Below are 144,179 nucleotides of genomic sequence, written 5' to 3' on the forward strand. Positions count from 1 at the left end.
ACAGATATCCCTATGTCCAAAAAAGTGAAATTGAACGTATGGTTGCAGAAATGCTAGAGGCTGGTATAATTCAACCGAGTCAAAGTTCTTTCTCTGCTCCAGTAGTATTGGTGCACAAGAAGGATGGATCATGGCGCATGTGTCCGGATTATAGGGAGCTCAACAAGCTCACTATTAAAGATAAGTTCCCCATTCCTGTCATTGATGAATTACTGGATGAATTGCATGGATCAATTTACTTCACCAAGTTGGATCTTCGTTCAGGATATCATCAAATCAGAATGAAGATTGAAGACATTCCGAAAATGGCATTTAGAACTCATGAGGGTCATTATGAATTTTTGGTCATGCCTTTTGGCCTTACCAATGCACCTTCAACATTTCAAGGTTTGATGAATTCAATTTTCAAACCATTCCTTAGAAAATTTGTGTTAGTATTTTTTGATGATATACTAATCTACAGCAAGTCTTGGAAGGATCATGTTGAACATGTTGACAGGGTGCTACAACTATTGGAGGAGAAACAATTATATGCAAAAAGATCCAAATGTTTCTTTGGAGTCCAGGAGGTGGAATATTTGGGTCATATTGTATCTCATGAAGGAGTTAAGGTAGACCCTACCAAAATTAAAGCCATTAAGGAATGGAAAATCCCCACATCCATAAAGCATTTGCGAGGATTTCTTGGGTTGACAGGGTATTATCGCAAGTTTGTTAAGAATTATGGGAGAATAGCAGCACCTCTAACAACATTATTGAAGAAAGATGCATTTTCATGGACTCCGGAAGCAACAAAGGCCTTTGAACATCTTAAAGAGGCAATGTGCCAAGCACCGGTCTTAGCTACACCGGACTTCACAAAAACCTTTATTGTGGAATGTGATGCTTCAGGAAATGGAATTGGTGCTGTTCTAATGCAAGATGAAAGACCCATTGCTTTTGAAAGTCGTCCAATCAAGGGAAAGTTTTTAAGCAAAGCTATTTATGAGAAGGAAATGTTGGCAATACTCCATGCACTTAAGAAATGGCGACCCTACCTAATGGGAAGACACTTCAAGGTAAAAACAGATCATGATAGCCTTAAATACTTTTTAGAACAAAGATTATCCTCTGAAGAGCAACAAAAGTGGGTCACAAAGATGTTGGGTTATGACTTTGAAATCATCTACAAAAAAGGGAAGCAAAATGTGGTGGCAGATGCACTCTCAAGAAAGGATGAGGATGTGGAAGCATTGTTGTGCGCTATTTCTATTATCCAACCAGATTGGATAAATGAAGCAAGGGAGGAATGGAAGAATGACGAAGAAGTGTGGGCACTTATTCGAAAGCTACAACAAGATTCCAGTACGTCTGATACATTTAGCTGGAAAAATGATTCGTTATGGTACAAAGATCGCTTATACCTCTGTAAGAATTTCCAGCTAAAACAAAAGATTCTTATGGAATTGCACACTTCTCCCTTAGGAGGGCACTCAGGATTTTTAAAAACTTACCACAGGGTTAAGAAGGAATTTTTTTGGGATGGCCTTAAATCAGATATTCAAAAGTTTGTGGCAGAATGTTTGGTTTGCCAACAAAATAAAGTTGAAACAATTAAGACACCGGGTCTATTACAACCTTTATCCATTCCAAGCCAACGTTGGGAGGAGGTTTCAATGGATTTTATCACAGGTTTAACCAAGTCTGAGGGAAAGAGTGTCATCATGGTGGTAGTTGACAGACTTACCAAGTATGCACACTTTTGTGCATTATCACATCCATTTAAAGCCAGTACAGTTTCTACTGCATTTATGGAAACAATTCAAAAGCTACATGGAAACCCAAAGATTATTGTAAGTGACAGAGATCCCATTTTCACTGGAAATTTTTGGACAGAATTATTTTCTTGTCTTGGTACTCAGTTAGCTCATAGCTCATCTTATCATCCTCAATCTGATGGGCAAACTGAGATAGTAAACAAATGTTTGGAAGGATATCTTCGTTGCTTTGTATCTGATAAACAGACACAATGGGTCAAATGGTTGCCTCTGGCTGAATGGTGGTATAACACTTCCTTTCATACAGCAACAAAAATGACCCCATTTATGGCACTTTATGGGTATCAACCACCATCCATCACATCATATTTAAGAGAAAATTCTAAGGTTCAGGCAGTGGAACATCACATCAACATCAACAACAAGTCCTCCAACTCTTAAAGGATAACCTCGTGTTGGCACAGAATAGAATGAAACAACAGGCAGATCAACATCGCAGTGAAAGAAGTTTTGATGTAGGTGATTGGGTATTCCTACGGCTACAACCATATAAGCAAATGTCCCTCAAGCAAGCTAAGAAGGATAATAAATTATCACCAAAGTATTATGGTCCGTACAAGGTGTTGCAAACGATTGGTACTATGGCATACAAATTGAAGCTTCCTGTAGCTTCTCGATTGCACCCAGTTTTCCATGTTTCATGCTTAAAGAAGGTTATAGGCGACAAGCTCCCAATTCAAACAATATTGCCAGAACTTGATGAGGAAGGAAAACTTATATTGGAATCGGAAGCAGTTATAGAAACAAGAACTCGACAACTACGAAATTGATCAATTTCAGAGTACCTTATCAGGTGGAAGAACTTATCCGCTGAAGATTCCACATGGGAGGATGAGAAATTTATGCAGAAGTGTCCAGAACTACTCAAGCGTTGAGGACAACACTTTTTTGAAGGAGAGGGGCATGTTGGGTACCTATAATACTAGTGATTACCCCATTACTATTGTAGTTATACCCCTTATTTATATTGTTGTGCCCCCATTGCCCCCATATTGTTATTAATGTGCCATAGAATCCCTCTATTGTTATTTTTGTGGCTTTATATTATTATTTTTAGGTCGGCTGGATTATATTGTGACTCCTTAGACTCCTATATATAGAAAGGAGGTTTTGTCATTTGTATCATCCAAGAATTGTTCATTTATGTAATGTAAAGGAGGTTACCCCCTCGAAGAGGCTGAATTCTAAGGCGTTGATCTATCTTTTCTATCTTTCCTTGAGCTGGTTTCATAACAGGATGTTTCCTAGCACTTATGACTTTGGACTTTGGTTGAGGTGTATCCTTTACTACGATTCATGTAAGATTTAAATATATTTAAGTATTTTATCGTTAGGAAAATATTTTTGTTACTGTAAATGTTTTAAATATATTTAAGTATCTTACTTTTAAGAATATGTTTATTACTGTAAAAATGTGTTTTTTATTTGTTATTAGTAATTTAGTATTGCAGAGACTTCTTTTAAGTTATGATTTCTGGAAAAATGTTTTTTTCTCAAGTATTTTTTATTTTTCTCATGAAGACTTTTCCCTACAAATTTATCATTAATATTAACCAACATAACTTGCTTGAGGCTCAACCAAGGGCAATTTTTTTAATTAACATTTATAATAATTTATAACTTGAGAAGTAATAAGAAGACTCATCTAGTTAAAATTCACCTGATCTCACTACTAATAAGAAAGTTTAGATAGTTATTAAGCTTCACTTCGAAGGGTTATTAAGCATGAAGCTTTGTGAGGTAATTCTAAAATTAGTGCAAAGGATATTCAAGAGAGATGCAATTAGTTTAACATTCCAAGTTAACAGTAAGAAATTTGAAATAACATATGTCAATTTTTTATTTATTTTTTCAATTCTACAAAATCAACAAAATGTCTATTTGGCTATATTCTACAATCTTAATGCATCCTTCACTTGAGAATCATGAGTATCTATACTATGCTGTCTTAAATCATGAGTATCTGTATTATGTTATCTTAATGCATCGTTCACTTGAGAATCTTTAGTATTGAGAATATTAACCACAACAGAATTTTTGCGTCCACATTTCAAGTCTATAACAAGACTCATTGCTAGGACAAATCCCTAGTAATTGTTCACCTAGCAACAAAATCAAAATTCCTACAATTGAAAATGCCTCCAAAATTCCTGTGAACTTATACCATCTCCAAAATAAATATATTTAAATGGGGTGTATCAAACATGATTTAAAATTTTGAGGATGGCTATGAATAGATAGCACAAAAAACATGCTTAAAAATGATATTTGATGACTTATAAATGACTATTGGTTAAAGTAGTCATTGATAAATAAAATCAATATTCATATTTAAATACGAATTGAAATAATGTATTTTTAAATATCTCAATATAAAATTTATATGAAATTATATTTAAATAATAATAATCTTGTAAGGTTTTAGTGAAATTAGATGTTGAATTGGTAAATAGAACCACCTCTTTACAATGCTAAAATCTATGAAAGTATATATGCTTTACCTTTTTGGATTTGAATTTGTGAATAACTAACTAAAATATAGTTAACTAAAATTTGAATGAGATAAAATTATGCCTTTTACATCTATTTTTATATTAAGTAAAAGTATGTGCACTATTAATTAGTTTAATATATACTCATTTCAATTTATAAGTAGTTAGCAATCTATTAGGAAAGATTGTTTATTTAGTATGCATTTGCATTATAATCTAATGATCATGACAGATTTTAGACATAGATTGTATTCTTCTCAATACTAATGGTTATTGATGGATTGTTAATATTGGTTTGGTCCATGATATATTTAAAGAGCATGGAGGGTTATAACTAATGATTCATTGTGAGAAGTTATACAAATTTTCTTTTGCATGAATAAAATTGTCTCAAGCAACCATGATATATTTGAAGAGCATGGAGAGTCATAACTGATGATTCATTGTAAGAACTTATACAAATTTTCTTTTACATTAATAAAATTGTCTCAAGCAATCATGTTAGTTAAGACAGTGGACTATTTCCTTCTTAGACGATTTGAACCATGTATAAATATTGGTGTTATGATCTTTGATCTAGTTGTGTGAGTGGTTACTAAAAGTGTTCATCTTGTATGGAATATCTTATGTTCTCAAACATGGTATAATAGCTTGTTTGAAGAGTTGTTCCCTATGCTGATTAATATCTTGAGCCCAATTTGTTACATTTTCGACATTTTCTATTTATTTGTATTTTTGGCTCAAATAGACTATTTCATTGAATTTAGAGCATCGCTTTCTATTAACAATGTTTTTATTGTCATCTAAAAATGTGCATTTTTACTAAGATATAATGTTTTTTACAACCTTTTTAAATTTGTTTATAGAGTTCATATTTTTTTTTCTAGTTCACCGCACTTTCTATGTTGCATATGCCCTTTTTCATACATTTTGTGTGATCTCAGCAAATTAGAGAAGAGTGGAAAGTGTTCTCTTCTTCTCTTTGTCATTCACTCTAAATGATTTAAGCAAAAAAAAAAAAAAAAACATGCATTTTTGGTGTAAGCTAACTAAGATCTAATCCAAATATTGAGTTTGGAATTTTTGTTTTTTCAAATTGTTATTTGTTTTTCAATGAATTTTTTTTTGGCAAGCTTGTAATTCCCAACAAAGTAGTAACCATACCAACAATCACAATTAAAACAAAAACTCCATCCTCCTTTGTTATTATTATTTTGTGTTTCTATTAACTCACTTGGTTTAAAGATTTTCTAAATTCAAATTTCTATTGTTTAAGTTACTTTCTCAAAAGTTCATTCAAACTTAACTCATTTCTCATTTCATAATTTTATTGTAAAATGTGTTTCACCTTGTATTATGAATGTGAGTCACTATAAAATAAATTTCATATTTTTATTTTGGTTGTTTTTCATGGAACTTTTATTTATCTTGTAAAAAGTAATTTATTTATAAAAAATGAGCTTATAAGAAAAAGCTAGTGAGGAAAAATTATTTGTTTATTTCTTAACAACATCCATGTGGTCCAACATGGCTCTTGTTACCCTCATAATTTTCATATTTAAATTCCATTTTCAATGTTTTTGTTTATATAATCTATTTTTCAATATCCTTCATCCTTCTAGTCAATTTTAGCTTTTGAACCATATTATACACATATTTTAGTATTTCCACTACAATTGACATTTTCCTTACCACTACCAATTACTTTTTGTGGAAATCCCACATAGAAGATGTGTTTTTTCTTAGCACTACCAACTATTTGTTGTGGAAATCCCACATAAAAGTTGTGTTAAGAAGTAAAAGATTGTATTATATAACTTTCACAAAAGAAAAATCCCCTCACTGACCCTGATAAGGGAACAAAATAAATTAATGAGAAAGAAAAACACACAATTAATTAGAATGTCGATTTCTCCTGCCTTAAAAAATTGAAAAATATATTTGATAAGACATTTACACAAAGGTACAATGATTCTTCTAAAACTTATTTTCATGAACACATATTAATTAAAATTTCCATTTCTCCTACCTTACTAGCTAGGAAAAAATTGAAAAATATATTTGATAAGACATCCACACAAAGTACCATGAATCTTCTAAAACTTATTTTCATCAACACACATTTTCTACTTCTGGTTTCTCTTTTAGTACAACCTGTTCTTATTGATTTCTCTTTTAATGATACTTATTAATTTTCAGTTTATTGATTTCCTATTTATTTTTTAATAAAAAAATCATATATATAAATATTTAAAATATATATAATTTATTTATTTATTTTTTAATAAATTTGATAAAAAAAATTAATAAAAGAATAAGTTTGAATAATGTATTTTACATATTTCAAGTAATTTAAAAAAAAAATCCCCTAAATTTATTTATATATACAACAATATATTTAAAAAAACAAAAAAATTACACTGCGTTAAATCAAAACAAATCAGATCAAAAACGAACAAAACACCACCCATCTGACCACATCTAATACTAAAATGCACTCCAAATAACCAGTCTTTTGTGTTCAACTTAATCGATCAGTTTTCTTTTTAAACGAACATTGCTCTTTTAATGTTCTCATAAAAGATTGACTTTTATAAATAATCACTCCCTCTTTGTTTATGTTGTTTTTCACATTTTGGTTAATTTCTTTGGGGTTTAATTAAAAATATTTTTGGGGGGCAATATTTACTTATCACGATCTCCTCTCTTGAAACAGACTGAGATTTACTTTTCATCGTATCTTTGTATCTTCAATGACAATAATACATATAGATAGGATGTTTAAAGAATTAAATTTTAAAAAATATTAAACCAAAATGCATAAAATAGAGGCAGGATTAAACGACATGTAAAAATCAAATTTTATTGATTACAACTCCCAGCTGTACACAGAATTAAATAAATAAAAGAAGATAAAGATAGCGATCCAAGTCGATACTTGAATGCGATATCCTTCTCTGAAATGAAATAATGGAATGGAGAAACCATACGGTCCACAAGCGGATTACAAAAGCGTTACTTCATACTCCATCTTATTTGATCCTAACATAGGCGCGTAAAGAATTGATAAAGGAAACAGTAGTGTACAATACTAGAAATAGAAGAAGTGCCTCATGCGCCATGTAGGCCAGAAGAGTTTTCAAGCTGCATGAAGTCTGCCTCCGAATATACACAGATTATTGAAAGGCAGACATATGGTTTTCACTTCTACACAAAGATTCTTGCTGCAATAGCATTGATTAACCCTACAATCAACATACTGCTCATCCTGAACCTTATCATCCGCTCAGCATTACTAGAGGCGGTTGGCACCTTCTGATTTCCTGAGGGAGAGAGTACACCAGTAGACGTAGTAGCTGGAGGAAGAGCTGACTGATAAACAGACGGGGCGGGCGACTGAATAGTGCCTGTAGCCGCTGGGCTTGGAGATGGAGTCGCAGGCAAAGGACTAGCAACTGAAACCACCAACCAAAAACCAAATTAATTTTGGTCTTCCACCGAGTTAGAATTAGGGTCCAAGACAAACGAAAATTGCTTCAGCTAATGTCGTTCTATGACGTTTGTGTATCATTTTTCGAGAGAAATAAAATTAATATTTTTTATCTAAGTTTCTGTGATCTATAATGAATTAAACAAAGTTTTTTCGTAAAAATTAATGGGAGAATTTTTTGGTTCGAACCAAAAGTGTGGTTCATCATCAGGACTACATGAAGAGGAAAACCATAGCAAAAGCTTAAATAGGGAGCAATGTAGAGACATAATTTCAAGTAACCACTATATTTGAAATTATAGTCGTTAATTGAAATTATGTTTCTACATTACTCTCTATTTAAGCCTTTGTAAACCCCACTTCTTGATTAGAAACCTTTCGCCAAAAAATTCTCCCAAATTTCTACCCAAAAACATTGTTTAATAAAATTAATATTATTAAAAAAAAAACAAAAAAATGTACGTACCCGGAGTAGCAACTGGAGCACCTGCGCCTACTTCTCCCCCAAAGACAGAAATAAGAAACAAAAACTAGAATTAGCACTGAGAATTTTACAATCCGGTGCCATTAAGCAAGCATTAGCGATTATAATTAGCAATCAGATATTACCAGCTGCTGACATGCATTGGGTGAGAGTGGGAGTAGAAAGTTTGCAGGCGCCGGGCAGAGTGAGAGCCCGAGATTGGTTGATAGGAATCCCCTGGGGAATGTTGTTGATAGGAGTCCCCAGGGGACTCTTGGTGGTCGTCAGCATCTGGCAGACACAGACGGCGCTGGTGTCCACTTCTGAAGCAAGGGCAGTGCAGCAGGCGGGGGTTGGTTTATTATTTTTGGCTCCTGCCTGCAAGAAGCTCATGCACGCTACCAAATTCACCAGAGAACTCCCACATGACGACGACGAAGAAATAGGAGAGGGCGGTGACTGAGCTCCAGCCATGATGATGCCTCTATTGTCCCCGGCCGCTATGACGATGAGCACTAGTGCCAATTCCAGGACGTTGGCCATGAACACTGATTAAGTTTAGTCCCAGCAAGCACTACAAAGCCAAAAATTGACTATATATTAATGCAGAGGGAGATCTGTAGAGAGTAATTAGTTAGTGACTAACACACATACATACATATAGAAGGAAAAAAGACAGAGTGACATCAGTAAGTGGTGTTTGAGAAGAGACTGGAGTCGTTGTTTATAAAGGGTAGGGGGAATGAGATAATAATGAATGACAATAGACGAAAAGAAGGAAGCGCACGGCTGCTACAGATAGACGAATAGAGTATTGGTGGTGAGTTGCTCACCGGAATTCCTACCGTGAGATTCTCCCATTCTACTTAGAGCTTCTATTTTGTTTCTCTTTGTGTTCGTTGCATAACAAACTGTTTTCTAACAAACAATATAAAACCCTGAGCGTACTCAACGGTCTAACCAACGACTAGCTGAGCGTTTTTTTCCAAAATATAATTTATAGGTGTTCTTCCATTGGCCAGAATGTTTGGAAGGTCCAAGACGAAACGCAAGCTAAAATGGACTTATTTGCCTCGAACACTACAATATCAGAGGTGCGGTAAACCACCCAACTCATGAGTCGAGGGATCCACCTTAATGGCTCCGTTATTGATGGTTGGGAAGATCTTCTTTCATCCTACGTTGGTAGTAGGGCTGTCCAGGTCAATACTGTCATGTATTGTTCACCAAGTTTCATTTGGAGGGAAAACCAACGAGAGGTTTGTCCCGAGTAAAATCGATTTGGAGATACAAGATTTAATCATTTTTAATATATACCTAATTTTCTTAGGTAGTGACTTAGATGGTTATGAATCATCTTTGTAGTTTTCGAGAAAAAACAGGAATGGATATACTCAATCTTCTCTTTTTAATTATTTCTGTAAATTTTAAACATAACCCTCAAGTTCTTAATAACAGTCATTTGCAGTTTGCAGTAAAATTAACATGGACAAAAAACAACATTTTAAATAAGTTATTTTTAAGGTTAGTGATTTACATGGTTGTTTGCGATCATTTTGTAAATGGAAGCGTGATTTGAAAGTCTATTAATATGTATATGCCAATTAAGTTTAGTTTGAAAAAATGTTATGTTTGTCAGTCAAGTTAAAGTCTTATAAATTGATATATCTACTCTCCAAAGTCTTATAAGTTAAGATGTCTACTCTCTTTCTTATAAGTTGAGAGAGCTATTCTATGGAATAGAGTGATTTTGTTGCCATTTTAAATGTGTATTTTGTAATTGCCATCTTTAAATCCATGTAAGTGAGTGTCTCTCTAGCACGCTTTCTTCCCCACGGTGGACCCCATCCCTATGGGCCAATGATATCCTATATAAAACAGCAAGTTGAATTTAAACCTGAGTAGGTTCGTCCATTTTATGTATTTTTTTTTTCCTTTGCAAAAGATTAGGAATTTACTCTACTTTATAGGTTATTGGTATCCTATATAAAACAACAACTTGATTTTAAACACAACTAGGTTTGTGTTTTTTAGGTGTTATTCTATTTTTTTTTTGGCAAAAGTGTATTGACTTCTTCAAAATCCATGTATGCATATTGTTATTGCTTGAAATGTTAGAATCCTCCCAAATTCATGTTTAAAAGTGGTTTCCAACTTATTTTATAATTTATAAGGTCATTCTTCAGTCCAACTCATCAACTTGAAAGCTAAGGTAATTGTTCATTTGTAAAATCTATGAAATTAAGTAAATAGTGACTATACGTTATTACACCAAATTATTAGCTAATTTTGCATTAAAAATTAAGATGATTGAATGTGTTTGATTTGTTTAAAGTAATATAAAATCAATACATGTATAATATTAGTTGATTGACACTTATTTTATGGTCAAGTCAAAATTAAATGATTTACTAACACGAAACACAACTTATATTAACAAAAACATGTTTTTATATTCATAATTAAAAATGAACAAAAATACATAGATACATGATATTTATGTAAATGATGGGTAAAAATCTAAATCAAACCTTATGGTAAGACAATTTACATTATACAAGATATTTATTTAAATGATGAGTAAACGTAAAAATTAAAAGTCATGTGAAGGGACAATTTTAAAAATAAACTCTTCATTAAAAAAAAGACTAGATAAGTAGGAGTATGCATCAAATTCATACCCTAATGAATTCAGTCTTTAACTTGTATTGTGAAAAAAAAATATTAATATATATATATATATATATATATATATTATTTTAATAATTCTTTAAAAAGCTACAAACGTATTTTTTATTTAATTGTAATTATATATTAAAAAATATTCTAAAATGTATGTACTAATATAAAATATAATTTTAATTTTTTATCTGTGATTTATTTATTGAATATATATTTTTAGTTTAAATTTGACTTTTATATTATATTTTAATATTTATTATTAATTAATAAATATCTTTATTAAAAAAGATATATATATATAGTATTATTTTATTTTATATAGATTTCATATTTTATTTAATTCTAATCCTAATTTCAATCCAATAAATATTATTATTTTTGAAGAATATTTATAAGCATTTTTGTTAATCGAGATAAAAATAAAAATAAACAATATTTTTGTAAATTAATTTTCATTATTCACACACGTCAACATTCAATGACCATGCACTGCTTTAATTTGGTAATCTCTTAGACCTTCTTGATTACTGCAAAGATTCGGCTTGCATCAATGACATCTATTTTCAATGCCATTTTGTTGGGTTCTCTATAGGATTTTTTCTTTATAGCTCCCTCAATAGCTCCTCAACCAACATGCAAATCCAGACTCACATGGTTTGGTCTTCTCTCATTCACTCCAATTCATGTCATTTTCTTGGGTTCTCTATGGGACTTTTTCTTTATAGCTCTCTCAATAGCTCCTTATTCAACATGCAAATCCAGGCTCACATGGTTTGGTCTTCTCTCATTCACTCCAATTCATTGGTTTTTATAGCTCCCTCAATAGCTCCTCAACCAACATGGAAATCCAGGCTCACATGGTTTGGTCTTCTCTCATTCACTCCAGTTCATGTCATTTTGTTGGGTTCTCTATGGGACTTTTTCTTTATAGCTCTCTCAATAGCTCCTTATCCAACATGCAAATCCAGGCTCACATGGTTTGGTCTTCTCTCATTCACTCCGATTCATTGGTTTCACTATATGTAACTTCCATGTAGTGGCGACAATACTTGCATGAATCTCGTGCATCTACTAATGAAGACAAGGCCTATAAGAAAACCCTATGGGGTTTACATAAACTCAACTCTAACAAGTCCATTAATATTACCTTGGATTTTAATTTGTTTCGAGATGGTGCTTTAACTAAATTTCTATTGCCCTAATTTGCTTGATTTAGTACTCTTTAAGGAAGGTTCAACATGATATCCTGCTACACAGGATGGTCTTCTTGGCATCCTGTCTTAGCTACACCACTCCCCTGCAACTCCTCTGGCCTACCCTCCTTACCTATCACTCAATTCCTTCAATTCCTTCATTCTCTATGTTGCGTGTTGGCCTCACTTTGGTTTTTAGTTCCTTGAATCTTGTCTCCCTTGTGGGAATTCAGCATCTAGGTTAACTTGTCCCATTATTACCATGCCCCAACAATGAATGTGATTAAGACGCGGCTCAAGTGAGCCCTATTCCTTTGGTAGTCCTTGTGCTTTGTCTCAAGCTCTAACAACTGCTCACATTTTCCATGCATCTACCGCCCATGAAGTGCAGGATGAAACCCTCTTTCTTGATGCCCAAGATGTTCGTGATAGGAATTCTCATTTTGAGTCTGAGATTCAAAATTCGCTTAGAAAATATTTAAACCATCCAACAACTTAGTAAAGGTGGAATCCTTTATAACTCCGTTATCGACATAGCAAACATGGTGTCTATGTGTTATTGGATGTCGAGTGTCTTGGTGGCAGGGTTGTGTATTGTTCGTTAAGTTTCATTTGGAGGGAAGATCAACGAAAGCTCGACCACCCATGACCATCCATGTCGTCATTGAAATTGACATGGAGATGGAAAGTTTAATCATTTTAAAATATTAAATTAATTTTTCAAGTTAGTAATTTAGATGGCTATATCATTTACGTAGTTTTTGAGTAAAAAGGCATGGATATTAAATATGTTCGAAATTTAAAGTTAATTATTTAGGTGATATTTAAGTTATTGATAATTTTAATTTGGATATTTTTTAAGTTTTAATTTAATTATTAATAATTATTAAGTGAATGATAAGAATTTTTTTTTATAAAATATTTTTAATAATATTTAGAAATTAAATATTAAATTTATTAATTAAAAATACACGAATAAGTATTATATGAAAAGAATTTTGGATTTTTATGTATATGGTTTTGATAAACTATGGTATTGTTAAAGTGTAGTTATAGATTAAAAATCTATATGATAAAATGAAGTGAGTTATCACAATGAAGAATATGTTACATGTTATTTTAAATGTATATATGTCATATTAATTCCTTTTATAGTTAATGATGGTGAAGGGAGAGACTAGGGCTCGGTCTCTTTGCGGGATTTGAACTTGTGACCTCTGATCGAGTTCAGATAATCTTTTTTCTGCGTCTTATAGTTTTTTGCACTAGTTTGTTTTGTCATCAACACTCAATTTGGAAGCCACGAGGGTTTCACTCAATGAACCTCATACATATCGCGTGCATTCGTGGCATATTAAACAATACCCTTAATTTGACTACATATTGGAAATTACCTCTATAACACACATTATTTAACCCCTTACCAATATGAACCCAATACACCTTCCTAATTTAAAATCCCCTACTTTCACTAGATATTGGAGGTATCCATTTTTTCATTAACATTTCTTATACCCCCTTATATTTTTTCATTAATTTTGGGCTCCATTTTTGTACCTGCCAATATAAAAACCCTCTACCCCCTACATATCACCCAATATATTATGTCATTTTTTCCTCAATAAATATCCCCCAATATGAACCCATGTGGTACGTCATTGCTCCCCTAGTGAAGCCCCCATGTTAGAAGCTGAGAGGTTGAATGTTGGAGTGGGATTTGTCTATCAGGTATCGAGGTGTTTTCAGATGGACCTTGGTCAACACTCACATGCTAACATGGATGAAGTGCTCGTGGATTACTCTGTTCACATGTATGAATCCGTCTCGATTGGGACGAGAACACTGCCACAACCACCCACGATGGATCTATCAATAGTAGGAGGGCTACCAATCTCACAGGTAGCAAACGTTAGGGTTTTTTCAGAGGAGGGGTTTAAAAACCTTAGTTCTCAACCATATGATAATACCTATCTTCACGATCAACCATCACTAGGGTTTCAAAATTATAGGGTATATATGGATCCACTTTCTCAGTCACATGTCGGACTTTCGGTCCCTTTGCCTTTGTCATTACAATTCCTAACGTCATGTCTCAATCCATGTTTGTCTTTGGATCTCTCTGAAGGAATTTTTCAAGGATGTATATTGGATCAGTCAACCTTTATCTCATATTTCGGCCATTCTAGAGCTCCTTCTCACCCTACTGCAGCACAAATCCGGCCCGTTGAGGTAGCAAACATATTTCAAGGATTCCATATCTCCGCTCTAGTACAAACATTAGATTTTTTTGAAGATCCTCTGGTCAATCCCCTAGACTAGTTTTATCTAGAAGCTAGGGCCAACACTTCATTAAACCCACCCTCTCAAGGTCCTGCCACAACAAAAGGTGCACCTTAGAGGAAACGTGAAAAGGAAACCAAAAGTACCAAAATCAAAGAAAAAGCTAGGCTCCTCATGTTAGGAGAGGGTATTCGATTGGACAAAATTATGGACACTCTGAAAAATGTCTTCGTTGAACGATGTGTGGAAGAGAATACACCACAATGCATCTGAAGAAATGAGTGGTAAAAATCTAGGGGGAAATTATTGATTCCTTACCGTTAGTTATGACCATGACCAGGGGTTGGTTCACCCTATGTTTCCATGGACCCGAACATGTGACTTGGGTCTTATCCAAACACTGGCACATTGAAATGATGTCACTCTTACTGAAGTGATGGTCCCTGTTATTTGATTTGCAACATGAAGAATTGGGAGCAAGACTGATTTGGGTAAAAATGTCTTGACTCCTTCTATAATTTGGATTGAAGATGTGTTCAGATGTGTTGGAAATGATCTCGGGGTGCTCTTGTGCTATGACGAATCTTTCCAAGAATCGGGCAAGATGGCTTATGCTCGCATTCTAGTTCACCTAGAAAGTCATGAAGGATTGGCTGAAAGCCTAAGATTGCAATGGTGAGGTAATATATGTCTGCGAAAATTGGACTATGAGGGCGTCCCTTTCTAGTGCCGTAGATGCTGTGAGGTTGGACATTCTTATAAGAATTGTTCCCTGCTAGGCAAAAAAAAACAGTGTGGAGAATCGACATCTAGGGAGGCTGGATAGGGCACGACATCTACCTTGATGAACGAGACACCTCATGAGCCATCACCTCGCAAATTAAAAGGCATTGAATCAGAAAAAGTGAAGAACATCTCTGATGTTCACCCTTTGTCTCCTATCGTCACCAAAGCTCATGCAGCTGCTGCAGCATCCTCTTCAGGTATGGTTTCTTCTCTTCCTCCCCTTGAATCTTTTAGTATGCATCTATCAGATGTTACTAATCCTTATCATCATACTGGGTTCATTTCTTCTGGGAGTTTTTATGGATCTAACTCATGTGCTTCGACCTCTATCCCTACTTGTTTTTCGACCCCTTCCCCATCCATCCCTTGTGCCTCCCTGGCCTTTGATCCTGATAGAGGGGATGCCTCTTCTGAATCAAACTCCAGCCACAGATATTTTCTGAGGTCATTAGCTAGACAAACTATTACCACAGCGTGTAGACTTGGACACTTGTCCCCTCCCAAATTGAACAAACTTGTTCAGGGTAGATAATCTTACATTTCAAAGGCCATTCATAGGGCCAACATGGATGTCGATGAAGGTAGGAATTTATCACTAGAAATTGTTCTTAGAGAAAAATCCAACCCTGAGATGGTTTGCCAATGAAGTGTATCTCATTGAATTGTAGGGGAGTGGCTAGCCTGCCAAGAAACTAGCCATTAGGAGACTTCTATATTTAGAAAATGTTGATGTTATTCTTTTACAAGAAACACTTAGGAACAGTGCTCAAATCTACTCTCTGTTAGAAGGAATTAAACCTAGATGGACCTTCCATGCATTAGATTTTCAAGGTAGATCTTGTTGGGTTGTGTTATATTCTTTCCATGACTAACCTATGTAGTGAACTAGGGGGTTAGAAGGGGGGTGGATAGCCCCCCTCTACGAGGTCCAGGGTAGCACCTCGGGAAATTTTTTTTTGGACCCTATTTTAGGTTGGGCGAACCTACATATGGTTTTCAGTCGATGGTTTTGGACGCGATGGTTTTCGGTCCATGGTATTGGATGCTTCGGAATGTATAAATATGTATTGTAACATTGAAAGGAATATCATGAAAAATCAAGCTAGTAGTCCCAATTTTGGGATGCAGTGTGAAAATCTCTGTGTATATGTGTTTTATGTGTTATGCTCTTGCATTGTTTATTTTTCTTTGTTTTAGAATTCGTATGAAGGTAATTTCTGTTAGGGGTTAAAACCTACATTTGGTATCAGAGCTGTTTTGGCTTCAAGGGGACACCTTTGTTGCTTAGGGGTTTCGCTTGGGCGTGTGGTAGACCCTATTCAGTGGGAGATCTGCGAGATCGATTCTGGTGGTGAAAGAAGATGGCGAGCAGTGGAAAAATAGAGATCGAGAAATTTAATGGTCAGAGTTTTGAGTTGTGGAAACTGAAGAAGGAGGATCTATTGGTGGATAAAGATCAGTGGATTGCGGTAGATCCGGGTACTAAACCAACGAGAGTGTCCGATGAAGAATGGAAGAAGTTGGATCAGAAGGCAAAGAGCATAATACGATTGTGTGTCTCAGATTCAGTATTGTTGAATGTATTAGGGGAAGCTACAGTGAAGGCTTTGTGGGACAAGTTAGGGACTTTGTACCAATCTAAGTCTCTGGTGAATAAACTGTTCCTATGGAAAAGGTTGTATAACCTGAGGATGAAATATGGAGACTCAGTGACATAGCATCTGAACGCATTTAATACTGTGGTAAGTTAGTTAGCATTTTTTGATATTAAAATTTCATATGAAGATAGGTGCATCAGTTTGTTGTGTTCTCTACAAGATTTGTGGGATAATCTGGTTATTGCAATAGGTAGCAATGCAACTACCTTGCATTTTGATGAAATAGTCTCATCCTTGCTGGCGGAGGAGATGAGATGGAAAAACATGGAGAGCCAAAATGGTGATGCCTTGTTTGTACGAGGACGGTCCCAGAATAGAAACAAAAATAAGTCATCGAGTGAGAGGTCTAAATCTAGAGGGAGATCTAAATCTCCAGGAAAACCTGTAAAGGTGGTGTACTGGAAATGCGAAAAGGAAGGGCACTACAAAAGGGACTGTAAATCTAAAGCTCCTGATAAAGGAAATGGATTTGATGATGCTCCTTCTGCAGAGGCGAAAACCACCTCAGATGAAGGTGGGGATGTGTACCTGGCTTCTTCAAGTACACATGTAGATCATGAGGCATGGTTAATTGACTCAGGTGCATCCTTTCACTTCACTCCCCATAGAGCGTGGTTTTGTGAGTATGAGAAATACGATGGTGGTGATGTCTTCTTCGGCGATGATAGGAAGGCTAGAATCGTTGCTTGCGGAAAACTAAACTTGAAGTTTCAAGGTGGAAGGGTTAGAACACTTCTTGGTGTTCTACATATTCCTACATTGGCCAGAAATCTGATTTTTGCAAGCAAGTTGGATGATGCAGGTGTAAAAATAGTGTTCAAGAAGGATACTTGCAAGATGGTTCGGGAAGCACTGGTATTGATGTGGAGAATTCAAATTGGAACTCTGTACAAGCTACAAAGTAGCATTGTTGTTGATGGGTGCAACAACTCTGTGGTTCCTAAAAGTGGAGCAGAAAATTTAGTGGTCTTTGGAGAGAAGACCATGCTATGGCATCAAAGGCTTGGACATATTGGAGAGAAGGGCCTTCGAATACTTCATGGTAAAGGTATGGTAGAAGGTATGAGTAATAGCTCTTTGGATTTCAATTTCTGTGAAAACTGTGTATATGGGAAGCATAATCGGGTGAGTTTCCCCTCTGGTGGTAAAAAGGCAAAAAAAATATTAGAACTTGTGCACAGTGATGTGTTTGGACCTGTGAAGGTTCCATCATTGGGTAAGTTTGTGTACTATGGATCATTTATAGATGACTTCTCAAGGAATACATGGATATATTTCCTTAAGAAGAAATCTGAAGTCTTTGATAGGTTTATAGAATTTAAGGCTCTGGTGGAGAACCAGACAAAAAAGAAGATAAAGGTGCTGAGGACAAATAACGGTGGAGATTTTTGCAGTAAGGAAATTGAAGAATTCTGTAAGAAGTGTAGTCTAGCATAGAAGAAGACTACTCCATATACACCACAGGAAAATGGAGTTGCAAAAAGAATGAACAAGGCGTTGATGGAAAGGGTAAGAAGCATGCTCATTGGTGCTGGGTTAGGACATGAATTCTAGGTAGAGGTGGTGGAGACAACATGTTACCTGGTCAACAGATCACCTTCATCAGCGTTGGACAATAAGACTCCACAAGAGGTATGGACTGGTAAGAAACCCTCTCTTTCACATCCGAGGGTATTTGGATGTGATGCATATGTACATGTTCCAAAGGAGAAACGAACCAAGTTGAATAGTAAATCTGAAAAGTGCATCTTTATTGGGTATAAGGATGGTTTAAAGGGTTATAAGCTTTGGAACCCAGTAACAAGGAAGGTTGTGTATAGCCGAGATGTGGTGTTTAGAGAGGTGAAAGATGTTATTAAACATGAAGTCCAACCAAAGGAACCTGAGAAGATAGAGTTTGAGAGAAAGGAGGAAGAATCAGACTCTACAGCAAAGGAGGAATCGGAAGATGAAGAGCCACAAACTCTGGGTCTAAGAAGATCAGTTCGAGAAAGAAGGTGGCCAGAAAGGTATAGTCCATCCGCTTTCTGTTCAAATTTTGCTTTATCTATTACTGACAATGATCCCAGAACTGTGAAGGAAGCAGTAGATTCAGAGGATGGAAAACTCTGGAAAGAGGCCATGGTTGATGGAAAGGCATCTTTACACAAAAATAAGGCTTGGGATCTGGTGGAGTTGCCAACTAGAAGGAAACCCATTGGCAGCAAATGGGTGTTCAAGAAGAAGACAAATGCAGAAGGAAAGGTGGAGAAATACAAAGCTCGATTGGTAGCAAAAGGTTATTCCTAGCAACCAGGAATTGATTTTGGTGATATTTTTTTCTCCTGTTGCCAAGGTAACTTCTATTAGGTTACTTTTATCTATTGCTGCTGCTTTTGATTTTGAGGTAGAACAGATGGCTGTGAAGACAAAATTTCTTCACGGGGTTCTGGAAGAGGAGATCTACATGAAGCAACCTAAAGGCTTTGTGGTGAAGGGTAAGAAAGAACTAGTATGCAAATTAAAAATTCTCTGTATGGGTTAAAACAGTCACCAAGGATGTGGTATCAGAAATTTGATACGTTTATAGGGGGACTTGGCTTCACTAGAAGTAAAGCAAATCATTGTGTGTATTTTAAACTAACTGGTGACCGTGCTATTTATCTGGTCTTGTATGTGGATGATATGTTGCTGGTTGGAAATGACAAAGAAATTATCCACAATTTGAAGACCCAATTGTCCTTCAAATTCAACATGAAAGATCTTGGTGCTGTAAACTATATTTTAGGCATGGAAATTAAAAGAGATCGAGCAAAGAGGAAGCTCTCGTTAAACCAAAGGAAGTATGTCAATACAATACTGCAGAGGTTTAATATGCAGGATAGTAATCCGGTGAAGGTTCCTATTCCTGTAGGTCTAATGTTATCTGCTGAACAGTGTCCCAAGACACAAGAAGAGGAAGAGGATATGTCCCATGTTCCATATGCAAGTGCAGTCAATAGCTTGATGTATGCAATGGTCTGTACTAGACCAGACATTTCACATGCAGTGGGAGTATTGGGAAATTTTATGTCAAAACCAAGGAAGGAGCACTGGACAGTAGTGAAGTAGGTTTTCAGGTATTTGCGTGGCACTAACAATTATGGTTTGTGCTACCAAGGAAGACCAAGATTGGAAAGAGTGTTAGATATTTGTGGTTTTGTTGATGTAGACAGGGCTGGAGATCTGGATCAGAGAAGATCTACAAGTGTGTATGTGTTTAACCTATTTGGAGGTGCATTTAGTTAGATGAGTAAGAAACAATTTGTAGTGGCACTATCAACTACAGAGGCAGAATACATGGCAACCACTCATGGAAGCAAGGAAGCAGTTTGGTTGCAGAGATTATGTTCAAGTATGGGGTTAGTACATGTAGCTATAAGGATAGACTCTGACAGCCAAAGTGCAATTTTCTTGGCAAATAGCCCTACCAGAGGAACTTGAGAAGATAGAGTTTGAGCTAAAGGAGTAAGAATCAGACTCTAGAGAATAGGAGGAATCAGAAGATGAAGAGCCACAAACTCTGGGTCAGAGAAGATCAGTTCGAGAAAGAAGGCAGCCAGAAAGGTATAGTCCATCTTCTTTCTGTTCAAATTTTGTTTTATCTATTATTGACAATGATCCTAGAACTATGAAGGAAGCAGTAGATTCAGAGGATGGAAAATTCTAGAAAGAGGCCATGGTTGATGAAATGACATCTTTGCACAAAAATAAGGCTTGGGATTTGGTGGATTTGCAGGTTGGAAGGAAACCCATTGGTAGAAAATGGGTGTTCAAGAAGAAAACAAATGCAGAAGGAAAGGTAGAGAAATACAAAGCTTGGTTGGTAGCAAAAGGTTATTCCTAGGTGCCAGGAATTGATTTTGGTGATATTTTTTCTCTTGTTGCCAAAGTAACTTCTATTAGGTTACTTTTATCTGTTGCTGCTGCTTTTGATTTTGAGGTAGAACATATGGATGTGAAGACAACGTTTCTTCACGTGGATCTAGAAGAGGATATCTACATGAAGCAACCTGAAGGCTTTGTGGTGAAGGGTACGAAAGAACTAGTATGCAAATTGAAGAAGTCTCTGTATGGGTTAAAACAGTCACCAACGATGTGGTGTTAGAAATTTGATACATTTATACGGGGACTTGGCTTCACCAGAAGCAAAGCAGATCACTCTGGGTATTTTAAACTATTTGGTGACCATGTTATTTATTTGGTCTTGTATATGGATGATATGTTACTGGTTGGAAATGACAAAGAAATTATCCAGGATTTGAAGACCCAATTGTCCTCCAAATTCGACATGAAAGATCTTGGTGCTGCAAACTATATTTTGGGCATGGAAATTAAAAGAGATCGAGCAAAGAGGAAGCTCTGGTTTACTAAAGGAAGTATGTCGAGACAATACTGCAAAGGTTTAATATGCAGCATAGTAAACTAGTGAAGGTTCCTATTCCTGTAGGTGTAAAGTTATTTGCTGAACAGTGTCCCAAGACACAAGCAGAGGAAAAGGATATGTCCCGTGTTCCATATGCAAGTGCAGTTGTTAGCTTGATGTATGCAATGGCTTGTACTAGACCAGGCATTGCACATGCAGTGGGAGTATTGAGCAGGTTTATGTCAAAACCACCGAAGGACCACTGGACAACAATGAAGCGGGTTTTCAAGTATTTGCTTGGCACTAACAATTATGGTTTGTGCTACCAAGGAAGACCAGGATTGGAAAGAGTTTTGGATATTCGTGGTTTTGTTGATGCAGACTGGGCTGGAGATCTGGATCAGAGAAGTTCTACAAGTGGGTATGTGTTTAACCTATTTGGAGGTGAAGTCAGTTGGATGAGTAAGAAACAATCTGTAGTGGCACTATCAACTACAGAGGCAGAATACATGGCAGCCACTCATGCAAGCAAGGAAGCATTTTGGTTGCGGAGATTGTGTTCAAGTATGGGGTTAGTACAGGGAGCTATAAGGATAGACTATGACAGCCAAAGTGTAATTTTCTTGGTAAAGAATCCTGCTTATCATTCAAAGACAAAGCACATTGATGTTCAGTATCACTTTGTGAGGGATATGATAGAATACAAAAAGATGTTGATGGTAAAGGTGGACACTTTGAAGAATACTATAGATGCATTAACAAAATCTGTGCGTTCTGAGAAGTTCTCATGGTGTAGAGAAACAATGGGTGTTTCAGGGTTGGAAAAATGACTAAGCTCTTCTATGGCCCCCTATGGAAAGAAAACAACAAGTAGGAGAATGTTGGGTTGTGTTATATTCTTTCCATGACTAACCTACGTAGTGAACCGGGGGGGGTTAGAGGGGGGGGCGGAGGCCCCCCTTCATTGCATCGATTACACAACAGGGGGGTCATTGGGGGGGGGTTGAGGGGGGTGGGTAGCCCCCCTTTACGGGGTCCGGGGCAGCACCCCTAGAATTTTTTTTTTGGACCTTATATTAGGTTGGGCGAACTTACCTATGGTTTTCAGTCCATGGTTTTGGACGTGATGGTTTTTGGTCCATGGTATTAGATGCTTCGGCATGTATAAATATGTATTATAACATTGAAAGGAATATAATGAAAAATCGAGCTGGTAGTCCCGATTTTGGGATCCAGTGGGAAAATATCTATGTATATGTATTTTATGTGTTATTCTCTCGCATTGTTTATGTTTCTATGTTTTAGAGTTAGTATGCAAGTAATTTCTGTACGAGGTTAAAACCAACAGATCTGGAGGCATAGTTGTAGGGTTTGATGGAAGAACAATGAAGTTATTAAATTTTTGGGGGAGGAATGGAGTTATAATGACAAAAATTTTCTCTGAAGAGTTAGGAATGGAACTTAGATTCATGAATATATATGGACCTTGTCACAAGGATGCAAAATTCTAGGAAAATCTCATGATATCCTCATTTTTGTAAGAAAACAACGTCATCATTGGAGGGGATCTCTATTTGTCCATTGGTCATGCTGAATCGTGGGGTAATCATACCCATATCAATGCCCTCTAATACTTCATTACACAATTGTTGGAGGATCATCATTTGATAGATATACCTGTGGTGCGATTACATCCAACCTAGAGAAATAGGAGCACATGGGACACTATGCTCATAAGGAACCTTGATAGATTCCTCATCAAGGATGCCCTTATGGATAAATTTGTGAAGATTAGATAATGGGTTGCCTCTAGTGGGATTTTGGATCACTCTCCCATTTTCCTTGAGATTATTTGTGCCTCTCCTAAACCAAAATCTCCTTTTAAATTCAATTTGACATTGTTGAGAGATGAGGCTTATCAACTTATGGTTAAAAACACATGGCAGGAGAATACTATGTCTAATGAACAGTTGATGGTAACATGTTTTGGAGAGAAGCTTAACCTTTTTAAGAAAAAGACAATCACCTGGGCAAAAGAAAAGAAAAAGAAGGATGAAGAGGTCTTCAAAAACAATGAAGGTACTTTGTCCAGATTAGACAACCCTATGGGAGGTGGTTTTGAGTCTCTAAGAGAAAAGAACAAGTCATTCAACTTGAATCTCATCATCTCAAACTCTTAAAAGATAGAAAGGAAATTTTGCGACTCAAGTGCAGAGCCATCTGGCTTCAAGTGGGAGACGAGAATACGAAATTATTTCAACAATTTTCCAAAGGGTGGAAAGACAACAACATTATTTGGTCATTGGAAGACGAAGAGGGATTTGTGGTTCAATCTTTCAACGATCTTTCCAACCTGGGTATTTCACATTTTGAACATTTATTTAGAGCCACACAGAAAGCAACACTGGCTGAAACCATCAAGATTGCTGGCCTATTCTCTAGATTTGTGGATGAGGAGGCAGAAGAACCTCTTAATGCACCTGTGACCATGGGGGAGCTTAAATCTATTCTAAAAAGGTTTAAAAAATACAAGAGTCCAGGCCCAGATGAATGACTTGTAGAATTTTAGCTGACATTTTTTGAACTGCTTAGGCATGATCTCCTTAATATTATTGAGGAATGTTGTCAGAGTGGTAGGATGTATGATGCCTTCAATGCCACTTTTATCACTTTGATTCCCAAATCTGATAACCCTCGCACTTTTGATGACTTCCAACCCATTTCACTCTGTAATTGTATTTACAGGATCATTGCCAAAATCATCGCCAATCGTATAAAGCCTATCTTATCCATGCATATCTCCCCTGAATAGTTTTCTTTTCTCAATAATTAACAAACCTATGACACTATTGGGTCCATTCAGGAAGGCATTCATTGTCTTAAAATCCACAAACTAAAAGGAGTGATCTTTAAAATTGATCTTTCGAGGGCCTTTGACTAAACCAGCTGGTTGTACCTTGGGATGTTGCTAACCCATCTGGGTTTTCCACGTGATTTAATTAGATGGATTATGTGTTGTCTTTCATCAGTTTCCTAGAGTATTATAATTAATGGTTTATATTCTAATTTCTTTCATGCTAAGCACAAATTGGGGTAGAGATGTCCACTATTCCCCCATTTTTTTCTCCTAGTCATGGAAGCTCTAAGTAGATTACTCACCAAGGAGAAGTCTCATGGAAAAATAAAAGAAATTAAAATTGTAGACAATGTCATTTTATCTCACTTGTTATTTGTGGATGATGTACTTATATTTCTAAGTGGATCTCTAAATGAATCCACCTCCTATATTTTCATTCTTAACCTCTTCTGTAAGCCTACCAAAAGGGATACCAATCAAGAGAAATGCTCCTTGATCACATTAGGATGTTCACAATATGAAAAGTATTATGCAAAAAAATATTTCCTTTGAGAATATTGGCCTCTGATGAAAGTCTCAAGTACCTAGGATTCCACCTTTAACATAATTCATATAAGATTGTTGACAGGTCATGGTTGGTGGCCAAGATAGAAAAGAGAATGAACATATGGCACATCATTGGCTCTCTTGTGTTCGGTGACTCATCCTTATAAAATTAGTATTGGAAGCCACCCTGGTATATTGGATGTCATTGGCATGGATCCCCAAAGGTATTTTATCTAGAATACAATAATTATGCTTTAGGTTTCTCTGGTGTGGTAGTCTAGAAGGTCAAACTTTTGCTTGGGTTGCATGGGAAAACATAGCACTACTCAAAAGGTGGGGTGGATGGGGGATGAAGAAGCTTGAATTTTTTTCCAAGGCCCTAGTTGCAAAAATGGGATGGTAGCTCACCTACTCTTGCATGAACTTATCCAAATTCTGGGGGCATATGATATAAGGACCCTGAATCAAGTAGCGGATCCTAACATCACAACTATATTTACTCAGGTATGGAAGTATTCTCATGGTATACAGATCCTGGAACCTTGGCATCAAGACTGGAATGAATTCATCAATGTTTTATCTAAAGCTCATACTCAAATTTAGGACTAGGCTAATGAGCTTGCTTTGGTCATCTCCAAGTCAGGCATCTACTCCCTAAAGGAAAGTTACCCTTACATATATGCTGACCATGAGCCTCATAATTATGTTTGGTGGTGGCATATGCTTTGGAAATTGAAATCCCCATTAAAGACAAAGTTACTTATGTGGTGTTTACTTCGCAATAAGGCACCCACTGGAGACAACATGCAGAGGTGTTTCTTTCAGGGTCCCATTATGTGCATCCTATGTAAGAATGACATGGAATCCATTGATCATCCTTTTCTTCATTGTCGCGCAGCTATAGATGTATGGAATGAGGTATATCAATCCTTGAATATTCCATTTATATGGGCTAGTGCATCGCCCCATGTTCCTTGGGAAGACTAGTGGAACAATGTTAATCCATCTAAAATCCACAATATTCCTTTACTGGTATTTTGGTGTATTTGGATTGGTCGGAAAAGGATATACTTCATCACTCTGCCCCCAACTGGATGTTGTTCATTCGTCATATCACAACCCTTTATGATTCGTTGTCGGATGATGATCCTCATTAGGAGCACAAGACCATTATGGCCAAAATTATAGACAAAACCATTCCTTGGGCCTATTTCGATGGCACGACACAAAAAAAATGGTTGTGGGGGAGGTATGTTACGATTTTTCCTTGGGAAAAAAAAATAATAATAATGAAATAAAGTAAAGTTATAATTTAATTAATTTTTATGATTTTTTTATTTTATCAGCATGAGATGAGAGGTATATTGAAGTAAGTGATGTGATGTTTATCATGAATTGGTGCCTATAAATATTTAACAATAATTTAATATATATAATTATACTAATTAATTTCTTAGTTAGTTTTTGCACATTTTAATAAGACATAATCACCTGTAACCATATTTGATGAACTTTGCAAGATCAACAATATTGGAAATTTGTCTCGTCAGGGCTTCCGCAATAAGAGTTGTCAAGTAATGAAGCATCATATGGACCAATCAACATCTGTTAAATGTTTTTCTTTCAGCTGTCCATCAGTTTCTAGGAAGACGGTTTGAATATTGATTTTTTACGAAAGTTGATCCTCAACTTGACCTATGTCACACACATGGATCTCATATTGTAACCTATAGCCGTTGTTCAGGGGTTTCTGAGTGCCAAGAACAACAAACAATAAGAGGATAAACACAATCAAACTAGTGATGTGTTGAAGGGTTTCTAAGCACCAAGTACCACTAATTTGATTTATGCAACACTTTTCAATAATTGGTTCTACACTTCTTACAAATAGAATTAAAAGAACAACAAACAAAACCAATAATCATGAAACCACTGAGAAAAAAACAAGTCTCCTTGTTCTTCTCTGATTTAATTTTTGTCTTGGGTTGTCTTGTGATTTGTTAGAGTAACTAATTCAAGAAAAATCACTCCATTGAGTTAGCTAAGTTCAATGCTTCTGATTCCAAAACATTTATTAATACCATTATTAATTTTTCTCCATTGGAGATTTTAAATCTGTAATTTTAACAAATTGCACTTCTACATTGAGTTGATTAGGATCAATCTCTTTATCTTCCTAAACTCCAATTCTATCAGATTGACCCGAGAAGAAATAAGAGGCCAGTAAACCTTTGGTTGGGTGATCAAGATGTTATCCATATCTCTTCCCACTCCCTCGATTCTTCCATAGACAAAGATCCATTGAAGGGCACAAAACCCAAATCTAGATTTGCATAATTCACATAGGCAACCATAGTGTTCATGGATACATCAGGAGTCATGTATTTGTAAAGTTCTCACGTGTAATGAATATGGCGAGGTACATCATTTCGAGCTTGGCGATACTAAATGAGCACATAATTTATTTTAAGTAGAGTACCTACATGCTGAGGACTACAAGACATAATGATATTGGCACCTAGCACATGTTCTAGCATCGATCATCGATATGGTTGGCGCCCAACTCTTATTCCAACATCCGTAATCAATACAATTAACACTTAGAGTTAAAAAACACATCTACCTACCTAAATCTAGAGACCCTCGTTGGGTCCTTCATCAACATTGATATTCATTTGGGTCGATTGCCTAATTTCATCTACACCAGCAGTTGTTGTAGCTTCCATTGATCTAACAGAATCACACAGAGATCAGGGCACCATCAGTGGCTCCACAACACACAAATTATTTCACAGCTCCATAGAACTCCATCTCCTACCCATAATTCAATGGTTTCACAATATTAAATCTGCAACCTCTTACAACTCAAAGAGTACTTGATAATCTGAATTATTCAACAACTATAAAATCAACAATGCTTCATGCACATCGCTACCAAAAGAAGTGCCAACAGCCCTGATGTCATCCAGATGGGATTTGAACCCGAGACAACTATCAAGAAATAATATGGTACACAGTCATAGATCTGACAACCTTCAAACATCAACACCACACATTTTTTACCTCAAACAAACTAGTATATTAAGATTTTTTTTATTATATGATTTACGATTTTCATATTAAGCATCCACAAGTCATTTCTTAACACTTTACATAATGGATGGATAGTTATCTCTATTTCAAATCATTTCATTCCTCGAGGCAGAGTGTATTTGTTCTATTGTCACATAAAATTTCTAGGCATCACGACAACAGTTCAAATTGGGGATGAAGGTGACAACCCCCAATCTGAGTGGTTGTCATTGTGCTTAGACATTTTGTGTGGTTTTCACACAAAATGTCTAAACACCATGACAACAGCTCAGATTGGGGGCTATCACCTAGATCCCTAATCTGAACCATTGTCGCAGTGCCTAGATATTATGGACAACAACATGTTCAATCAATTACAGTCCAATTAAGACATTAACTAAACTTTGAACGAATTTTATCAATAGACAATTATCAAGTTTAAGAAGACATGGAAATTTTAGTAGACAGAGTGTTCACAGAATAAGAAAATTAAGCATTTAGATTTTGTACAACCTTCTAGTGAAGTGGTTTCTATAGTGAAGGGGTTTTTATGGTGCAGGAAGAAATTATCCATTTATATTTTGTACAACCTTCTAGTGAAGTGACTTCTATAGTGAAGAAGTTTTATGGTGCAAGTTGTTTTGAACATTTAAATGTTTATTATAGTGATCACTAACATGATTAATGCACTCTTAACCTTAATTAGTACTTAAAGTTCAATAATTTTTTTCTGAATTTTCATAATATCTTGGTGAATTCACTTTCTTTACCTCATATGTTTATGTTTAGTAAGTGGTGAAGAACACTTTGATATTTCGATGTAAGTGAAAGTGTCTTAGAAATCCTTGAAATTTAGTTACCTAAACAATGAAATAAACTATTGATTAATAGTGCCATATATTATTAAATAATATTTTGAATAAAATTGTGTGATTAAATGTTAGTTTTTTTTGGCCAATTATGTTGTTGGAAGTTTTTAATAGGATCGGAAATAATATTCATTTGAAGTATCATAATGTATCCCATTGTGTATGGTCAAAATTCATTATAAAATAGACCATAAAGATCACACACGCATCTAAAATTTTTAATGCAACTGTAAATAATTTCTGAAAGTATTCTATTAGAACATGAATCCTTGACAACCCTTGCTAAAGAGATCATTGGGTCTTCATTAGTAGATTTCCTCATTCAAACAAGAAATTAATTGAAGTTGATCATGGGCTAGTCCATAATTTTTGGCATGAAAATATCCAATCTCCCTATAATCAAAAGGATGTGCTAAAGTTGAGAAGGTAGGGTATGCTAAAGTTGAGAAGGTGTTCTAGTGATAGTGAACCCAAAATTAAACATTTGCTTGACATGACACAAACAAAACTTTATGAGACATTCATGAATGAACACAAAGAGAGAAACCTATTACAAAGATCCTTTGGGAAATGAAAACCTTTGGGTGTAAGAATATGCATATACTATAACACATGTTGTTATAGATAGAATATAATATTTGATTACTATAATGATGCATGTATACACAATCATCATGTTTTACATATCGAACATGTGCAAGAATTCCTAGACATATTACCATCTATTTCATAAAGGGACTTTGTTAATAGAATCATGTGTCCAAGGCATGATGGAAAAACATATTATGAAAATATTTTTTTGATGGGGCATGATGCTGAGATGCAATGGATTTGCGTTATTGTAATAGTGCACCCATGGAAGCAAGTAGCACAAATATGGGAAAGTGGTGGTTGGCATGGAAAACTTCAAATATGTTACTTATAATCTAGATTGTGGGAAACAAAGAAAAAAGATAGAATAGATGACGTTGTAGGTCAATGTTGTGCTCTTAAATAGAATATTATCTTTCAAATTTAGCTTTGAAATTTGACATGTGGTTTTAAAAAGTAACATTGTACGTAGGGCCTATTTTGTGTTTCTATGTACAAGAATATGATTTCATAAAGTAATATTTGGAAAACACTCAACAATAGGTTCCCCATTTACATGTGGTGTAATAGGAGGATGAGAAATTTAAGATATGTAGGGATACCATTGCCCCTCGAACTATATTGTTAGTTGTGTATCTTGCTAAGAACTACACCTTCCATCCATAAAATGAGATCTAGATCCAATATTATGTTATTATTATCTTGCAAATTTGGTCAACATAATGCTACATATCATGTGTAGACATGGGCCAAGTAGAATGAAGATAAAAGGAGGAATATTACTTCTACAAAAGGAGAAGATGCCAATATATATATTATCTATAACATTGCTTTCAAATGTTTATTGATGTCCTTATTTAGAGAGATATAAAAATAGATTGATATTGCATTTGGTCGGGTTGTAGTGTAGGCTAGTTCCAATAGGCTTGATTATTTGAGTGGTTGAGTTTGTTGCACAAAAATAGGAATATGATGCATATTTCGAATAATTTTGAGGTTGGGCATGGAAAAGTTAGCATGATGGAAATGGGGCATGTGTTAGAGCTTCATTATGTATTTAGGAGATGAATTTTTTTGACAAATTATCCTACTCAAGATGCCAAATCCATAGAAATTTTGTTCTATAGTGACGGTAGAGGGAACAAGAAGGTTAGTGAAATCATTAAGAAGAGAACATGTGCAAATAAAATTTTTGCAGGTGGTTGATGTAGATTGCCCACATGCATATCAATGAAATACATTATAAAGAAATAGTGGGTTCCATTCAATTCAAAGCTCAAACAACCCTGTATTTGAAATATGGATGTGAAAACTCACTTACTTTTTTGGACATGTGGCCATGATGAATGGGATTATTGTGAATCAAAATACTAGTTTAACACATGGGATCATGAATCAGTTGTAATAGACCTAATACATGTGTAATTGTTGAATAATCCTTGTTAGAGTATGTCAATCAACTCTCTCACTAGATTATGATCATGGCTTAGAAATTATACTAGTAAGTATGTTATGGTTGGAAGAACATAATAAATATATGAGAGTTTGATATTTATTTATCTTAACAACTTCTTATATACTGACATTGAACCATGTACTGCATTTTCGTAGGACACATATATATAGTGGTTGGCTTAAAAGATAATCAAAACCAATTGTGTTTCCTACCTCAAAAAAAAATCATTTATATGGTCTACTTCAATGACCTTAGGTAAGTATATATGTGAGGAAAAGGGGCATTTTCAATATTGTGTTGCATTTTGAGGTATGTGTCTTGTTTGTTATTTTTCTTATTTTTTTGATGAATTTACATACGATTATATTTATTTAGGGAACAAGTATAATATTTCTTCCCTTATGTGAGCCCACATTATGCTAATTATAGGGACATGAAGGTCCATCAATAAGAACATGGTACTGTTGAACACCGCCGACCAAATTTGCAAACATGATTCGCCTTGGTAATCAATTTTGAGTGTAGAAAACCCTAATACATATAGCTCCCCTATATATGCTTTATGATGTTTTCATTTGTTGTTTTTGTAATAATCATGTTGTGTATCCTTTCCAACAATGCACTATTATTAGGTTCTAATTTAGGAAAGTGATGATGTGTCGAAAACCCTTAGAAATAAATGTCTCAAAATTTTGTTTGCCTCAAAATGTGATTATGGATGTCCCAATTACCACATTAAGATAGCATAGGTAAAGATTATGGATTGATGTGTCATTTATACCAATATGTAGTTCATCCCCCTATAGTTATTTCTTTGAATGATTTTGGTAAATGTGAGGAAGTTCGGATATACTAGAGCTTATTAACAAGATTGATGATGGTAAACATGGAATGCACAAATATGCAATGATCTCCAAACACTTCAATAGTAGGTGCAGTTATAAGGTATACACAATATATCATATATTTAACCTATGAGCTTATTAGTATGTGATAATTATCCATTATGACTAGCCTAAGGCCCTATAAATATGCAACTCACCTCATTAACGGAGTTAAGAAGACTTTTCGGAAGTTGTGGGTTGTTAACGGCCTATCTCCTATATTTGCGTTATGTATTATTTATGCCATTGCATGTATGAATTCATGGTTTATGCTTGTGTTATATATTTTTATGAATGTATGGATGAATAATGGTTGCACAGATGAATGTCATCTTAAATGTTCACCTGAAAAAAAAATTTGGGTGGAGGGAGAAATATCCTTGTTCAACTCATGCCAAATGAATTTTCGTTAATATTAAGCTTATCTTCCCAACAATCAATATCACTATTTTAGAACCCTAATAAACTTAATTTCAATAAAATTTTCACAGTGAGTTAAAAATTTGGAAAATCCAAATGAACAAAGATCACCAAGATGTTAGTACAAGTCAAGGCATGCATTACATTATAGATATGTAAGAAATGTTTTGTTTGAACCTAGAGATGAAGAAGGCTTTGAAAAGGAAGAATATGGAAAATTTGAGATATTTAAAAAGTAAAATCAAAGAATAAAGTTGATATTGGAGGCAAATAGTAGATGATTGAGAAAAATAGCTTACTAGGCACTGAGACTCCTTCACAATCATGAGGGAATAATTATCAGAGCATATTGAAGCTCTTTGTAAGTTTCACACCTCTAAAGTAAAGTAATGCATGCATAAATTCTTTATAAATAGAAAAGTAATAGAAATCACACGTAATACTCATAAATCTACCTTAAAACCCTTAACTGGGAAAACAAACAAATATTTAGAGCCACAGCTTTAACTATCATTATATTAACTTCATCATTATAATATACTATATAGGATTTTTTGGCATCAAAAACCTTGATGCATTAACCCAAATTAGATTAAAACCTTAATTCCTTAATTGGAATTAGAAATTATCTGCTGAAAACTACTAAAGTAGACATAAACAATAACCTAGATTTTGTTTCGGGGGCTCCAACACTAACCCTCCAACCGCCTTGTGATCTCCCCACTGTACCCAACTTACATATATCATTCATATAGCTACCTTGTGTTGGGTTGTGTTATATTCTTTCCACGACTAGCCCACGTAGTTAACTAGGGGTTAGACAGGGGAAGGTCACAGGGGGTTTGAGGGGTACCCATAACAGCACTTTATGGGGTCTGGGGCAGCGCCCTAGAAAGTTTTGGTTTTGGACCCTATGCTAGGTTGGGCAGACCCACCTATGGTTTTGTGCATGATTTTCGCACATGTTTTTGGACGAAATGGTTTTCAGTCCATGGTATTGGATGCTTTAGCATGTATAAATATGTATTTTTATAACATTGAAAGGAACATAATGAAAAATCAAGTTGGTAGTGCCGGTTTTGGGATCCAAGGGAAAATCTCTGTGTATATGTGTTTTATGTGTTATGCTCTCGCATTGTTTATTTTCTGTGTTTTAGAATTCATATGCAGGTAATTTATGTACGGGGTTGAAACCTACATTTGGTATCGGAGTAGTTTTGGCTTCAAGGGGACGCCTTTGTTGCCGAGGGGTTTTGGTCGGGCCTGTGGTAGACCCTATTTAGTGGGAGATATGCAAGATCGATTCTGGTGGTGAAAGAAGATGGCAAACAGTGGAAAGATAGAGATCGAGAAATTTAATGGTCAAAGTTTTGAGTTGTGAAAACTCAAGATGGAGGATCTGTTGGTTGATAAAGATCAGTGGATGATGGTAGATCCGGTACTAAACGAACGGGAGTGTCTAATGAAGAAAGGAAGAAGTTGGATCGGAAGGAAAATAGCACAATACGATTGTGTATCTCAGATTTAGTATTGTTGAATGTATCAAGGGAAGCTACGATGAAGGCTTTGTGGGACAAGTTAGGGACTTTGTACCAATTTAAGTCTCTAGTGAATAAATTGTTCCTGCAGAAAAAGTTGTATAGCTTGACGATGAAAGGTGGAGACTCGGTGACAGAGCATCTGAATGCATTTAATACTGTGGTAAGTTAGTTAGCATCTATTGATATTAAATTATCAGATGAAGATAAGTGCATCAGTTTGTTGTGTTCTCTATCAGATTCATGGGATAGTCTGGTTATTGTAATAGGTAGCAATGCAACTGCCTTGTAATTTTATGAAATAGTCTCATCCTTGCTGATGGAGGAGACGAGACGGAAAAATATAGAGAGCTAGAATGGTGATTCCTTGTCTGTACGAGGATGGTCCCAGAACAGAAACAAAAATAAGTCATCGAGTGGGAGATCTAAATCTAGAGGGAGATCTAAATCTCCAAGAAAATCTGTAAAGTTGGTGTGCTGGAAATGTGGAAAGGAAGTGCACTACAAAAGGGACTGTAAATCTAAAGTTGTTGACAAAGGAAAGGGATCTGATGATGCTCCTTCTGCGGAGGTGAAAACCACCTTAGATGAAGGTAGGGATGTATACTTGGCTTCTTTAAGTACACATGTAGATCATGAAGCATGGCTGATTGACTCAGGTGCATCCTTTCACTTCACTCCCCATAGAGAGTGGTTCTGCGAGTATGAGAAATACGATGGTGGTGATGTCTTCTTGGGGGATGACATGAAGGCTAGAATCGTTGGTCATAGAAAAGTAAAATTGAAGTTGCAAGGTGGAAGGGTTAGAACAGTTCCGGGTGTTCTGCACATACCTGCATTGGCCAGAAATATGATTTCTGTAAGCAAGTTGGATGATGCAAGTGTAAGAACAGTGCTCGAGAAGGATACCTGAAAATGGTTTGGGGAGCACTGGTATTGATGTGGGGAGTTCGGATTGGAACTCTGTACAAGCTGCAAGGTAGCACTGTTGTTAATGGGCGAAACAATTTTGTGGTTCCTGGAGGTGGAGCAGAAAATCTAGTGGTCTCTAGAGAGAAGATCATGTTGTGGCATCAAAGGCTTGTATATATTGGAGATAAATGCCTTCGAATACTTCATGGTAAGGGTATTGTAGAAGGTATGAGTAATAGCTCTCTGGATTTTGATTTCTATGAAAATTGTGTATATGGGAAGCAGAATTGGGTGAGTTTCCCCTCTGGTAGTAAGAGGGCGGAACAGATATTAGAGCTTGTGCATAGTGATGTGTTTTGACCTGTGAAGGTTCCATCATTGGGTAAGTTTGTGTACTATGTATCATTTATAGATGACTTCTCAAGGAAGACATGGATATATTTCCTTAAGAAGAAGTCAAAAGTCTTTGACAGGTTTAAAGAATTTAAGGCTCTCATGGAAAATCAGATGAAGACGAAGATAAAGGTGCTGAGGACAGATAATGGTGGACAATTTTGCAGCAAGGAATTTGAAGAATTTTGTAAGAAGTGTGGTATAGCAAGACAAAAGACTACTCCATATATACCTCAACAAAATGGAGTTGCAGAAATAATGAATAAGGCGTTGATGGAAAGGGCAAGAAGAATGCTCGGTGGTGCCAGCTTAGGACAGGAATTCTGGGCAGAGGCAGTGGATACTGCATGTTACGTGGTCAACAGGTCACCTTCATCAGCGTTGGAGGATAAGACTCCACAAGAGGTATGGACTAGTAAGAAACCCTCTCTTTCACATTTGAGGGTATTTGGATGTGATGCATATGTACATGTTCCAAAGGAGAAATGAACCAAGCTGGATAGTAAATCTGAAAAGTGCATATTTATTGGGTATAAGGATGGTTTAAAGGGGTATAAGATTTGGAACCCAATCACATAGAAGGTTGTGTACAATCAAGATGTGGTGTTCAGAGAGGTAAAATATGTCATTAAACATGAAGTCCAACCAAAGGAACCTGAGAAGATAGAGCTTGAGGTTAAGGAGGAAGAATCAGACTCTACAAAAGAGGAGGAATCAGAAGATGAAGAGCCACAAACTCCGGGTGTGAGAAGAGCAGTTCGAGAAAGAAGGCAACCAGAAAGGTATAATCCATTTGCTTTCTGTTCAAATTTTGCTTTATCTATTACTGACAATGATCCCAGAACTATGAAGGAAGCAGTAGATTCAGAGGAAGGAAAACTCTGGAAAGAGGTCATGGTTGATGAAATGGCATCTTTGCACAAAAAAGAGGCTTGGGATCTAGTGGAGTTGCTGGCTAGAAGGAAACACATTGGTAGAAAATGGGTGTTCAAGAAGAAGACAAATGCAGAAGGAAAGGTGGAGAAATACAAAGCTTAGTTGGTAGCAAAAGGTTATTCCTAGGTGCCGGGAATTGATTTTGGTGATATTTTTTCTCCTGTTGCCAAGGTAACTTCTATTAGATTACTTTCATTTGTTTCTGCTACTTTTGATTTTGAGGTAGACCATATGGATGTGAAGACAAAATTTCTTCACGAGGATCTGGAAGAAGAAATATAGATGAAGCAACCTGAAGGCTTTGCGGTGAATGGTAAGAAAGAACTGGTATGCAAGTTAAAGAAGTCTTTGTATGGGTTAAAACAGTCACCAAGGATGTGGTATCAGAAATTTGACACATTTATATGGGGACTTGGCTTCACTAGAAGCAAAGCAAATCATTGTGTGTATTTTAAATTAATTGGTGATCGTGTTATTTATCTGGTCTTGTATGTGGATGATATGTTGCTCGTTGGAAATGACAAAGAAATTATCCAAGATTTGAAGACCTAATTGTCCTCCAAATTCAACATGAAAGATCTTAGTCTTGCAAACTATATTTTGGGCATGGAAATTAAAAGAGATCGTACAAAGAGGAAGCTCTGGTTAAACCAGAGGAAGTATTTCGAGACAATATTGCAGAGGTTTAATATGCAGGATAGTAAACCGGTGAAGGTTCCTATTCCTATAGGTGTGAGGTTATCTACTGAATAGTGTCCGAAGACACAAGAAGAGGAAGAGGACATGTCCCGTGTTCCATATGCAAGTGTAGTCGGTAGCTTGATGTATGCAAAGGTCTGTACTAGACCAGAAATTGCACATGTAGTGGGAGTATTGTGCAGGTTTATGTCAAAACCAGGGAAGGAGCATTGAACAACAGTTACGTGGGTTTTCAGGTATTTGTGTGGCACTACTGATTATGGTTTGTGCTACCAAGGAAGACTAGGATTGGACAGAGTGTTGGATATTCATGGCTTTGTTGATGCAGACTGGGCTGGAGATCTGGATCAGAGAAGATCTACAAGTGGGTATATGTTTAACCTATTTGGAGGTGCAGTCAGTTGGATGAGTAAGAAACAATCTGTAGTGGCACTATCAACTACAGAGGCAGAATACATGGAAGCCACTCATGCAAGCAAGGAAGCAGTTTGGTTGCAGAGATTTTGTTCAAGTATGGGGTTAGTACAGGAAGCTATAAGGATAGACTGTGATAGCCAAAGTGTAATTTTCTTGGCAAAGGACCCTGCATATCATTCAAAGACAAAGAACATTGATGTTCAGTATCACTTTGTGAGGGATATGATAGAAGACAAAAAGGTGTTGCTGGTAAAGGTGGACACTTTGAAGAATACTGCAGATGCATTGACAAAATCTGTGAGATCTGAGAAGTTATCTTGGTGTAGAGAGACAATGAGCTTTTAAGGGCTGGAAAAATGACTAAGCTCTCTTGTGGCCCCCTCTGGAAACAAAACAACAAGTGGGAAAATGTTCGGTTGTGTTATATACTTTCCATGGCTAGCCCACATAGTTAGCTGCGGGTTAGATGTGGGGAGGTCAGAGGGAGAGGTCACATGATTTTGGACGCAATGGTTTTCGGTCCATGGTATTGGATGCTTCAGCATGTATAAATATGTATTATAACATTGAAAGAAACATAGTAAAAAATCAAGCTGGTAGTCCCATTTTTGGGATCTAGGGGAAAATCTCTGTGTATATGTGTTTTATGTGTTATGCTCTAGCATTGTTTATTTTCTATGTTTTAAAATTCGTATGCAGGTAATTTTTGTACGGGGTTAAAACCTACACCTTGGAATAAGATAACATATACACAACATTCTCCCTCTTTTTGTTTACTTTACATATAAGAGGCTCCATGATTACACGATCAATAAAATAAGGTAGAAATTCCCATCGTCTCTCTACACTAGGAAAACTTCTTATTTATATCATAATTTGTCAAATAATGTGCAACATTCATCAAAATGTCCACCTTCACAAGTAGCACCCTTTTTTTAAACCATCTCTCTCACAAAGTTATACTAAACAATAATACAGTTTGTCTTAGAATGATAAGCTTGGTTCTAGCTAGAAATATTAGAATTTGACTATTACAATGTAACCTTACATCTTGCTATACAAATTCAATACTTAAATATAATCTCTAGGACCATATAGCTTCCTTGCATTAGAAGATCCTATGTATTTATATTTCATAGTTGTCAATGTAACTACTGTACTATCTCTTTCTCATTCGACTAATTGGTCCTCCAAATGGGTTAAAAATATAGCTACTTGTAGATATTTTATGATCTAGATCTTTAGCCGAGTTTGTGTTGACAAAGACATGCATGTCCAACATTATATCTACTCTATGTCTTCCTCGGTAGAAAATTCCATTATTTTGTAGTGCCATGAAAATACATAAAACCAATGTTTATTGTTCTATAATTCACCTTCCCTATTTTTGATATGTACCTACTCAAAACTCATATTGTATGTGCAATTTCTAGTCTAGTACAAGTCATTACATAAATTAAGTTACCAAAAACATTAACATATGGAACATATGACATGTGTGCTTCCTCTTGCTATGTCTTGGGACGTCGATCTATTGATAACATTAGTCTTATAGGAATAGGTACCTTCAAAAGTTTACATTATAGCATATGAAACATCTATAATATTATCTCAACACATCTTCTCTGGTTCAACAAGAGTTTTCTATTTTCTTTAACTCTTTTAATTTCCATTCCCAAAATAAAATTTTTAGCACCAATACCATTCATGTCAAATTTAGAGGATTATTGAATTTTGGCACCCATGGTAGTTTCCTCATTGGTTCCATTTAGCAACATATCATCCACAAAGAAGACCACAAAAATAAAATTATTGCCAACTAATCTAAAACACACAGTGATCATCTTTTCTCCTTGTGAAACCACGTCCCAATATATATGTATCAAACTTTTGAGACCACCTCTATGGAGATTGTTTTAGCCAACACATGGAATTTATTAGCTTGCAACTCTCTCTTTGTTTCCATTCACTTAAAATCCTTCTAATTGTCTCATGTAAATTTCTTCTTTGAGATTCACATGTAAGGATTTTATATTTACATCCATCTTCTCTACTTCAAGATTAAAATAAGTAAAAGTGGATAAAATAAATATAATAGAAGTTTATTTAGCAACAGAAGAAAAAAATCATGAAGATAAATTCCCTCTACCTATGAATATCCCGTTGTTACTAACTAAGATTTGTACTTCCTCACTTTTCCGTATACATTCTTCTTCTTCTTAAGCATCGGTTTACTACCAATTAGCTTTATTCTAGTGGAAAATCAACTAGATCCTCAACCTTACTCTTATATAGGGATACCATTTCTTCAACCATGACTTTCTTCCATAGTTAACTATGCTCTAAGTCCACTACCTCCTTAATAATTTTGGGATCATCATCGAAGAAAAAATAAAATGAAAAATAGGTGGATTATACCTTTCTAGTTTCCTTTTATCCTAATCCAGTCTCATCCACGTCTCATCAATTCTAGAGTATAACTTTCGTATTCATATAATTCCCAAAATTATACTGAGTCAGATTTGTCATTCTTCAACTAAAAGTTCTAGTTTTTCCTAGGTTTTCCTCCTTTCATAGGAAGTCATGTTAGCAATATCTTTGACCTCTCTTTGGACAACAACATTATTGTAGACAACCTTCTTAATTTATGGGTTCCAAAGTGTATAAACTTTTAGACCATATATATAACTGTTATAGATTCATTTTCATCGTTATTATCCTCTTACATATACTTTCATTTGGAATGTGTACATGAGAATTAAAACCAAAACTCTTATATTCTTAAGAGAGGGAATCTTACTAGTTTATTCCTTGTGTAGGATCTTGTCAACCAAAATTAAGAAGGATGATCAATTTTTTGGGTGACATGTGATATCCACTACCTCTACCTAGAATTCTTGTCCTAAATTGACACTGTTAAGCATGCTCCTTGATTTTTCCGTCAATTTCCTATTCATCCCTTTTCCAACCCCATTTGGTTTAGTATGCCCCACGTCTCATAAATTTTAGAGTATGAGTTTCATATTCATCTAATTCCAAATATTATATTGAGTCAGATTTTTCATTCTTCCACTCAAAGTTCTAGTTTTCTTAGTTTTGCCTCGTTTCATAGGACTTCATGTTAGCAATATCTTTGACCTCTCTATGGACAACAACATTATTGTAAGAAACCTTCTTAGTTTATGGGTTGTAAAGTGTATATAATTTTAGACCATATTTATAACTGATATAGATTCATTTTCATCGTTATTATCCTCTTACACATATTTTCATTTGGAACGTGTACATGAGAATTATAACCAAAATTCTTATATTCTTAAGACAGGGAATCTTACTAGTTTATTCCTTGTGTAGGCTCTTGTCAACCAAAATTAAGAAGGGTGATCAATTTATTGGATGACATGTGATATCCATTGCCTCCACCTAGAATTCTTGTCCTAAATTGACATTGTTAAGCATGATCCTTGATTTTTCCATTAATTTCCTATTCATCCCTTTTACAACCACATTTGGTTTAGTATGCCACGAAGACACATGATATTCCAGAGGTTGATTGAGTGAAGCCCCCATGTGTGGGTTCAAAAACATCACTATATAATAAATCTAACATTTCATTTCCTCTAGTAGCACCTAATTGGAATCATACCTAATTCTATTTTAAATATATGAAATATTCACAAAAGTTTCGTACAATCCTTCAGGCATACCTTTACAATGTAATGGTGGACGGCCCTTATCTCATATATTTCCTAATATTTGATGCCATAGCATTGCCTTTTCTCTAGAGGCAACAAGGGTTATTTCTTCTTCATGTCCACCCTCATGAACGATAGAAGTATTACACCCATAAGTTGTGGTGCTTTCCAATACCTTCAACAGAGTTCTAGCTTGAAATCCCTAGAGAAACATTATTTCTCCTTGAACCATACTACAAGTTTCCCTTTCAAACATTGTATTTACACCTACATCACTCATCTTGCTTACTTATATCGAGTTCTTATTCATTTTTAGAATGTGTAGAACGCAAGGGAGTGTTCTAATTTTCCTCATCCGATGATTTTGGCTATTGATTTAACGCATTTGAGTTTTCCTCATCCTATGATTTTGGCTATTGATTCAACCCCTAAAACGACGTCATCTCCATCATATATTTTATATTCATAAAACCACTCCTTATGGGTAGTCATATGAAAATAATCACCTGAGACAGTCATCCATGCATCATCATCAATTTGACTTTTCCTCATCCTATAATTTTGGCTATTGATTCAACTCCTGAAATGACATCATCTCCATCATATATTTCATATTCATAAAACCACTCCTTATGGGTAATCATATTACTGAGTCAATCGGCCATGCATCATCATCAATTTGACTTTTCCTCATCCTATGATTTTGGCTATTGATTCAACTCCTAAAACAAAATCATCCTCATCATATATTTCATATTCATAAAACCACTCCTTATGGGTAGTCATATTACTGACTCAATCATCCATGCATCATCATCAATTTGACTTTTCCTCATCCTATGATTTTGGCTGTTGATTCAATTCCTAATACGACATCATCCATCATATATTTCATATCCATAAAACCACTCCTTATGGGTAGTCATATTACTGACTCAATCATCCATGCATCATGATCTGCATGTGTACTCAAAGAAGCTAAGTACACACCCCCTCCTTCCTCTAAGGAGGCATACCCTTCAATGTAAGGAGCAACATCAGATATCTTCCTTTTATCAACACTTTTATATCGACAATCCTTCTTATAATGCCCAACTTTACTGCATTTCCAACATTTCTTTCAGGATTTTCCTAGATATTTTGATCTACCTTGAGATTTATCTTTAATTCTATGCATTTTCCTTTTCCCCATCAGCCATCCACAACCTTTTAATTCTAGGTGGAAAACTTGTCATTACCCATAGGCCATTCACAACACTCTACAACCCGTTGAGAAATTTTACGTAGTTTTGAGTAAAAAGGCATGGATATTAAGTATGTTTCCAAATTTAAAGTTAATTATTTAGGTGATATTTAAGTTATTGATAGTTTTAGTTTGGATATTTTTTTAAGTTTTAATTTAATTATTAATAATTATTAAGGGAATGATAAGAATTTGTTTTTTATAAAATATTTTTAATAATATTTAGAAATTAAACATTAAATTTATTAATTAAAAAATATATGAATAAGTATTATATGAAAAGAATTTTGGATTTTTATGCATATGGTATTGATAAACAACGGTATTGGTCAAAGTGTAGTTATAGATTAAAAATCTCTATGATAAAATGAATTGAATTATCACAATGAAGAATATGTTACATGTTATTTTAAATGTATATATGTTATATTAATTCTTTTTATAATTAATGATGGCGAAGCAAGAGACTAGGGCCCGGTCTCTTTACGGGATTTGAACTTGCGACCCCTGACCGAGTTCGGATAATCCTTTTTATGCATCTTGTAGTTTTTTTGCACTAGGTTTTTTCATCATCAACACTCAATGTGGAAGCCACAGGGGCTTCACTCAATGAACCTCATACATATCACGTGCATTCATGGCATATTAAACACTACCCTTAATTTGACTACATATTGGAAATTAGCTGTAAAAATCACATTATTTAACCCCCTACCAATATGAACCCAATACACCTTCCTAATTTAAAAACCCCTAATTTCACTAGATATTGTAGGTATCCATTTTTTCATTAACTTTTTTTATACCCTTTTATATTTTTTCATTAACTTTGGGCTCCATTTCTTATACTTGCTAATGTAAAAACCCTCTACCCCCTATATATCACCCAATATATTATGTCATTTCTTCCTCAATAAATATCCCCCAATATGAACCCATGTGGTACAGTATTGCTCCCCCAATGAAGCCCCCATGTTGGAAGTTGAGAGGTTGAATGCTGGAGTGGGATTTGTCTACTAGGTATCGAGGTGTTTTCAGATGGATCCTAGTCAACACTCCCATGTTGACATGGATGAAGTGCTCGTGGATTACTTTGTTCAGATGTATGAAGTTGTCTCGATTGGGACGAGAACACTGCCACAACCACCCACGATGGATCTATTAGCAATAGGAGCGCTACCAATCTCACATGTAGCGAATGTTAGGGTTTTTTCAGAAAAGAGGTTTAAAAACCTTAGTTCCCAACCATACGATAATACCTATCTTCACAGTCATCCATCACTAGGGTTTCAAAACTATAGGGTATATGTGGATCTACTTTCTCAGTCACATGTCGTACTTTCAGTCCCTTCGCCTTTGTCATTACAATTCCTAGCGTCATGTCTCAATCCCTGTTTGTCTTCGCCTCTCTCTAAATGAATTTTTCAAGGATGTATATTGAATCAGTTAACCTTCATCTCATATCTGGGCCATTCTAGAGCTCCTTCTCACCCTACTGCAGCACAAATCCACCCCTTTGAAGTAGCGAACATCTTTCAGGGTCTCCCTATCTCCTCTCTAGTATAGACATCAAGATTTTTTTATGATCCTCTGGTCAATCCCCTAGACCGATTTTAGCTAAAAGCTAGGGCCAAAACTTCATTTAATCCACCCTCTCAAGGTCCTGCAACAACAAAAGGTGCACCTCAGAGGAAACGTGAAAAGAAAACCAAAAGTACCAAAATCAATGAAAAATCTAGGCTCCTCATGTTAGGAGAGGGTATTTGGTTGGACAAAATTATGGACACTCTAAAAATTGTCTTCGTTGGAAGGGTGTGTAGAAGAGAATATGCCACAACGCGTCTGAAGAAATGGGTGGTCGAAATCTAGGGGAAAATTCTTGATTTCTTACTGTTAGTTATGACCATGACTAGGGGTTGGTTCACCCTGCGTTTCCATGGACCCAAACATGTGACTTGGGTCTTATCCAAATACTGGCACATTGAAATGATGTCTCTCTTACTAAAGTGATGGTCCCCGTTATTTGATATGCAACATGAAGAATTGGGAGCAAGACTGATTTGGGTAAGAATATCTCAACTCCTTCTACAATTTTGGACTGAAGATGTGTTTAGATGTGTTGGAAATGATCTCGGGGTGTTCTTGTGCTATGACGAATCTTTCCAAGAATCGAGCAAGATGGCTTATGCTTGCATTCTGGTTCACCTGGAAAGTCGTGAAGGATTGGCTGAAAGTCTAAGATTGCAATGGCAAGGTAATATAAGTCTTCAAAAATTGGACTACGAGGGCATCCCTTTCCAGTGCTGTAGATGCTATGAGGTTGGACATTCTTATAAGAACTGTCCCCTGCTAGGCAAAAACAAACCGGGTGGAGAATCGAAATCTACGGAGGCTGGATAGGGCACGACATCTACCTTGATGAATGAGACGCGTCATGAGCCATCACCTCACAAATTAAAAGGCATTAAATCAGAAAAAGTGAAGAATGTCTCTGATGTTCGCCCTTAGTCTCCTATCGTCACCAAAGCTCATGGAGCTGCTACAACATCCTCTTCGGGTATGGTTTCTTCTCTTCCTCCCCTTGAATCTTTTAGTATGCATCTATCGGACGTTACTAATCCTTATCATCATACCGCTTTCATTTCTTCTGGGAGTTTTTATGGATGTACCTCATGTGCTTCGGCCTCTATCCCTACTTGTTTTCTGACCCCTTCCCCATCCATCCCTTGTGCCTCCCTGGCTTTCGATCTCGATAGAGGGGATGCCTCTTCTGAATCAAACTCCAACCATATATATTTTCTAAGGTCATTAGCCAAACAATCTACTACCATGGTGTGTAGACTTGGACACTCGTCCCCTCTCAAATTGAACAAACCTTTTCAAGGCAGATAATCTTACATTTCAAAGGCCATTCATAGGGCCAACATGGATGTCGATTAAGGTAGGAATTTATCACTAGAAATTGTTTTTAGAGAAAAATTCAACCTTGAGATGGTTTGCCAATGAAATTTATCTCATTGAATTGTAGGGGACTAGCTAGCCTGCCAAGAAAATAGCCATTAGGATACTTCTAGATTTAGAAAAGGTTGGTGTTATTTTTTTACAAGAAACATTTGGGAACAATGCTCAAATATACTCTCTGCTGGAAGGAATTAAACTTAGATGGACCTTCCATGCATTAGATTTTCAAGGTAGATCTGGAGGCATAGTTGTAGGGTTTGATGGAAGAACCATGAATTTGTTAAATTTTTGGGGGAGTAATGGAGTTATAATGACAGATATTTTCTCTGAAGAGTTAGGAATGGAACTTAGATACGTGAATATATATGGACCTTGCCATAGGCATGCGAAATTCATGGAGAATCTCATGAGATCCTCATTTTTACAAGCAGACAAAGTCATCATTGGAGGGGATCTCAATTTCTCCATTGGTCATGTTGAATCGTGGGGTAATCATACCCATATCAAGGCTCTCTAATACTTCTTTACACAATTGTTGGAGGATCATCATTTGATATATATACCTGTGGCGTGATTACATCCAACCTAGAGAAATAGGAGCACATGGGACACTATGCTCACAAAGAACCTTGAAAGATTCCTCATCAAGGATGCCCTTATGGAAAAATTTGTGAAGATTAGACAATGGATTGCTTCTGGTGGGATTTTCTATCACTCTCCCATTTTCCTTGAGATCATTTGTGCCTCTCTTAAGCCAAAATCTCCTTTTAAATTCAATTTGACATGGTTGAGAGATGAGGCTTATCAAATTATGGTTAAAAACACATGGTCGGAGAATACTATGTCTGATGAACAATTGATGGCGACATACTTTGGATAGAAGCTTAATCTTTTTAAGAAAAAGACGATCACCTGGGCAAAGGAAAAGGAAAACAAGGATGAAGAGGTCTTTAAAAACATTGAAGGTACTTTGTCCAGATTAGACAACCCTGTGCGAGGTGGTTTTGAGTCTATTGAAAGAAAAGAAAAATTCATTGAGCTTGAAGCTTATCATCTCAAACTCTTAAAAGACAGAAAGGAAAGTTTGTGACACAAGTGCAGAGCCATCTAGCTTTAAGTGGGAGATGAGAATACAAAATTATTTTAACAATTTTCCAAAGGGTGGAAAGACAACAACATTATTTGGTCATTGGAAGACAAAGAGGGATTTGCAGTTCAATCTTTCAACGATCTTGCCAACCTGGGTATTTCACATTTTGAACATTTATTTAGAGCCCCATAGGAAGCGACACTAACTAAAACCATCACGACTGCTGGCCTATTCTCTAGATTTTTGGATGAGGAGGCAGAAGAACCTCTCAATGCACCTGTGACCATGGGGGAACTTGAATCTGTTCTAAAATGGTTTAAAAAATACAAGAGTCTAGGCCCAGATGACTAACTTGTAGAATTTTAGTTGACATTTTTTGAACTACCTGGGCATGGTCTCCTTAATATTATTAATGAATTTCTTGAGAGTGGTAGGATGTATGATGCCTTCAATGCCACTTTTTTTGGTTTGATTCCCAAATCTAATAACCCTCACACTTTTGATGACTTTCGACCCATTTCACTCTACAGTTATATTTACAAGATCATTTCCAAAATCATCACCAATCGTATAAATCCTATATTATCCATGCATATCTCACCTGAACAATTTTCTCATCTCAATAATCGACAGAGCTATGACACTATTGGGACTACTCAGCAAGGCATTCATTGTCTTAAAATCCACAAACTAAAAGGCATGATCTTTAAAATTTATCTTTCTAGGGCCTTTGACTGAACCAGTTGGTTGTAACTTAAGATGTTGCTAACCCATTTGGGATTTCCACGTGATTTCATTAGATTGATTATGTGTTGTCTTTCATCAGTTTCCTACAATATTCTAATTAATGGTTTAGATTCTAATTTCTTTCATGCTAAGTGCAGATTGGGGCAGAGATGTCCACTATTCCCCCATTTTTTTCGCTTAGTCATGGAAGCTCTAAGTAGATTAATCACTAAGGATAAGTCTCATGGCAGAATCAAAGGAACCAAAATTGAAGAAAATGTCATTTTATCTCTCTTTTTATTTGTGGACGATGTACTTATATTTCTAAGTGGATCTCTCAATGACTCCACTTCCTATATTTCCATTATTAACCTATTTTGTAAGCCTACCAAAATGGTTATCAATAGAATTCCTCCTTGATCACATTAGGATGTTAACAATATGAAAGTATTATGAAAAACAAATATTTCCTTTGAGAATCTTGGCCTTTGACGAAGGTCTCAAGTACCTAGGATTCCACCTTAAACCCAATTCATATAAGATTGTTGACTAGTCATGGTTGGTGGCCAAGATAGAAAGGGGAACTAACATATGGCATCAGCATTGGCTCTCTTGTGTTGGGCGACTCGTCCTTATAAAATTAGTATTGGAAGCCACATTGGTATATTGGATGTCACTGACATGGATCCCCAAGGGTGTTTTATCTAGAATACAATAATTATTCTGTAGGTTTCTCTAGCGTGGTAGTCGAGAAGGTCAAACTTTTGCTTGGGTTGCATGGGCAAACATAACACTACTAAAAAAGTGGGGTGGATGGGGGATGAAGAAGCTTGAATTTTTTTCCAACGCCCTAGCTACAAAAATGGGATGGTATCTCACCTACTCTCGCATGAACTTATCAAAATTCTAGGGGCATATGATATAAGGACCCTAAATGAAGTAGTGGATCCTCACAGTATGACTATCTTTGCTAAGGTATGGAAGTCTTCTCATGGTATACAGATCCTAGAACCGTGGCATTAGGAGTGGAATGACTTCATCAATGTTTTATCTAAAGCTCATATTCAAATTTAGGACTAGGCTAATGAACTTGATGTGCTAATCTCCAAGTCCGGTATCTACTCCCTAAAGGAAGGTTACCCTTACATATATGCTGACCATGAGCCTCATAATTATGTTTGGTAGTGGCATATGCTTTGGAAATTAAAATCCTCGTTAAAGGAAAAATTACTTATGTGGTGTTTACTTCACAATAAGGCATCCATTGGAGACAAACTACAGAGGTGATTATTTCAGGGTCCCATTATGTGCATCCTATGTAAGAATGACATGGAATCCATTGATCATCCTTTTCTTCATTGTTGCGCATCTATAGATCTATGGAACTAGGTATATCTATCCTTGAATATTCCATTTAGATGGGCTATTGCATCGCTTCCTGTTGCTTGGGAAGACTAGTGGAACAATGCTAATCCATCTAAAATCCACAATCTTCCCTTACTAGTATTTTGGTGTATTTGGATTGGTTGGAAAAGGATATATTTCATCAGTCTACCCAACTGGACGTTGTTTGTTCCTCATATCACAACCCTTTATAATTCGTTGTCAGATGATGATCCTTGTTAGGAGCATAGGACCATTGTGTCCTAAATTATTGACAAAACCATACCTTGGGCGTATTTCGATGGCTTGGCACAACAAAATGGTTATGGGGGAGGTGTGTTACGATTTTTCCTTGGGAAAAAATAATCATAATGAAATAAAGTAAAGTTATAATTTAATTAATTTTTATGATTTTTTTATTTTTATCAGCATGAGATGATAGGTATCATGAAGTATGTGATGTGATGTTTATCATGAGTTGGTTCCTATCAATATTTAAGAATAATTTAATATATGTAATTATACTAATTAATTTCTTAGTTAGTTTTTGCATATTTTTATAAGACATAATCGCCTCTAACCATATTTGATGAAATTTGCAAGATCAACAATATTATAAATTTGTCTCATCAAGGCTTCCGCGATAAGAGTTGTCAAGTAATGAAGCATCATATGGACCAACTGCCATCTGTTAGATATTTTTCTTTCAGCTATCCATTAGTTTCTATGAAGATAGTTTCAATATTGACTTTTTTCAAAAGAGTATCTAACAACTTGACCTATTTCACACACATGGATCTCATAATGTAACCTGTAGCCATTTTTCAGGGGTTTCCGAGTGCCAAGAACAACAAACCATAACATGATAAACATAATCAAACTAGTGATATGTTGAATGGTTTTCGAGCACCAAGTACCACTAATTTGATTTATGCGACACTATTTAATAATTGGTTCTGGACTTTTTACAAATAAAATTAAAATAACAACAAACAAAACTAATAATCATGAAACTGCTAAGAAAAAAACAAGTCTCCTCGCTCTTTTCTAACTTAATTGTTGTCTTGGGTTGCCCTGTGATTTGGTAGAGTAACTAATTCAAGCAAAATCACTCCATTGAGTTAGCTAAGTTCAATGCTTCTGATTGCAAAACATTTATTAATACCATTATTAATTTTTTCTCCATTAAATCTTTTAAGTCTGTAATTTTAACAAATTGCACTTCTACATTGAGTTGATTAGGCTCAATCTGTTTATCTTCCTAAACTCCAATTCTATCAGATTGACCCAAGAAAAATAAGAGGTCGATAAAACTTTGGTTGGGTGAGAAAGATGTTATCCATATCTCTTCCCACTCCCTTGATTCTTCCATAAACGAAGATCCATTGAAGGGCACAAAGCCCAAATCTAGATCCGCATAATTCACATAGGAGACCCTAGTGTTCATGGATACGTAAGGAGTCATGTATTTGTAAAGTTCTCACATGTACTCAATATGGAGAGCTACATCATTTCGAGTTTGAAAATACTAAATGAGCACATATTATATTTTAAGCAGAGTACCTACATGCTGAGGACTACACGATATTTCCTTCATTCTCCCACCAAGTAGAGATAGAATGATATTGGCACCTAGCCCATGTTCCAGCATCGATCATTGATATGGTTGGTGCCCAACTTTTATTTCAACATCGGTAATCAATACAATTAATTCTTAGAGTAAAAAACCACATCTACATGCCTGAATCCATAGACCCTCGTTGGGTCCTTGATCAATGATAATATTCATTTGGGCCGATTGCCTAATTTCATCTACACCAACAGTTGTTGTAGCTTCGATCAATCTAACAGAATCACATAGAGATCACGGCACCATCAATGGCTCCATGACACAAAAATTATTTCGCAGCTCCATAGAACTCCAATTCCTGCCCATAATTCATTGGTTTCACAATATTAACTCTGTAACCTCTTACATCTCACAGAGTAATTGATAATCCAAATTATTCAATAACTAGAAAATCAACAACGCCTCGTGCATACCGCTGCCAAAAGAAGTGCCAACAGCCCTTATGTCATCTAGAAGGGATTTGAACCCGAGACAACTATCAGGAAATAATATGGTACACAGTCATAGATCTGACAACCTTCAAACATCAACACCACACCTCTTTTACTTCAAACAAACCAGTACATTAAGATTTTATTTTTTTATGATATGATTTACGATTTTCGTATTAAGCATCCACAAGTCATTTCTTAACACTTTACATAATTGATGGATAGTGATCTCTATTCTAAATCATTTCATTCCCTGAGGTGAAGTGCATTTGTTCTGTTGTCGCACAAAATTTCTAGGCACCACGACAACGGTTCAAATTAGGGATCAAGGTGACAACCCCCAATCTAAGTGGTTGTTGTGGTGCTTAGATATTCTGTGTAGTTTTCTCACAAAATGTCTAAACACCATGACAACGGCTCAGATTCGGGGCTATCACCTTGATCCCTAATCTGAACCATTGTCATAGTGCCTAGATATTATAGACAGCAACATGTTCAATCATTACATTCCAATTAAGACATTAACTCAATTTTGAACCAATGTTATCAATAGACAATGATAAAGTTTAAGAACACATGGAAATTTTAGTAGACAGAGTGTTCACAGAATAAGAAAATTAAACATTCAAATATTGTACAACCTTCTAGCGAAGTGGTTTCTATAGTGAAGATGTTTCTATGGTGCAAGAAAAATTATCTATTTAGATTTTTTACAACCTTCTAGTGAAGTGGCTTCTATAGTGAAAAGGTTTTATGGTGCAAGTTGTTTTGAACATTTAAATGTTTATTATATTGATCACTAACATGATTAGTTTAATCTTAACCTTAATCATTACTCAAAGTTTAATAATTTTCTTATGAGTTCTCATAATTTCTTGGTGAATTAACTTTCTTTACCTCATATGTTTATGTTTAGTAAGTGGTGAAGAACACTTCGATATTTTGATGTAAGTGAAAGTGTCTTAGAAATCCTTGAAATTTAGTTACCTAAACGGCTAAATAAACTATTGATTAATAGTGCCATATATTATTAAATAATATTTTGAATAAAATTGTGTTATTAAATGTTAATATTTTTTGGTCAATTATGTTGCTAGAAGTTTTTAATATGATCGGAAATAATATTCATTCGAAGTATCATAATGTAGCCCATTGTGTATGGCCAAAATTCATTATAAAATAGACCATAAATATCACACACACATCTAACATTTTTAAGGCAAGTGTAAAGAATTTCTGAAAGTATTCTATTAGAACATGAATCCTTGACAACCCTTGCTAAAGAGATCATTTGGGTCTTCACTAGTAGATTTCCTCATTCAAATAAGCAATTAATTGAAGTTGATCATGGACTAGTCCATAATTTTTGGCATGTAAATATCCAATCTTCCTGTAATCAAAAGGATGTGCTAAAGTTGAGAAGGTAGGGTATGCTAAAGTTGAGAAGGTGTTCTACGGATAGTGAACCCAACATTAAACATTTTCTTGACATGACACAAACAAAACTTTATGAGACATTCGTGAATGAACACAACGAGAGAAACCTATTCCAAAGGTCCTTTGGGAAATGAAAACCTTTCTGTGTAAGAATATGCATATACTATAACACATGTTGTTATAGATAGAGTATAATATTTGATTATTATAATGATGCATGTAAACACAATCATCATGTTTTTCATATTGAACATGTGCAAGAATTCCTAGACATATTACCATCTATTTCATCAAGAGACTTTGTTAATAGAATCATGTCTCCAAGGCATGATGGAAAAACAAATTATGAAAATATTTTTGTGATGGGACATGATGCTGAGATGTAATGGATTTGCATTATTGTAATAGTTCATGCATGGAAGCAAGTAGCACAAATATGGGAAAATGGTGGTTGGCATGGAAAACTTCAAATATGTTACTTATAATCTAGATTGTGGGAAACAAAGAAAAAAGATAGAATTGATGATGTCGTAGGTCAATGTTGTGCTCTTAAATAGAATATTATCTTTCAAATTTAGCTTTGAAATTTGACATGTATTTTTAAAAAGTAACATTGTACATACGGCCTATTTTGTGTTTCCAGGTACAAGAATCTGATTTCATCAAGTAATATTTGGAAAACACTCGACAATAGGTTCGCCATTTACATGTGGTGTAGTGGGAGGATGAGAAACCTAAGATATGTAGGGATACCATTCCCCCTGGAACTATATTATTAGTTGTGTATCCTGCTAAGAACTACACCTTCCATCCATAAAATGAGATCTAGATCCAATATTATGTTATTATTATCATGCAAATTTGGTCAACATAATGCTACATATCATGTGTAGACATGGGCCAAGTAGAAATGAAGATAAAAGGAGGAATATTACTTCTATAAAAGGAGAAGGTGCCACTATATATATTATCTATAACATTTCTTTCAAATGTTTTTTGATTTCCTTATTTAGAGAGATATAAAAATAGATTGATATTGCATTTGGTCGGTTGTAGTGTAGGCTAGTTCCAATATGCTTGATTATTTAAGTGGTTGAGTTTGTTGCACAAAAAGAGGAATGTGATGCATATTTGGAATAATTTTGAGATTGGGCATGGAAAAGTTAGCATGATGGAGATGGGGCATGTGTTAGAGCTTCATTATGTATTTAGGAGATGAATGGTTTGACAAATTATCCTACTCAAGATGCCAAATCCATAGAAATTTTGTTCTATAGTGACGGTAGAGGCAACAATAAGGTGAGTGAAATCATTAAGAAGAGAACATGTGCAAATAAAATATTTGGAGGTGGTTGACGTAGATTTCCCATATGCATATCAATGCAATACATTATAAAGAAATAGTGGGTTCCATTCAATTCAAAGCTCAAACAACCCTGTATTTGAAATATGGATGTGAAAACTCACTTAGATTTTTGGACATGTGGTAGTGATGAATGTGATTATTGTGAATCAAAATACTAGTTTAACACATGGGATCATGAATTAGTTGTAATAGACCTAGTATATGTGTAATTATTGAATAATCCTTGTTAGAGTATGTCAATCAACTCTATCACTAGATTATGATCATGTCTTAGATATTATACTAGTAGTTATGTTATGGTTGGAAGAACATGATAAATATACGAGAGTTTAATATTTATTTATCTTAGCAACTTCTAATGTACCGACATTGAACCATGTACTACATTTTCATAGGACACATATATATAGTGGTTGACTTAAAAGATAATGAAAACCAATGATGTTTCCTACCTCAAAAAGAAATCATTTATATGGCCTACTTCAATGACCTTAGGTAAGTATATATGTGAGGAAAAATGGCATTTTCAATATTGTGTTGCATTTTGAGGTATGTGTCTTGTTTGTTATTTTTCTTAATTTTTTAATGAATTTACATATGATTATAGTTATTTAGGGAACAAGTATAATATTTCTTCCCTTATATGAGCCCACATTATGCTAATTATAGTTACATGAAGGTCCATCAATAAGAACATGGTATTGTTGAACACCGCCGACCAAATTTGCTAACATGATTCACCTTGGTAATCAATTTTGAGTGTAGAAATCCATAATACATATAGCTCCCCTATATGTGCTTTATGATGTTTTCATTTTTTGTTTTCGTAATAATCGTGTCGTGTATCCTTTCCAACAATGCACTATTATTAGGTTCTAATTTAGGAATGTGATGATTTGTCGAAAACCCGTAGAAATAAATGTCTCAAAATTTTGTTTGCCTCAAAATGTGATTATGGATGTCCCAATTACCACATTGAGATAGCATAGGTAAAGATTATGGATTGATGTGTTATTTATATCAATATGTAGTTCATCCCCCTATAGTTATTTCTTTGAATGATTTTAGTAAATGTGAGGAAGTCCGGATATACTAAAGCTTATTAACAAGATTGATGATGGTAAACATGGAATGCACAAATATGAAATGATCTCCAAACACTTCAATAGTAGGTGAAGTTATAAGGTATATATCATATATCATATATTTAACCTCTTAGCTTATTAGTACGTGATAATTATCGATTATGACTAGCCTAAGGCCCTATAAATATGCAACTCACCTCATTAAGGGAGTTAAGAAGACTTTTTGGAAGTTGTGGGTTGTTAACAAACTATCTCCTATATTTGTGTTATGTATTATTTATGCCATTGCATGTATGAATTCATGGTTTATGCTTGTGTTATCTATTTTTATGAATGTATGGATGAATAATGGTTGCACAGATGAATGTCATCTTAAATGTTCACTTGAAAAAAAAAAATGGGTGGAGGGAGAAATAATATTGTTCAACTCATGCTGAATGAATTTTCATTAACATTAAGCTTATCTTCCCAACAATCAATATCACCATTTTAGAATGCTAATAAACTTAATTTGAATAAAATTGTCACAGTGAGTTAAAAATTTGGAAAATCCAAATGAACAAAGATCACCATGATGCTAGTACAAGTCACGGCATGCATTACATTATAGATATGTAAGAAACGTTTTGTTTGAACCTAGAGATGAAAAAGGCCTTGAAAAGGAAGAATATGGAAAATTTGAGATAGTTCAAAAGTAAAATCCAAAAGTAAAGTAGATATTCGAGGCAAATAGTAGATGATTGAGAAAAATAGCTTACTAGGCACCAAGACTCCTTCACAATCATGAGGGAATAATTATAAGAGCATATTGCAACTCTTTGTAAGTTTCACACCTCTAAAGTAAAGTAATGCATGTATAAATTCGTTATAAGTAGAAAAGTAATAGAAATCACACTTAATACTTATAAATCTACCTTAAAACCCTTAACTAGGAAAACAAACAAATATTTAGAGCCACATATTTAACTATCATTATATTAACTTCATCATTTATAATATACTATATAGGATTTTTTGGCATCAAAAACCTTGATGCATTAACCCAAATTAGATTACAACCTTAATTCCTTAATTGGAATTAGAAAATTATCTGTTGAAAACTACTAAAGTAGACATAATAAATAACCTATATTTTGTTTTGGGGCTCCAACACTGACCCTCCAACCACCTTGTGATCTCCCCACTGCACCCAACTTACATGTATCATTCATATAGGTACCATGAAAAGGATATAACATATACACAACATTCTCCCTCTTTTTGTTTACTTTACATATACGAGGCTCCATGATTACATGATCAATAAAATAAGGTAGAAATTAACCGTCCCTCTACACTAAGAAAACTTCTTATTTATATCATAATTTGTCAAATAATGTGAAACATTCATAAAAAATGTCCACCTTCACAAGTAGGACCCTTTTTTTAAACCATCCCTCTCACAAATTTATACTAAACAATAATATACTTTGTCTTAGAATGGTAAGCTTGGCTAGCTAGAAATATTAGAATTTGACTATCACAATATAACCTTACATCTTCCTATACAAACTGAATACTTAAATATAATCTCTAGGACCATATAGCTTCCTTGCATTAGAGGATACTTTGTATTCATATTTCATAGTTTTCAATGTAACTACTAGACAATCTCTTGCTCATCCAACTAATCGGTCCTCCAAATGGGTTAAAAATATAACTACTTGTAGATATTTTATGATCTAGATATTTAGTCGAGATTGTGTCGACAAAGACATGTATGTCCAACATTCTATCTACTCTATGTCTTCCTCAGTAGAAAATTCCATTATTTTGTAGTTCCATGAAAATACATAAAACCAATGTTTATTGTTCTATAATTCACCTTCACTATTTTTGATATATACCTACCCAAAACTCATATTGTATGTGCAATGTCTAGTCTAGTACAAGTCACCACATAAATTAAATTACCAAAAACACTAACATATGGAACATATGACATGTGTGCTTCCTCTATCTATGTTTTGGGACACCGATCTATTGATAACATTAGACCTATAGGAATAGGTACCTTCATAAGTTTACATTCTCGCATATTAAACATCCACAATATTATCTTAACACATCTTCTCTAATTCAACAAGAGTTTCCTATTTCCTTTATCTCTTTTAATTTCCATTCCCAAACTAAAATTTGTAGCACCAAAACCATTCATGTAAAATTTAGAGGATTATTGAATTTTTGCACCCATGATAGTTTTCTCATTGGTTCTATTTAGCAACATATCATCCACATAGAAGACCACAAAAATAAAATTATCGCCAACTAATCTAAAACACACAGTGATCATCTTTTCTCCTTGTGGAACCACGTTCCTATATATATGTATCAAACTTTTGAGACCACCTCTATGGAGATTGTTTTAGCCAATACATGGAATTTTTTAGCTTGCAACTCGCTCTTTGTTTCCATTCACTACAAATCCTTCTAATTGTCTCATGTAAATTTCTTCTTCGAGATTCACATGTAAGGATTTTATATTTACATCCATATTCTCTGCTTCAAGATTAAAATAAGTAAAATTAGATAAAATAAATCTAATAGAAGTTTATTTAGCAACAGAATAAAAAAAATTCATGAAAATGAATTCCCTCTACCTAGGAATATCCCTTTGCTACTAACTAAGATTTGTACTTCTTCACTTTTTCGTTTACATTATTCTTCTTCTTAAGCATCAATTTACTACCAATTAGCTTTATTCTAGTGGAAACTCAACTAGATCCTAAGCCTTACTCTTATGTAGGGATTACATTTCTTCAACCATGACTTTCTTCCATAGTTAACGATCCTCTATGTCCACTACCTCCTTAATAATTTTGGGATCATCATCGAAGAAAAAGTAAAATGAAAAATAGGTGGATTATACCTTTCTAGTTTCCTTTTATCCTAATCCAGTCTCATCCACATCTCATCAATTCTAATATATAACGTTCATATTCATCTAATTCCCAATATTATATTGAGTCAGATTTGTCATTCTTCAACTCAAAGTTCTACTTTTCCTAGTTTTTCCTCCTTTCATAGGACTTCATGTTAGTAATATCTTTGACCTCTCTATGGACAACAACATTACTGTAAACAACCTTCTTAATTTATGGGTTCCAAAGTGTATAAAATTTTAGACCATATTTATAACTGATATAGATTCATTTTCATCGTTATTATCCTCCTACATATACTTTCATTTGGAATGTGTACATGAGAATTACAACCAAAAATCTTATATTCTTAAGAGAGGTAATCTTATTAGTTTATTCCTTATGTAGGCTCTTGTCAACCAAAATTAAGAAGAGTGATCAATTTATTGGGTAACATGTGATATCCACTACCTCACCTAGAATTCTTGTCCTAAATTGACATTGTTAAGCATGCTCCTTGATTTTTCCATCAATTTTCTATTCATCGCTTTTCCAACCCCATTTGGTTTAGTATGCCCCACGTCTCATCGATTCTATAGTATAAGTTTCATATTCATCTAATTCCCAATATTATATTGAGTCAGATTTGTCATTCTTCAACTCAAAGTTCTAGTTTTCCTAGTTTTTCCTCCTTTAATAGGACTTCACATTAGCAATATCTTTGACCTCTGTATCGACAACAACATTATTGTAAAAAACCTTCTTAGTTTATGGGTTCCAAAGTGTATAATCTTTTAGACCATATTTATAACTGATATAGATTCATTTTCATCGTTATTATCCTCTTACACATACTTTCATTTGGAACGTGTACATGAGAATTACAACCAAAACTCTTATATTCTTAAGAGGGGGAATCTTACTAGTTTATTCCTTGTGTAGGCTCTTATCAACCAAAATTAAGAAGGGTGATCAATTTATTAGATGACATGTGATATCCATTGCCTCTACCTAGAATTCTTGTCCTCAATTGACATTGTTAAGCATGCTCCTTGATTTTTCCATCAATTTCCTATTCATCCCTTTTCCAACCCCATTTGGTTTAGTATGCCATGACTTTCTTCCATAGTTAACCATCCTCTTTGTCCACTACCTCCTTAATAATTTTGGGATCATCATCGAAGAAAAAGTAAAATGAAAAAAAGGTGGATTATACCTTTCCAGTTTCCTTTTATCCTAATCCAATCTCATCCACATCTCATCAATTCTAAAGTATACCTTTCATATTCTTCTAATTCCCAATATTATATTGAGTCAGATTTGTCATTCTTCAACTCAAAGTTCTACTTTTCCTAGTTTTTCCTCCTTTCATAGGACTTCATGTTAGTAATATCTTTGACCTCTCTATAGACAGCAACATTATTGTAGAAAACCTTCTTAATTTATGGGTTCCAAAGTGTATAAACTTTTAGACCATATTTATAACTGATATAGATTCATTTTCATCGTTATTATCCTCCTACATATACTTTCATTTGGAACGTGTACATGAGAATTACAACCAAAACTCTTATATTCTTAAGAGAGGGAATCTTACTAGTTTATTCCTTATGTAGGCTCTTGTCAACCAAAATTAAGAAGGGTGATGAATTTATTGGGTGACATGTGATATCCACTACCTCCCCTAGAATTCTTGTCCTAAATTGACATTGTTAAGCATGCTCCTTGCTTTTTCCATCAATTTCCTATTCATCCCTTTTCCAACCCCATTTGGTTTAGTATGCCATGAAGACACATGAGATCCTAGAGGTTGATTGGGTGAAGCCCCCATGCATGGGTTCAAACACATCACTATATAATAACTCTAACATTTCATTTTCTCTAGTAGCGCCTAATTGGAGTCATACCTAATTCTATTTTAAATATATGCAGTATTCACAAAAGTTTCGTACAAACCTTCAGGCATAGCTTTACAATGTAATGGTAGACGACCATTCTCTCATATATTTCCTAATATTTGATGCCATAACATTGCCTTTTCTCTAGAGACAACAAGGGTTCTTTCTTCTTCATGTCCACCCTCATGAACAATAAAACTATTACACCCATAAGTTGTGGTGCTTTCCAATACCTTCAACATAGTTCTAGCTTGAAATCCCCAAAGAAAAATTATTTCTCCTTGAACCATACTACAAGTTTCCCTTTCAAACATTGTATTTACACCTACATCACTCATCTTGCTTACTTATATCAAGTTTTTATTCATTTTTAAAATGTGTAGAAAGCAAGGGGGTGTTCTAATTTTCTTCATCCTATGATTTTGGCTATTGATTCAACTCTTAAAACGACGTCATCTCCATCATATATTTTATATTCATAAAACCACTCCTTATGGGTAGTCATATGAAAATAATTACCCGAGTCAATCATCCATGCATCATCATCAATTTGACTTTTCCTCGTTCTATGATTTTGGCTATTGATTCAACTCCTAAAATGACATCATCTCCATCATATATTTCATATTCATAAAACCACTCCTTATGGGTAGTCATATTACAGAGTCAATCATCCATGCATCATCATCAATTTGAACTTTCCTCATCCTATGATTTTGGCTATTGATTCAACTCCTAAAACTACATCATCCCCATCATATATTTCATATTCATAAAACCACTCCTTATGGGTAGTCATATTACTGACTCAATCATCCATGCATCATCATCAATTTGACTTTTCCTCATCCTATGATTTTGGCTATTGATTCAACTCCTAAAATGACATCATCCATCATATATTTAATATTCATAAAACCACTCCTTATGGGTAGTCATAGTACTGACTCAATCATCCATGCATCATCATCAATCTGACTTTTCCTCATACTATGATTTTGCTATTGATTCAACTCCTAAAACGACATCATCCATCATATATTTCATATTCATAAAACCACTCCTTATAGGTAGTCATATTACTGAGTCAATCATCCATGCATCATGATCTGCATGTGTACTCGAAGAAGCTAAGTACACATCCCCTCCTTCCTCTAAGGAGGCATACCCTTCATTGTAAGTTGAAACATTAGATCTCTTCCCTTTATCAACACTTTTATGTCTACAATCCTTCTTGTAATGCCCAACTTTACTACATTTCCAACACTTCTTTCAAGATTTTCCTAGATATTTTGATCTACCTTGAGATTTATCTTTAATTCTATGCATTTTCCTTTTCCCCATTGGCCATCCACAACACTCTACAACCCGTTGTGACATTTTCCATTTAGTTGGATAGCTCCACTCACTTGTTGGTCAATTATTTTCAATCTACATTCTCCAAATCCATTTTTTACACTGACAACAACTATTTTTCTTTAAAAATACTACAAATATGTCTTTGCACACAACCAAAGAGTGGTTCCATGTTTCACTAATTTTTTTTTTGCATTGGTATGATAAACAACCTATGAATGAAGAATCTTATGGTGTATCCATACTTCTATAACATAGTATGTTTTCTTCTAACTCAAGACTGTAGTGTAGAGTGGAATATCTTGTTATTCTAAGCGTTTTGCAAAATGGTGTTTAATTTCTCTTAAATCTAGATCTCATAATAGATGTAGCAAAATAATAAAGAGAATGGATGTTGTTATCACTGATGTATTTCAATGAAAGTGATTAAAGAGACTTTAGAAGACGTTATAGAGGTTATTGAAGAATCTTACACTCAACATAGAAATTTGTATGATAAACATCCACGTTCATGAAATTAAAAAACTATAAACTAACTTTTTATTTTATTAATCAATATCTCAATAAAATATCAAGAAACAACTCATTTATAAGAACATCAATTATTATTTATATAAAATTTAGTTTCCCATAAAATGAACGTATAGAATTTCTTACATAAAAATAGCATCAGATCCAAAATATCTTTATTGATGAAAAAAATACATAAACCCTCATTTTATTTTTTATCAATATTTCTTTAATATAATAACAAATAACATATACAATTTAATATTTCTTTAGATTAACACAAATCCTCTTTTTATTACTAAAAACGATTTATTATTAATTAAATTTAAGCTTTTTAATTTATGTCATGAAAATAACTGTGAGCTATATCATAAAAATAAGAAAACTTTAAATAAAAATCACATAATATTATTATTTACCTAAAATTCTAATTTCCCACTCTAATTTTCCACCAATGAATAGATACAATTTAGTCCTAATGAATAACATTATATCAGTTATTATAAATTCCAAAAAAATATCTTTATTTATAACTTTGTTTCTAATTAATAGCAAAATTCCCAGCTCTGCAATGAATATAAAGAAGAAAGAGATCTAACTCTAGAATCGGATACCATATCTTCTCCTGAAATCAAATACTGGGATGAAGAACCCTACAATTCACAAGCGCATTGCAAATTGTTCCTAATTATTCCATGTCATTTGATGCTATGACGGGTCGGTTTAAGTCGATTGCATATTCTTCGAATATTCAAAAATCTGATGAATATGGATGCGGTCAAAAAATTGATCCCAAATCCATCGAATTTCAGAATATTGAGAAAAAAAACCAGTATTATACAATAGTAGAACATGAAGAAGAAGTGCTTCGTGCGTCATAAAGGCCATAAGAACTCTCAAACTGCATGTCGGCCTGAGAATACAGACAGACTATTGAAACGCAGGCCTACGCTTTTCACTTCTACAAAATGATTCATGCTGCAAAAATACTGGTCAATCCCACAATCAACATACTGTTCAGGCTGAAGCTCGTCATCGATCCAGCATTAGAAGAGGGAGTTGGACCCTTGCGGGAAGGAGAGAATACTCCACCAGTAGTATCTGGAGGAAGAGCTGACGGATAAACAGACGTGGCAGGCGACTGAGTAGTCCTTCTAGCAGCCGGACTTGGAGATGAAGTGGTAGGCAAAGGACTGGAAACTGAAACTGTTAAGCTCCATTGATTTTACACAAAAGCTACCTTGATTTATGGAATTGCAGCTTTTCTTAACTTATGGAAACCAACTACAGTAATTTCCTTAAGTTAAGAAAATCAACTGCAATTACTAAATTTATAATTGGGAGCTACTAAAGTGGTCCATCACTTTGATCTGATCTCTACCTTGATTTGTGGTTTTTCTAACACATAGCTTTTAGAAGCTTGATGGAAGCTTAGCTATATGTTCATCTGTTTGGTCCCCAAGCTCCTATCTCAACCCCCTTCAGTTTTACACCATCTAGCTGAGATAGCAGAGCTTGGAAGTGCCTTCAGAATTCTTGTGTTCTTTTTCTTTTGCTTGGATTGAAGCTGGAGTGCAGAAGAAGTAGCAGGCAAGTGGACTGTGGCCTTCATCAAAACATCACCAATGGCTGGAGGTAACTCGTATCCCTGGGTATTAAGTTTCAGTGATTCTTTTCAGTTCTTTCCGCATGCAGAATCGTTGTTTAAGTTTATTAGTTTTCTAACAGTTGGTATCAGAGCCCTTTTACCTCTGCCTTGCTGTGTGTTGGCCAAATTTATTGGGTCTTTAAGTGCGCCGAACTCCACATTCTTTAAGTGCGCACTTTACATTTCTTTTATGCGTTTTAAGTTTTAAATTTGGGTCATCGAGCGATTAAACTTGAAAGCCGATCCTCGTCCTCTCCGAACGACACAGAAATTTCTCTTGAATTTATTCCCACAGTTTGCAGTAGAGTCGTTTTGCTGGTGATTGCGGTCTTTTTCCGCTGTAAATTTTGGGTTTATATTGACCGTTTCAGCCACAATAATTAAGAATTTTAAGGTTGGATTGCATACTTTTCATTTTTTATCTTGAGAATCGCGACTCTTCATTTCTAGGCTAACAGATTTGTGACTGTTATTCCCTTTCTTTTGTGTACATAAAGTTCTGTTTTTGATTTCAGTATAATGTTATTCTTTGTATTGTGTCTTTGCTGCTTTTGATACATATTAAGGGCTCCAGCCCGGTCGATTTTATGTATTTTGTGATATGTTTCTGTTAAGTAAAGATGAATCCAAGGCAGAACATCAGTCTATCACGCCGACATATAGATCAGCTGGCTGGTTATGGGATTTTAAGTTCTAGCAGTTACATTGAATTCCCAGTAACAGTGATATAGATAGATATGTTGCATTGAAATCATTTAAATCATTTAATTGCGATGGGCATGCTCGGTTACGTGCTAAGATGATTTAATTGATTTAAAGGATATATTTCACAATTTTTTAAAATGACTACTTGAGATGTATGCCCTTTGTCAATAGAGCTACGCGCAGATGCGCGAATGTTTTGACTATTACCGTGTTCATTTCATAGACATTACCGTGTTCTTGTTGCTTTGTTTCACCAAAGAAATTTGGCGTGATTATTTTCCCGTGGTTTTATAAGATAACCATGGATTGTTTCCTTTGAAAATTCACATTTTTTTTTTTTTACTTTGCATAAATGATTCCGATGTCGTAAATTTTATTTCGATTCTATAATGCAAAGTCCATCTGAATCCTTTATTTCAATGGCATTTAGAATATGGGCATTTTTTATTTTTAATTTTGTTGCATAACCTGCATGTTATGGCCATGGTCCATTTTCTGGTTTCTTCCGGGCGATTATGTGAATGATTCTGAGTCATTTTTCCCCTTGGAGATTACGGGAGTTAATCGCCGAATCCTTGTATTGTCGATGCCCATCTTCTTTTATCATCTGCTGTTAAATACACTTGTAAATTTTATGGGAGGGTTGAAGTTCAATCACCTTAGTCTTTTTAACAGCATTTAGTATTCATCACGTTGGACTGAGCTCGTGGGCCGAATATATGTTAATCTCGTGGACTGTTGCCAGTTTTTTTTTTCAGTCAATTTAAGCTGCCACCAATGGATACTTTTCCCTTCTTTGGTCAATTTGAATTTCTTTCGAGTCTCTGTCTCGAACAACGCATTAAGAATGTCTCTAGACAGGTAGTCAACATCCTTAAACAACGTATGGGCGGACATATGTAGTTATCTTTAAAGTAAGTTGGAAGTTGCGGCCTATGTCGTGTGTTGGTTTTCAAAGGGATATTTCATAAACCGATGATATTTGATATATATATATATATATATATATATATATATATATATATATATATCGAAACTTCATTGGAGAAGGATAAGGTGAATTTCCAGGCGTGATCTCTGCTATTCTGGAAAGGGAATCCTTGATTGAGTGATTGCATTATATTCGCCTCGATTCCAAAATGCCCATCAAGAAACTCGGAAACTATATAAATTCCCACTGGTTTGTATGAATTGGTTTTCGGTGTTAGTTATAAACCGTTTCCACAATGTAAATCAAGGAAGTGTCGAACTATTTTTCGGCTGTGCATGTTGCAGTAGTAGCTGCCTCATTTGTGTTTGCTTCTTCTTCGTTTTGTATCATGCAACGTTGGTTTTCTCTTGTATTTTCTTATGTTTGTAGCTTATATGTGTAGATGTATACACATATAATGTGTTAGTTTTATATGCACTCAGCAGCAACGTTGCTCATGGCGATTTCACTGCTGATTGACTTTAAGCGCTTTCTCATTATTTTGTCCAAGACGTGCATCTTCCAATCACTGTTGCACATGTTTGCTAGTGTCTGATGCATCAGTTGATGTTTGACAATGAAGCGTTATATGCTTGATTATATGCAGCCCATATGAATGAATTGAATGATCAGTTGGATTAGATTCTTGAAAATGAAATGGGACATTATCCATTTTAGAATCGGAAAGTTAAACCACATTATATTCATTTTCAAGCAAATTCATTAATTGATCATTGAAAATAATTTATTCATTTATATTATTTTCATTTAAATAATATCACAACAAATCAGTAAATATGTTTCCTTTTTATGGATTGAAGGAACAATATTTTGTGTGTTGGGATACATGTGAATAAAGGTTGCTGTTGATATAAATCATGGTTCAGAGATCTTGTGAGCAAAATAGCTTGTTTGCTGGTCTATTTTGTTGTTTTATAAACTTAAGGACGGAGCCTGAAGTCAAGCCAGCTAGCCTTCGAACTGCATTTGCTATGCAAGTGCAAAGTAGATCAACGCTGCTTCAGTCAATCTTCGGGTTAAGTTTATAAATTGAACAATCAATTTGTAGTCATTTTCGGTAATGCTGACTGCTTTAACCTTAATTTTGATTTTGCTGGAAAAATATTACAGTTATATGGAGTTTATTAAAATGTCATTTTGACTTACTCCCTTCAGTAAACATTATTTTTCTCTCTGGTTAAGTTTTGTTTATGCAACAGAACTAATGTCTAAGTGATCCATATAATTTTAATTAATTAGAGAATAGCCACAACATCTTTAATTAAATAAAATTATATATTGATTGGTTAGATCACATGAAGATTATCTAGACATTAAATTGTAATTAATTACACTGAATATAATAAATTTTATCCCACAGGAATTTTTATTATATTTATGTAATTAATTAGGATAAAATTTCATAACCTACCCACAAGAGTTATGAATTAATAAGTTTTATCATAAAGTTTTATTGAATCTGTTTGAATTAATTAGGAAGTTTTATGTCATTTGATTCAATTCCTTTTAGCATGTTTTACATTGGTAAAACATGAAAGTTCATAAAGTTTTATTGAATCTGTTTGAATTGAAAATTTAGCCCACAGGCAATTTTCATGTCTTTTGATTCAATTCTTTTTAGCATGTTTTACATTGGTAAAACATGAAAGTTTATTAAGCCTCAACATAAGCATGTGATTCTTTATTTTAATGCAGTAGTACAACTTGCAAATTTCTTTGAAATTCGTTCTGACATTCCTGAACTTAAGGAAGTAATCTCGTTTGTTTGTTATGAATCTAATATGGTTAATGTTAATATTAACACATGGTGGATTGATTCTGGATCGACAATTCACATTTCAAATTCCTTGCAAAGGTTTGCAAAACCTAAGGAAGCCAGTGGGAAGTGAGCAAAGCATCTTATCAGGAAACAAGATGGGCTCGCATGTGGAAGCTATAGGAACATGTTATTTAACTTTAAGTAGTGGTTTTGTTTTGGAGTTAGAAAAGACCTTTTATGTTCCAAGTTTTTCTAGAAACTTGATTTCAGTTTCAAGGCTTGTACCTTTTGGATATTCCTTAAACTTTTCAGAAAAATCTTTCAGTCTATTCTATAAATCTGATTATGTTGGGAATGGTATTTTGTCTAATGGTCTTTACTGCATTAATTTACAAAACAAAGTCACATATGATTCAATGCATGTTCACACTGGCACTAAAAGATGTGTTATTAATGAAGATTCCTCTAAATTATGGCACCTGAGACTAGGTCATATCTCCATAGATAGAATTAAAAGATTGGTAAATGAAGGAATACTTAATACTCTAGATTTTATTGATTTTGAGACTTGTGTGGACTGCATAAAGGGAAAGCAGACCAACAAGTCAAAGAAAGGTGCCAATAGGAGTTCAGACATATTAGAAATCATACATACTTACAGATTTTATTGTCCATCTCACAGCACTAGGATTATGGAATCAAGAAATGCAAAGTTTCTTGAAAATGACTTGATCAGTGGGAGCGATCAAATCAGAAACGTAGTTTCTGAGAAAGATCATTCAGAATCTCAACCTCAACCAATTGTTGAAGTTCCACAAGCTGCTGACGATATTCCAGTAGATCAAGGAGTTCAAGAGTTGCCAAGAACTTTTGAACAACAAGTTGAACCACATACTTCTCAGGAAGATGATGGTACAACATTAAGAAGATCTACTAGACCTAAGAGATCAGCAATTCCTAATGATTATGTTGTGTATCTACAAGACCTGACATTGCATTTGTTGTGGGAATGTTGGGACGATATCAGAATGATCCAGGTTTAGACCACTGGAGAGCTGCAAAGAAAGTAATGAGGTACCTTCAAGGGACGAAAGACTACATGCTTATGTATATCTTGTTTGAGGCTTCTTTACATGGTGTATGGCTTAAGAATTTCATTTCTGGGCTTAGAATTATGGATTCTATATCTAAGCCATTGAGAATATATTGTGATAATTCAGTTGCTGGTTTTATGGCTAAAAAAGTGGGAGTCGAAATAAATACATCGACATTAAGTATTTAGCTATAAGGGAACGTGTTAAAGAAAATAAATTGGTCATTAAGCACATCAGCAGTGAGTTAATGATCGCTGATCCTTTGACTAAGGGCATGCCACCGTTTAAATTCAAGGATCATGTATTGAATATGGGACTTGGTTCCATTATGAAGTTTTTCATTGTATGGACAATGATATTTTAATGAAATTCTTAATTATTGTGATGTTTTTTCTCATATTTATGTGCACTTTAAGTTGATTTGAGAAAATTCATTTAAGAAGGACCAAGAATAAACATAAGGTTTATTCGTTAAGATATTGTTGCCACATAAATTATAATAAGAATAAATGCATAGTAATACATGGAAGATAATACTTGTCATTAGAGGACTTATCACTATGATTCATGTATCTATTACTTAATACAGATTATCAATGGTTTTTAAGTTGACACATTAAGTTTGGAAGTATGGACCAAGTGGGAGAATGTTAAGCTCCATTGATTTTACATAAAAGCTACCTTGATTTATGGAATTGCAGCTTTTCTTAACTTATGGAAACCAACTGCAGTAGTTTCCTTAAGTTAAGAAAATCAACTGCAATTACTAAATTTATAATTGGGAGCTACTAAAGTGGTCCATCACTTTGATCTGATCTCTACCTTGATTTGTGGTTTTTCTAACACATAGCTTTTAGAAGCTTGATGGAAGCTTAGCTATATGTTCATCTGTTTGGTCCCCAAGCTCCTATCTCAACCCCCTTCAGTTTTACACCATCTAGCTGAGATAGCAGAGCTTGGAAGTGCCTTCAGAATTCTTGTGTTCTTTTTCTTTTGCTTGGATTGAAGCTGGAGTGCAGAAGAAGTAGCAGGCAAGTGGACTGTGGCCTTCATCAAAACATCACCAATGGCTGGAGGTAACTCGTATCCCTGGGTATTAAGTTTCAGTGATTCTTTTCAGTTTTTTCCACATGCAGAATCGCTATTTAAGTTTATTAGTTTTCTAACAGAAACCACCAATCAAAAACTAAATTAATTTTCATCTCCCACCGACGTTAGTATTCTCCAGCTACAACAGCATGAAAATAGTGGTTAATGCTCATATCATCATATGACATTTGTATATCATTTATGAAGAGAATGGAGTTAATATTATAAGAAGGGAGGCCGAACAAAAGTACGCACCTGGAGTACCAACTGGAGCACCTGCCCCTACTGCTCAACAAAAACAGAAAGAAGCAACAGTGATTACAATTAGCAATTACAAGTTTACAATCCATTCTCATTAATATTGTAAGTAAATGTTAGCGATTATAGTTAAGAATCAGAGTTTACCGGCAGCTGACATGCATTGGGAGAGAGTGGGAGTAGAGATTTTGCAGGCGCCTAGCAGAGTAAGACCCCGATTTTGGTTGATAGGAATACTCAGGGGAATATTGTTGATAGGAATCGCCAGGGGATTGTTGCCGGTGGTAAGCAGTTGGCAGACACAGACGGCGCTGTTGTCCATTTCTGAAGCAAGGGCAGTGCAGCAGTCCTGTGTTGGACTACTGTTGCTGGATCCTCCCTGCAAGTAGCCCATGCACGCCACCAAATTCGCCAAAGAAGTCCCACATGACAACGACGAAGAAATAGGAGAAGGCGGTGACTGAGCTCCAACCATGATAATGTTTCTATTGCCCCCCACTGCTATGATGATGAATACTAGTGCCAATGCCATGGCGTCGGCCTTTATATTAACTCTAATTAATTTCAATCCCTGCAGAGGACTTCAAAGCCAAAAGATAGGCAACCAGGATAAATATTAATAGAGAGAGAAATCTCGGCAGAGAAATTAATAAGCGACAAACACACATACATATAGAACGAAAGAAAAAATAGAGCGAAATCAGTGGCTGGTGTCGAGAGGGGAACGATAGAAGCTTTGTTTATAAAGCGCAGGGGGGAATGAGGTAATGATTTGTGTCAAGATACGGACAGAGGGAAGAGCAACGTTGCTATAGACAGAGAAGATGAGTATCGGTGGTGAGTTGTTCACCCAAATTTCTACCATGATCTCCAATTCTACCAAGACCTTCCAGCTTCCTTTGTTTGTGTGTTTTCGTTACATAACAAACTGTTTTTAATAAACAGGCTAACCCCACACCGAACTTCTAATATGCCACTTTCTTACCGCTTTTCCGAAAATAAAATTTATACAACTTTTTCTATTGGTCGGAATGTTTGGAAAGTTCAAAACGAAACGGAAGCTAACATGGACTAAGTTGCCTGTGACATTATAAAATTAGAGATGGGGTCAACTACCCAACCAAATAGCAGGGAGATCAATGGCCCCATTATCGATCGAGCAGCAAGGTGTCTACGTGTAAGGTCCACTGTATTGGTAGCAGGGCTGTCCATGTCAATACCTTCGTGTATTGTTCGTTAAGTGGGTTCGCTTCAGTCATCACCATCTATGTCGTGCGTAAAATTGAGAACCATGAGTATCTATATTATGATGTATTAAATCATGAGTATCTTTATTATGTTATCTTAATGCATAGTTCACTTGATAATCTTGAGTATTCAGAATATTAAGCACAATAGAATTTTTGCGTCCACGTTTTAAGTCTATAACAAGACAAATCCCTATTAAAATTTTTAGGATGGGTATGAATAGATAGCACAAAAAGAATTCTTACAAATGGAATTTGATTATTTACGTTTTAAGTCTATAACAAGACAAATCCCTATTAAAATTTCAGGATGGCTATGAATAGATAGCACAAAAAACATGCTTACAAATGGAATTTGATTATTTATGAATGAATATCGGTTAAAGTTGTTATTCATAAATAAAATCAATATTCATATTTAAATACGAATTGAAATAAATTACTTTTAAATATTTCAATATAAAATGTATATGAAATATTTTAACATTTTTGTGAAATTAGATATTGTTGGAAATAATACCAAGAGGGGGTGAATCAGTATTATCAGATCAATAATTTATTTTCCCAAACAGATTTATATACGCTACTTCAGCTAAGTGAATTAGCGCGTACACGTGATTGTACTTAAAGCAACCAGCGTATATGCAAATAACTTTTGATTTAAGCAGTTTATCATGTATTGAACTTTAACCAGTATATCAAAGATTTATTAGATAGTGCATTAAAAGAAAAATAAAGAATCACACATAAGCAACGCACATAAACACCAAGATATAAGGTGGAAACCCAATGTGGGTAAAAACCACCTGTTGATGTTGTCTCTGTCTTCTTTTAATAATAAGAAAATCTATTTACAATCTTGTATTAGTGCAGACTTATACCAGCACGCAGGCACCCACCAACAAAAGGCTGCAACCTTATCTCGTTCCCCAGCTTCTACTGAAAGGGAGCTACAACCACCTAGCTCTTGTACTAGCCAATATGTTTACTAGTATGTAGGTGCCACCCTACAAAAAAATACTCTTCTACCAAGGACCACATTTTATGAATTTTCAGACTGGATACTCTTGGAACACAACATCACAATTTGAAGGCCACGTTTCATTCAATTTTCATATGGACCCATCAACAACATTATAGTTGCAATACAATCATCAAGTACATAAACCAATCACTAAAACTCTTGAATCTGATCATTCAAAATACTGTCACCAGAATAGAACCCAGAACTCTGCAACAACAAATAGAAATAATTGAAACATTCTTCATAAGGTATACGCTACTTCCTTGTGTCGAACCAGCATGTGTATGCGCTTTTATCAAAGCCAACCAGCGTATACATCTGTAAATGTTAATTCATAATTTTATAGCTATTCTAGACTTCAGTTATACACAGATCATAACATTTACAGAATAATACATGCGTCCGTATTCAGATCTAGAATATACATGAGCAAAACCACATAATGATAATTCATTTCAACCCTTAAGATCCCAATCCATCATTAAAACTTATCCCTCATCAACTGCTAAGGTTCATCCTTGGTTCAAATCAAACAATGCACCATAAGCCAATAACCTGCATACTAGATCTCACACTTCATCTGATATTCGATACTTGCACACTTGGCCTAATGACCTTCTCCTCCTTTTATAGTTTTAGGCCTTTCTCAATACCATGGACAAAAACCACTTAGGACCAATACCTTGGACCAAATACCTACGGTCAATACCTCAGACCAGATACCTTGGACCAATACCATGGATCAAAATACCATGGACAAAATACCTCGGATCGAAAGCTTAGTTTTCCAAGGTATACGCGCTTTTCCTTCTGTGAAAGTGCGTGTGTACGTATACATGACTAGTGGCCAATGAACCTATGTGTATACGTAGCTTGGTAAAGGTGAACATGCGTATACCTCTCTTTCTTCATTCTATGTAGTCTGATCTGTAATTCTTTGTTGTTAACCTATTGTACTGTGATCTTTCATCTGAGTGAGTTGCCATCAAGGACAACACCTGTAGCATAATGCCAACAATCTCCCCCTTTGGACTTGATGGCAAAAGCAACACCAAGTCACTCTCCCCCTTTGACATCAAGGGCAAAGGGTCATGCTCCACCTGAGTCCATGTTGATTTCTCTGAAATGTTGAAATGTACTGATTGAGCTCCCATGATTGAGTCCATGCTCCCCCTAAGCATGACTCTATACATACATCCATCTCCCAACCAAGTGGGGATATACAAAATTTTACTCATCCACCCAACCAAGCGGGGATATACCAATTGATTATACATGACAAAAATAAGAAATATTACATCATCCATCCCATGTAAAGTGGGGATATAAATTACATCATTTGTCCAAGAGGACCCATTCAAATGTATGAGAAGACATATCACACCCTAGACTTTTACATGACTTGAGCAGCCAATGGTATAAATATCTGAAGCCATAGTTGGACTCAGCAACCATAATGCCAACAATGCTGAATGTACATGAAGGCTAATGCTCCCCCTGAATCGGTGCTACCTGTGCATTGTTAACAGGTCAAAGATCAAGGCATCTTTGTTAGTCAGATAAAATTAATGAACAAAGCATATCATCAATATCAGTCAGAGCACCCATATCTGAGCCTGATCCACTGTTTTTCTTGCCTGAAAAACATATACGCTCCTTGACCCACAGAAACCCATGTGTGTAAGTGACTTCACTTTAGGAAACACGCATATAATCACCTTTCTCTGAAAATTTTGATTTAATAACAGGATGATGTAGTAACTACTCCCAGCTTTTGTCTTAGATATTCAAATGTCTCTCTGGGCAGTGGTTTAGTGAATATATCAGCAACCTGTTCTTTGGAGGAAACATACTCCAATTTGAACTTTTATTCAAGCACTTGTTCACGTGGAAAATGGTATTTGATGGGTATGTGCTTGGTCTTGGAGTGCATGACAGGATTCTTTGAAACATTGATTGCACTTGTATTATCACATAGAATGGAGATGGGTGGAGTACATGTGATCTGAATGTCTTGCAATGTTTGCATAATCCAAAGTAGTTGTGTGTAGCAAGATGCAGTAACCACATATTCTGCTTCAGCTGTAGATAACGCAATTGAACTTTGTTTCTTGCTAAACCAAGACACTAACCTGGAACCCATATAGAATGCACCACCACTAGTGCTTTTTCTGTCATCAACACTTCCTACCCAATCTGCATCTGTATATGCATGAAGAGTAAGATCTATATCTCTAGGATACCATAAACCAAAGTTTTGTGTTCCTTGAAGATATTTGAAAATCCTTTTGACTACCTGAAGGTGTGATTCCTTTGGATTTGCTTGGAATCTTCCAACTATTCCTACTGCATGCATGATGTTAGGTCGGGTACCTATTAGATAAAGCAGACTACCAATCATGGATCTGTAAGTTGGTTGATGTACTACTGCTGATTCATCATTTGAGCTGAGACTACATCCTGTTACCATTGGGGTACATACAGGTTTAGAATCTTCATTGCCGTACTTTTTCAAGATCTGTTTGAGTTATTTGGTTTGTGAAAGAAAAATACCATCCTTATTTTGTTGAACTTGTAGACGAAGAAAATAGGTAAGTTCACCAAGCAAGGAAATTTCAAATTCTTGCTGCATTACTGAAGCAAAATTCTGACTCATGGATTCTTCATTGCTACCAAAAATGATATCATCAACATAGACACCAATAATTAGGAATTTATCAGTGTCAATATTTGTATATAGATTGCTATCTGCTGAACCTTTTGAAAAACCTTATTGATGTAGATATTTGTCAAGATGATAATACTAGGCCCTTGGAGCCCGTTTGAAACCATAGAGACCCTTTTTGAGTCTGCATACAAGTTTTTCATCATTTCCAAGAATGAATCCTTCTGGTTGTTCAATATAAACTTCTTCTTCTAAATCTCCATTAAGGAAAGAAGATTTTACATCCATTTGGTATACTTTGAATTTCTGAAAGCTAGAAAGAGCAAGAAACATCCTTATGGCTTCAAGTCTAGAAACAGGTGCAAACGTTTCTTCAAAATCTATACCTTCTTGTTGAGCATACCCTTTACAAACAAGTCTCGCCTTGTTTCTAATGACTTCTCCATTTTCATTCAGCTTGTTTTTTAATATCCCTTTGGTTCCTATAATATTTTTATCATGAGGTCTAGGAACTAATTCCCAAGTACTATTCTTTTCAATTTGCTCAAGTTCTTCATTCATGGCCTTGACCCAACATTCATGTTTGCATGCTTCATGTACATTTTGAGGTTTGGTGGAGGATAGTAATGATATATAGCTTGAGGATTCTATAATAATTCTTCTTGTCTGTACACCTGCCTCTTTTTCCCCTAAGATTCGAGTTTCCAGATGATTTTTCTGGACATACCTGGACGGAGTCTTTTCTTCTACCGTTATCTCTTCTTTTGGTGCTTCATTGGTTTCTTCTTCAATATCATCGTGATTTGATGTGGGAAGATACTCCCCATCTTCTTCATTGTCATAATCTTTTGTTTTTGTTTGTTTTGGATTTTTGCATGATCCATCAACTACAACATCAATACTTTCAACAATTTTCCCAAGTCTTTTATTATAACATTTATATCCTTTACTTCCGGAAGAGTAACCAAGAAGAATACCTTCATCTGCTCTAGGATCAAACTTACCAAGTTTTTCATCAATCCTTTTGATATAACATTTGCTTCCAAAAACCTTGAAGTATTTTACAGTAGGAGTCTTACCATACCAAAGTTCATGTGGAGTTTGAGTGCTATTTACCTGAACATTTGCTTGGTTGAGAATAGTTACAGCGGTGAATGTGGCTTCACCCCAGAAGGTTGCAGGAGTTCTAGATTCATCTAGCATAGCTCGAGCCATTTGTTGAATAGTTTTGTTCATTCTTTCTACTACTCCATTTTGCTGAGGAGTACTTGCGGTGGAGGATTTCCTTTTTATTCCATGTTGTTCACAAAAGTCAAAGAATTCATCCGAGTTAAATTCCCTTCCTCGATAATATCTGAGGCATTTGATTTCTCGATCTGATTCATTTTCAACCAAAGCTTTGAAGGCTTGGAACTCTTCAAATGCTTCATCGTTATGCTTTAATAGACCTATCCAACACATTCTGGAGAAATCATTAATTAATAAAATAAAGTATTCTTCTCGACGAGGTGACTTTTTCTTTGACAGACCACATAAATCAGTATGAACTAGTTCAAGAGGCTTACTAGCTGACCCTTCTTTTTAAATGAAGTGAACTCTGGTTTGCTTACCGAATTGACATGGTTTGCATATTGTATTTTCAAGGATGCTGATATCTGGAAGATCACGAACAACCTTGAATCTGCATGCTTTTCTTATTTGAGAGAAGCTTAGATGTCCCAATCTTCTATGCCATAGCCAGTTTTCATCATTTTTGCTTAGATAACACTGTTGTTGTCCTCACTTGAGTATATATAAGTTGTTTTGAGTTCTTGTACCTTTGATCACGATCTCCCCTGTATCAAGTTCACAAACAACACATCAGTTTGATCGAAACACCACATAATTTCCTTGATCACACATTTGACTGACACTCAACAGGTTATGCTTTAGACCATCTACATACATAATGCTTCCAGCTTTAACTTTTTCTTTCAAGAAAATAGATCCTTTACATTTTATGATAGCAAGAGTGCCGTTTCCAAATGAAACATTCTTTTCCTTTTCTAAGGAATTATATGAGTGAAGTTTTTCTTTGTCACCTATCATGTGCGTTGAGAATCCACTGTCAATGTACCACTAGTTTTCTTGTCCTTCTGCATACAAGGCATACCACATCTTTCTGTTTGAGATTCCTTCCTTCTCCATGTCTTGGGATTTAATGGATTTTTCTCCCTTTGAGATGATTGCTGAAATTTGCTCCTACATTCAGATTCTTCATGACCAAAGTTGTTACATATTGAGCATTCTATTTCATTTTCAAGAAGAGAAAAGTTATTATAGGATTTTTTCTTGACCCATGTTACATTCCTTTGATTTCGTGCTTCTCTAGTCATGATGGTTTTGTAAGAAACACATTGAGAAACTTTGTGTCCAAAATTATGACATGAAAAACATTGCCCATTAAAGAAGTTCCTGCGACTATCGAATCTATTGACCTGGTGATTGTAGTTTCTATTGATATTCATCTTTGGAGCAAATTGAGTATGATTTACCTAATATTGGTTGTGGCTTCTATTCATCCTTGGAATAAATTGAGTCTAATTTACCTAGTGATCTGCTTTATGCCTTTGCTGACGATTGTCATATTTTTCACTGGTCTTTGTTGCATCAAGATAGCTTTTAGTGGAAGTTGACGACTTATGTGATTGAGATGCTTCTTCAGTATATCAAAGACTTGTCTTTATCGGAGGGGAACGTTGCACTTTGATAATTTCATCTAAATTTTCTAATCCTTTAGCAAATCTAATATTGAGAGATTTCATTTTCTCAAGATCCTTTCTTATACCCATAATTTCACATTCTAGTTTTTCATTGAGTTTTTCTTTTCCAGCAAGTTTGTATGTCAAGGTGTCTATAATCATATTCTTTTCTTCTAAACAAATTTTGAGTTTAGAAATTTCTTCATGAAGGTTGTTTTCTTCTAAAGCATCCCAAATAATATCATATTCATAAGCCATAAGAAGTCTATAGTCATTACTATTTTCATCTTCATCACCATTTGATAAACCATCGCTATCGTCATGAGTATAGTAACTTCATTTATTTACAGCTTGTTTTCTATTCCATTTTGCATATTCCTTCCCTTTTTCATGTTTATCTTTATGAGGACATTTGGGAGCATAATGACCGACTCTGCCATAGGCAAAGCATTTGAAAGGTAGGCTACCTCTAAATCTTCTGGAACCCCATTGAAGCTTTTTGACAGAGTTTACCTCATCTTTTTCTTCTGAAATATGTCCTGATTCATTGTGTTCTTCCTTTCATTTTGCTAAAGTTTTAAATGCGGCTTCTCTCATATCTGATGGACCTCCTTTTCTCATCTCAAAGGCAGTTAAGATTCCGTGAAGCTGTGTCATAGTGATAGTCTGTAGATCTTGTTTTTCTTCTATGGCATACACTTTTGATTGAAATTTAGTAGACAAGGATCTCAAAACTTTCTCAACTAAGGTAACTTCCTTTATATCTTCACCTAAATTCTTCATACAATTAACAACCTCATCTATATGTAGGAAGTAACTAGCTATACTTTCATCATTGTGCACCTTAATAGTTTCATACTGAATTCTAAGAGTTTGAAGTTTAGCACGTTTTACCTGAGAGTCTCCTTCATAGCTCAGAACGATTTTGTCCCATATTTTTTTGGTTGATTTCAGCTACATGACTTTGACAAACTCTGATTGTGATAGAATTCCCAATAAGGTATTGACAGCTTTGGCATTGGTTTCATATTGCTTCTTACCTGTCGTATCTGCAGGAATTGTTGTTGGAAATGTATATCCTCCTTCCACGATTTCCCTGACATCCGTTCCAAGCGATTAGAGATAGTTTGGGGTTCTTATTTTCCAATAAACAAAATTGCTCCCATCAAATATTGGCGGTCTGATGGATCCCACGCTTTCTTGATTACTCATGATGACGGATCTCCCTTTAAGCGATCAAGCTTCTTCTGAAGTACTGGCTCTGATACCAATTGTTTGAAATAATACTGAGAGGGGGGTGAATCAGTATTATCAGGTCAATAATTTATTTTCCCAAACAGATTTATATACACTACTTTAGCTAAGTGAACTAGCGTGTACACGCGACTGTACTTAAAGCAACCAGCGTATATGTAGATAACTTTTTATTTAGGTAGTTTATCATGTATTCAACTTTAACCAGTATATCAAAGATTTATTAGACAGTGCAGGTAAAGCAGAATAAAGCATCACACATAAGCAACACACATATACACCAAGATATAAGGTGGAAACCCAATGTGGGTAAAAATCACCTGTTGTTGTCGTCTCTGTCTTCTTTTAATAATAAGAAAATCTGCTTACAATCTTGTACTTCTGCAGAATTATACCAGCACACATGCACCCACTTGCAAAAGGCTGCAACCTTCTCTCGTTCTCCAGCTTCTACTGAAAGGGAGCTACAACCCCCTAGCTCTTGTACTAGCCAATATGTTTACTAGTACGTAGGTGCCACCCTACAGAAAATACTCTTCTACCAGGGACCACGTTTCATGAATTTTCAGACTGGATACTCCTAGAACACAACACCACAATCTGAAGGCCACGTTTCATTCAATTTTCATACTGGACCCATCAGCAAAATCATAATTGCAATACAATCATCAAGTACATAAACCAATCACTGAAACTCCTGAATCTGATCATTCAGAATACAGTCACCAGAACAGAACCTAGAACTCTGCAACAACAAATAGAAACAACTGAAACATTCTTCATAAGGTATACGCTACTTCCCTGTGTCGAACTAGCGTGTGTACGTGCTTTTATCAAAGCCAACCGGCGTATACATCTGTAAATGTTAATTCATAATTTTATAGCTATTCAACACTTCAGTTATACCCAGATCATAACATTTACAGAATAATACATGCATCAGTGTTCAGATCTAGAATATACATTAACAAAACCACATAATGATAATTCATTTCAACCCTTAAGATCCCGAAGCAATCATTAGATCTTATCCCTCATCAACCGCTAAGGTTCATCCTTGGCTCAGATCAAGCAATGCACCATAAGCCAATAACCTGAATACTAGATCTCACAATTCATCTAATATTCGATAATTGCACACTTGGCCTAATGATCTTCTCCTCCTTTTATAGCTTTAGGCCTTTCTCAATACCATGGACCAAAAGCACATAGGACGAATACCTTGGACCAAACACCTAGGGTCAACACCTCGGACCAGATACATTGGACCAATACCATGGATCAAAATACCATATACGAAATACCTCGGACCGAAAACTTAGTTTTCCAAGGTATACGCACTTTTCCTTCTGTGAAAGTGCGTGTGTACTTATAAGCGACTTGTGGCCACTGAACCTGCGTGTATACGCAGCTTCATCAAGGTGAACATGCGTATACCTCTCTTTCTTCATTCTGTGTAGTCTGATATGTAATTCTTTGTTGTTAACATGTGGTACTGTGATCTTCCATCTGAGTGAGTTGCCATCAAGGACAACACCTGTAGCATAATGCCAACATATATTAAATTGGTAAATATAATCACCTCTTGACAATTCTAAAATCTATGATGGTATATATGCTTTATCTTTTTGGATTTGAATTTGTGAATAACTAACTAAAATATAGTTTGTGAATAACTAACTAAAATATAGGTAACTAAAATTTGAATGAGATAATTTTTTTTCTTTTATATCTATTTTTATATTAAGGAAAACTATGTGCACTATTAATTAGCTTAATATATATTCATTTCAATTTATAAGTAATTAGCAACCTATTAGGATAAAGAGTGTTTATTTAATATGCATTAATTGCAATATAATCTAATCTATCATGACATATTTTAGACATAGATTGTATTCTTCTCAATACTAATGGCTATTGATGTATGGTTTAATATTGATTTGGTCCATGATATATTTAAAGGGCATGGAGGGTCATAACTTATGATTCATTGTGAGAAGTTATACAAATTTTCTTTTGCATGAATAAAATTGTCTCAAGCAGCCATGCTATATTTAATGAGCATGGAAAGTCATAACTAATGACTCATTGTGAGAACCTATACAAATTTTCTTTTGCATTAATAAAATTGTCTCAAACAATCATGTTGGTTAAGACAGTGGACTATTTCCTTCTTCGATGATTTGAACCATGTATAAATATTGGTGTTATGATCTTTGATCTAGTTGTGTGAGTGGTTACTAAAGGTGTTCATCCTTGTATGGAATATCTTATTTTCCCAAACATGGTATAATAGCTTGTTTGAAGAGCTGTTCCCTTTGTTGACCAATATCTTGAGCCCAACTTGTTACATTTTCGACATTTTCTATTTATTTGTATTTTTGGCTCAAATAGACTATTTCATTGCATTTAGAGCATCACTTTCTATTAACAATGTTTTTCTTCTCAACTAAAAATGTGTCTTTTTGCTGAGATATAAAGTTTTTTATCAGATCAAGGGCTATACAATCCAAATACAACCTTTTTAAATTTGTTTATAGAGTTCATATTTTTTTTCTAGTTCACCACCCTTTCTATGTTGCATATGCCCTTTTTCATACATTTTGTGTGATCTCAACAAATTAGAGAAACGTGGAAAGTGTTTTCTTCTTCTCTTTATCATTCACTCTAAGTGATTAAAAAAAAAAAAAAAAACATGCATTTTTGGTGTAAGCTAAGTAATATCTAATACCCAATATTGAGTTTGGAATTTTTGTTTTTTCAAATTGTTATTTGTTTTTCAATGAACATTTTTTTTGCCAAGCTTGTAATTCCGGGCAAAGTAGTAACCAGAACAACAATCACAATAAAAACAAAAACTCCATCCTCCTTTCTTATTATTATTTTGTGTGTTGATTAACTCGCTTGGTTTAAATTTTTTCTAAATTCAAATTCTATTGTTTATGTTACTTTCTCAAAAGTTCATAATTAAATTTCATATAAAGAGTCATTATAAAATAAATTTCATATATTTATTTTGGTTGTTTTTCATAGAACTTTTATTTATAAAGTAACTTCATTGTAAAAAGTAATTTATGTATAAAAGATGAGCTTATAAGAAAAGCTGGTGAGGAAAAATTATTTGTTTATTTGATAACAACATCCACGTGGTCCAACATGGCTGTTGTTAACCTCATAATTTTCATATTTAAATTCCATTTTCAATGTTTTTGTTTATATAATGTAATTTTTCAATATCGCTCATCGGTCCAGTCAATTTTAGCTTTTGAACCATATTATACACATATTTTAGTATTTCCACTCCAATGGACATTTTTCTTACCACTGCGAACTACTTTTGGTGGAAATCCCACATTGAAGATGTGTTTTTCTTACCATTACCAATTACTTCTAGTGGAAATCCCACATGAAAGATGTGTTAAGAAGTAAAAGATTGTATTATATAACTCTCACAAAAGAAAAATCCCTTCACTAATACTAATAAGAGAACCAAATAAATTAATGAGAATGAAAAACGCACAAATTAATTAGAATAACACACAAATGAATTAAAATTTCCAACTTCTCCTGCTTTGCTTTACTAGCTAGAAAAAAATTGAAAAATATATTTGATAAGACATTCACACAAAGGTCCCATGATTCTTCTAAAACTTATTTTGAGGAACACATATTTTCTACTATTTTCTACTTCTGATTTCTAGGTACCATGATTCTTCTAAACTTATTTTCATGAAGACATATTTTCTACGTCTGGTTTCTCTTTAGTACAGCCTATTCTTTTTGGGGTTATTGAATGAAAAACACACAAATTAATTAGAATGCCCATTTCCCCTACCTTACTAGCCATGAAAAAATTGAAAATATATATCTGATAGGACATTCACACAAACGTACCATGATTCTTCTAAAACTCATTTTCATGAACACATATTTTCTACGTCTGGTTTCTCTTTTAGCACAACCTGTTCTTTTTCGACTTATTGATTTTCGTTTTAGTGCTACTTGTTAATTTTCAGTTTATTGATTTTTTATTTATTTTTTTAATTAAAAAATTACATATATAAATATTTGAAATATGTAGTTTATTTTTTTTTAATAAATTTAATAAAATTATAAATTTAAATAATGTATTTTACATGTTTCAAGTAATTTAAAAAAAAAAATCCCCACAATTCCTTTATACATACAAAAATATATTTAAAAAAAAAAATTACACTGGCCAAGTCAAATCAGATCAAATCAAAAACAAACAAAACAACACCCATCTGACCACATCTAATACTAAAATGCACTCCAAATAACTAGTCTTTTGTGTTCAACTTAATCGATCAGATTTCTTTTTAAACGAACATTGATATTTTAATGTTCTCATGAAAGATTGACTTTTATAAATAATCACTCCCTCCTTGTTAAGGCCTTCAAAATCTCTCTTTGTTTAGGTTGTTTTTCGCATTTCGTTAATTTCTTTGGGATTTAATTAAAAAAAATCTTGGGGGACAATATTTACATATCACGATCTCCTGTCTTGAAACAGACTGAGATTTACTTTTCATCCTATCTTTGTATCTTCAATGACAATAATATATATAGATAGAATGTTTAAAGATTTAAATTTTAAAAATTATGAAACCAAAATGCATAAAATAGAACCAGGATTAAACCACGTGTAAAAATCAAATTTTATTGATTACAACTCCAAGCTGTAGATTTGTTGAAATCTAATTTCAACGCTGCTGTACGCTTTCAACGCAGCTGCCAGAAAACGTTAAGCCAACCAGCCGGAAAGCTCTCGGGTTGATTTCAGGCAAAGGTACTTTTCCGATGTTTGAACCCGAGAAATTTTGGTGATGACACGTGGTTCAGCCCTGACGTAACGCAACGTAAGAATCTCGGGGGTTAATGTTCAGCACTTGTTGGCCTTCCGATATCATTTTCGCCGTTCGATCTGCTCCACTCTTTTCGTCCGTTGATTGCCCAAACCTGCATACGAACATACATTAATGCTATTGCGTGGAGTAAATTAAAAAGCATGGTTGACCGCAGTAAAATAATTATGGAATTAATTGTTACCGTAGAAGTATTGGTAAGGGTTTAAATTTTAATGTTTTTTTATATATCGGGGGTATGGGCGTATATGCTTATTACATAAATTTTGTATGGGATATGTGTATGTAATTTTTTTTTAAGTGTTGATCATTTTGAGAAACGTGCGGCAGTAAAAAAAACCAATAGGCTGTAATGTTTTAGATATATGTTGGCCATCAAAAGAAACTATGGTGCAGCGAAAACCATGTGTGGTATGTATTGAACACACAGCAGTGTGTAAAAAGATAAGAACCAGGTGATGTAATTTTTGGAGTTGTAAGAAAACCATGTGTGGTTTTTGCACAAGCAGTGCATAAAGAAAATGGTGAAGTTTTTTTTGTAAGTTTGTGTGAATTTTGTTTACAGCAGTAAATTTATGTAAACTTTTATTACAGCAGTAAGTTGTTTTCACTGCAGTGAATGTAAAAAGGGATTTACAGCAGTTAACCCAGTAATTTCTCAGAAATCTTTTATGGTGTTGAAATACTCTGTCTCTCAGTGAATTTTTTAAGTCTTCTGTGCACAAAAGGATCCTGGAGAAAAGTAAAAACAGAGCATTGCCTCTGTGTGTTTGAATGTTTGGTTTTTGGTATTTTCCCCATCTAAAATACCCAACAGTGGTATCAGAGGAGGCTTAGGCTCTTTGAAGGTGACAAAGAAGCTGAAGGGAGAAGGTTTGTAGCTGCAGCAAAACTTCTCAGGCAGACAGAAGACTCAGACATCAAAGGATTCAGGTATTTCAAAAGTTTTTTTGTGTTGCTGAAGAAACAGTCAGCTGTTTTAAACACACAGTCAAGGATTTAGAGACATAGATCAGAATACAAGGAATGGCTAGCACAAGCACTGGTATGGGTTTGTTTAACACCCAGCTCCCACAGTTTAATGGGAAGAACTATGACTACTGGTCAATAACTATGACAGCCCTGCTTGCTTCCCAAGATTTATGGGAAATAGTTGAAGAAGGTTTTGAAGAACCAGCAGATGAAACTGAGTTCAATGCACTAACTCAGGGAGAGAGAGATCAGCTAAAGAGCAATAGAAAGAAGGATTCAAAAGCCCGTATGTTGTTGTATCTAGCAGTAGACCAGAGTGTGTTTCCAAGGTTAGCAGCAGCTAAGACAGCAAATGAAGCATGGCAAACCCTCAAGACAGCTTATCAAGGCATGGAGAGAGTGAAGACGGCAAAGCTACAATTACTGAGAAAGGATTTTGAGAACTTGAACATGAAGGAGTCAGATAACATTGACTCATTCTTCACTCATGTGATTGGTGTAATCACACAAATGAGAACTCATGGAGAAACCATTGAAGACAGAAGGATTGTGGAGAAAATATTGAGGGTCTTACCCTCAAAGTTTGATGCAATAGTCACCACCATTGAAGAGACAAAGGATCTCTCAAACTATTCAGTTGATGAGCTACATGCATCACTGATAACACATGAGCAGAGGTTGAGTAGGAATGAAAACTCATCTCTTGAGCAAGCCTTCAAGACCCAGATGTCCTTTGGAAGAGGAAGAGGTCAAGGAAGAGGAAACAAGAGAGGAAGAGGCAGAAGCCAGAACAGAGGTGGAAGGAACAGCCCATCAAATGCACAAGGAAGAGGCAGCAATACAAATCAGAACCAAGGCCAAGGCAGCAGCCAACAAGGAGGACAACATCATGCTCAAGGACAAAGGTATGATAAATCTAATGTTCAATGCTATTATTGCAAAAAGTATGGACATTATGCAAGTGATTGTAGAAAGAAACAACATGATATGAACAGCAGACAAAATGCAAATGTTACAAGAGAAAACAGCAGTCAAAATAATGTTCTGTTAGCTTGTAACATGGCTGAAACACATAGTGAAGACATTTGGTTTTTAGACTCAGGTTGCAGCAACCATATGACAGGGAATATAGCCCTCTTTTCAGCCTTAAATCAGAATTTGAAATCAGAAGTCACACTAGGAACTGATTGTAAAGTGTCTGTTATGGGAAAAGGGGAGGTAAAAATATTTACAAAACAAGGAGAAAGGAAAACCATAGCAGATGTATACTATGTCCCCGGAATGAGATGTAACCTATTGAGTGTTGGACAGCTTATCCAAAAGGGTTACAATGTTTACTTTGAAAATGATGTGTGCACCATCATGGATATACCACCCAGCAAAAGATGCATTGCTGAAGTGAAGATGACAAGGAACAGGATGTTCCCTCTCCGGATCAGGGCAGACATGAAGAACAAAAGGGAAATGGCAGCAGTCACCCAAGAGGCCTTCCAAAGCGTGCCAAAGGATGAGAACTGGTTATGGCACTTGAGATTCGGGCATCTAAATTTTGGAGGTCTAAACTTATTGAGCAGAAAAGGAATGGTAAAGGGATTACCATTGATAGAGAAACCGGACAGCCTATGTGAAGGCTGCATTTTGGGAAAACAACATAGAGAGAGTTTTCCATCAGGGAAAAGCATAAGGGCAAAGACACCCTTAGAGATTATCCACTCAGATTTGTGTGGACCAATGCAAGCTCCATCATTAGCTGGCAGCCTATATTTCTTGACATTCATTGATGACTGTACAAGAAAGACTTGGATATATTTCCTTAAAAACAAAAGTGAAGTGTTTGAGAAATTCCAAAATTTCAAAGCACTTGTGGAGAACCAAAGCGGGCTGCACATTAAAGTTTTGAGAACTGATAGAGGAGGTGAATATATCTCCAAGGAATTCCTAAGATTTTGTAGAGAAAATGGAATTCATAAACAGTTTACAACTAGGTACACTCCACAGCAAAATGGAGTTGCTGAAAGGAAGAACAAAACCATCATGGAGATGGCAAGGAGCATGTTGAAGGCAAAGCATTTGCCAAATGAGTATTGGGCTGAAGCTGTACATTGTGCAGTTTATATATTGAACAGGTGTCCTACAAAAGCAGTCATGAACAAAGTGCCAGAAGAGGCATGGAGTGGGAGAAAGCAATGAGTCACCCACATGAGAGTTTTTGGATGTGTGGCCTATGCACACATACCAGATCAGCTAAGGAGGAAGTTGGACAGCAAAGGGGAGAAATGCATCTTCATTGGATACAGTGATGAATCCAAAGCCTACAGGCTGTACATTCCATCTACCAAGAAGTTCTTTGTCAGCAGGGATGTTCAATTCATTGAAGAGGAAGCTTGGGATGGAAGCATAGAGAAAACGGTGAATGTCAAGAACTGTTTGTCTCATGATGAAGATGAAGAGGAGGTGGCTGAACTGCATCCCCAAACAGCAGCGCCAACACAAGGACAGCAAGGGACACCATTGAGGATCAATGAGAGTGCTTCTCCAAGCACACCACAAGGAGGAAATTCAAGTGCATCTTCAAGCACTTGCACACCAAGTGAAAGAGGTAAGAAGTTTAGAAATCTAAGTGAAATTTATGAAGAAGGAATGAATTCCTTATTTGCCTTGTATTGTCATGTTGATGATCCTATTCATTTTCAAGAAGCTATTAAAGATAGGAAATGGATAGAAGCTATGGATGAGGAGATGAATGCCATAGAGAGAAACAAAACATGGGATTTGGTTGAGTTACCAAAAGGCAAAGAAGTCATTGGTGTGAAATGGGTCTATAAGACCAAGAGCAATGCTGAAGGCAAGATTGAAAGGCACAAGGCAAGGCTGGTTGTCAAAGGGTACAAGCAGCAGTATGGGAGAGATTATGAGGAGACTTTCGCACCGGTTGCAAGGATGGAAACCGTGAGAGCAGTGCTGTCCATAGCAGCACAAAACAAATGGAAAGTCTACCAAATGGACGTGAAGTCAGCATTCCTAAATGGAGTGTTAAAAGAAGAGGTGTACATTGAACAGCCTCTCGGTTATGAGAAGAAAGGTGAAGAGCACAAAGTGTGCAAATTGAAGAAAGCTCTTTATGGGCTGAAGCAAGCGCCAAGAGCATGGTACAGCAGGATAGATTCATATCTATTGGATAATGAATTTGACAAATGTGAAGGAGAACCCACAGTCTACATCAAGGAAAAAGATGGTAAAATTTTAATTGTTGTTTTGTATGTTGATGATGTGATTTTCACAGGTAATGATGATCAGCTCATTAAAAATTTTAAATCAGTCATGAAGGATGAATTTGAAATGACTGACATGGGTTTCTTGAGATACTTCTTAGGCATAGAAGTAGATCAAAATGAAAAAGGAATTTTTATATCTCAAGCAAGATATGTAAATCAAATTTTGAGCAGATTTAAGATGGAAGAATGCAAGGCAGCCATCACTCCCACAGTAATGGGATTAAAGCTCAGCAGAGAGGACAGCAGCAAGGATTTTGATCCTAGCTTGTATAAAAGTATTGTGGGCAGCCTTATGTATTTAACAGCAACTAGGCCTGATTTAATGTATGCTGTTAGTTTAATTTCCAGGTTCATGGAGAGGCCAAAGGAGGCACATTGGCAGGCAGCAAAGAGAATTTTGAGGTATGTCAAAGGCACCAAAATGTTTGGAATTTTATATCATGCCTCAGAACATTCAGATTTGGTTGGGTACACAGATAGCGATTGGGCTGGAAGTGTAGATGATCGGAAGAGCACTTCCGGTTATGTTTTTAATATGGGTTCAGGAGCCATTTCATGGGCTTCTAAGATGCTGTCCATTGTAGCATTGTCTACAGCAGAGGCTGAATATGTGGCAGCGACAGCAGCAGCTTGTCAGGCAGTGTGGATGAGAAGAATGTTGAGAAACTTAGGCCAAGAGCAGGCAAAAGCGACAGTGATCTTTTGTGACAATAGCTCAGCTATTGCATTGTCAAAGAATTCAGTGTTTCATAAGAGAACGAAACACATTGATACAAGGTTTCACTACATCAGAGAATTAGTGAACAATGGAGAAATTGTCCTAGAACATTGCAGGACTCAAGAACAGGTAGCAGACATCTTGACAAAGCCACTTGATCAGAAGAGCTTTGAATTTTTGAGAAAGTGTCTGGGTATGACCGAATGCCCAGCTGTTGAAATTAAAGGGGAGTGTTGAAATCTAATTTCAACGCTGCCGTACGCTTTCAACGCAGCTGCCAGAAAACGTTAAGCCAACCAGCCGGAAAGCTCTCGGGTTGATTTCAGGCAAAGGTACTTTTCCGATGTTTGAACCCGAGAAATTTTGGTGATGACACGTGGTTCAGCCCTGACGTAACGCAACGTAAGAATCTCGGGGGTTAATGTTCAGCACTTGTTGGCCTTCCGATATCATTTTCGCCGTTCGATCTGCTCCACTCTTTTCGTCCGTTGATTGCCCAAACCTGCATACGAACATACATTAATGCTATTGCGTGGAGTAAATTAAAAAGCATGGTTGACCGCAGTAAAATAATTATGGAATTAATTGTTACCGTAGAAGTATTGGTAAGGGTTTAAATTTTAATGTTTTTTTATATATCGGGGGTATGGGCGTATATGCTTATTACATAAATTTTGTATGGGATATGTGTATGTAATTTTTTTTTAAGTGTTGACCATTTTGAGAAACGTGCGACAGTAAAAAAAACCAATAGGCTGTAATGTTTTAGATATATGTTGGCCATCAAAAGAAACTGTGGTGCAGCGAAAACCATGTGTGGTATGTATTGAACACACAACAGTGTGTAAAAAGATAAGAACCAGGTGATGTAATTTTTGGAGTTGTAAGAAAACCATGTGTGGTTTTTGCACAAGCAGTGCATAAAGAAAATGGTGAAGTTTTTTTTGTAAGTTTGTGTGAATTTTGTTTACAGCAGTAAATTTATGTAAACTTTTATTACAGCAGTAAGTTGTTTTCACTGCAGTGAATGTAAAAAGGGATTTACAGCAGTTAACCCAGTAATTTCTCAGAAATCTTTTATGGTGTTGAAATACTCTGTCTCTCAGTGAATTTTTTAAGTCTTCTGTGCACAAAAGGATCCTGGAGAAAAGTAAAAACAGAGCATTGCCTCTGTGTGTTTGAATGTTTGGTTTTTGGTATTTTCCCCATCTAAAATACCCAACAACATTGAATTAAATAAATTAAAGAAGATGAAGATAGCGATACAAGTCGATAATTCAATGCGATATCCTTCTCTGAAATGAAATAATGGAATGGAGGAACCATCCGGTCCACAAGCGGATTACAAAAGCGTTCCTTCATACTCCATCTTATTTGATCCTAACATGGGCGCGTAAAGAATTGATAAAAGAAACAGTAGTGTACAATACTAGAAATAGAAGAAGTGCCTCATGCGCCATAGAGGCCAGAAGAGTTTTCAAGCTGCATGAAGTCTGCCTCCGAATATAGACAGATTATTGAAAGGCAGACATATGGTTTTCACCTCTACATAAAGATTCTTGCTGCAATAGAATTGATTAACCCTACAATCAACATACTGCTCATACTGAATCTTATCATCTGCTCAGCATTACTAGAGGCGGTTGGCACCTTCTGACTTCCTGAGGGAGAGAATACCCCAGTAGACGTAGTAGCTGGAGGAAGAGCTGACCGATAAACAGACGGGGCAGGAGCTGGACTTGGAGAAGAAGTCGCAGGCAAAGGACTAGCAACTGAAACCACCAACCAAAAACCAAATTAATTTTCGTCTTCCACCGAGTTAGAATTAGAGTCCAAGACAAACGCAAATTGCTTCATGTTAATGTCGTTCTATGACGTTTGTGTATCATTTCTAGAGAGAAATAAAATCAATATTTTTGTATCTAAGTTTTTGTGATCTCTAATGAATTAAATAAAGTATTTTCATAAAAATTCTATGGGAGAAGTTTTTGGCCAACAAGTTTGGAATCAACAAGTTATTATCAGGACTACATGAAGAGGCAGACCATGGCAAAAGCTTAAATAGAGAGCAATGTAGATAATTTCAAGTAACCACTATATTTGAAATTATAGTTTTTAGTTGAAATTATTTCTCTACATTGCTCTCTATTTAAGCCTTTGCCATGGTCTGCTTCTTCATCTAGTTCTGATGATGAACCTCACTGGTTGGTTCTAAACCGCCAAAAAATTCTCTCATGTAATTTTTACCAAAAAATTTGTTTAATAAAATTAATATTATTAAAAAATAGCCTTACATCCCGGGAGTAGCAACTGGAGCACCTGCGCCTACTGCTCCACAAAGACAGAAAGAAGAAACCAAAACTAGAATTAGCACTGAGAATTTTACAATCCGGTGTCATCAAGCAAGCAATAGCGATTATAATTAGCTATCAGATATTACCAGCAGCTGACATGCATTGGGTGAGAGTGGGAGTAGAAATTTTGCAGGCGCCTGGCAGAGTGAGAGCCCGAGATTGGTTGATAGGAATCCCCTGGGGAATGTTGTTGATAGGAGTCCCCAGGGGACTCTTTGTCGTCGTCAGCATCTGGCAGACACAGACGGCGCTTGTGTCCACTTCTGAAACAAGGGCAGCGCAGCAGGCCGGTGTTGGTTTATTATTTTTCGCTCCTGCCTGCAAGAAGCTCATGCACGCTACCAAATTCACCAGAGAACTCCCACATGATGACGACGAAGAAATAGGAGAGGGCGGTGACTGAGCTCCAGCCATGTTGATGCCTCTATTGCCCCCGGCCGCTATGACGATGAGCACTAGTGCCAATTCCAGGACGTTGGCCATGAACACTGATTAATTTTAGTCCCAGCAAGCACTACCAAGCCAAAAAATTACTATATATCAATGCAGAGAGAGATCTCTAGAGAGTAATTAGTTAGTGACTAACACAAATACAAATAGAAGGAAAAAAGACAGAGCGAAATCAGTGAGTGGTGTCTGAGAAGAGACTGGAGTCGTTGTTTATAAAGGGTAGGGCGAATGAGATAATGATGAATGACAATAGACGAAAAGAAGGAAGCGCACGGCTGCTATAGATAGACGAATAGAGTATTGGTGGTGAGTTGATCACCCGAATCCCTACCGTGAGATTCTCCCATTCTACTCAGACCTTCTATTTTGTTTGTCTTTGTGTTCGTTGCATAACAAACTCTTTTTTTACAAACAATATAAAACCCTGAGCATACTCAACGGTCTAACCAACGACTAGCTGACCGTTTTTTCCAAAATATAATTTATAGGTGTTCTTCCATTGGCCAGAATGTTTGGAAGGTCCAAGACGAAACGCAAGCTAAAATGGACTAATTTGCCTCGAACACTACAATATCAGAGGTGCGGTAAACCACCCAACTCATGGCTCCGTTATTGATGGATGGGAAGATCTTCTTTCTCCCTGCGTTGGTAGTAGGGCTGTCCAGGTCAATACTGTCATGTATTGTTCACCAAGTTTCATGTGGAGGGAAAACCAACGAAAGGTTGGTTCCGGCGAACCTGGGATAATCACCATGTTTGTCCCGAGTAAAATCGATGTGGAGATACAACGTTTAATCATTTTTAATATTTACCTAATTTTCTTAAGTAGCGCATCATATTTGTAGTTTTTGAGAAAAACAGGCATGGATATACTCAGTCTTCTCTTTTTAATTATTTCTTTAAATTTCAGATATAACCTTCAAGTTCTTAATAAGAGTCCTTTGCAGTATAATTAACATGGACAAAAAATAATATTTTAAATAAGTTATTTTTAGAGTTAGTGATTTACATGGTTTTTTTGGAATCATTTTGTAAATTGAAGTGTGATCTAAAAGTTTACTCATATACATATATCCCAATTAAGTTTAGTCTGGAAAAATGATATTCTTTTTTACCAGAGTTAAAGTTTTATGAGTTGACATGTCTACTCTCCAAAGTTTTGTAGATTGACATGTCTACTCTCTATTCCTTGTAAGTTGACAGATCTCCTATGGAATAGAGTGATTTTGTTGCCATTTTAAGTCGGTGATTTTGTAATTGACATCTTAAATCAGTGTCTCTCTTCCACGCTTTCGTCCCCACGGGGTACTCCATCCCTATGGGCCAATGGTATCCTATATAAAACAAGAAGATTTAAACATAAGTAGGTTTGTGCATTTTAGGTATTACTTTATTCTTCTTTATTTGTAAAAGACTATGAATTTATTCCACCCCATGCCCATGGGTATCCTATATAAAATAACAATTCGAATCCAAACACAATTAGGTTTGTGCTTTTTGGGTGTTACTTTATTTTCCTTCTTTGGCAAAAGACTATGATTTTTTTTAAATCCATGCGTGCATATTGTTATTGCTTGAAATGTTAGAATCCTCCCATATTCGTATTTAAAAGTGGTTTCAAACTTGGTCCTTCTTAAGTTCAACTCATCAACTTGAAAGCTAAGATGATTGTTCATTTTCATGATTTTTCAAGAATGGTTTAGCATAATTTGTAAAAGCATTGAAATTAAGTAAGTAGTGACTATACATTATTACACCAAATTATTAGCTAATTTGACATTAGAAATGAAGATGTGTGAATGTGTTTGATTTTTTTAAAAGTAATATAAAACATATACACTTATAATATTACTTGATTGACGATATGAGGATGAACGGAGCTGGAGCGGGAAAGGTCTCTGCAACCCATCTAGGGTTTCTGCAACTTCTGCAACGGCAGACCTGCCAAGCATAGTACAGCAGGTGAGAAGCAGACGGACGGGTGGTCAGAAGAGAACGGCCATTGATAAGGAGTAAAATGCACTCCCCTCAGGGGGAGGGCCAGGAGCCCCCCCCCGATAAGGACAGTCGGTTGCCGTCAATGGAAGAAAAGGAAAGGGATAACGAACAGAGCGGAGGTGATACGGATCGCAGCAAGCTGAAGGGCAAGGACATAGATCAGGAAGACAGAAACAGAGCAAGCTCATCCACATGCAAGCCTGTAGCAACGGACAGGCCAAGAGTGGAGTTCCCAAGTCATCGCATCAATGCAAGGATACAGTACATGAGAGATCACGCGCTGATTGGCAAATTCATAGGAATATGGCCGACGGAGAAAGCACTGAGAAGTTGGATAAGTGCTAAATGGCATCCAAAAGGAGACATTACTCTGCATCTTGGAGCAAAGGGGTTTTTTACGGCAGTCTTCAACTGCTTGGAAGATCGCAATAGGATTCTGGATGGGGGACCCTATTTTTTCAACTCTGCAGGATTATATCTCAAAGCGTGGGTGGAAAGATTCAATCCAGATAAGGAAGATCTGAGCTATGCTCCAGTGTGGATAAGGTTATATTCGTTGCCATGGGAATACTGGGAAGAAAAATCCCTTCAGGAGATTGGGGACGCTCTTGGTGAGTTTGTCAAGATCGCAGAGGAAACAAAATCATGTAGATACACGTCTTATGCTCGAATATGTGTCTATATGGACCTCAAGCAAGCTCTGCCAGACACGGTAAGTTTTTTTCATGAAGATTCTGAATGGATTCAAGTTATAGATTATGAGCATGTCCCATTTAGATGTAGGAAATGCCATAATATAGGGCATCTCTACAGAGACTGTCCACTAAATAAGAAACCCTCTTCCCAAGAAAGCTCAGATAATCAAACATCAGATGGTTTCACTAGGGTTACAAACCGAAGGAGAGGGAATAGGAAAACATCAGGCAATCCCAAGGCAAATCCGGTTAACAAGCCAGTACCAACAACGAGTAATCGTTTTGAGACCCTAGCCAAGGCTGATATGCAAGATCAGGAAAAGGAAGTGCAGGAGAACAAGGCATCCAATAAAGATCAGCTAGGAGAAACTTCAATGCAAACAGGAGATATGACTCATAAGCAATCAACCCCGCAATCGCAAGCAAAATCTGTATCCTGGCAATCTCAAGGAATGGAAGTGGAATACACTGAGCCCAACAACAAATCATCAAAGGAACGAGAGGAATCCTCTCAAGAACCTCAAATAATGGAAGAAGATCTGGAATCTTTAGATATAGGGGATCTGGATATTCTGGGCTTGGAACAAGCTTGCAAGACAGGGAATTTTGAAAAAATACCAGACAGGCAGGTGGACAACCTAGTTGAAGTGTTAAACAGAGCACAGAAGAAATACTCGCTAGGTGTCCAGACAGGAAGTCCATGGGATGGCAAGTTCATCACAAAGGATAACAAGAAAAGAGGCAGAAAAACAAAGCTTGAGAGAACCATCAAGATAGGAGAGGTATTAGTGGAGTCAGGGAGGTATGCCAAACTGACAAAATATTTTAATACTGATCCCCATCCTTCTCAATGAAGCTGATATCATGGAACATAAGAGGGCTAAATGGCCCAAGGAAAAGCAGATTATTAAAAAATATGCTTATGCTAGAAAAACCAAGTATTCTCTTTCTGCAGGAAACGAAATGCAGCTCAATAATCTTGGAAAAAATAGCAGCGAAAGTCTGGCCGGGAGGGCTAGTAACAGCTGTTGATGCACAGGGAGCCTCAGGAGGACTTGCAATTCTCTGGGATGCGCGAGTTATTCAATTAAATGACATACAAGCTAATAAAAGCTTCATTCAGGCAACATTTCATCTCATAGGAACTAACACCTATGGATTCATAACTAATGTTTATTTTCCTCAGGACAATGCTCAAAAAGCTCAAATCCTGAACACATTGTCAGATCTCAGCTCAGAAAGGCCATACCCACTTTGGATTTCTGGAGGTGATTTCAACATGACAGCAAGCATGGAGGAAAAAAAGGGCGGTAGAAGCAGAGCAAATAATGATGGTAACCTCTTAAAAAATTTCATTCACACTAATTGGTTGGTGGATGTTCCCACAAGTAATGGCCTCTTCACCTGGAGCAACAAGAGAGAAGGACTGCAGCAAATTGCATCACGACTTGATAGATTTCTTATCTCTGACAATGCAACTCATTTAGGAGGGGAATTTACAGCATCAATTCTGCCTATCTCTGGATCTGATCACTGGCCCATTGAACTTCAATGGAACAGACCTGGTAACAACCTCAAGCAACCCTTTCGATTTGAAGAATTTTGGCTAAAGCATCCGGACTTCGAAAAACTAGTTAGTTCAACTTGGCTTAACTTCAATCCCACTGGAGGCACCAGAATGTCCAAATTTCAGCAAAAACTCAAGCATCTCAAAGGAGTAATCAAGCGTTGGAATCATAATACTTTTGGTAACATTTTTAAAGCTCAAGCCACGCTCAACTTAGAAATGAAGAGGATTCAGCAAAGCATTATAATTGATGGTCGAACAGAGGAATTATCAAAGCAGGAACAATTCATTGAATCTCAAATTTTAGAGAGGGCCAAACAGGAGGAAACATTATGGAGACAGAAATCACGGATTAGATGGTTAAAAGATGGAGAAAAGAACACAATTTTTTTTCATAAAACCACGGTCCAGCGCAGAATGAACAATTGTATCACTCACATAAAAAATGAACAGGGGGACAAAATCGAAACTCAGGAAGGCATTGAAGAGGAATTTCTCAGCTATTTTAAGAAGGTACACCAGGAACCCAATATAGACAGAATGCCGGCCATCAATAGGCTCCTAAAGGACATCCCTAAGTTAATAACAGAGGAACACAATAGTCTTCTCCTCAAACCCGTCAATCTACAGGAAGTTGAAGAAGCGGTCCATCACTTAAAGGAGGGAAAAGCGCCGGGTCCAGATGGTTTTACCTCAAACTTTTTTCATAAGTTTTGGGACCTTATAAAAGAGGAGGTATGGCATCTTGTGGAGGAATCCAGGGCACTTCGATGGATGTATCCAGGGTTAAATGCCACATTCATCGCCTTAATTCCAAAAGGGGAAGATTCTAACACTCCTGACAAGTATAGACCGATCGCATTGTGCAATATCATCTACAAAATTACATCAAAAGTTATAGCAAATAGATTAAAGCCGCTGCTTCCTCTGATTATCTCGCCTGAGCAGTCTGGGTACGTAGAAGGCAGGCAAATAATGGATGGGATTATATTAACTCATGAGATAATCCATTCCTTAAAGCAAACCAAAAAGCCAGGTATGCTGCTTAAATTAGATTTGTCCAAAGCTTTTGATAGTATCAGTTGGGTATATATTCAAAAAATTCTCACTGCCTTTGGGTTTGCTCCATCTTGGGTCAGATGGGTTTTTAATCTATTGTCTTCAGCTTTTTTCTCTGTTTTAATCAATGGAATCCCCTCGGCCACTTATCGCCCCTCCAGAGGTATAAGGCAAGGAGACCCCTTATCTCCCTTTCTTTTTGTTATAATGGCTGAAGGTCTGGGCAGAAGTATCACCTCGGCCAGGCGTGCTCTGCTTCTAAAAGGCCTTTCCTTTAACAATTCACCCTCCTTCACCCATCAGCAATTTGTTGATGATAATATGCTCTATGGTCATCCATCGGTGCAAGAAGCACGCATTCTCAAATCAATTCTATCTATTTTCTCTGATGCTTCTGGAGCTCTCATAAATCGAGTCAAATCCCAGATCTTTTTCTTTAACACCCCTGTTTCCACCCAAAAAGCCATTGGCCGCATTCTTGGATTCACTACTGCCTCCCTGCCCTCCAAATACTTGGGTGCTCCTTTAATGGCCTCCGCTCTCAAACATTCCTCCTGGAAGCAGCTGTTGGAAAAACTGAAAGCTCGACTCTTCCTCTGGACTCACCGAGCCCTCAACATGGCTAGTAGACTTGTTCTTATAAAGGCTATCCTAAATTCCATGCCCTTGTATCTCTTTTCCATCCTTGCTGCCCCTAAATGGGTTCTAAAAGAAATCAAGAATCTCCAGCGTAACTTTTTATGGGGAAGCTCAGGACACAATAGGAAATGGGCTCTAGTTAAATGGGAGAAAGTTTGTATTCCTAAGCAAGCAGGGGGTATTGGGCTAAGAGATCCAGAGCACAGTAATAAAGCAATGGGCGCAAAAATCTGGTGGAGATGGCTAGCCTATCCCAACACTCTGTGGGCCTCTCTTTGGACAGCTAAATATGCAAGAAATTGTCCAATGGAAGAAAGAATAAGAATGACGGAAGTCAGTATGGGATCGGCAATTTGGAATGCAGCTATACAACACAGAAGCCTCATTCAAAAGCACAGTTTCTGGGAAGTAAAAAGTGGATCCACAACACGGTTTTGGGAAGACTCATGGCAGCAATTACCCAAACTAAAAGACATACTTCAAAACCAGCCAATATCAGAGCAGGAGATCAGTCAGTTAGCCAAGGTAAATCAATTCTGGAGCTCCTCTACATCTCAAGGACACAGGCAATGGAAAAAGGCAAACCAAATATTAATAAATAGCTCTGAACAAATTCAGCAGGCTCTCAATAAAGAATTACAAATGAGGCAAATCACCATTTCAGAAGATTCAGACATTCTAAGATGGGGCTATGAGGAGAAAGGAACATTCACAACAAAGGAGGCATATAAGATAATAGTCCAAGATCAGATAAACAAAGACACTTTATGGGATAAAATCTGGGACACTCACAATTGGCCAAAGGTTTCCACCTTTTTATGGCTCTTATGTCATAATAGAATTCTGACTTGGGATAATCTTCAGAAAAGAAGCTTCTTGGGTCCATCCATATGTCTGTTATGTAAGCAAGAGGAGGAAACAACCATACATCTTATGCAGACATGTCAAATGGGTAGAAAACTTTGGGAAAAGGTCGCCTTCCGCTGCCAAAAAGATGGTAGAGTGCAGGGAGATCTCAAAGCAACCATCCGCAACTGGAGTCAAAAGCCATTTCAAAGTAATCTTCTTAATGCTATGTGGCAAATTATACCGGGCTTACTAATGTGGAACATCTGGAAAGAGAAAAATAGAAAAGTTTTTAAGGATCAAATTATTCCTTTAGAGCAAATCTGGACCAAATTTCAGCAGAACATCATGGAATCTCTATCGATCAAACAATGGTACGCAGAAGACCTCCCCACTTTACCACAGGAGAAAACAATATGGGACAATTGGAGAATCCAGATAAACCAACAGCCAATAATCAATAAGAATCCCACAATGCAGGTAAAAGAATCGAGTCAATGGACAACGCCTCCCACCAACATGTTCCAGCTCAACTTTGATGGCACATCAAATTGAAATCCAGGGAAAGCAGGGTATGGAGGTGTCGTAAGGGATCATAACGGCAATCCTCAATGCATTTATCTGGGCTCGAAAGGTTGGGACACTAATAATTCAGCAGAATTGGAGGGGCTATGGAGAGGTCTCAAAATGATTCATGAAAGGAGAATGTTTCTAATCATCATAGAAGGGGATTCGCAAATTATAATTCAAATGATCATAAATCTCAGGAATGGATCTCCCATTCACAAAGTTAGCAACAGCTGGCGAATGGCTCAGAGGTTGGAGATGATAAACAGTTGGCTTTCTAAACATCAAGCGATCTCATTCAAACATACTAGAAGAGAAGGAAATCTTGGAGTGGAGGCTGAGGTAGGTTATTTCGAAGGGTCTTTAACTAGTATAGCCGCCGAGAACCAGCTTGCACAATTCCAGGAAATTGTGAATTGGGACCAATCTCAGAAGGAAAACACACACCCGGATGCGGGTGGTATCACGTCAAATTAATGACTAGCCGCATACCAAAGGCATCTGGCTGGGCAAACAGCAGGTGGATTGTTTGCCGAGGACGCATAGCAGGTGGGCAACAGTGCTTAAGGGTATGCGAATTCATTGCTGGGCAGTCTCGTATGCTGGTTCTGTAGGCCAGAGTTATTGCAGGCATGAGTGATCGGCAGAGAATTTGTTATAATGCCATGGATCGGTTCATCACACCTGGTTTAGTTATTGGAGTGATTCATAATGCGGCAGAGCTGTCTCAGAACCTCTGTCTAGTGTTTCGAATCTGGCTACTAGCATGGCCTGGTAAACTCCTTGAAGCTGTTTGCGTTCCTCAGGTAATTGATCTTCTCTGTTTCAATCTTTCTGCTAGTCAATTTGCGCTTTTGAGGATGCCTCGACGCTGCGGTGTGCCTCGCAGAGGTAGTTATACAGGGAATAGAGGCCAACCTTCTCGCCCGGTCCCTCAAAATGTCATTCCTATTTCCTCTGGGTCTCCTTCTTCTCTGCCTCCGGAACAAGCCAGGCCCATTCCGAACAGTTCATTCCAGACCGCCAGATTCACTTTCCAAAGTTGGCTTAATAGACCCATTTTGACTGCAAGCCTCACTATCGTTCTCGCAGAGGAAGATAGTAATCAGGTTAGCTCAGCTAACACGACCCCCTCTCAGTCTCAGGGAGACAGCGTGCTTCTCGGGGACCTGACAGGGATGGTGTTCCAGGAAGATAACCAGCAAGAAGGTGGCCATGTCTCGGAGGAGCCTCAACATCCCGTGGATCCGACTCAAAATGATATTGTTCCTTGCGGCCCGACTCAGTGGGCAGGTGGTGTTTTAAATTTGGTGACCACTCCTGATAGTGGCGAACCTGTTTTTGATGACAGTGGGTTTGTGACCTGGGTTGCTTCTACCAGTCACGCGGAAGCGGAAATGCCAGACTCATCAAAGCATGCAGATTAGAACTGTTTCCTCTCTACCGGGTGGTCTAAGTAATTTTGGGTATGTGTTGTTAATTCTGAGGATAGATGTCTCTGTCTGGTCCATACTCTGGCTACAGAGAGGGGCCAATGTCATTACAGTCTCTGTTTTCTGTTATGAATATGGTTATGTCAGTTGCTTCTCAATTTTTGTGGTCAATATAGGGCATGATGAACTCAGTCTCGGCAATCTTTTTAAGTATGTCAATGCCCGAACCAAAAATTTTGTAATATGTTTTGTGAATTCGGCATCAAGCCTGAACTGTAAGGTCCATGAGTTTTTGGTAGAGGAGTGGCCGCGGCCTCCTCAGAGGTTCTAACCTCTTTGTATATATTTTTTATTTTTCTTTAATAGAAATAGCATTTACGGAGAAAAAAAAAATATTACTTCATTGACACCTAAAATTAAAAGATTTACTAACACAAAACACAACTTATATTAAACATGTTTTTATATTCATAATTAAAAATTAACAAAAATACATGATACATGATTTTATTTAAATGATGGGTAAAAATATAAATCAAGCCTTATGGTAGGACAATTTACATGTTACACAATATTTATTTAAATGATGAGTAAGCATAAAAATTAAAAGTCATGCTAAGGGAAAATTTTAAAAATAAACCCATCATTAAAAATGTACTAGATAGGTAGGAGTATCCATCAAATTTATACCCTAATGAATTTAGTCTTTAAACTTTTATTGTAATTTTCTTTTTAAATAAATGTTTTGAATAATTATAAAATTATATCTATATATCTATATATATATATATATATATATTAAAATTTAAAAAATTGTTTTACATTTAATTGTAATTATATATTAAAAAATCATTTTAAAATGTATGTATTAATATCAAATATAATTTCAATTTCATATTTGTGATATTTTTATTGAATATATATTTTTAGTTTAATCTTGATTTTTATATTATATTATAATATTCATTATTCAGTAATAAGTAAAAAAATATGTATACTTAGTATAATTTTATTTTATATAAATTTCATATTTCATTTAATCATAATAATAATTTTAACCTATTAGGTCTTTATAATACTAGTGACTCCCCCATTACTATTGTGATTGTAGCCCTTATTGTTATTGTTGTGCCCCTATTGTCCCCATATTGTTATTATTGTGACCCATAGAAGCCCACTATTGTTATTATTGTGCCCTTATATTATTATTATGATGTCGGCTTTGATTATATTGTGACCCCTTAGACTCCTATTATGGAAAGGAGGTTTTGTCATTTGTGTCATCCAAGAATTCTTCATTTGTGTAATATAAAGGAGGTTTCCCCCTCGAAGAGGCTAATTTTTAAGTCGTTGATTTGTATTTTCTTCTATTTTGTAAGGTTGTTGAATAACAATTGGTATGAGAGCTTTTGATTCTAGGGTTTCACTGCTTCAAACAGGACATTGTGGAATTTTCGCTATAACGCATTTTATATGAAGTTTCAGAAGCTAAAATTAAAACACATTTGAGTCGAAATCTTGATGAATCCTGGGTATGAATTTCAGATCTTGTCTCACTATAGTTTCAGAGATATGTTCTAAGGAAGTTAGAGTTTTGCAGGCTCCAAAATTATATCTCAAACATGTGACCTGGGGAAAATCATCATAAATTTATCTTTGAGCATTAGATTGAAATTTCGTATAATTTTACAGAAATAGGATGGAATTTATTTTTCTGTGTATCGATTTCAAGTCCGAATGTCGAAACAGTGACATGTGGAACTTCGCACAAGTTCGCTCTATCGAACTAGTCTTTAATCAGGTCATTGTGGGAGATTTGGCATAATGCTTCCTTGGAGAATACGATCTTCATCAAAATTGCGGGTTTGGAAAGAGGACGCATAGGGATACCGAAAGACAAAATTTCAAACCTTGGAGATCCGAAATTACAGAGATAAAATAGATTCAATATCAAGCTCCTACAAAGCAAAAAAAAAGGTGTAGTTTTTTTTAAATTTTGCATAAGTTTGGTTTGAAAAAATAGTTTGGAGGAATTCAAAGGGAATATTGAAGCATAATTATCATTAATTGATGCCCCAAATAAAGAAAATGGAAACACCTAGTATGCAACCTGAAATCTCTAACATGGCTCATGAAGAAAAGGAAGAAATGAAACATGATATATCAAAATTACGAGACCAGGTGCAACAAAATTCACTCTCACAAAAAGTAACAAACGCTAAGATGGATGGTTTAATTAAAGGCATGCAAGCTAAGATGGATGGCATGGAAGCTAAGATGGATGGCGTTGAAGCTAAGATAGATGGCATGGAAGCTAAGATGAATGATGTGGAAGCTAATATGGATGGTATAGAAGAAAAACATAAAGACAACATGGAATATTTGAAGATAGATCTGACAACGTTTCTACAAGAAATGCTTACTAATGGTGAAAGGGTAGTAAATGAAACTCATGAGGAGAACAAAAGAAATGTTAATAATGATTTCATAAACTCTAACGCTGGACTGAAGACCCACCATGTTCCAAAGATCGATATGAGGAAGTTTGATGGCAAGGATCTCATAACTTGGATACTACAGATGGAGCAATATTTCAATCTCGATAATGTCCAAAACACATAAAAGGTACGCATTGCAACTTTATATTTGGAACCAAATCAGTTTGTATGGTATCAATGGCTTTGCTCTCATAAACAAATTGTCACTTGGGCAATGTTTACGAAATAAATGATAGCACATTATGAGGATACAGAAAGCAAGACCTTTTTTAGCCAACTAAAAAATCTCAAACAAAAGGGTTCAGTGATGGAGCACAATGAGGACTTCCAAAATTTGAATATAACTTGGGTAAAATATATTCCAGAGGAGCATAGGATTGATGTGTTCATAGGGACTTTAAAGGATAACATCCAACACGAGGTTCACCTTTGGGAACCTGATTCAATGGAGAAGGCATTCAGGTTGGCAAGAAAAATGGAAAGAAAAATTATGGAAACAAGGAAGCCTACCACTCACAACTATAAGGATGGAAGTGTTGTTCCCCCTAGCCTTCCACAACGTACAAGGTTGACACCACAACAATTAGAAGAAAAAATAGCAGAAGGGATTTGTTACAGTTGTGATAGCAAATACACTAAAGGTCATAAGTGTGTTGAGAAGAAATTATTTTACATAGATTACGAAGAGGAGGAGGAAAAGGAAAAAGAAACATCAAAAGAAGAGGATATACACCAGGAATAAACCTTAGATAAAGAAGAAATGAATATGACCATATCTTGTAATGCATTGGCCAGAATTAGCACTCCTCAAACTATCAATATAGAAGAACATATCAAGAAGAAAAAGGTAATAGTGTTGATTGATTCAGACAATACCCACAATTTTATTCATTGTAAGATAGCCAAGGAATTGAATTCCTTCCTATATCCGGCACTAGAGTGTGAAGTGATGGATGCAAGTAGATGAACCATAAATTGTTATCGAAAGTGCCATAATATCTAGCTATCCATGGGATAATATGTGCTGAATAGCCCAATGCTTTCCATTTCAATGGGTGGTGTTGATGTTGTACTAGGAGTCCAATGGATACAATCTTTGGGTATGATAACTTTTAATTTTCAAGAAATTTTCATGATTTTTTTTCAGAAGGAAAGGAATTTTAATTAAAGGGTATCACAAGGAAATCAACAAAGATAATCATCTCTAACGAATGAAAAATCTTCTAATTAGACAACAACAAGGCGTAATTGAAAAATTATGTTTGCTAGAAGTTCCCACATAGAAATCATATTTTTCTCGAGATTCCAAAATGTCTTGGACAATCATTCCAAGGTATTTGAGACTCCCAAAGGCATCCCGCCTATTTTTGATCATGATCATGCTATTCATTTGATTCCAGGAAGTGTTTCTCCAAACATGAGGCCTTACAGATATCTCTATGCCCAGAAGAGTGAAATTGAACATATAGTTGCAAAAATACTAGAGGTTGGTATAATTCAACGTAGTCAAAGTTCTTTCTCTGCTCCAGTAGTATTGGTGCATAAGAAGGATGGATCATGGCACATGTGTCCAGATTATAAGGAGCTCAACAAGCTCACTATTAATGATAAATTTCCCATTGTTGTAATTGATGAATTATTGAACGAATTGCATGGATCAATTTACTTCACCAAGTTGGATCTTCATTTAGGATATCATCAAATCAGAATGAAGACTGAAGACATTCTGAAAACAACATTTAGAACTCATGAGGGTTATTATGAATTTCTGGTCATGCCTTTTGGCCTTACCAATTCACCTTCTACATTTCAAGGTTTGATGAATTCCATTTTCAAACCCTTCCTTCGAAAATTTATGTTAATATTTTTTTGATGATATACTTATCTACAACAAGTTTTGGAAGGATCATGTTCAACATAATGATAGGGTGCTCAAACTATTGGAGGAGTAACAATTATATGAAGAAAGCTCGAAATGTTTCTTTGGGGTATGTTAGAGTCGATCTAGTAGCCCTCCATCAGCGATCAAAGCTCTTTGAATTTGCATAAGTAGGTGTCTCATCAGTGTCATCTTATTGCATTCCATTAGGCATGCCATAACCCTGATGGAGGAGCTTCTGTCTTTTATTCCCCTCTTGGCACTGTTGGATTAAGTTTGTTTCAGTCAATAAATTCTTTACAGGGTCATTGGTCTTGTCTTGAAGTCAAAGTACTAGGTCTAGGGTTTAGTCCAATGTTGTCTTTTAAGGTCGTGTCTTTTAAGGTCAATAAGTGCCCAGCAGGCCAGAGGGATGTCCATCAAAGCATCACTTCAGATGATTTCATATTGTATAGCTAATTTTTACCTTGAGTTCAAAAACCCTGTTTTTGAAGGCAAGGTCATTTTCTCATTTTTGTAAAAATTTGTAAAAAATTCAAATTCTCCAGAAGTCGACATGCGGCCTTGGTCTCCTTTGCCAAGACTCCTCAGAAGCTATCCCTGCAAAAATTTTCAAGAAAAAGCATCATTTCAACCAATTTCATGACAAAAAGGAAACCACAAGTCAGCAGTAATTAGTTTTAAAAAGTGTCATTGCATAAACATTATAAAGTGGGTTTGAAGAGAAATTAATTTAAATCAAGCTTATAAAAGCCCCTCTCTCCTCATTTTGCAATTCATCTGCCTCCAAGACTCCAAGAGCAAGTGTGAAAGGCGATTTAGTGTGAAACTGGGCAAATTGAGCGACAGAACCTGCGCGCTACGCATCAGGGCCTGCGCGCTACGCGTTGGGCGCGTGCTATGCATTAGGGCAGAAGTTCCAGTGTTAAAAAGCACGGGAACTACGCGTAGAGCAGGCGCTACGCATCAGAACCCGTGCGCTACACATTGGGTTTCACCTACAGCAAATTGCCAACAAGCTTCAAAACGACCTCAAATTTCCTAAATTGTTCAGGTAGGCCTCCAATCATCAATATTTTTTGCTTGCCTAAAGAAAATGAACATGGAAAATGTTTCAAATACCAGCAAGTGTGAAGTATGATGAAATTCGTATATATTATGTTTGAAAATTTCAAATTTCAAGTGAAGCTAGGGCTTTGAGTTTGCTGCCCAAGGTCATCTTTTTCACTCCCTCATTTCCTCACATTCCCATTATCACCTCCCTTGTCATCTTCACCTAATTTCCCTAACAAAAAATCAAAAGCCCTAAAACCCTACCTATCCCTAAAATTCAATAAAATCTCCCTAAACTCTACCTCCTATCAAACCCCTGCAAACTGTGATTATGTGATGGTGTATGTGTCATAATTCCTTCCCTAAATTCCCTTTTATATATATTTTCCCTAAGTCCCCTTAAAAGTCCCCCTCCCTAACATCTCCCTTGTGTTTTTTGTCCCCTTGGAGTAGCATTCAAACAGCCAAAACAACAGGTCATTTGAGCAGAAGCAGCAGTACATATTCAGCCATTTTGCTCTTGAAATCATGTCAGAAACCGAAGCAGACTATGAGCAAAGTGATGACCGTGAGTCAACACCGGAGGTTGAGGTGCCAAGGAGGCCTCACAGGGGTGGTAAGGGTGGTCAGCATGTGAGAGAGGAGCCCACCTCTTTGGCCTATTTGCAAGCTTTTCCAGTTGCAGTTACATGTTTCCGTCATCAAGCATGCTATGAATATTGCGAAAGAATTTCTCAAATTCAGCACCACAGGGAATTGGTGCGCTTGTTTGTATTACATTTGCACAACGGGCATGTGAATCTTGCAGGGGTGGATTTTACATTATCACCTGAGATTGTTGCTCAAGCAACAAGGATACCCAATGTTGGAGAAGAGTGGAACAAGCGCCAACTGTTGGACAGATTTCAGTATGAGCCCTACATTAAACCTGTATATATGAGGCACATGACTGGTGTATTTCCTTTCAGATTCTTGAGGGATGAGTATGCACCCTTGATGAGGGTCATCATTCGCTATTTCACCTGTGAGAGCAGATTTTCACGTCTGTATTCGTACCATATCCGCTTGTTGATGCATTTCACATGGGTACGAATGATGAACATTCCTTTCTTCATGTGCCGAAATATTGAGAGGATGGTGCCCTTGGTGCAGAGAAAGAGCCCAACATAGCAACACAAGAGCATTTACCATTATGCTTTGATCAAGATTGTGGTCATGCATCAGTTGGCACAGCAGGGTATTCCGTGGGAGGATTTCATCTCTCGAGATTTCTTCACAGTGCCACAGCCACCCCCTGAGGTTGTTCATGAGGAGAGAGGACCTTCACAGCAGTATGACATCCCTGAGACCAGACATGTCAACTCCCCTCCATTGGTCACATATCAGAGAGGCCACAGGGCCTTATTTGCATCAGCTCGGCGAGTATTTTCTCCACATCAGGTGGAAGGGGTCTCGCCTTCTTCATCAGCACCGTGAGTGTTATCTCCACACCAGGTGGAAGGGGCCTCGTTTCCGATAGCAGCATAGGTACAAGAGAGAGGCAAGTAGCCCAAGATTGATGAGGGGCCATCAGGTGATCCAGGCATAGATTTTGTTGACCTCGATATCAGTTCTCCTAACCTAGAGCCGAAGGAGATCATCCAGGAACTGAGGGCTGACAATGACTCGTTGTAGCAAAGGTTGGAAAGGGCAAATTGGACAATCACCTACTTAGAGCAGCGCAACAAGCAACTAGAAGATGAACATACTCTTGATGAGTTGCGGAGGATCCATGAGGACCGCAACTTGGCTCGTAAGAGACCCGGTGATTTGGTACCCATTGAGCGAGAGGCTATGCTTCTCTAGGTCAATGCTCATTTGGAGAGGTTTCTCGCCAAGGCTAACAAAGATAAGGACATGCTCCGAAACATGAAAAATCATTATTGGGCTCGAATGCACGTATGTAAGGCAAAAATGAAGGTGCTCAAAGGACGGTTGGCCAAGGCACTAAAACGAAGAAAAAGGCTTGATCCCCTCCACATCTTGGCTGAGGCTTCCTTGAAGGAGCATGGTGCTAAATGACTTAGCTACAACACAAATTTCAAAAAAATTTGAGCATTTTTGGTCATTTGTGACTTTTTGGGCAAAAAACAGGTTTTCCTCCCCAACGCGTAGCGCGCTGTGCGCTACCCTGAAGATGGGCAACTCCATTTCATGAAAACTCAACATTTTTGGATTTGTCATGCAAAAATGCACTTGCTCAGCAATTGCCAAGAAATTTCACCAAGTTTTGAGCCTCCAGAAGGTCAAAAAACAAGCAAAAAAATGACTTTCTGCCACCTTTTTGACACACAGCAAGCAGCCTTGGGAGATTGAAATTTTGGAGGGGAAAATAATCACCAAATTCAGAAATTCCACTTGGGTTGGAAAGTAGACATCCAAACCTTTCCAACAAGCCCACTTTTACCTCATTTGGACACCGGGAAGTGCCTCAAAAGCAGGCCCAACGGCGCGCTATGCGTTGAGAATCAGGGCGCTACGCATCAGGCTATTTTTCCAGAAATGCACCTACAGCTCAGGAAAACGCAGTTTTGACTAGGTTTGACTTTTTGGAGTGGATTTTGATCCTCCTTGATGTAAATAATGTAATTTTATGATACTTTGATACTTATTTATCTCTTCTAGAAGATTCATTCATGAAATAGGCAAAAATTTAATGAATGAATTGGTTTCCTAGCTTATAAAGGCAAGTTGTTTTGACTGCCTAGATTTTAGTGCTCAGTTTGGAATTGGTTGAAACAGCTCCTAAGATAGTGAGATCGACCCCTAGAGGCAAGGAAATGTGTTATATGGCCTATATTATGTACTATCTTGGTCATTTTCATGGTTGGACTCTTGAGGGAGAAAGCTTCTATTGTATTACTCATAGTATCTTTGCAATTTTGGCAAAGGAAGAAAGACCAGGGTTTTGCAGTCCTTTTTGGGATTCCTGTGGTTACATGTATTGATGGTGTGTTTCTCTTTGTACTTGTAAGTTTTTTATGTGAATCATCTTCTTACTTTTCCTTCTGCAAATTAGGCAATTGAAGTGTTAAAGTAGAATTCATGATTGCCATGCTCTGCTTTTAAGTTTGCTTAATATCAATGTTTTCATCTGTTTAAGGAGAACTCAAGGTGTTTACTTGCTCTCCTTAGCTCCTCACCAGTCATTCTTGCCCATCTGACTCTTTCAAAGGCATCAATACAGTCTCCTACCTTGCCCCAAAGAACCCCCTGCAAAAACTGTGTCCAATCCCCGCACCCAAAATTGCCTTTCCCCGATTTTCCACCAAAATCCCAAAAATTTCAAATCAAACCTTTTATCAGTTTACTAGCCTAAAATCAGTTTTCTTTATTGGTTATCTCTGCCCTTTGAAGATCTTTGCTGAGATATACCAGAGAGAGCCCTCTCCTACCCCGTAGGGCTAGCTACGAGGCTAAGTGGTTTGATGTTGCCTTGGAGTTTGCCTTTCTCAGCGTGAGGTGAAATTTCAAGTGCTAACATATTGGCGACCATACTGGGGAGAACAAACTTGTTTGTGGATTGATGTGTTTGTTTCATAAGTCTTAGACGGAGCCTGAAGTTATGCTAGGTAGCCTCCGAAACGCTTTTGCTTTGCATAAGCGGAAGTAGATAAACGCTGCTTCAGTCAATCTCCGTGAGCTTGTGAATACGGCCACTTCGATTGCATTTTACCCCAGTTCATTTGTAAACTCTGAACTTTTGGATGATTAGTTAAGAGTTTTCACAGGCTGATTGATTATTTGTTCCTCGATATCCAAACTGGCTACAGATCCTAGACCTTTTTTCAAATCTCATTCATGTCCAGCTATTTTTGAGTATCTTGAAGACATTGATTTTGACGGGAATTTTGAGTTTTCCTTGTTTAAAACCAAATCTGAAAGCGCACTTGATTCTCTAGTTCCCAACCTTGATTTTGCAGCTGCCCTTGACATTGAGAGACACAACAAATTGGTTGACAATTTCATCCTAAGATCTCTTCAGTCAGATTTTCACGCTACTAATCTTGCTGAGTTCGTTGAAACTATATCTGTTCATATTGGATCCACTATCACGGCGCATGAGCAGAGCAATCCTCCTTTTATTTCTGTTTCTCCTATAATCACTTATCCAGAATCTACAGTTGGTTCGCCCTCTACATCCCATACCACTTCTCCTCCTCATACTCCTCATACTACAGCTACACCTACTCCACCTGCTACTCCTAGACCCAATCTACCTAAAGCAATGGCTGCCCGATTTGCTCCCCTTGCTCTTCCCCAAAATCTGCATGATATGCCAGCCGATTATCAGAGTAAAATTCCCATGTTTGATGGCACTCCACAAAGTATCTCTGCTCAGCAACATATAGACAAAATGACGACTTTCTTTGATCTATATGAGATAGATGAAGAGGATGTAACTATGCATTTGTTTGTACAAACATTTGATGGAGAAGTAAGAAAATGGTTCAGATGTTTGACAGCTAGAAGCATACCCACCTTGGAAGCACTTCAGAGGCAGTTTCTAGATCGATGGGAAATCAGAAAGGATCCACTTCAGATTAATGCTGAGTACAAAAACCTCAAGCGTAATCATGGTGAGTCCGTTCAAGATTACATAATTAGATTTAATACAGTTTACAATGCTATTCCAGATGATTTAAGGCCATCTAGAAAATCAGCACTTCTCAAATTCCCGGATGGTTTTGATCCGGAGATGGCTTATTCATTGCGAGATAGAGATCCGCCTACCTTGGAGGATATGTAGAAAATTGTTGTTAGTGTTGAAGCGAACTTGAATGATAAAAGAGCAAGGATGAAGGCGGAAAAGCGAGTCACAATCAAAGAGGAAGCTTCTACATCAGATCAGCTCCTCCGTAAGGTTGAAAAGATTGAAAGGGCACTTGAACATACTCATCTCAGCAAGCCGGAACCGCAGATTCGTAATCCTAATTTCCGAGGTCCACAGCAGCCACAATACAGAATCAAGCAGCGTGAAACAAGGGCACAAGAGGCAGCAGTTCAGCAGCAAATTAAACCTCCACTTCAGCAAAATTTTGTGAGCCAAGAATCTGAGGATGAAGGTGATACTATAGGAGAGGAAAATCACTTTTTCACTCCTGATGATCTGCCCACTTATATTACAGAAGAAGAAGAGTTGGTGAGAAACTCCATCGTCCCTCAGGATGAGCATTATATCTTGTCAAATGATGCAGTGCTTGAAGAAGAATCGGAAGAGTATCAAAGAGGGTACTTGAATGCTTTATCCGCTCAGCAGAGACAATTAAGAAACCGAGTTGTTCCCATAAATCCCATTCAGAAAAGGAAAGATACTTCAGCAAAAAATGATTCAGCTTCCCCACAGACAAAAGGAAAAGACATAATTGATCCCTTAGCAAGTCAATCATCTTCAGCAGATAAGATAAATCAGCTACCAGGTACAATGAAGGATAAAATCGAAAGAAGAGAAGTTCCGGCCAAAGAAGGTGAGAAGGTTTCAGCTTTCAGTTTGGAGAATGAAATTTCAAAGTTGAAAGTGTCCATTCCTTTGACGGAAATCATGAAGAATAGCACTTACCGAGGCCAAATCTCCAAGATGCTGAATTTTGATCCAATGCTAGACACGGTGAATGTAGAAGATGATCAGCCGAAATTGATTTTTTGGCCCGCTCTAAATGGTGAGTCTCCCGAAAGTGATGTTCCTCCATTCTATATCTGTTTGCGATTGCATGAGTATGTTTTACATAATGCTATGTTTGACTCGGGAGCTTCGCATAATTTGATGCCGAAAGCAATCATGGAAAAGCTGGGACTAGACATCACGAGGAAATATCATGATTTGTATTCGTTTGATTCCAGTCGGGTAAAATGTATTGGTTTGATCAAAGACTTGGTAGTGAGCCTAGATCAAATCCCAGCAAAGAATGTTTTGATGGATGTGGTGGTGGCGGACATTCCTCCGCGGTTTGGTATGTTGCTTTCGAGATCTTGGGGAGCTAAGTTGAAAGGTACACTTCAGCTCGATTTTTCCTATGCTACAATTCCGGTCTTTGGTCAGATGAGGAAATTATATAGGGAGCAAAAGATGAAATACATGATCACTAGTAAGGAAAAGCCAGTTAATCATCTTGTAAATTATGTACATACAGATTTAGAGGCATTTGTTTTGTTTGCGGATAATTTTAATGAGATAGATAGTCAATTAGTTCAAGCGGAAGATATACCAGACATTACAGAAAATTTTAGAGAAATTTTGAGAAAGGAAAGTAAAGAAAGGTCCGTTGTCATGGAGCCAACCGCTGAGATCAATGGGCAGCAAACAGAAAATGCAGAGACATCACATTTTCAGCACTTAGAAGACGATGAGGATGGTCTTTGGACCATGGATTTTGATGGCGCTGTGGGCAGCGATGGTGTTGGTATAGGTGTGTGGATTTGAAGTCCATTTTCTGTCCGAAACAAAGTCCCAAGCAAGGTACGAGTATGTTCTTACAAATTGGCATTCGATTGTTCAAATAATGAGGCGGAATATGAGGCTCTCATTGCTGGCCTGAAAATCCTTCGGAAGTTGAAGGCAAAGAAGATAGCAGTATATGGCGACTCTGAGTTGGTTATAAAGCAACTGAAAGGTGAGTTCCAAGCCAAGCATCCTCGTATGCGAGCATATCGAAATGTTGTCCTAGATATCTTGAAGCTGTTTTCTGAACATACTTTGACATGTGTGCCCCGTATCCAAAATGGTGTTGCGGATGAATTGGCTAAGGCAGAAAGTAATCTAAAAATTCCCATGAATTCCAGCAATAAGTTTGAGATTTATGTGATGCATCGTCCTACAGTTCTAGACAATCAAAGATGTTGGCAAGTTTTCCAAGATGACGAAGAAATCAAGGATTTTCTGCAAGTTGAAGGTGAGTTCAAAGACATCTCCATAGATACAGAACCTGAGGAAGTAAATCAAATGGATGTATTGCAACTTAAAGATAATTTCATTCCTAAAGGATTAATTCCTTTGGAGGAGCTGTTTGATCAAGATGACGTGGCCCACAAACCAACTTTGAGGCCAACGGAAGAAGGTGTTGAAGAAGTGAATGTCGGAACAGCTGAAAATCCAAAGATTGTGAAGCTATCGAAGGCATTGTCGCCAAAGGTAAAGAAAGAATATATCAGATTGTTGTGTTCATTTTCTAATGTTTTTGCATGGGATTATTCAGATTTGAAAACTTATGACACAAGTATCGTCCAGCATACCATTCCCATAAAGCCAAATCAAAATCCTTTCCGACAAAAGTTGAGAAGAATTAATCCTAAGTTGCTGCCTTTGATTGAGAAAGAGGTTAACAGGTTGTACAAGTCTGGAATTATAGTGCCAATCAGATTTTCCGACTGGATTTCCAACTTGGTGCCCGTGAGAAAGAAGACCGGTGAGATCCGCGTGTGTATAGACTTCAGAAATCTGAATAAGGTGTCACTAAAGGACAATTATCCGCTGCCCAAGATGGATCATATATTGCAGCGGGTAGTTGGGGCATCTAGGATGTCGTTACTTGATGGGTATTCCGGGTACAATCAGATTTTGGTGCATGAGGATGACCGCGACAAGACTGCATTCACTACTCCATGGGGGACATTTCATTATGCCAAGATGCCGTTTGGATTGAAAAATGCAGGTGCTACCTTTCAGCGGGCGATGGACATGGCCTTTGCTAATGAGAAGGATGTCTTTTTGGTCGTTTATCTTGATGATTTAACTGTGTTTTCTAAATCTGATGAAGAACATTTGTATCATTTAACAATGGTGTTTCAAAAGTGCAGAAAATATGGCATCTCATTGAATCCGAAGAAGAGCCTTTTCGCCATGAGTGAAGGCAAGCTGTTGGGCCACATCATTTCCAAAGATGGCATTCGTATAGATCCTGCACGTGTGGAAGCTATTCAGCAATTAGAGCAGCCCCGAAACAAGAAGGAGATTCAGTCCTTTAATGGCAAGTTGAATTTTCTGCGTCGCTTTATTCCGAATCTTGCCGAACACCTCAGAGAAATCACTAGCATGCTAAAAAAGGACAGCCAGCTCAAATGGACCGAAGAGGCAGTAAAGTCTTTCAATTTGGTAAAGTTAATTTTATCTTCAGCCCCAACTCTAATCAGCCCGGATTATACACAAGATTTTATTTTATTTTCATTTGCTTCTGAGCATACATTGGCAGTTGTGCTGATGCAAAAGAGAGATGGAGTTGAGAAGCCCATTGCTTTTTTTAGTCGTATTATAAGGGACGGAGCGTTGAAGTATAATATCATTGAAAAACAAGCATTGGCGCTGGTAAAAGCCTTGAAAGATTTCCGTGTGTACATACTGAATTCTCACATTTTGGCATATATTCCTAACGCAGCTGTTAAAGATATTTTGGTACAAGTAGAACCGGAAGGAAGGCGGGGTAAGTGGATTGCTGCACTATTAGAATATGATGTGGAAATTAAGCCTACCAAGCTGATCAAGGGTCAAGGTATCGCTAAATCGATGGCTGAAACAAATCTCCATGTTCTAGACATTAAATTGATTGCTGCCTTATCCGATTAAGACGAGGAGAATTCAACACTACAGGTATCTGACATCTTTATTTCTTCTCCTTGGTATGCTGATATTGTATATGTGCTTCAAAATTTGTCTTCACCTCCCGGGATGCCTCGAAACAAAGGTAGGACATTGAAATTAAAAGCTGCCAAATTTTGCATCATCAAATCCGCACTATATTGGAAAGATCCCGGTGGAATATTGCTGAATTGTTTGGTCGAGGAGGAAGCTAAGAGAACTGTAGAGGATTTCCATAAAGGTGACTGCGGGGGCCACTTGTTTTGGAAGACCACGGCAAACAAGATCCTAAGGGCAGGTTTTTATTGGCCTTCACTATTTTCAGATGTATATAAAGCAGTCAAGAGCTGTCATGAATGTCAAATTTTTCAAGGAAAGCAGAAATTACAGCCATTGCCTCTCAAGCCCATTGAAGTCAGCGCACCATGTCAGCAGTGGGGCTTGGATTTCATCGGCAAAATTCATCCAGCATCTTCCGGACAGCATCAATGGATATTGACAGCCACCGATTACTTCACGAAATGGATTGAAGCCATTCCCACCCGACAGGCCACGGACTTGGTAATTATTTCTTTCCTTGAAAATAACATATTGTCACGTTTCGGCTGTCCAAATAAGTTGATTACAGATAATGCAGCAGCGTTTAAATCGAAGAAGATGGTTGAGTTTTGCTACAAATATAATATCAATTTAGGGCATTCGACCGCCTATCATCCGCAAGGAAATGGGCTGGCTGAATCTTCGAATAAATCTTTGGTAAACATCATAAAGAAATTGCTGGAAATCAATAAGAAGAGCTGGCACAAAAAGTTAGTAAATGCATTATGGACTGACCGTGTCAGTCAGAAAAAGTCAATTGGTATGTCACCTTTTGAACTGGTTTACGGGACAGATGCAGTGTTTCCTACTTCACTTAGTATTCCGGTAGCAAAGTTGCTTCAAGAAGATGGTGGTGAGGAGGATCCCATGCAAAGGCGGATTAGTCAAATGATTCATTTATAGCAGACACGGGAGGAGGTTCTTCACAATACTCTCAAGTTGCAGGAGCGCATAAAGAAAATCTATGACAGGAAAGCAAAACCGGATGATTTCCAAATCGATGATGTTGTTTTGAGGTGGGATGCCCGAAATGAAGACAAAGGGAAACATGGAAAGTTTGACAACTTGTGGAAAGGTCCCTACAAAATTGCAGCATACCGTGGTCCAAATGCCTTTCTTCTCAAAGAAATGAATGGTGATGATTGTCTCGGAGGGTTGGTCAATGGTCGACTGCTCAAAAGGTACCATGTCTGAGCATTTTCTACTCTAGTCATTATCATTGTAATTACCATTTTACTTTTATTCCACTACAAGTGTGAACTAATCTTTCATCTTTAGTCTGGGGCCCGCGGTGAAGGCTATAATTCTGAAGGTGAAGATTAGTTGGTGTGAGTTTGTCATGTTGGTTTTATCAGTTCATTTTCTGTCCAAAGTTGAAGTCAGTTTGAGTCAAAATTGGTCCAATTTTCAGTCACTTGTCAAGTCAATAAAGTTGTCCCAGTTTGGGTCAAATATGTAAATAATGACTCCATTGCCCAATGGTTGAAAAGCACTGGTCTGCTCTCCCAGAGGTCTAAGGTTCTTGGCACCTCCAAGGAGCTACAATCCCCATTGGATCCAATGTTAGAGTCGGTCTAGTAGCCCTCCATCATCGATCAAAGCTCTTTGCATTTGCATAAGTAGGTGTCTCATCAGTGTCATCTTATTGCATTCCATTAGGCATGCCATAACCCTGATGGAGGAGCTTGTGTCTTCTATTCCCATCTTGGCACTGCTGGATTAAGTTTGCTTCAGTCAATAAATTCTTTACAGGGTCATTAGTCTTGTCTTGAAGTCAAAGTACTAGGTCTAGGGTTTAGTCCAATTTTGTCTTTTAAGGTCAATAAGTGCCCAGTAGGCCAGAGGGATGTCCATCAAAGAATCACTTCAGATGATTTCATATTGTATAGCTAATTTTTACCTTGAGTTCAAAAACCCTGTTTTTGAAGGCAAGGTCATTTGCTCATTTTTGTAAAAATTTGTAAAAAATTCAAATTCTCCAGAAGTTGGCATGCGGCCTTGGTATCCTTTGCCAAGACTCCTCAGAAGCTATCCCTGCAAAATTTTTCAAGAAAAAGCATCATTTCAACCAATTTCATGACAAAAAGGAAACCACAAGTCAGCAGTAATTAGTTTTAAAAAGTGTCATTGCATAAACATTATAAAGTTGGTTTGAAGAGAAATTAATTTAAATCAAGCTTATAAAAGCCCCTCTCTCCTCATTTTGCAATTCATTTGCCTCCAAGACTCCAAGAGCAAGTGTGAAAGGCGATTTAGTGTGAAACTGGGCGAATTGAGCGACAGCACCTGCGCGCTACGCATCAGGGCCTGCGCGCTACGCGTTGGGCACGCGCTACGCGTCAGGGCAGAAGTTCCAGTGTTAAAAAGCATGGGCGCTACGCATCAGAACCCGCGCGCTACGCGTTGGGTTTCACCTACAGCAAATTGCCAACAAGCTTCAAAACGACCTCAAATTTCCTAAATTGTTCAGGTAGGCCTCCAATCATCAATATTTTTTGCTTGCCTAAAGAAAATGAACATGGAAAATGTGTCAAATACCAGCAAGTGTGAAGTATGATGAAATTCATATATATTATGTTTAAAAATTTCAAATTGCAAGTGAAGCTAGGGCTTTGAGTTTGCTGCCCAAGGTCATCTTTTTCACTCCCTCATTTCCTCACATTCCCATTATCACCTCCCTTGTCATCTTCACCTAATTTCCCTAACAAAAAATCAAAAGCCCTAAAACCCTACCTATCCCTAAAATTCAATAAAATCTCCCTAAACTCTACCTCCTATCAAACCCCTGCAAACTGTGATTATGTGATGGTGTATGTGTCATAATTCCTTCCCTAAATTCCCTTTTATATATATTTTCCCTAAGTCCCCTTAAAAGTCCCCCTCCCTAACATCTCCCTTGTGTTTTTTGTCCCCTTGGAGCAGCATTCAAACAGTCAAAACAGCAGGTCATTTGAGCAGAAGCAGCAGTACATTTCAGCCATTTTGCTCTTGAAATCATGTCAGAAACTGAAACAGACTATGAGCAAAGTGATGACCGTGAGTCAACACCGGAGGTTGAGGTGCCAAGGAGGCCTCACAGGGGTGGTAAGGGTGGTCAGCATGTGAGAGAGGAGCCCACCTCTTTGGCCTATTTGCAAGCTTGTCCACTTGCAGTTACATGTTTCCGTCATCAAGCATGCTATGAATATTGCGAAAGAATTTCTCAAATTCAGCACCACAGGGAAGTGGTGCGCTTGTTTGTATTACATTTGCACAATGGGCATGTGAATCTTGCAGGGGTGGATTTTACATTATCACCTGAGATTTTTGCTCAAGCAACAGGGATACCCAATGTTGGAGAAGAGTGGAACAAGCGCCAACTGTTGGAAAGATTTCAGTATGAGCCCTACATTAAACCTGTATATATGAGGCACATGACTGGTGTATTTCCTTTCAGATTCTTGAGGGATGAGTATGCACCCTTGATGAGGGTCATCATTCGCTATTTCACCTGTGAGGGCAGATTTTCACGTCTGTATTCGTACCATATCCGCTTGTTGATGCATTTCACACGGGTACGGATGATGAACATTCCTTTCTTCATGTGCCGGAATATTGAGAGGATGGTGCCCTTGGTGCAGAGAAAGAGCCCAGCACAGCAACACAGGAGCATTTACCATTATGCTTTGATCAAGATTGTGGTCATGCATCAGTTGGCACAGCAGGGTATTCCGTGGGAGGATTTCATCTCTCGAGATTTCTTCACAGTGCCACAGCCACCCCCTGAGGTTGTTCATGAGGAGGGAGGACCTTCACAGCAGTATGACATCCCTGAGCCCAGACATGTCAGCTCCCCTCCATTGGTCACATATCAGAGAGGCCACAGGGCCTTATTTGCATCAGCTCGGTGAGTATTTTCTCCACATCAGGAGGAAGGGTTCTCGCCTTCTTCATTAGCACCGCGAGTGTTATCTCCACACCAGGTGGAAGGGGCCTTGTTTCCGATAGCAACACAGGTACAAGAGAGAGGCAAGGAGCCCAAGATTGATGAGGGGCCATCAGGTGATCCAGGCATAGATGTTGTTGACCTCGATATCAGTTCTCCTAGCCTAGAGCCAAAGGAGATCATCCAGCAACTGAGGGCTGACAATGACTCGTTGCAGCAAAGGTTGGAAATGGAAAATTGGACAATCACCTACTTAGAGCAGCGCAACAAGCAACTAGAAGATGAACATACTCTTGATGAGTTGCAGAGGATCCATGAAGACCGCAACTTGGCTCGTAAGAGACCCGGTGATTTGGTACCCATTGAGCGAGAGGCTATGCTTCTCCAGGTCAATTCTCATTTGGAGAGGTTGCTGGCCAAGGCTAACAAATATAAGGACATGCTCCAGAACATGAAAAATAATTATTGGGCTCGAATGCACGTATGTAAGGCAAAAATGAAGGTGCTCAAAGGACGGTTGGCCAAGGCACTAAAACGAAGAAAAAAGCCCGATCCCCTCCACATCTTGGCTGAGGCTTCCTTAAAGGAGCACGGTGCTAAATGACTTACCTACAGCACAAATTTCAAAAAAATTTGAGCATTTTTGGTCATTTGTGAATTTTTGGGCAAAAAACAGGTTTTCCTCCCCAACGCGTAGCGCGCCGCGCGCTACCCTGAAGATGGGCAACTCCATTTCATGAAAACTCAGCATTTTTGGATTTTTCATGCAAAAATACACTTGCTCAGCAATTGCCAAGAAATTTCACCAAGTTTTGAGCCTCCAGAAGGTCAAAAAACAAGCAAAAAATGACTTTCTGCCACCTTTTTGACACACAACAAACAGTCTTGCGAGATTGAAATTTTGGAGGGGCAAATGGTCACCAAATTCAGAAATTCCACTTGGGTTGGAAAGTAAACATCCAGAAATTTCCAACAATCCCACGTTTACCTCATTTGGAAACCGGGAAGTGCCTCAAAAGCAGGCCCAAAAGCGCGCTACGCGTTGAGAATCAGGGCGCTACGCATCAAGCTATTTTTCCAGAAATGCACCTACAGCTCAGCAAAACGCAGTTTTGACTAGGTTTGACTTTTTGGAGTGGATTTTGATCCTCCTTGATGTAAATAATGTAATTTTATGATACTTTGACACTTATTTATCTCTTCTAGAAGATTCATTCATGAAATAGGCAAAAATTTAATGAATGAATTGGTTTCCTAGCTTATAGAGGCAAGTTGTTTTGACTGCCTAGATTTTAGTGCTCAGTTTGGAATTGGTTGAAACAGCTCCTAGGATAGTGAGCTCGACCCCTAGAGGCAAGGAAAGATGTTAGATGGCCTATATTATGTACTTTATTGGTCATTTTCATGGTTGGACTCTTGAGGGAGAAAGCTTCTATTGTATTACTTATAGTATCTCTGCAATTTTGGCAAAGGAAGAAAGACCAGGGTTTTGCAGTCCTTTTTGGGATTCCTGTGGTTACATGTATTGATGGTGTGTTTCTCTTTGTACTTGTAAGTTTTTTATGTGAATCATCTTCTTACTTTTCCTTCTGCAAATTAGGCAAATGAAGTGTTAAAGTAGAATTCATGATTGCCATGCTCTGCTTTTAAGTTTGCTTAATATCAATGTTTTCATCTGTTTAAGGAGAACTCAAGGTGTTTACTTGCTCTCCTTAGCTCCTCACCAGTCATTCTTGCCCATCTGACTCTTTCAAAGGCATCAATACAGTCTCCTACCTTGCCCCAAAGAACCCCCTGCAAAAACTGTGTCCAATCCCCGCACCCAAAATTGCCTTTCCCCGATTTTCCACCAAAATCCCAAAAATTTCAAATCAAACCTTTTATCAGTTTACTAGCCTAAAATCAGTGTTCTTTATTGGTTATCTCTACCCTTTGAAGATCTTTTCTGAGATATACCGGAGAGAGCCCTCTCCTGCCCCGTAGGGCTAGCTACGAGGCTAAGTGGTTTGATGTTGCCTTGGAGTTTGCCTTTCTCAGCCTGAGGTGAAATTTCAAGCGCTAACAGGGTACAAGAGGTGGAATATCTTAGTCATATTATATCTCATGAAGGTGTTAAGGTATACCCTAGAAAAATTTAAGTCATTAAGGAATGGAAAATCCCCACATCCATAAAGAATTTGTGAGGATTTCTTGGGTTGACAACGTATTATTGCAAGTTTGTTAAGAATTATGGGAGAATAACAACACCTCTAACAACATTATTGAAGAAAGATGCATTTTCATGGACTCCAGAAGCAATGAAGGCCTTTGAACATCTTAAAGAGAAAATGTGCCAAGCACCAGTCTTAGCTACGCTGGACTTTATAAAAACCTTTATTGTTGAATGTGATGCCTAAGGAAATGGAATTGGTGTTGTTTTAATGCAAAAAGAAAGACCCATTGCTTTTGAAAGTCATCCAATCAAAGGAAAGTATTTACATAAAGCTATTTATGAGAAGGAAATGTTGGCAATACTACATGCATTTAAGAAATGCTGACTGTTGGGTCCCTATAATACTAGTGATTAGCCCATTACTATTGTAGTGGTATCCCTTATTAATATTGTTGTGCCCCTATTGTCCCCATATTGTTATTACTGTGCCCCATAGAATCCCTCTATTGTTATTTTTGTGGCTTTATATTATTATTGTTAGGTCGACTGGGTTATATTATACTGCTTAGGATCTTATATATAGAAAGGAGGTTTTGTCATTTGAATCATCCAAGAATTGTTCATTTATGTAGTGTAAAGGAGGTTTCCTCCTCGATGAGGCTGAATTCTAAGGCATTGATCTATCTTTTCTATCTTTTTGTGAGCTGGTTTCATAACATTTGGTATCAGAGCTTTGGATTCTAGGGTTTTGTTGCTCCAAATAAGTCATCGTGGCATTTTCACTATAACTTTTTTTCTACGACGTTTCAAAAGATTGAAAAAAAAAACCATTTGAGAAGACATCGTGCTGACCCTCGGGTCCAAATTTCAGAGCTTTTCGTGCTATATTTGCGGAGATATGATCTGAGGAAGTTGGTATTTTTGCAGACTCCTAAATTACATTCCAAATAGGTGACCTAGGGAAAATTGTCATAAGTTTCTCCCTGAGCATCAAATTGAAATTTAGTAAGAAGGTACAGAAAGAGGACAGACTGTAGTTTCTTGCGTATATTTTTCAGAGCCAAAGGTTGAAATAGTGACTCGTGGCACATCATACAAGTTCGTTGTACTGAACTAGTCTATAATCAAGTCATTGTGGGAGATTTCGCATAACTCTTCCTTAGAGAATCCAATTTTGATCAGATTGGTGGCATTGGAAAGAGGACACAGAGGGCTACTGCAGGTTGATATTTCAGAATTGGATGATCGGAAAGTACAAGGATAGATTAGAGGCAATATCGAGCTCCTACAAAGTGAAAAATGTGTGTAGATTTTTTACATTTTTGCTTAAGCTTGGTTGAAAATTTATTTCGAAGGAATTCAAAGGGCATAGTAGAGCATTATTACCAGTAACTAATGCCCTAAGGAAAGGAAATGAAAACACCTAGTAAGGAACCTGAAATCTCTAGCATGACTCATGAAGAAGAGGAAGAAACGCTACATGATATATCAAAATTACAAGACCAAGTGCAACAAATATCACTCTCACAAAAGCTAACAGAAGCTAAGATAAATGGCATGGAATCTAAGATAAAGGGCATGGAAGCTAAGATGGATGATTTGAAGATAGATTTGAATACAGATTTGAAGAGAGACATGGCATATTTGAAGATAGATTTGAAGACAGACATGGCAGATTTGAAGACAGATTTGATAAATTTTCTACAAGAAATACTTACTAATGGTGAAAAGGTGGTAAAGGAAACTCATGATGCGAACAAAAGAAATGTTAATCATGATTTCGTAGACTCTAATGTGGGATCGAAGACCCACCATATTCCAAAAATCGATATGAGGAAGTTTGATGGCAAGGATCCCGCAACATGGATATTACCGATGGAGCAATTTTTCGATCTCAATAATGTGCAAAACACACAAAAGGTACATATTGTAACTTTATATTTGGAACCAAATCAGTTTGTATGGTATCAATGGTTTTTCTCTTGTAAACAAATTATCACTTGGGAAATTTTTACGGAAGAATTGACAGCACATTATGAGGATACAAAAAGAAACACTTTTTTTAGCCAATTGATATGTCTCAAACAAAAGGGTTCAATAGTGGAGCAAATTGAGGAGTTCCAAAAATTGAACATAAGGGTAAAAAATATTCCAGAGGAGCATAGGATTGATGTGTTCATAGGGACTTTAAAGGATAACATCCAACACGATGTTCGCCTTTGGGAACCTGATTCATTAGAGAAGGCATTCAGGTTAGTAAGCAAAATGGAAAGCAAAATTATGGCAACCAAGAAGCATACCACTCACAACTATAAAGATGGAAGTGTTGTTGCACCTAGTATTCCACAACCTATAAGGTTGACACCATAACAATTGGAAGAAAAAAGAGCAAAAGGGCTTTGTTAAAGTTGTGATAGCAAATACACTAAAGGTCATAAGTGTGCTGAGAAGAAATTAGTCTACATAGATTGTGAAGAGGAAGAAGAAAAGGAGCAAGAAAGGTCAAAAGAAGAGGATATACTCCAGGAACAAAGCCTAGATAAAGAAGAAATGAATCCGGCCATATCTTGTAATGCATTGGCAGGAATTACCACTCCTCAAACCATCAAGATAGAAGGACAAATCAAGAAGAAAAAGGTAATAGTGTTGATTGATTCAGGAAGTACCCACAATTTTATTCATTGTAAGGTAGCAAAAGAATTGAATTTCTTCTTGTATCCAGCACCAGAGTGTTAAGTGATGGTTGAAAATGGAGGAACAATAAATTGCTCTGGAAAGTGCCATAATATCAAGCTATCCATGGGAGATTATGTATTGACTAGCCCAATGCTTTCCATTCCAATGGGAGGTGTTGATGTTGTACTAGGAGTCCAATGGCTACAATCCTTGGGTACAATAGCTTTTAATTTTCAAGAACTTTTCATGAAATTTTCTGTGGAAGGAAAGGAAGTGGAATTAAGGGGTATTGGAGGGAAACCGGGAAATATAATCAGCTTTAACGGTATGACAAAACTTCTAAAAAAGGAACAAAGAGGTGCAATTGCATAATTACGTTCACTAGATGTTTCCACATTGGAACCATCTATTTCTCCAGATCTCCAAAAAGTCTTGGACAATCATTCCAAGGTATTTGAGACTCCCAAAGGTCTCCCACCTATTCGTGATCATGATCATGCTATTCATCTGATTCCAGGAAGTGTTCCTCCAAACATCAGGCCGTACAGATATCCTATGCCCAAAAGAGTGAAATTGAACTTATGGCTGCGGAAATGCTAGAGGCTGGTATAATTCAACCAAGTCAAAGTTCTTTCTTTGCTCCAGTAGTATTGGTGCACAAGAAGGATGGATCATGGCACATGTGTCTTGATTATAGGGAGCTCAACAAGCTCACTATTAAATATAAGTTTCCCATTCCTGTCATTCATGAATTACTGGATGAATTTCATGGATCAATTTACCTCACCAAGTTGGATCTTCGTTCAGGATATCATCAATTCAGAATGAAGACTGAAGACATTCCAAAAATAGCATTTAGAACCCATGAGGGTCATTATGAATTTTTGGTCATGCCTTTTGGCCTTACCAATGCACCTTCAACATTTCAAGGTTTCATGAATTCCATTTTCAAACCATTCCTTAGAAAATTTGTGTTAGTATTTTTTTTATGATATACTAATCTACAACAAGTCTTGGAAGGATCATGTTGAACGTGTTGACAGGGTGCTACAACTATTGGAGGAGAAACAATTATATGAAAAAAGATCCAAATGTTTCTTTGGAGTACAAGAGGTCGAATATCTGGGTCATATTGTATCTCATGAAGGAGTTAAGCTAGACCCTAGCAAAATTAAAGCCATTAAGGAATGGAAAATCCCCACATCCATAAAGCATCTGCGAGGATTTCTCGGGTTGACAGGGTATTATCGCAAGTTTGTTTTAGAATTATGGGAGAATAGCAGCACCTCTAACAAATTATTGAAGAAAGATGCATTTTCATGGACTCCAGAAGCAACAAAGGCCTTCAAACATCTTAAAGAGGTAATGTGCCAAGCACCGGTCTTAGCTACACCGGTCTTAGCTACACATGGAAACCCAAAGATTATTGTAAGTGACAGAGATCCCATTTTCACTGGAAATTTTTGGACAGAATTATTTTCTTGCCTTAGTACTCAGTTAGCTCATAGCTCATCTTATCATCCTCAAACTGATGGACAAACTGAGATAGTAAACAAATGTTTGGAAGGATATCTTTGTTGCTTTGTATCTAATAAACAGACACAATGGGTCAAATGGTTGCCTCTGGCTGAATGGTGGTATAATACTTCCTTCCACATAGCAACAAAAATGACCCCATTTATGGCACTCTATGGATATCAACCACCATCCATCACATAAAATTTTAGAGAAAATTCTAATGTTCAAGTAGTTGAACATCACATCGAACATCAACAACAAGTCCTCCAACTCTTAAAGGATAACCTCGTGTTGGCACAGAATAGAATGAAACAACAAGCAGATCAACATCACACCGAAAAAAGTTTTTATGTAGGTGATTGGGTATTCCTACGGCTACAACCATAGAAGAAAATGTCCCTCAAGCAAGCTAAGAAGGATAATAAATTATCACCAAAGTATTATGGTCTGTACAAGGTGTTGCAAAAGATTGGTACTATGGCATACAAATTGGAGCTTCCTACAGCTTCTCAATTGCACCCAGTTTTCCATGTTTCATGTTTAAAGAAGGTTATAGGCGACAAGCTCCCAGTTCAAACAATATTGCCAGAACTGGACGAGGAAGGAAAAATTATATTGGAACCAGAAGCAGTCACGGAAACAAGAACTCGACAGCTACGAAATCAATCAATTTCAGAGTATCTTATCGAGTGGAAGAACTTATCTGCTAAAGATTCCACATCCAAGGATGAGAATTTTATACAGAAGCATCCAAAACTACTCAAGCGTTGAGGACAACACTTTTTTGAAGGAGAGGGGCATGTTGCGTCCCTATAATACTAGTGATTACCCCATTACTATTGTAGTGGTATCCCTTATTAATATTGTTGTGCCCCTATTGTCCCCATATTGTTATTACTGTGCCCCATAGAATCCCTCTATTGTTATATCTGTGGCTTTATATTATTATTGTTAGGTCAGCTGGGTTATATTGTACTGCTTAGACTCCTATATATAGAAAGGAGGTTTTGTCATTTGAATCATCCAATAATTGTTCATTTATGTAATGTAAAGGAGGTTTCCCCCTAGAAGAGGCTGAATGCTAAGGCGTTGATCTATATTTTCTATCTTTTTGTGAGCTGGTTTCATAACAACGACCCTACCTAATGGGAAGACACTTCAAGGTAAAAATAGATCATGATAGTCTTACATACCTTTTAGAGCAAAGATCATCTTCAGAAGAGCAGAAAAAATGGGTCACAAAGTTGTTGGGTTATGAATTTGAAATCATCTACAAAAAAGGGAAGAAAATGTTGTGGCAGATGCACTCTCAAGAAAGGATGAGGATGTGGAAGTATTTCTTTGTGCCATTTCTATTATCCAACCATATTAGATAAACAAAGAAAGGGATGAATGGAATAATGATGAAGAAGTGTGGGAACTCATTCAAAAGCTACGACAAGATCCAAGTACATCTGATACATTTAGCTGGAAAAATTATTCGTTATGGTACAAAGATCGCTTATACCTATGTAATAATTACCAACTCAAAAGAAGATTCTTATGGAATTTCGCACCTCTCCCTTAGGAGGGCACTCGGGATTTTTATAAACTTACCATAGGGTTAAGAATTATTTTTTTTGGATCACCTTAAATCTAATATTCAAAATTTTGTGGCAGAATGTTTGGTATGCTGACAGAATAAAGTTGAAATAACTAAGACCCTAGGTCTATTACAACCTTTATTTATTCCAACCCAACATTGGGAAGAGGTTTCAATGGATTTTATCACAGGTTTACCCATGTTCGAAGCAAAGTGTGTCATCATGGTGGTAGTTGACAGGCTTACCAAGTATGCACAGTTTTGTGCATTATCTCATCCATTTAGAGCTAGTACAGTTTCTACTACATTTATGGAAACAATTCAAAATCTACATGGAACCCCAAAGATTATTGTAAGTGACAGAGATCCCATTTTCACTAGAAAGTTTTGGACAGAATTATATTCTTGTCTTGGTACTCAGTTAGCTCATAGCTCATCTTATCATTCTCAATATGATGGGCAAACTGAGATAGTAAACAAATTTTTGGAAGGATATCCTCGTTGCTTTGTATCTGATAAACAAACACAATGGGTAAAATGGTTTCCTTTGGCTAAACGGTGCCATGACACTTCCTTCCATACTACAACAAAAATGACCCCATTTATGGCACTTTGCGGATATCATCCACCATCCATCACATCATATTTAACGGAAAATTCTAAGGTTCTAGTGGAATATCACATCGAGCATCAACAACAAGTTCTCCAACTCTTAAAGGATAACCTCACTTTGGCGCAGAATAGAATGAAACAACAGGGAGATCAACATCACAGTGAAAGAAGTTTTGATGTAGGTGATTGGGTATTTCTATAGCTACAACCATATAAACAAATGTCCCTCAAGCAAGATAAGAAGGAAAATAAATTATCACCAAAGTATTATGGTCTGTACAAGGTGTTGCAAAATATTGGTACTATGGCATACAAATTGAAGCTTCCTGCAGCTTCTCAAGTGCACCCAGTTTTCCATGTTTCATGCTTAAAGAAGGTTATAGTTGAAAAGATCCCAGTTCAAACAATATTGCCAAAACTTGATGAGGAAGGAAAAATCATATTGGAGCCTGAAGCAGTCATAGAAACAAGAACTCGACAGCTACAAAATCGATCAATTTCATTGTATCTCATCAAGTGGAAGAACTTAACCGCTGAAGATTCCACATGGGAGGATGAGAATTTTATACAGAATCATCCACAACTACTCAAGCATTGAGGACAACACTTTTTTGAAGGAGAGGGGCATGTTAGGTCCCTATAATACTAGTGATTCCCCGATTACAATTGTCATTGTAGCACTTCTTGTTGATGTTATGCCCCTATTGTCCCCATATTTTTATTATTGTGCCCCATAGAATCCCACTATTGTTATTGTTGTGCCCTTATATTATTATTGTTATGTAACATTGTTTATATTATGACCACTTAGACTCCTATATATATAAAGCAGGTTTTGTTATTTGTATCATCCAAGAATTGTTCATTTGTGTAATGTAAAGGAGGTTACCCCCTCGAAGAGGCTGATTTTTAAGTCATTGGTCTATCTTTGCTTCTATTTGTGAGTCGGTTGCATAAAACAATCTAATAAATATTTTTTTTAAAGAATATTCATAAGAATTTTTGTTAATCGACATAAAAATAAAAGTAAAGAATAATTTTATATAATAATTTTCATTATTCAAACACATCAACATTCGATGACCATGCACTGCTTTAATTTGGTAATCTCTTTGATGTTCTTGATTACTTGCAAAGTCTGGGATTGAATTACTAACATCTATTTTCAATGCCATGTTGTTGGGTTCTCTATGGGATTTTTTCTTTCTAGCTCCTGCAATAGCTCCTTAACCAATGTGCAAGTCCAGACTCACATGGTTTGGATTTCTCTCATTCACTACAATTCATTGGTTTGACTATATCCAACTTCCAAGTAGTGGTGACTATACTTATATGCATCTCGTGCATCCATTGGTGACAATACCTATAAAAAACCCTATGGCATTGATAGGAACTCAACTCTAACAAGTCCATTGGTATTGCCTTGGCTTTTAATTTGTTTCAAGATGTCGTTTTAATTAAATTTCTATTGCTCTAATTTTATTTATTTAGGATTATTTAAGGAAGGTTCAACATGATATATGGGAGAAAGGTGGTATAATCCTCCTGCTACCCAAGATGGTCTTCTTGGCATCGTGTCTTAGCTACACCACTCCCCTGCAACTCCTATGGCCTACCCTCCTTACCTATCAATGAGTTCCTCCATTCTATATGTTCTGTGTTGGTCTCACTTTGAATTTTAGTCCCTTGAAGCTTGACTGCCTTATGGGAATTCACTAGCTAACTTAACTTGTCCCATTATTACCATGGCCCAACAATGAATGTGGCTAAGACGTGGCTGAGGTGACCATGATCCATTTGGTAGTCCTTGTGCTTGACCTCAAGCTCTAACTACTCCTCACATTTTCCATGCATCTACTCCCCACGAAGTGTAGGATGAAATCCTCTTGCTTGAAGCCCAAGATGTTCATGATAGTAATGCTCATTTTGACTCTGAGATGCATACAAATGTTTTTGATTGGTTTCTAGATATAGGACACACTAGTGGCCATAGGAATTAGTATTTCCATTCTACCATTCTATATTAGAAAATTAAAATGATATCGGGAAGGGTCATCCAAGAAAAGTAGGAGGACCACAATGAGATAATTGTCCATCTCAATGATATTCAGTGGGCTCATAAGCATTTTAATTATTTCTTGGTTAGTTTAAATGCTTGATTGGTGTATATAGATATGCATCTTCAATGCAACAAACAAACATATCTAGGGTTGAGCGCTCAGGATCCAACTCCCACCACCTATTTCAATGAAGAATGACACCCCAAGTCTACCACATTTTATTTTTTATTTTTTCTAATTTGCAATTTATATTTTCTATGTTACACAATTGGGGAAATAATCCTACAGCCAAGATATTTTTTGTAAAGTATATGTTGCCAAGGATATCCAAGTGTTACACTCTATTGTTACTTGTGTGACAATAATATATTAGATAATTTTTCTAGAAAGATGAACCTTCCTAGATCTCTTCTATCACTATTCTGGTTACCCTTGTGGAAGGCCACAATAGTATGTTTGATGTTTGTATGTTTGATTTATGAAGTAATTAAGGCCAAAAAAATATATTTCATTATTAATTAATTAAAAAAAAAAATTAACATTCAATATACTTTATGTCATTAATAAAAAAAATTAATATTTTGAGAGAATTTTATTTTATATAATAATAAATATTTTTATTTTTAAAGAATATTGATAAGTATTTGGTTAAATGCTTAGAAAATGTTTATAAAGAGGAAATATAGTTGGGGTGATATAGTAAACAACAATACTTTCAATGAAATATAGAAAATAAAATGTATGCAATCTACGAGGAAAAAACCAATCAATTTGAGTGGCCTATATTCCGCATCAGGTTTAGTTCAAACCTCATAAGGAGGGATTGGATATGGAATCTACTTTTGGGGGAATTAGATTATCCCAAGGGGTGTCCAAACTTTATATATATATATATATATATATATATATATATATATATATATATATATATATATATATATATATATATATATATATATATATATCAATATCAAGAGAGAGAGAGAGAGATCAATATTTGGGTCAGCCTCATATCCACATAACATATGTTCGATTATGATGACTGCCACTAAACCTCTAGGTGATCCCATGTACACCCAATGCACGACCGACAAACCTAGTCAAGGGAATTTAAACCTTGAACGACATACTTCACAAAGATTTTATATGATGGCTATTTCCAATTAAACTACCCCTAGGGACACGCCTAAATCTAATATAAAATAATATGTTATTCAAATAATATTACTAATATATATAAATAAATAAAATTGAATAAGATATAAAAAATGATTTTCTACTTATATTTGCATCATAAATTTCTATGTGCATATTGTCATGTAAAATGATGAGATATGTAAAAACAATAATGTAATAAATAAATTTAAAAATAAAATATTAAGTATAATTGATGTTAATTTTAATTTCTTAAGTGTAATGAAAGAAATATTAACTAGCATTATAAAATTATGCCTCCCTCAAGTTAACCTATCTAAATTCACCACCATGATTTGAGAGGATGTCACATCATGCTCCATCGTTCATGGAAAAGAGGCTAGTCACATGATCATGATGAAGAAGACTGTGGAAGAGTAAATATTGTAACTTTATTTAAGAGTTAAAGGAGTCAAACTTAACCATTAGTAGGCTATTGGGTTGTGTCACAACTGGGCCACTAGGAGAAAAGGAGGTTCTAATATATTCAAGAGCATTTTGTTCCATATATGAGTAGAGTAGCTGAGAGTCGATAGAGAGAAAGAAAAAATACAGGGTTGGTGTCTTATAACATCTCATGGGCCATATTATCATTGCTTTGCACTTGCATCCATTTCCATTTAGAGAAAGGGAGAAAAGTAGCCACACTTTTCAGCTATAATTTTTTTCATAAGGGTTTCCCACGTCATATCTTTTGTTATTATGGCTGTGAGTGTTGTAGTTATGTTTGTTCTCTATTTTCCATATTTCATATATTCCATGCATAAGCACAAATCCACAAATCTAAGGAAAATTTAACACTCATAGTGTAGATTTCATATTTTCATTATATCTTAGAATATCTTTTGTGACGAGTTGTCTAATGGAATATCCATGGCAGTTTATGAATCATTTTCGCAACAAGGTATTAGAGAATATGGTTCTAATATATATAAAAAAAAACCACAAATATTCCTAACTTCGATCTATAGTCATTTGCCTCTGGGATGTTACTTTGTCGACTATAACTCAATCAAGACTAGATCTATAAAACATCTAAGGATGACTTCCAATATTTATCCTATTATTTTGAATGGGATTAACTAAGCTATTTGGTTACCAATCCAAAGAATTTTCTAAACGGTAAAGGGATTTGGCAATATACCAAGGCCATAATTCTAGTTCCAAAGGAGAACCAAGAAGATTTTGTTAGAGATGGGAAGAAATGTGAAGTTACTAGGGTCAATATGATCTACATTTCTTAGAAGATTTGCTTTCCTACAATTAGGATAGGCTATCCTCATGAATTCTCGAAGAGTTTGAAGATGTCGTTTGATAAAATTGATGACAGAAAGGTTATGTATATAGAGAAAGAGTTTATATCTCTTTATCCACTTTCCTTCTAAAGGATTAACACCTATTTGGTTCATGTAAAAGAATTTCTATTAAAATTGGGAAAATGTAGGATGAATTTCTTGAAGAAAGATGGTTAGCTCATTAAAATGGTTTTAATGAGTATGACAAAAGTCTATGATTTGTTATGTTCCACCTTCCATGCCAATTTGAGATCATGCAAGGAATATGGTAAATATTATACCTTTCATACCCTCTGTGACTTTTTAATCAAATATTAACTAATATTTCTTAATGAGGGGAAGATTGGTGGTAAATATAAGGCTCACTTGCACAAGGGAAAACATAAGAAAAATTATAAGGAAAGAGGTTAATTCACTTCTCCTACAAATAAATAAGAATGTCTAGACCAAAAATATAAAAGGAAGACTAGTGAGTCAACATCCACCTAAAAGTTTTGAAAGAAGAAGACATATAAATATTATGGAAAGGCGAGGAATGTTGAAAAAACTTATTGGAAGGAAAATTGGGACTTGGAATAAAATGTCAACATTAGGGGAATTTTGAGTTCAAAAGTGGAGATAAAATAAAAAATTGTACTAACAAAATCAATTTTAAAAGAACCAATAAGCTTCATGATGATCTTGTCATCCCTAAGGGTAAATATTTTTGGAGGAAAAGGAATTAAGATGCCATTTTAAATTGTATTTTTGGTTTATCTCCTTATTAATTTACTCAAATCTCAAGTGTAAGCACCCAAATGGATGTGGAATTAAATTTTTCATTCAACATTTACACACTCTAAATACTTTTAAGTAGACCCATACCAAAAGAATTAAAAAAACATGCTATTTCATGCATTTTTAGTTATATTCATTCTGGGTCTACTTACAATTATGAAATGTGAGTATTTAATTAATGTAGATCTTAACTTCACATCCAAAGTGTTCCTACACTTGAAATTTGACTAAACCTATAAGGAGATAAGCTGAAAATACAATTAAAATAATAATAATAACATTTTTCCTTCCTTTTTATTTAAAACATTATCTCTCTTACATTATTATTTTCCTTACAACCTTATTTCAGACCTCGAAATTCCCTAATTACAGTGTGAAGGTGGTGTATCAGTTATACGTTTGACCAATCAATCAACAAAGAAATCTACATCCACAGTTGAAACCTCTCAAGTGTTGTTTTCTCACACCTTGTAAAATGAGTCAAAAATCATTTTAGGTTTACTCATCATATGGCCAAGCATGTTTCTCTATTCTCCTCCCTAGATGAAACTATTGGGAAAAAGGTTTATGTTGAAGATGATTTTTATCTTGACATCATTAGTCAGGGTGATATACCTTGTCGACATGTAATGTTGTTAATGTATAGCATATGCTAGTCTGACTGCAAATATGTTATTGAATTCCCAATTGACATAGACTAATAAGATTATTGAGTTATAGCCAAACCGGTTCTTTGTTTAAGGATATAAAGAATGATGGGTTGGTTACTTTTAATTTATTTTCCAAATCAAAGGATGAACTATACAAGTTTCATTATCTATATCTAAACCATATCTTGAACTAACTACTCTCATTACCTATATTGACAAATGAAGTAAATTTTGCATGAACGAGATGGACATCTTAATTTTCGAAATTTGAAGTTTTCATTTTAAAAAATTGACATGAATGCACATATCAGACATTAGTGTAGCAATATGCTATAATTAAATATGAAATTTAAATATTTATTTGATTGTATACTATTTGCATATTTTTTTAAGGATATTGATAGTTAAATTTTCAAAATGGTAAATAATTATCCAATATTAAATCATCATTGTAATAGCTTTAGTAATTGAATATTAATTAATGTGTTTTGACTTATATATATATATATATATATATATATATATATATATATATATACCGAAATTTCTTCCACAAATAGAGTCTATAGAGGATGTGTGATGGGTAAACATCATCAGCCCCCTTTCGAATCTAGACCATCATAACATGCACCAACACCCTTGGAACGCTTTCACAATGATCTTTGTTGCATTAATAATCCTTCTTTAGTAGGTTTAAAGTATATCTTAACCTTTATTGATGGTTTATTTGTCTTTACTTCGGTCTATTTCTTGAAGAAAAAGAGTCATTCTTTTGAAAAATTCAAGGAATTTATAAAAATAACTAAACGAAAATGTGGACAACCTATCAAGTGTTTGATATCTAATAATGCTTGATAATATGTGAATCAATAGTTTGAAGAATATATTGTTTAGTAAAGCATCCCTTAGAAGTGGTTTGTTCCTCATACTTGTAAACAAGATTTCATAGCTAAATAGAAGAACCAAACTAACACTGTTACCAACTTAACAATAACTATAACCTAAAAAAAGGAACTCTAATAAAAAAAATCCTATTTTTGTGAAGAAGACATGACAAACACCTTGAAATAAAAAAGTGGTGATGTTGCATCATCCTTTCTAGGTGGGTTAAAATTCCAACATTTTTTAGCCATGACATTTCTTAAAACCAAAATAATTATCGTGGAAAACCTTAAACTTCCAACAACTTTTAACCAATGCATTAAAGATCAAATAACATGACTGAAAAAACCTTGAAACTATGAAATTTTTCAACCATGAAATTAAAACCAAATATCATGAGTACAAAAAGCATTTTTCAACCATGGAAAATTATAAAGCAAATATCATGACTAAAAAAACATTAAAATTCAACTACTAAATGAATGAGTAATTCTACCCCAATGGGGGTATCGGAAAAGAAGCCAGTAGATGTGGGGGTGGGAGAGCCCACCATCCACAAATATTAAAGGGGTGGGGGCTGGGGGGAGAATGGCATGGAAATTTCTCCCATGCACTCACACATGTCACAAGCCTCAATCTGCAAACACATTAAAATAATATACTTTGCATCCTTCATGCTTTCTCAATATTCCCATTGTCAATCTGAGCCTTTATGCTACATCCATATCCATTTCCAATTTTAGGCGGGATATATCCATTGTCATGCTAGGTTATTGAAGGCCTAGGACCCAATGGCCTAGACTCCTATGGTGTTCATCCTTTAGCAAAGACCAAAATTGGTGTCACTGGAGTAATTACATGGGAGGACATTCTAGAAAGTGAGCCACCCAGCAATGTGAAGAGTTGTAGCCCTAGACAAACAAAGCCCATAGGGTCTCTATAAAATTAATAAAATTTTATATGACCAACTTCTACAATTATTATTTTCAAGTTTCATCTACATAGTGGACTTCAATGTTTTGTAAGCAAGATGACATTATAGAGTTTAACATTTTTGTTGTATTTTGGATTATTCTAGCTTCTTCAGAGGCCCAAATCCCCCCTTTTTGTGTCGTTCTCTTATCTGTTGATTTACCACCACTCGTCCTAGTTAACTTGGGTGTCGGTTCTCATTCTCCACACAACCTTATTTAGGTTTATTTTTTCTTGGTTTACCGATCTTGACCACCCTTTGGTGTTTATCAACTCTAGTTATTGTCTATGCTTGGATTACATGCCTCGATAAAGGATGTGTTCTTGTCAGGGGTCTGGTGATAAAGACTCTTTGAGAAGACCCTGAGACTAGGATCAAGCCTACTCTAATGCAGTTATTTTCCATTCTACCACCCCACTTGAAATTCAAGTGAAAAATCAACAATTAGAAGCTTTGACCACCAATGACTTCTAGGTCTATATAGACTCTAAAATATAACTAAATTTTATATTTGGGTCCCCAATCCTTGTCATGCCAAGGGATAAAAAAGGTAATAATTTAACTCCATCACCCTTCCTTGGAAATTGAAGACGCTTTTGAGTCATGCCCTCAAAGAGAAACATGAAGACAACAATGAGATAATTGTGTGCCTCAATGAAATCGAAAGTGTCCAACGTCACCAATACACTTGCTTGACTAGCCTTGATTCCTTCCTAGCACATATCGCGGATATATTCAGTGTGGACACCAACCCCCAATAGGCTCAAGTTTGCAAGACCCAAGCCCGGTAACTTCCTCTCATAAATGATGCTCACCTAGGTCTTTTGTCTTATGTGTTGGATTCATAAAATTCCTTCTATTTTCATAGCTAGATGGATGGCAAGCTACTTCTAGCAAATGATATGCAATAATTTTGACAAGGCTCTTAGACAATTGCTTAAACATAGGAAAACTCAAATTGAATCTACGTTTTTGAGTATTTTAATGGAGAGGAAACTAATAATTTGTACCCGCTATCATTGATCTAGTTTCCCTTATGGAAAACCATAATAATGAGCACATAAAGTAAGGATCGTTGTATAAAAATGTTTATGATACAGTAGAAAACCTTAATTAACAAAATAAAAATAAAATAATAATTGTGCTAAGAGTAGTTTTTTTAAAGGCTAAAAGTATATCTCTTAAAAATCTTAGCTTAAACAACTTGTTCTATTTTCAATGAGGCACTAAAATTGAAATATTTTTTAGGTATGGTTTATAAAAACATTATTACTATACACAAAATCATTAAAAGAGTTTTTTAAATAAAATTGATGTCGCAATTTTTTTTAAATAAAAATATGAAATCTTTTTTTTTAATTAAATAATTAAAAAATAGTCTCTCGAGACATGTCGTATCTAGTCTAGTAGTGATAGTCGATCTATTGAGGTTACCGATTCTCCAAAAATACTCATTTCAGTGATATATGTTATTAAAAAATTTGATTAAATAAATCAAAATATACTTTTTAAGGAAAAAAAAAAAAAATATATATATATATATATATATATATATATATATATATATATATATATATATATATATATATATTTAAAGAAACAAAACTTACTTTTGAAAAAAAAACATTAATGATATATCTAGCCCAAGAATAAAAAATAAAAAATAAAATATATTAGAAATTTTAAAAATTAAAAATTCCTTAATTTAAAATAAATAATAAAATGAAAAAATAAGTTGAAAAAAAATTATATATAGAAAAAAAACTCTAAAATAATAAATTGAAAAATAAATAAAATTTCTTTTAGGAAAAAAGAATCATGTTGTGTGTGTTGTGTGATGGGGCCACGCGTTGCCATCCACGTCACACAACATAATTGGCTATACATCTTGCCAAGATAGCCTCATGGGTAGAGGGGAAATTTTGCGCATTGTCCTTCCCCACGTACAACACAATTGGTTGTGTGGCCAACCCCATAGGCAGAGGGGTGATATCTGGCATAGCCCTCCCCCACAAACAACATAGTTGGCAGTATGACCATCTGCCAAGTCGACCCCATGGGTAGATTAGTGATGCCAAGCATCGTCTCTCCACCCCTTATCTTTTAATTTAATTATTTACTTTATTTTTAGTTTTAGTTTTATTTTAAATTTTTTATCTAAATTTTTATTTTACAATTTATAATTTTAAAAATTTTATTTTTATTTTCTAATTTTATATTTTTATTTTTTATTTTTATAAAATTTTAAAAGTATATTAATGATTTTCAAAATAATTTTAACTTATTTTCATTATTATTATTTTTTTTTTGAATGTTTTTTACGGTATTTTTTGAATTTTTAAAGTTTTTTTTCAATATTTTTTACAGTAAAAAGGTTTTTTTTTTTTTTTTTTTTTTAAATTTTAGTTTTAATTTTTAAATTGATTTCCCCTTTAAAAAAATACAATTCTTTTTCTCAAAATTTTAAATGTATATGTGTGTGTGTGAGAGAGAGAGAGAGAGAGAGAGGCCTTCCTAGTATTATAGACAAAAATTATAACACATTAGTCACCAAAGTATTGAGTTGTTCTTGAATGTAAATTTGAAGCTTGGTGAAATGAGGTATTTCAATGTTGTCCTTAGAAAAAATGGAGACTTAATAGACAAACATTAGAATTGAACCCCTTATGACACAATATAGGGGTTGATTGTAATTATCTCATATACTTATTCATGGACATTGAAAAACAAGTAGAAGACTTACAAAACAAACTAGAATAGTGAATTGACATGTTAGCCTAAGGAGGTTTATAATTGATTGTGCTCTGTTTCACCCTTTTGATCTACTTGATTGGAAGTTTTTTCCTACTCCAAGTGAGATTCCATATGGGCTAGGAAAGCAATCATGTAAGTGAGATGAGAGTGTAGATGCTCAATGTATGTTTGGATTGAATCTGGTTGAGAGCAAGCCTCATTGTTAAATTCTAGTTTATCATATAAGATCCTCCTTTGAAACATTTTGGTTTTCCAATAGAAATGGATTGCGTTGGGGTACTCGATTCTTCTTCCCCAAGTATGCACATAATTTGGTATCCACCCTTTAGCAATAGCATGCAACTCTGATTCTAGTAGGGTCCTTCCTTCCTACATAGAGGGCTCCTTTGTATCATAAATATCAGCTATCATGCATTCCAGACTGTTGATGTTGTATCATCGAGTTGCCACCCTGGCCTTGCACTTTGCATAAGAACCTTCTTCATATGATAATCCTTCTTCCCCAACATTACACCTCTCGTCCTACCCATGTTAACTACCTGCTTCCCTACCAGTGCCTATACCACACCACAAACCCTTGAGTGACCAACAATGTTTCCTCGACATGATGGAAGCTATAAAAATTATAGGTAGGTTGTAGTCAAAAGAGTAGAGGTAGACCTCACGGGAATCTAGTTAGATTCCAGAAAACTAGTACCCTCCTTATCTACACAATGTATCATATCCCCCCCCCCCCCCCCCCCCACACATAGAGAGAGAAAAACAACCACTGAGGATTTCAACCTCACTTGTGGACTGAGAATTCTTAGTCAAAATCCAATGACCACCACTGGTTGAGTGAGACTAAAATAGAGAAAATGACCATACAAGGGGTTACAACTACAAGTATTCCATGCTAAACCACTAATATAGAAAACAAATGTGTATTACCTACAGATTTTCTCTTTGTCACCCTAAATCATAGTGCTCTTCGGCAATTAAGCTTTCTTCTTTGAGATTCTGCCTAGTGCTTTGGTGCAAGCATCCTTAGAATTAAATCTGAGTGTTGAGCCTACATTCTAGATGTTTTCAAACAAATCCCTTTTGAAACCAAGGATGGGTCAAGCCCAAATGAGTATGAATTCAACAAGAATCATATAGGGAAAATCCCAATTTGGAGGTCTCAGATTCTCTAGAAAGGAGAAGGCCAAGGTAAGAAGATGGAATACGTGAAACTCAATTCTCTCCAATAGAGGATCCACTAATAAGCTCCATAGGAAAAAAAATGTGATTTGCAAGGTTAGGGACTCATTAAACTTCATTAAATATATATATATATATATATATATATATATATATATATATATATATATATATATATATACATATATATAATAATAATAATAATAATAATAACAACAACAACAACAACAACAACAACAATAAATAAAAGTTTGGCTGTGAAAATCTCTTCTGGGGTGCAAAAAGACCGATTGTGACAACCGAAAACCACTATGTGGCAATTGTTACACATTTCTTTTCCCTCAGTAACAACATTGTGTAACCCATGTATATTCTACTGTTTATTCTATTACAAGTGTTATTAGAATATGTTTGTAAATTATTTTAGTATGTATTTTTAGGAAGATTATGTAAATAAAACACGGCTATATAAATAGCTGTGAAAATAGGTTTTTGTTACACGTGTAACAACTGTCAACTTGTAAATAGGCACATCAACAAAATCATCAACCGCAATAAGAAAAGAAAGAGTATTCATTAGTGCTATTCCATGGGAGAACTCATACAATTAGCACATCATCGCCAGGATCAATTCTTGTTACCATTTTTTTGCCACATTGTTATCACCTGGATTGAACCTCAGGCTGAAGGAAGGCAATGCTGGGGTAACCACAAACCATGCTTAGCCAAGTAGCTAGCCCTATTAGGCCAGGAGAGTGCTCTTGCCGTAAGGATCTCAGCTAAGATGACTAGATCAAGAAATGATATTAGGCGCACAAGGTTTGATTTGATTTTGAAGGGTTTTGCTGGATCAGGAGGAGCCAAACAGTTAGGGCATGAAAATTAGGTCAAAATGGCAAGGTGTTCAATGGGGCAAGGTAGGCACAAGGCTCAACACTCTAGGATTTGATGGGTGAGGTGATTTAAAGACAAGTGAGAAGCTAGAAAGAGCATGCAAGCAAACATGGATTCTTCCTAGACTGAAGAAAACATAGACTGTGAAATGTCTACCCGAAATAGAGAATAAAGATATGGATTCTGCCTCTTAGACTTGTATACATTCACATAAAGACAATAAATGATGAAATGGAGTCAACAATACATTCTAACACATGAAAACATAAGAAAAATTGAACTGAACATCATACCACATGGATCAAAAAAATAGTCGCAACGTTTCATTAATCTACTGCTAAAACTGATACAAAATGATGTCTCTACAAAGCATAAGTATCCCACTAAGTCCAACCCATACAATGACTGAGGAAAATCATCATATAGACCCCAAAAAACTCATCCTAAGCTCAAGGGGTCGAATCCATGAGAAGAGGAGCAGTTTCTAACAAGATTTGAACTACAAACAAGAAAATAGGGTGGTAAAAGTGACTCATCCCTAACCCAAACAAACTGATACATTATACCTCATGAACTTGTTTTACCTAATGAATATACCCTAGTAAGCTCTAGAAGCATCATAATTATATTTAACTGATCAATTACAAAGATAAAATCATGGTTTTCCATGGTGAAAGTGAAAACTGGGACAAAATAGTGAAAAACTGGACAATTTGTCAAATGCGCAGCGACCCTGGTAAATGCGCAGTGACCCTAGTCAAATGCACAACGTCCTCTTCAAGTTGACTTTTGACTGCCTTCCCGATGTCCAAATCTAGCCCAGGATGGCTCATTGTAAATATTATCTTGTCTAGTTTATAGAATTGCCCTTGGTTTTCAAAATGGGCTTCATGTACCCCTCCAAAATTGCAATCTCCCAAGACTGCTAAAACATGCAGCGACCAGGCCAGAAAAGAGGTAGAAAGGTGATTTTTCGGTAGTTTTTTACCCTTTTGGCTGTCCAGTTTTGCGCCAAATTATGAGAAAAAGTACAAGGTTCATGTCCTCATCATTATGAATCCAAAAATATTGACCATTTGCTCATTGGATGCCCCAAACAAAAGTGCAGCGTCCTAGGTGCTGCGCGTTTGACCATGCTGACTGTGCCAAAATTTCTTCAAAAAACACAACAAAACATATCTTGCTAAAATTGTTCAAAAATGGCCAAAATTGGTGGGCTGACATATGGCTATATGTTTGAGGCATGGAGTGATGCCTCGGCAAGGATATCCAACCTCTTTTTCTCCTCTTGCTTGGTCAAAGCCTCAATCTTTGCATGAGCTCTTTTGAGCTTGGCTCTTGCAATTTTGTCTCTCATAGCATAGTGCTTCACCATCCTTCTTTGAATATCATTTTCCTTCTTGGCCTTGCCTAGGAGGTTCTCCAGATGATCATTTACCTTCTCAAGCCAATATTCTCGGTTTTCATTTACCATCTTGGCAAATTGCTCATTCAAGGTGAGCTGATTGGCCATTTCTTCCTCCCTTTTCCTTTCCTGCTCCAAGGCTCTTTTTAGGCCTCTAGTCCTTGGCCTTCTTCTTGGCATCTGTTCATTAAGTGGCTCACCATACTGTCCATATGCCTTATCAATTAAGGCCTTTTTCTTTTCAGCCTCTCTCTTTTCCTTTCTGAGCTGAATCTCCATGAGCACAGTTTTTACCTCAAATTGCCTATTTTCCTGCTCATAGTAGGAAATGATCCATTTGGCCCTTTGCAAGTTGACCTTGAGCTCTCTTATGAGTGCATTCTTCTCCTTGATGACAATAGTTGTGCTTTTACTGTCATCATGTTCATTGGATTCAACTAATTGAAAATCATGCTCTATCTCATGGAGGTCTTCCTCCTACTGCTGGACCTTTGCCTCTACAACTTTTTCCTTACCCTTCTGTACTTGCTTTGTCGATGAAGAAGGCAAGTCCCCTCCCACAATCAATGGGGCAAACACTTTCCTATGCCCTCTCTGATAGGTATGTGCCAAGATACGTAAACCAGCCGTTTTGAGCTTGTTGCGCTCACCATGCTTAATATGCTCCTGCTCAATTCCTTTATCTCTACCAAGTGAATGAATAGGTTGATGAAAAGGCGATGATGGAGGTGATGGTGTCGCTGACTCATGAGATGAAGATGCATGATGTATAGGCTAAGGTGGAGGAATGGAGGTGAGTGGATGAGAGGATGGCGTCTCCTTGGAGGTGTCAAGAACATTGTAGACCAAGTGCCTAGCTGATTGGGCCAATACGGTCAAACAAATGAAAGAATGAAAATTCTTTTGAAAATTTTGAAGAATGATGACTTGATACAAAATGAAAACTGACTCGCAACTAACTCTAAACTAACTCAAAAACCAACTAAACTCAGCGCAAATCATTTAAGCTTTATAGCCTTCACTTCGGGCCCCAAGCTCAAATAACATCGTACTTCAAATCTTGCAAGGAAAGAAAACTAGTATATACAATGATGGCGAAGCAACTTCAACAAACTGTATCAGAAATAGTAGTGTTTCAGGATCCTACCATTCATTGCTCCTCCTGAGAATTCTTGACCATCCATTTCCTTTAATAAAAATTCATTTTGTCCTCGATAAGCTAAGATTTTATACGGTCCTTTCCATAGATTGTCAAACTTACCATTCTTTCCTTTTTCTTCATTTCGTGCATCCCATCACAGCACTACATCTTCCAACTGAAACTTTTCCACCTTGGTTTTGTGGTCATAAATCTTATTTATCCTCTCTTCTAACTGGAAAGTGTTTTGGGAAACCTATTCTCTTGTTTGTTGAAGATCAATCATTTGTTTAATCCACTGCTGAATATCATCTTCTTCAGTGCCAGCTTCCTACAATAATCTCATGACCGAGACTCCAAGGGATGTGGGAAACACTATATCAGTACCATATACCAACTCAAAAGGCGACATACCTATTGATTTCTTATTTTTCACTCTGTTGGCCCATAAAGAATTGACAAGCTTCGGATGCCAATTCTTTTTGTTCGCTTCCAACATCTTCTTAATAACGTTTACCATGCATTTATTTGAAGATTCTACTAGTCCATTTCCCTGCAGGTAGTATGCCATGGAATGACCCAATGTGATATTGTATTTATTGCAAAACTCAACCATTCTCTTCGACTTAAATGTTTCTGCATTGTCTATAATAATCTTGTGAGGGAAACCAAAACGAGACAAGATACTGGACTCTAAAAACTAAATGATTATCGTGTCCGTAGCTTGCCTTGTCAGAATGGCTTCAATCCACTTGGTGAAGTAATTGGTAGACGTCAAAATCCATCTGTGTTGTGCTGATGATGTAGGATGAATTTCTCCTATGAAATCAAGCCCCCTCTACTGGAAAGGTGCATTAACTACAAATGGCTTCTAAGGAAGAGGAAGCAACTTCCTTTTTCCCTGAAAAACATGACATTCGTGGTAGCTCATGACTGTCTTATATAAATTTGAAAACAAGGATGACCAATAATATCCTTCTCTCAAAACTTTAATAGTTGTTTTTTGCCAAAACAAATAACTTCCATAATCTCCTCTATGGAAGGCATTCATTACCTGATGAGCTTCATCTTCAACCAAACAATTAAGGAGAACCCCTCCTGAATCTTTCCAATAGAGAGCACTATCTAAAATGCATAAATTTTGCAAACTTTAGTTTTAGTGATCTACCTTTACTTCTTGACATTCCGAGAGGAGGAGAAAGATGTTGAAAAACATATACTATATCAAAATACCAAGGTGAGTTGAGAAACATCTCTGATACTTGAATGAGTGGGACACCATCTTTGTCATCTGACATTGTTGCAATGAGATTTATGTCTAGAGCATGAAGATTTGACTCAGCCATGAGTTTTGCCAAGCCTTGACCTTTGATCAGTTTGGTAGGCTTAATCTCAAGATCATACTCTAACATCGTTGTTATCCACTTACCTCTTCTTCCCTCTGGATCAGTTTGCATGAGGACATTTTTGACAGCTGCATTAGGAACATATGTTATGGTATGTGAATGTAGAATGTAAACTCGGAAATCCTTCAATGCCTTTATAAGAGCCAAAGCTTGTTTCTCAATGATGTTATAGCGCAAAGCAACATCTATGATAGTCCGACTGAAAAATGCAATGGGCTGCTCCACCTGATCCTTCTTTTGCATCAACACTGCAGCCAAAGTGTGCTCAAATGCAAATGAAAATATAATAAAATCATGAGTATAATCGGGACTGATCAAAACTAGGGCTATGGTCAAAGCAATCTTTACCAATTTGGAAGATTTCTTGGCATCCTCAGTCCATTTCATAGTGTTGTCCTTCTTCAACATATTAGTTAACTCACGCAAATTCTCAGCCAAATTTGGTATAAATCTGCATAAGAAGTTCATCTTACCGTTGAAAGCTAGAATCTCTTTTTTGTTGTGCAGAAAGTCTATTTGTTGGACTGCCTCCACCCTTGAAGGATCAATGTGAATACCATGTTTAGAAATTATATGACCGAGGAGTTAACCTTCCTCCATGGCAAAAAGAATCTTCTTTGGATTTATATAAATCCTAAACTTCCTACATTTCTGAAAAACAATCCTTGGGTGGTGTAAATGCTCACCATCAGAACTAGAAAATACTGGTAGGTCATCTAACAAAACTACCAAGAAAACATCCTTCTTGTTAGTGAAAGTTATATCCATTGCCCGCTGAAAAGTGGCTCCCGCATTCTTTAGCCCAAATGGAACCTTGTCATACTAAAAAGTTCCCCGTGCTGTTGTGAAGGCAATTTTGTCCTGGTCTCTTTCGTGCACCAAGATCTGATTGTAACCTGAGTAGCCATCTAGTAGTGACATCTGTGATGCTCCACCTACTCTTTGCAGAATATGATCCATCTTAGGAAGAGGGTAATTATCTTTCAAGGATAATTTATTTAGGTTTCCGAAATCAATGCACAACCTTATCTCTCCGGTCCTTTTTCGTACTAGGACCAAATTTGAAATCCAATCAGAGAATCTAATTAGAATAATAATACCAGCTTTAAACAATCTATTTACCTCTTTCTCGATAGATGGCAGCATCTTTGGATTGATTCTCCTAAACTTTTGTCTAAAAGGTTTTTGATCCAGCTTGATAGGAATAGTATGTTGAATGATGTTCTTGTCATATACTTTCAAATCTGAGTAATCCCACACAAAAACATCAGAAAATTCAGAAAGAAACTTAACATACTTAGCCTTTGATTCGGGAGACAATGTTTTTGATAACTTTACAAGCTTGGGCTTGTCTGCTGTCCCAAGGTTTACATCTTCAACTCCCTTGTCAGTAGGAACCAAGGTTGGTTTTCTTGCCACATCATCTTGATCAAACAACTCCTCTAAAGGTATAAGACCTCTAGGAATAACATTATCCTTCAGCTGTAAAACCTCCATCTGATTTACCTCAATGTCTTGTTCATCAGAATCACATACATCATCAATGAAAGCATTCTTAAACTTCCCTTAATTATGAAAAAAGGAATTAATTTCATTGTCATCCCAGAAAATTTGCTAATATCTCAGATTATCAAGAACAATAGGCCTATGTTTGACATGAATTTCAAATTTATTGCTAGAATTCATTAGAATTTTCAAATTGCTTGTTGTTGTAGCAAGTGAATCAGTAATGATATTTTGACTTCTCAGCACCGCTGTCAAGGTGTATTCTGGAAACATTTTCAATATATCCAGAACTACATTCCTATAAGCTCTCATCCATGGATGCTTTTCTTGATATTCTCCTTTTACTTGTTTAATCACCAGTTCTGAATCACCATAAATAGAAATCCTTTTCGCACCCAGTTTCTTCAAAAATTTTAGACCTGTAATCAATGCTTCGTATTCTGATTCATTATTAGAGCAATCAAAAGCTAATTTATAGGAACACACTCTAACATTACTTAGGACTTTGTCTGGCTAAAAAACAAGACTTTGAATCCAAATTCCAATACCTGCACCATCTTTACCCAAAGCACCATCGAAGTCCATGCTCCAAAGGCCAGCTTCATCTTCTTGATGTTGGAATTTTGCTTTAGTTTCGATCTTACCTTGGCTGGTTACTTCACTTTTTTTCTCTTCACTAAATTTCTGCTCCTGTGGAGGCTGCTTATAAGGAATTGGCATTTTTTCCTTTTCTTGATTAAGAACTACTCTAAAACTCTCATAAATTTATGGTACATCATCTACTTCTACAAGCTAGATATCTACATCATTCAATCCACTATCAGTGTACAAAACAAAAGACGCTAAATCTGTATGTACAACATTTATCGGATGATTTATGGGCTTCTCTTTACTAGTGATCATATACTTCATCTTCTTTTCCTGGTACAACTTTCTCAATTGACCAAAAACAGGGATTTTAGCATAAGATAAGTCAAG

At 36.1% G+C, this 144,179-nt stretch overlaps 2 protein-coding genes across 4 annotated transcripts; both read right to left on the reverse strand.

The window, feature by feature from the left end:
- Positions 1-7,160: 7,160 nt before the first annotated feature.
- On the reverse strand, positions 7,161-89,845 carry LOC149240442 (non-specific lipid transfer protein GPI-anchored 2-like). Of its 3 annotated transcripts, none has more exons than XM_089367302.1 (3): positions 89,316-89,845; positions 8,266-8,295; positions 7,161-7,764 (listed from the first exon to the last, which is right to left on the reverse strand). In XM_089367302.1, the coding sequence occupies exons 1-3, from the start codon at positions 89,710-89,712 to the stop codon at positions 7,517-7,519; spliced, it is 675 nt and encodes a 224-aa protein (XP_089223428.1). In that variant the 5' UTR covers positions 89,713-89,845; the 3' UTR covers positions 7,161-7,516. The 3 variants fall into 3 exon arrangements, with proteins under 3 accessions (XP_089223428.1, XP_089223429.1, XP_089223427.1); XM_089367303.1 differs by lacking the exon at positions 89,316-89,845 and adding an exon at positions 8,409-8,958 and having other exon boundaries at positions 8,266-8,292; XM_089367301.1 differs by lacking the exon at positions 89,316-89,845 and adding an exon at positions 8,409-8,958.
- On the reverse strand, positions 61,520-68,647 carry LOC149240443 (non-specific lipid transfer protein GPI-anchored 4-like). Its single transcript, XM_089461023.1, has 3 exons — positions 68,238-68,647; positions 68,088-68,117; positions 61,520-61,752 (listed from the first exon to the last, which is right to left on the reverse strand). The coding sequence occupies exons 1-3, from the start codon at positions 68,620-68,622 to the stop codon at positions 61,520-61,522; spliced, it is 648 nt and encodes a 215-aa protein (XP_089317149.1). The 5' UTR covers positions 68,623-68,647.
- Positions 89,846-144,179: the final 54,334 nt, after the last annotated feature.

Source organism: Pinus tabuliformis, chromosome 8 (assembly GCF_031772625.1).
Source record: "Pinus tabuliformis cultivar Carrire ecotype Pingquan chromosome 8, CPIR1, whole genome shotgun sequence".
NCBI classification, from domain to species: Eukaryota; Viridiplantae; Streptophyta; class Pinopsida; order Pinales; family Pinaceae; genus Pinus; species Pinus tabuliformis.

Bases quoted from the DNA above. Each gene is read 5' to 3' on its own strand.
- LOC149240442 (XM_089367302.1), bottom strand. From the start codon at position 89,712: ATGGCCAACGTCCTGGAATTGGCACTAGTGCTCATCGTCATAGCGGCC. The intron at 8,296-89,315 runs GTAATATCTGAT...TTGGGGGAGAAG, and splicing joins CCAATGCATGTCAGCTGCTG to TAGGCGCAGGTGCTCCAGTT. The intron at 7,765-8,265 runs GTACGTACATTT...TGGTGGTTTCAG, and splicing joins TGCTCCAGTTGCTACTCCGG to TTGCTAGTCCTTTGCCTGCG.
- LOC149240443 (XM_089461023.1), bottom strand. From the start codon at position 68,622: ATGGCATTGGCACTAGTATTCATCATCATAGCAGTGGGGGGCAATAGA. The intron at 68,118-68,237 runs GTAAACTCTGAT...TTTGTTGAGCAG, and splicing joins CCAATGCATGTCAGCTGCCG to TAGGGGCAGGTGCTCCAGTT. The intron at 61,753-68,087 runs GTGCGTACTTTT...GGAGCTTAACAG, and splicing joins TGCTCCAGTTGGTACTCCAG to TTTCAGTTTCCAGTCCTTTG.